Source organism: Anomaloglossus baeobatrachus, chromosome 7, assembly GCF_048569485.1.
Source record: "Anomaloglossus baeobatrachus isolate aAnoBae1 chromosome 7, aAnoBae1.hap1, whole genome shotgun sequence".
Taxonomy (NCBI): domain Eukaryota; kingdom Metazoa; phylum Chordata; class Amphibia; order Anura; family Aromobatidae; genus Anomaloglossus; species Anomaloglossus baeobatrachus.
In genome coordinates, this window is record NC_134359.1 from 194351612 (window position 1) to 194495790 (window position 144179).

The window sequence follows — 144179 nt, forward strand, 5'->3', positions numbered from 1 at the left end:
GTATTTTTGAATGTGCTTGATGCAAATCTAGCTGTGAAGTGTACAACTAGGGCACAAGTGCTGCCACTGAATGGGTGGGTGTGTGTGGGGCACAATTTTTGGAAAAAAGGGAGACTCCGCTTGGAGTAACCCTTGCTTACATTGTTTTTAAAAGAAGCCAAGATGAACAGAGCTGGGATCAGGAAAGACTTTGCTAGCTACCCCGGTGTCATCCTGGGGACAGTTAAGAATAGCGTATTTTTGAATGTGCTTGATGCAAATCTAGCTGTGTACAACTGGGGCACAACTGCTGCCACTGAAGGGGTGGGTGTGTGTGGGGCACAATTTTTGGAAAAATGGGAGACTCCGCTTGGAGTAACACTTGCTTACATTGTTTTTAAAAGAAGCCAAGATGAACAGAGCTGGGATCAGGAAAGACTTTGCTACCTACCCCGGTGTCATCCTGGGGACAGTTAAGAATAGCGTATTTTTGAATGTGCTTGATGCAAATCTAGCTGTGAAGTGTACAACTGGGGCACAACTGCTGCCACTGAAGGGGTGGGTGTGTGTGGGGCACAATTTTTGGAAAAAAGGGAGACTCCGCTTGGAGTAACCCTTGCTTACATTATTTTTAAAAGAAGCCAAGATGAACAGAGCTGGGATCAGGAAAGACTTTGCTACCTACCCCGGTGTCATCCTGGGGACGGTTAAGAATAGCGTATTTTTGAATGTGCTTGATGCAAATCTAGCTGTGAAGTGTACAACTAGGGCACAAGTGCTGCCACTGAATAGGTGGGTGTGTGTGGGGCACAATTTTTGGAAAAAAGGGAGACTCTGCTTGGAGTAACCTTTGCTTACATTGTTTTTAAAAGAAGCCAAGATGAACAAGTCATGGTTCAGCAAAGACTTTGCTACCTACCCCGGTGTCATCCTGGGGACGGTTAAGTATGGCGTATTTTTGAATGTGCTTGATGCAAATCTAGCTGTGAAGTGTACAACTAGGGCACAAGTGCTGCCACTGAATGGGTGGGTGTGTGTGGGGCACAATTTTTGGAAAAAAGGGAGACTCCGCTTGGAGTAACACTTGCTTACATTGTTTTTAAAAGAAGCCAAGATGAACAGAGCTGGGATCAGGAAAGACTTTGCTACCTACCCCGGTGTCATCCTGGGGACAGTTAAGAATAGCGTATTTTTGAATGTGCTTGATGCAAATCTAGCTGTGAAGTGTACAACTGGGGCACAACTGCTGCCACTGAAGGGGTGGGTGTGTGTGGGGCACAATTTTTGGAAAAAACGGAGACTCCGCTTGGAGTAACCCTTGCTTACATTGTTTTTAAAAGAAGCCAAGATGAACAAGTCATGGTTCAGCAAAGACTTTGCTACCTACCCCGGTGTCATCCTGGGGACGGTTAAGTATGGCGTATTTTTGAATGTGCTTGATTCAAATCTAGCTGTGAAGTGTACAACTAGGGCACAAGTGCTGCCACTGAATGGGTGGGTGTGTGTGGGGCACAATTTTTGGAAAAAAGGGAGACTCCGCTTGGAGTAACCCTTGCTTACATTGTTTTTAAAAGAAGCCAAGATGAACAAGTCATGGTTCAGCAAACACTTTGCTACCTACCCCGGTGTCATCCTGGGGACGGTTAAGTATGGCGTATTTTTGAATGTGCTTGATGCAAATCTAGCTGTGAAGTGTACAACTGGGGCACAAGTGCTGCCACTAAAGGGGTGTCTGTGTGGCCCAATTTTTGGAAAAAAGGGAGACTCCGCTTGGAGTCACCTTGCGGTGTTTTACATAATTTTAGAAGGGCATGCCATGCCTATATCTGTGTCTCGTCCTCTTTTTCCTTGTCCAGCTCTTTTGTTTTCGCATGCGTATATGTCCTTGTCACTTTCCCATGTGTTTGTGTTGTGTTGTGAGTTGTTTGTCACCTTTTGGGCACCTTTGAGGGTGTTTTCTAGGTGTTTTTATGTGTTTGTGATTGCCTGCCATTGTTTCCTATGCAGTTCAAGTTCGGTTCGTCGAACGTTCGACGAACCGAACTCGAACGGGAGCTCCGTTCGGCGAACCGACCTCGAGCCAAACCGCGACCGGTTCGCTCATCTCTAATATTAACACTAGAAGTCCCAGAGAGGGGTCATTTAACATTTCTACTTTTGGAACCCAAAGACTGGTCGAATGACCTGAAGGATTTTAGCCAACATCCTATAATCACCGTCTTTTGTTCTGTAATTAAGGCCATTACTGTCGCACCACAGGAGGTTGTTGTTTTCCATTGAGTTTAGCCATTTAGTTTCTAGTTAGTTCTATTCAGTTTGGACTAAAGCAGGCTTTACACGCTACGAGATCGCTCCAGCGATCTCGTTGGGGTCATGGATTTTGTGACGCACATCCGGCCGCTGTAGCGATCTCGTTGTGTGTGACTCCTAGGAGCGATTTTCAATCGTTTCAAAAACGTCCAAAATCGCTCCTCGTTGACATGGGGGTCCATTCTCAAATATCGCTGCTGTCGCGTGTATACCATTGTATCTGTGTACGTGCATGTGTCCCCTTGACTATGTTGGTAAGACTAAACACCAATTTCGGGTCCGTGTCAGTGAGCATCTGGGGGACATCGGGCATAAACGCGATACGCCACTAGCACGGCACATTAACCAGGTCCATGGAGGAGATCTGGATGCTCTGACTTTTAGAGCAATCGAAACTGTCCCCCAGTCACCTAGGCAAGGCGACTGGAACAAAAAGACCCTCCAATGTGAGACTAAGTGGATATATCTTATTGAATCTCTGTCCCCAGTGGGTATAAATGAATGTCTAAGCTTCGCCAGCTTTATTTAATGTGTCCCATTTTGTCCATAGAGTCTCTAGCTTACCGTATAGGCTTGATATAGTCGCGGTTTTTCTTTTTGTAATTATGCCCTATTTCAGCTTCTTTCACTATCACTTTTTACCCATTATTTATAATATTATTACCTGACTTTGCCCTTTTCATATGTGCTGACAAAAAATTTGTATCTGTCCTCGGTTTGGATCCGATGTGTATAGTGTCTGCATCGGAGTCTGAGAGTGGTGGTGTCTGCTGCTTTCCATCCTGAAGCGCCACTGTGTGGGATGCATTTGCGTTCCACTTCGGGTACGCTTTTGATGTATTCTATGACGCGTGCACCGAAGGGGTTAGTAGAGCGCATGTGCGTTCCACTTTAAATGACTTCCAGTTGCTACCTCTTGGTTCGCCCCCTTTATGACCCACTTCCGGTACGTACTTTTGGAATGCATTTGCGCTCCAAGCCGACACATTACAGATTGATTTCCGGTTAGTTCTTCTGCATATGTCCAGTATTGCTGTATTATATACTTTGCATAGCCCTACTTTAATATTTATAAGCTCTTTAATCTCTATTGTACATTTGGAGATGTCTTGAATTTTTATTAACTGGCCGCTGGTACATGTCCGGGTCAGGGGGCGTGGCCTATTGTTTAAAGAGCCGTCCTCTGTTTGGGCAATTCATGTATCACCCTCACACACCATTGTTCTGGTTCTCCAGGAAGGCTCCTGCATTGGTGATTCACCTCCTGGGCCTGTCCCCTGATAATTCCCTGACACCCTTGGGAGGAAACGCATCGGGTCCTTTTTCATCTGACACTCTCAGATGAGTTTCTGATGTATCCATCTAATTTTGATGAGGCTGTGTTTTTGTAACTGTTTGGTGTTTGTTTGACCTGTGCAGGGCTTTAGGGTCATTCAGGGTCTCCCGTCGGTGAATGGGGGCGCCACAACCCTAGGGCGTCATACTATTGCTAGGTTCTGGAGAGCTTTATTAGGGCAATTTAGGGGTAGTTTATCCCTTCTCCCGCATTTGTTACTATAACATCTTGCATTGTCATATTGTGTGTTTGTTATTGTGGTTTTTGACCTTTTAATGATATTAGATTAAAATTTATTTTTAAATGGGGAATAATTTCATGTTTTTTTCTGGTTATAATGTCACACAGTGACTACCTGGGTTCTAACAGGAATAAGGGAACCCCCAGGGAGCGTTACAACAAATGGTACATCAGGAAAATGATACAACGGTGGGCCCTGGCACTATGGAGAGAGTAGTGAGGTCACCTCCCACACTCATCTAAGGCTGTTTATTGTACTCCCTAATGTCCCTATATAGGTTCTTTCACCACATTGCTGATCACGTGACTAGGACCACACTTGCCCTGAACTCACCCTGGCTAGTGAGAAGGCTGGCGAGAGCAATAGTCTCACCTCTGCAATAATCCAACACAGGGGTAGGAAGACAGACAGGGGGAAATAGACACAAAAGGCTAAAACTCCAACCAAATCCAATGCAACTAAAACCACAGCTGCAATTGTCACAAAACTTCTGCTTCTTCCAGAGCCAGGCTTCCTCCAAGGGGGACAGATTAAATATGAGAATCTCTAACTGATATAAAATGTTAAGACACGTGACAATTTGTAGCAAAGGGGAGTGGTCACAAAAGAGCTACATCTGGGAATAAGGCTTCAAAGAAGGACAGCCAGATAGGAAAGAGTCCTTAACCCCTACTGCATCAAAGGAAAGCAAATACATTTAAGCATAAGATGCAGGCCTGCACACAATAAGGCGCTGTAACCTTCTGGGTCCAGACTCGCCAGAGATTTCCCTAGAGTGTGGCACACCCATGACAGGTACATAAAGAATAAAAAAGTGACAATTCTGGCACACTGAAGTAATTCAAGACATATGAGACCTTTCTTTTGAATGCTGAGTCAATTTATTAGTGCAAAAAGTTGAGGATAATTCATCCAACGTTTCGACAGTATCTTTTGGCCGTTATCAAGGACAAAATTATCTATATCAACAATGCGAAGATGTGCGCTCAATGATAAATGGACATCGCCATTAGGTATAATGGGATCAAAAATTCGATCCTCACGTACTCATCAGTTAATAATGAGAAAAGATGGCTGAGGTCTTTATTGCAGGACTGGGAATAGTTGCACTACTCCCAGTCCTGCAATAAAGACCTCAGCCATCTTTTCTCATTATCAACTGATGAGTACGTGATGATCGAATTTTTGATCCCATTATACCTAATGGCGATGTCCATTTATCATTGAGCGCACATCTTCGCATTGTTGATAAAGATAATTTTGTCCTTGATAACGGCCAAAAGATACGGTCGAAATGTTGGATGAATTATCCTCAACTTTTTGCACTAATAAATTGACTCAGCATTCAAAAGAAAGGTCTCATATGTCTTGAATTACTTCAGTGTGCCAGAATTGTCACTTTTTTATTGTCTACTATTTTTTCTGGGCACCTAAATCGTGTAACTGTGAGCCAGACATATTCGCTTATTATATAGGTACATAAAGAATGTCTTCAACATACGGTAGTCAAATCAACAACACAGTTGCACTTAGAGGCATAGAGCAGTGAAGCGATGCAACGCAGTGCGTGCAGCACAGCCCAGGATGTTTCTAGACATAAGCCATTCCACCTTCATAGACCTCTCCCAATCTTTACAGACCACAACTTTTTACCAACACATGTAACACATTCTTAAACTATGTTCTCTAAATAAATTACCACCGCTCACTGTGCCCCCTGAGCAATAAAATAGCCACCCTGTGCGCCTGCAAGCTAAAACAACTTGTACTAAGAAAATGATTAGCTACAGTGGCTCATCAAAGAATTTTTTCCTACCCTGTGCCTCCCGAATATACAGTATAATTAGACATGCTGTATCTCCTGGATGTACAGTGCAATAAGCCACACTATACCTCCTGAATCCTTAGTACAATTAGCCACGCTGTGAATTCTGAGTAACACACTGATGTCCCTGTTTCCAGTATAAATCACCTGACAAGTTATCTTTAAAGAGGTGTTGTCTGCAGTTTTAAGCTGCCTCTTCTGAGACCTTGATTACAGCACTGTGTCACTTTTTGGGACTTTCTGCTATAGTTTTAATAAAACACTAGTATTCCTGATGCAGCTCTGCTAGTCTTCTCAATGATGGGCTCCTGCTATGTAATCTCGATATTCGTGACCTCTTGCTATCCATATCCCCCACCATTGATTGGAAGCTTTCTTCCTATACACAGTGTAGGCAGAAACTGGTCAATCGGTTTACAGATGGGATTACACAGAGCTCATCACTGAGATTGCTAGCAGATATAGCAGATAGTAAGATATATTGTAGTGTGTAAAGCGGGCTTTAAAGTGATATTATTAAAACTAAATTAAATACCCTAGAAAGTGACACAGCAGTGGAATCAGGCTCTCAGATAATGAAGCACCAAGTGACAGATTCTCTTTAAGGCTACGTGCGCACAGTGCATTTTTCGCGGCGTTTTTGCGCGTTTTTCGGGTGCGTTTTTGGCCTCAATACTGCAGGACTTTGATTCCCCAGCAAAGTCTATGAGTTTTAATTTTTGCTGTCCGCACACATCAGTTTTTTTTCAGCTGCGTTTTTGTGGTGCCACAAAAACGCAGCATGTCAATTAGGCTAGGTTCGCACACTGCGTCTTTTTGACGCTGCGTTTTTGTGCGTTTTTGGCCGCTAAAAACGCACAAAAACGCACCTGCGTCGAAAAAATGCATCAAAAACGCATGCGCGATTTGGTGCGTTTTTGGCTGCGTTTTGCTGCGTTTTTGATCTCTGCATTTTGCTGCGTTTTTCCAATGCATTGCATGGGGGGAAAACGCAGAAAAACGCAGGAAAGAACTGACATGTCCATTTTTTTTTTTAACTCAAAAACGCAGGTAAAAAAAACAGATGTGTGCGGACAGCAAAAATGAAAACTCATAGACTTTGCTGGGGAAGCAAAGTCCTGCAGTTTTGAGGCCAAAAACGCACCCGAAAAACGCGCAAAAACGCCGCAAAAAACGCACTGTGCGCACATAGCCTTATTCCCGTGTTTTTCACTGCGCTTTTCATCCATTGAGTTCAATGGGATTTTGAAAGACGCAATGAGAAACGCAAATAGCTGCGTTTTGGTGCGTTTTGAAGACCAAAAACATAGTATCATAGTTTTCATAGTATCATAGTTTTTAAGGTTGAAGGGAGACTCTAAGTCCATCTAGTTCAACCCGTAGCCTAACATGTTGATCCAGAGGAAGGCAAAAAAAACCCCAATGTGGCAAACAAGTTCCAATGGGGAAAAAATTTCCTTCCTGACTCCACATCCGGCAATCAGACTAGTTCCCTGGATCAATACCCTGTCATAAAATCTAATATACATAACTGGTAATATTAAATTTTTCAAGAAAGGCGTCCAGGCTCTGCTTAAATGTTAGTAGTGAATCACTCATTACAACATCATGCGGCAGAGAGTTCCATAGTCTCACTGCTCGTACAGTAAAGAATCCTCGTCTGTGATTATGATTAAACCTTCTTTCCTCAAGACGTAGCGGATGCCCCCGTGTTCCAGTCGCAGGCCTAGGTGTAAAGAGATCTTTGGAAAGGTCTCTGTACTGTCCCCTCATATATTTATACATTGTGATTATATCCCCCCTAAGCCTTCGTTTTTCCAAACTAAATAACCCCAAGTTTAATAACCTGTCTTGGTATTGCAGCCCACCCATTCCTCTAATAATCTTGGTGGCTCTTCTCTGCACCCTCTCCAGTTCAGCTATGTCCTTCTTATATATCGGTGACCAGAATTGTACACAGTATTCTAAGTGCGGTCGCACTAGTGACTTGTACAGAGGTAGAACTATATTTTTTTCATGAACACTTATACCTCTTTTAATACATCCCATTATTTTATTAGCCCTGGCAGCAGCTGCCTGACACTGTCCACTAAAGTGAAGTTTACCATCCACCCATACACCCAAGTCTTTTTCTGTGTCTGTTTTACCCAGCGTTCTACAATTAAGTACATAATCATAAATGTTATTTCCTCTACCCAAGTGCATGACCTTACATTTATCTACATTAAACTTCAATTGCCACTTCTCAGCCCAATCCTCCAATTTACATAAATCTCCCTGTAATATAAACTTATCCTCCTCTGTATTGATTACCCTGCAGAGTTTAGTATCATCTGCAAATATTGAAATTCTACTCCGCATGCCCCCAACAAGGTCATTTATAAATATGTTGAAAAGAAGCGGGCCCAATACTGACCCCTGTGGTACCCCACTATGAACTGAGACCCAGTCCGAGTACGTACCATTAATAACCACCCTTTGTTTCCTATCACTTAGCCAGTTTTTAACCCAGTTACACATATTTTCCCCTATCCCCATTATTCTCATTTTATGTACCAACCTTTTGTGTGGCACCGTATCAAAAGCTTTTGAAAAGTCCATATACACAACATCCACTGCATTTCCCTGGTCCAGACTTGAACTTACCTCTTCATAGAAGCTGATCAAATTAGTTTGACAGGATCGATCCCTCATAAACCCATGTTGATACTCTGTCATAAGGTTATTTTTCTTGAGATACTCCAGTATAGCATCTCTCAAGAAACCCTCAAGGATTTTACCAACCGTAGAGGTTAAACTTACCGGCCTATAATTTCCCGGCTCAGTTTTTGTCCCCTTTTTGAATATTGGCACCACATTTGCTATGCGCCAGTCCTGCGGTACCGACCCTGTTATTAAGGAATCTGAGAAGATTAAAAATAATGGTCTATCTATCACAGAACTCAATTCCTGTAGTACTCTGGGGTGTATGCCATCCGGGCCCGGAGATTTGTCAACCTTAGTGATTTCGAGGCGGCGACGTACTTCCTGCTGGGTTAAGCAGTTGATATTCAAGGGTGAATTTATGGTATCACTGGTCATGTCATCTGCCATGGCATTTTCTTGTGTAAAAACCGTAGAAAAAAGTCATTCAGCAGGTTGGCTTTACCCTCATCCCCTTCCACCATTTCACCAAGACTATTTTTAAGGGGGCCAACACTATCGCTTTTCAGTTTTTTACTGTTTATGTAGTTAAAGAATATTTTAGGATTATTTTTACTTTCTCTCGCAATGAGTCTCTCTGTCTCAAACTTAGCTAACTTAATTTGCTTTTTACATATTTTATTTAATTTTCTATAATTATATAATGCCTCATCACTACCTACCCTCTTTAATTCTTTTAAGGCTTTCTGTTTTTCTTTTATTGCTTCCCTTACAGCTCTATTTAGCCATAGGGGTTTCCTCCTATTTCTAGCATGTTTGTTCCCATAGGGTATATTTTCTGCACAAGCCCTATTCAGGATGCTCATAAAAGTCTCCCATTTGCTTTGTGTACTTTTATTACTTAGTACATCATCCCAGTTTATTGCACTAAGATCATCTCTCAACCGTTTAAAATTTGCTTTCCTGAAGTTTAGTGTCCTTGTAGCCCCTCTACTATACATCTTACTAAAGAATACATGAAAACTTATTATTTTGTGATCACTATTCCCCAAGTAACCCCCAACTTGTATATTTGATATGCGGTCTGGCCTATTGGTTAGTACAAGGTCTAGTAGTGCTCCCCCTCTTGTGGGGTCCTGTACCATTTGTGAAAGGTAATTATCTTTCATTGTTCTCAAAAATCTATTTCCTTTGCTGGAACTGCAAGTTTCTGTTCCCCAATTTATATCAGGATAGTTAAAGTCCCCCATAATAATTACCTCTCCGAGACTCGCTGCTTTATCAATTTGCTTTATGAGGAGATTCTCTACCTCTTCCATAATATTCGGCGTCTTATAACACACCCCTATCAGTATTTTATTATTCATTCTCCCCCCCCTTATCTCCACCCATAGGGACTCTACATTCTCAGTACCCTCACATATGTTGTCACGCAGGATGGGTTTTAAGGATGATTTTACATATAGACACACACCTCCCCCTCGCTTATTTATACGGTCATTCCTGAATAGGCTATAACCCTGTAAATTAACAGCCCAGTCATAGCTCTCATCCAGCCATGTCTCTGATATCCCCACTATATCATAATTTTCTTCCAACAATATTAATTCTAATTCCTCCACCTTATTTGTGAGGCTTCGGGCATTAGTGTACATGCACGTTACGTATGACTCTGTACCTGTATTCCTGCTTACTGTATTAACTGTCCTAACCCTTCCCCCCGTACCACCCCCAATTTCATTACTTGTGCCCTGGTCACTATCTGCACTACATTCCCCTTCTATAAAGTGAATACCCTCGCCCCCCATTCCTAGTTTAAACACTCCTCCAAACTTCTAGCCATTTTCTGCCCCAGCAGAGCTGCACCTTCCCCATTAAGATGCAGCCCATCCCTAGCATAGAATCTGTAGCCAACTGAAAAGTCGGCCCAATTCTCCAGGAACCCAAAACCCTCTTTCCTACACCAATTCCTGAGCCACCTGTTAACCTCCCTGATCTCTCTTTGCCTCTCTGGTGTGGCTCGTGGCACAGGTAGTATTTCCGAAAATACCACCTTTGAGGTCCATGCTTTAAGCTTACAACCTAATTCCCTGAAATCATCTTTAAGGACCTTCCACCTACCTCTAACTTTGTCATTTGTGCCAATGTGTACAATGACCGCTGGGTCCTCCCCAGCCCCTCCCAGTAATCTGTCAACCCGATCAGCGATGTGCCGAACTCAAGCGCCAGGAAGACAACACACTGTTCGGCGATCCCTGTCTTTGTGACAGATTGCCCTATCTGTCCCCCTAATAATTGAGTCCCCCACTACCAGTACCTGTCTTGCCTGCTCTGCACTCCTATTCCCCCCCTTACTGGAGCAGACACTCCTCTGGCGTTCAGAGGTCATGCCTTGCTGCAGCAATGCTACCCCTGTAATGACATCCCCCTCATCTGCCAAGTTTGCAAACCTATTGGGGTGTGTCAGTTCAGGACTAGCCTTCCTAGCACTTTTCCCTTTACCCCCCTTTCTAACTGTCACCCAGCTACCTACCTTAACGTCCTGCCGCTCCCTACTACGATCCTCCCCCACATCTGACCCAGCAAGCTGCTGCTCAGTGAGCAGCACACTCCTTTCCATATTGCTAATGCATCTCAGAGTTGCCAGCTGCTCATTTAGATCCAGTATCTGGGCTTCCAAATGTGCAACTTGCTCACATCTCGAACAACAGTATGCACCCTCGAACGGCTTTTCAAGGACTGCATACATGAGACAAGATGTACACTGGATCGCATTAGCAATAGTGGAGCACATTTTCTAATGGGGATAGCACTAAACAAATGTTAAGTAATTAAACAACTAAATACAAACAATTCTACTCACACTTACTTTTGCTCACTCACGCTCACAATGAAGAAGACAGGCTAAAATTCACGCGCCGATAGGCGCGCGGTTTTCAGAAGTCTTCCTTCCGGCTGTAACGGCCAAAACCCGGTTCTCCTTGAGCTCGCGGTGATTCTTCACTTATCCCAGAAGGCACTGGGAATATGCAAATTATCCTCGCAAGACTCCTTCCCTGGCTTTCAGAAGTCTTCCTTCCGGCTGTAACGGCCAAAACCCGGTTCTCCTTGAGCTCGCGGTGACTCTTCACTTATCCCAGAAGGCACTGGGAATATGCAAATTATCCTCGCAAGACTCCTTCCCTGGCTTTCAGAAGTCTTCCTTCCGGCTGTAACGGCCAAAACCCGGTTCTCCTTGAGCTCGCGGTGACTCTTCACTTATCCCAGAAGGCACTGGGAATATGCAAATTATCCTCGCAAGACTCCTTCCCTGGCTTACGCAGCTATAAACGCAGGAGGTGGGTAGTAAAGTGACGTGTACAGGAAGAGGATTCTTCTGTCAGTATATACAGAAGCGTGAATCCTCCCGGTACCGTCACCGCCGCTTCCACCTCCCGTCCTGTGCATGTATGCTGCCGTGCGGCGCCATGTACAGGCAGGAGGTGGAAGCGGCTGCGAAAACAAAAGTTAACAGTAGAAAAAAAAAAAAAAAAGTTATACTCACCTGTGTGCAGACTCCCGGTGACATGCCCGCTCCCATCTCCTCTCACGGTATCGCCACCCCCGCTCCGGCTGTGTGCAGACGGCCGGGAAACCTCCGATGGATGCAGGACCTGGCGATGGATCACCTGATGCAGTCACCTGACGCATCAGGTGATCGTAAGTATCGCGGTGACGCGAGCGCCCGGCCGGTATCAGCGGATGCGTCAGGGGACTTCATCCCTGATTACCGGCAGCTGCTGCAGCGATCGGACGGGATCAGACTCCCGCCCCATCGCTGCAGGAGCTGCCGGTAATCAGCACATAAGTGAGTATTATTTTTTTTATTTTTTTTTGCACCGATGCATCAGCTGATTGTATAATCGGCTTTTATACAATCAGCTGATGTGTGATGTGATTCAGGCACTTGATCCTGACACATCATCTGATCGCTTTGCCTTCCAGCAAACCGATCAGATGATATTGGATCCGGATTGGACGGCGCGGGACCCTGACCCAGGATTACTGCGGAGGGGGGGTTCTTTATTTCAATAAAGATGGAGTCACTAATTGTGTTGTGTTTTATTTCTAATAAAAATATTTTTCTGTGTTGTGTTTTTTTTTTATCTTTACTAGAAATTCATGGTGGCCATGTCTAATATTGGCGTGACACCATGAATTTCGGGCTTAGGGCTAGCTGATAATATACAGCTAGCCCTAACTCCATTATTACCCAGCTAGCCACCCGGCTTCAGGGCAGCTGGAAGAGTTGGATACAGCGCCAGAAGATGGCGCTTCTATGAAAGCGCCATTTTCTGGGGTGGCTGCGAGACTGCAATTCACAGCGGGGGTGCCCAGAAAGCATGGGCACCCTGCACTGTGGATTCCAATCCCCAGCTGCCTAGTTGTACCCGGCTGGACTCAAAAATTGGGCGAAGCTCACGTCATTTTTTTTTTAAATTATTTCATGAAATAATTTTAAAAAAAAGGGCTTCCCTATATTTTTGGTTCCCAGCCGGGTACAAATAGGCAGCTGGGGGTTGGGGGCAGCCCGTACCTGCCTGCTGTACCCGGCTAGCATACAAAAATATGGCGAAGCCCACGTCATTTTTTTTGTTTGGGGGGGCAAAGAAATCCTGCATACAGTCCTGGAAGGAGGATGCTGAGCCTTGTAGTTCGACAGCTGCTGTCTGCTCTCCTGCATACACTATTGGATGGAGGATGCTGAGCCTTGTAGGTCTGCTCCCCCTGACTCTCCCTCAAGCATACAGTCCTGGATGGAGCATGCTGAGCCTTGTAGTTCTGCAGCTGCTGTCTGCTCTCCTGCATACACTATTGGATGGAGTATGTTGAGCCTTGTAGTTCTGCAGCTGTCTGCTCTTCTGCATACACTAGTGGAGAATGAAGAACACATTGATGAAGGAAATGACATCAGACCTTTTTTTTTTTGTTCACTGATAAAAAACGCATAAAGACGCAGTGAGCAAAAACGCAGCAAAACGCAGCAAAAAAACGCACCAAATCGTGGCAAAACGCGTGCGTTTTTTGCCGCTTTTTTTGCCACGGGCGCGTTTTTGTGCGGTTTTAGCGGCCAAAAACGCACAAAAATGCAAAAAACGCAGCGTCAAAAAAACGCAGTGTGCACACATAGCCTAACTGTAAAAACTATGTTTTTCAGATAAAAAGGTTTATTATTATTCAGGTAAAATATATCTTTGTACCGTATTAGCCAGTAGAGATAAAAAATTGTTTAAAAGAACCACTGAGGACTTCAGTTCTTTTAAACAATTTTTTATTATTAGTCAGCAATTTATATTTTATCGAAGCAAACTCACAACTTTAAGGAAAATATTTTTTTTTGTTATAAAATTGTAGATTTTTAAGGAATACAATTATAATTAAATATTATATCTTGAACTTTTATTGCGATTCTAAGAAATTTTCAGTAACTTATTTTTTCGTTAGCTTTTAGTAGTATAAAAAAAATTCTGCTTCAGCATATTTAAAAGAAATTATTTGTATGTAATCGGTTTTATACAGTCACTTAATTAATGCAGTTATTTTTTCAAGGTATTCTACCAAAATAAGAGACAAAAGCAAGGAGGTTGAAAGTTCACATTTTACACAGTGGAACATTGGCTTTCTACCAAATGTATCCGCAGAACTTGCAGGGGGAGTGCTGTGAAAGTCTACATTCTGTACAGCACAAGAAACAAAAGTTGTCTCTTTAGCACAGGAAAAATGATACAAAACAAAAGGTCTTTTATTTTCCCTTATCTGTCAGCAGGGTTTTCCTTTGTTTTCCTAATGTGGGTTTATTATGATTGCCTGAAGGTTAGCCACACAGCTGTATCGAGCAAAGGAAATCCTGAAAAATAAAAACAGTATTAATTAGAAACTAGACTTAGCAATGGGAGAGAAGTTTATAAAGTGTGTTACTTTTGTATTAGGGTAAACCTTACCAAAGTGTCTTGTGTAGTCTTATTTTTCAATTGTAAGACTTCTTCTTACTGTCAATAGTATGGATTGACAGCTGAAAAAAAAAAATAAAATAAACTCTAAAGTTTTACTGAAAGTAAAATCCAAACTGATTATACTGAAAGTGTGTATGCGACTATAGGCACATAATTGCATATGTAAAACATCTAGAATAAATCCTGTATGGTTTATAGTAGAATCCATTGTATTGAAAAAGCATTGTCTACTACACTTTTATATATAGCTAAAAATAACCTGTCACATTGAATATACAGACTAATCTACCAACAGACTGTGTTATACAGGAGAAGGTACTGAGCAGACTGACATACAGTCATGGCTGAAAGTGTTGGCACTCTTGAAATAGTTTCAGAAAATGAAGTATTTCTCCCAAAAAAATATTGCAATTATACGTTTTGTAACACGTTTATTTCTTTTCTGTGTATTGGAACAACAGAAAGAAACAGAGAGAGAAAAGAGAAAATTGGACATTATTATACACAAACCCTCCAAAATAGAGCAGATCAAATTGTTGGCATCTTTCCAAAATTCTGGGTAAACAACTCTGTTTCAAGCATGTGACGCTAATTCAAACTTACCTGTGGTAAGTAACAGACGTGGGCAATATGAAAATCACACCTGACACCAGATTAAAAGGGGAGAAGTTAACTGACGTTACTCCACGTTAAGCCTAGAGAACAGGAAGAGCAGAGAACTATGTGAGGATTTCAGAACCATGTCCCTTTTTTCACACACAGTGTTCAACATAATAAAGAAGTTTACAACGAATGTCACTGTAGCTAATCTACCTAGATGTGAATGGCAGAGAAGAAGTGATCAAAAGTTGCAACACAAGATAGTCCCGATGATGGAATAGCAGCCCCATTCGAGTTCCAAAGAAATTCAAGCTGTCCTGCAGCCTCAGAGTGCATCAGTGTCAGTGCAAATTATTCGTCAATATTTGAATGAAAGGAAAAGCTATGGCAGTAGACCTAGGAGGACACCACTGCTGACATAGAGACATAAAAAAGCTAAACTTCAAATTGTACGTGAGCCACAATCCTCCCAGGAAACTGTCTTGTGGACAGATGAAATCAAGATAGAGCTTTTTGGTAAAGCACATCATTCTACTATTTACCAAAAATGAAATGAGGCCTACAACGAAAAGAACACAGTACCTACAGTGAAATAAAGTGGAGGTTCAAAAGCATTTTTGGGGTTGTTTTGCTGCATCTGTCAATGGGTGCCTTGACTGTGTGCTAGGCATTATGAAATCTGAAAATTACCAGAGGATTTTGAGTTGAAATGTAGTGCCCAGTAGAGATGAGAAAACCTTTCAAAGTTTGGTTCGCCGATCTTTGCCAAACTTCCCGATGTTCACAGAATTATCTGCCAAACAACGTGCTGAACATTTTCAAACTCCATTGAATTCAATGGGAGGCCACACCTACGGCATTGAAAACACCTTTTGGGAGGTTGAAAAGATTAAAAAACAGCAAAAATACATTTAACAGTGTAGCCCCCACTGTTTTGGCACAGCCATTAGCTTCTTAGAATATTGGCATAAGAAATATTGAGGTGGAAGAGAGACAGGTGTAGGGATGGTGCTCCCATACCCCTGCCAGTACAGACAAGCCACAACTTAGAGACCCATCTTGGAGTCTTGATATTAAAAAAACATTTCAGACAGACAGCAGGACAGTGACATCAATTCCTATACCCCCATTTTCCCATAGTGTCTTTGCACAGCAGACAGGTATGGTGCATGCAACGCACAGGATGTGGCATGGCGTTTCCATTTTTAAAATCAAGAGGTGGATGAGTGATAGGATAAGGCCTCTTGCTCCCACAACTTTGCCAGTACAGACAAGACACAACTTGGAGACCCATCTTGTAGTCTTGATATTTAAAAGCATTTCTATTTTTTAAAATCAAGAGGTAGTGATAGACAGGATTAGGCCTCTTGCTCCCGCATAGCTGCCAGAACAAGCAAAAGACCATTTGGAGACCTTGAAGTCTCCACATTTCCAAAAATTAAGGTCAAACAACAGGAAAAGTGGCAACAATTGGCACAGAGTACAAATAGTTGAACACTGCAACATGGATGCATGGGACTGGCCCTGTAACAAGGCCTGAACTAGAATTTGTACTTTCACCAGAGTCAGCAAGATGACAGACAGGCATAGGGTTTTTGCTCCTACACCCATGGCCCTGTAATAAGACCTAAACCAGGAAACCTCCGAGGCGTGATTGGCAAGCTCAGGTCACTTTTCCATTTTTGAAGATCAAAATCCAAAATGATCCAATCCCCTCCCCCTTATGGCATTGATATTAAGGTCTAGATACTCCTGCACCATCCTCTTCAGTCGTTCACTGTGTCAGACTTCTACTCTGTTCTGCTGGTGCATGTGATGATCTAAACTATGTGTGCCAAACCTCAAAAAAATTGCTTCTTCCACTTGAACTGTTAACGCTAATGTTTCTGCGATGACAAAGCTACGTTCCCATTGTTGGAATTCTAGAATTGTGATGCACACTTTGTGCCTCACTGTTGTCTTGTGGAAAGTTACTGTTAAAATGGTCTACAAGCTTGTTTTAATACTCGAGCATCCACACTTCCCTTTCCAGAGGGAAGCATCTTGCTAAATTTACTTTTGTACCGTATATCTAACAGAGTGGCAACCGAATAGTCAGGACTATTCCTAATCCTAACAATACAGACATCATGTTGTAAATAGTGCAGCAAGAATGCGCTCATGTGTCGGAGCTTCCATGAGGTCCATGTTGTGTTGATGATGGGGTAACACTCAAGCTTGCCTCCTCTATCCCCTCCCACCAACCACAGACAACAGAGATGGGATCAATACCTGCTTCATCTCTGTAGATTTCTGCGCCCATCACCTCTTCCTCCTCCATTTGATCCGTATCTTCTGTACCTTCACTAACAGTTTGTTACCATGAGCCCGCCTCAATCGATGGGCTCCACCCTCCCATGACATCCACCTGTGTGATGACTGTTCGGACCTTACAGAAAATGTCTCTCTGCATACTCTTCTGGTTCTATATTAGACCACACTCCACATTACTGTCGGTATAGTCTTCTCTGACATGCTTGTTATTTTAGTTCGGCTGTCTCTTCCTTAGGACCACTATTTTTCCTCCTTGTATACTCATCTAGTTCTACCACACTTTGCACCCCACTTTATTGCTTTGACAGCGATATACGTCTAACATGTGTTTTTTTCAATATTGGGTTTCATTTTTGCTGACTTTTTGTGGTCTCTCCACAATATATCCTACACTCACCACTATAGAGGAGGTTGTCTCTCTGTGTTTCCAAAGACAATGGTGTTATGGACACATAAATTACATTTATATACTGACCATATATACTCAATTTTGGGTTCTAATACCTATGGGTCCTAATCTTTTCCTTTTTTGGCTCTGTACACTTTATTTGACATTTTCAAGTGCATCAATACAATATTAGTGATGAGCGAGTATGCTTGTTACTACTCGGTAGTCGCACGTGTATCACTGTACTCGGGCTATTCGGCGGGTACCGAGTAATTTCGCGATACTCGTGCTGTACTCGTGGTCTTCATCCCTGCATGTTGGCGCTCTTTTGAGAGCCAGCCCTCATGCAGGGATTGGCTGGCAGACCACTGCAATGCCACAGCCCTGTTAGTTGTGGAATTGCAGTGATTGGCCGGCCCGCACAGCGTGACCCAGCCTTTATACCGGCGGGCGCGCTGTGCTCTGCACACAGCCATCTCATATTCCCTGCTTTCCCCGCCCACAGGCGCCTATGATTGGTTGCAGTGAGACACGCCCCCACACTGAGTGACAGGTGTCTCACTGCACCCAATCACAGCAGCCGGTGGGCGTGTCTATACTGTGCAGTAAAATAAATAAATAAATAATTTTAAAAAACGGCATGCGGTCCCCCCAATTTTAATACCAGCCAGATAAAGCCATACGGCTGAAGGCTGGTATTCTCAGGATGGGGAGCTGTTACACGTCGTGGCTCTCTTGTTGCAAGGAATGAGGTAGTCCCCCATTCCTTGTCTGCCACGAGCCCTCCTGCTCGGCAGCGCCAAAGGTCTGGGAGACTGTGCAGTCTGCAGGAGTTGCCTCCTCAGAGACACAGCAGAAGGGTGACACCTAGTGGTTCTCTCCTTGCAAGGAATGGAGCGGTCTCCCATCCCTTGCCTGCCACGAGCTCTCCTGCTCAGCATCACGGAGGCTTTGGGAGGTTGCGCAGTGTGCAAAGAATAGATACTCAGGGAAGCAGCAAGACTTCCCATGTCTCTGCACATTGTGAATGTACAGGAAAGTCCGTCCAACGTTTCGATCCAAAAGGATCTTTCACAGGGACAATGGGACCTGAAGTATAAAAGGGTTGTCAAATCGTATCAGTACAGGTAATGATGGTCATCAAAGTATACCAGAAGGATGCGTAAGCGGTCTCAGTAATTCTACTTAGTGATATAGTGCTAGGGGAGTGTCCAACAAGAACGTGTTGTGGTCTTGTGTGTAACAGGGAAGAATTCGGAGGAGGGGAAACCTTGCTGGTAGATAGGGCATTAATATTAGGCGTGGAGTGGCACTCTGACGGTCACTGTTAGGTGCGTATCACTGGGTATATGGCTGGTTTGTAGGTAATGGTCTTTGTTGGAAAGACATATAACAGTTCCCTACAGGAGAGGGATCCAATTTGTCTAAGGGAATTTCCTTATAGCAAGCAGAGCAGGAATGCTTCCAGAGAGGAGGAATGGCAGTGCTGCTGGCTGAGATTAGGTGAACGGAAGCCTGCAACTGCGTTGGTGGGAATGTGGATCTCCAGTGAGTTTTTTCAAACCAATTCTAAGATTCCTCTCTTACATAGTGGTGTGCCGGATATATTTTTGTTATACTGGACTTATTATTCCAGAGCACCCCCACGTTGAGTGAGCCAGGTCTATCTCTACATTATTCTGCACATTGTGAAACCGAGGATCCCGCCTTTATGACCCAGAGGCAGGAAGATGAGCATGTGCTCCACGTGACGTCTTCTGATTCGCTCACTGATATCACACGGCCCCATGACGAGGCTGGTGATGTGCTGAATCCTGACAGGCTGGGCCAGGACGTCACGAACCCTGATTGGCTCACGCCCGTCTCGCGCCCGCCCTTGGGTGGAGCTACACCTCCTTAAAAGCTCCCCCTGCCATCATGGCGGTGCGCGACCGTCCTTCTATGTTTGGATGTCTGGCAGCGTGCTGCCACGCCACTGCTCAGGCATTACTGTCTTCTGTGGGCTTTGCCCTTGCTGCTTAGGCAGTACCTCGTTTCCAGGCCGTGTTCCTGCCTTGCTGCTCCGGCAGTATCTCCTTCAACAGGCCGTGTTCCTGTCCCAGGTGAGCTCCTCAAGCCTCCACCGGACTCACCTGGTTATTGAAAGCACACGTGCGTGGGCACCTCTGTGCTACCCTCGTGCCATATTCTCGTGACTTCCACTGGCACACGTGCGTGGGCACCTCTGTGCTTCCCCGTGCAACAGGTACACCGAGCCGTGAGATCCCTGCCATACAACCCTCACGGGTTAGGGCAGATCGGTGTACATAGATCGTCTGTGACATTCCAGACGATCGCTAGCAGCAACCCGCTCACTCTTCACCCACCATAGCGGCGGTCCCTTACACCGCACAGTGGACCTTGACCGGCGGAAGCTGTCCATTTCCCATCTTGGCACGCTTCCCCGGGTCCCCCTCGTAACAGGGAGCCCCACGTTATGGGGAGCCCCCCAGCCTAACAATATCAGTCAGCAGCCGCCCAGAATTGCCGCATACATTAGATGCAACAGTTCTGGGACAGTACCCGGCTCTTCCCGATTTGCCCTAGTGCGTTGGCAAATCGGGGTAATAAGGAGTTAATGGCAGCCCATAGCTGCCACTAAATCCTAGATTAATCATGTCAGGCGTCTCCCCGAGAAACCTTCCATGATTAATCTGTAAATTACAGTTAAAAAACACACACACCCGAAAAATCCTTTATTAGAAATAAAAAACAATAACAAATTCCCTCATCACCAATTTATTAACCCCGACAAACCCTCCATGTCTGGCGTAATCCACGGACCTCCAGTGTCGCGTCCAGCTCTGCTGCATGCAGGTGACAGGAGCTGCAGAATACACCGCCGCTCCGGTCAGCTTCACACAGCAACTGAGGTGAGTAGCGCGATCAGCTGCTGTCAGTCAGGTAACTCACGGCCACCGCTGGATCCAGCGGTGGCCGCGATTAACCTCAGTGACAGCTCAGCTGATCGCTATACTCACCTCAGTTGCTGCGTGGAGCTGACCGGAGCGGCGGTGAGTAGCGCGATCAGCTGAGCTGTCACTGAGGTTACCCGCGGCCACCGCTGCATCCACCACTGGATCCAGGTAACCTCAGGGACAGCTCAGCTGATCGCGCGGCAGTCTTCAGTTGCTGTGTGAAGCTGACAGGAGCGACGGTGTATTCTGCAGCTCCTGTCACCTTCATGCAGCACAGCTGGATGCGACGCTGGAGGACTGTGGAGTACGCCGGACATGGAGGGTTTGTCGGGGTTAATAAATTGGTGATGAGGGACTTTGTTAGTGTTTTTTATTTCTAATAAAGGATTTTTCAGGTGTGTGTGTTTTTTAACTGTAATTTACAGATTAATCATGGAAGGAATCTCGGGGAGACGCCTGACATGATTAATCTAGGATTTAGTGGCAGCTATGGGCTGCCATTAACTCCTTATTACCCCGATTTGCCAACGCACTAGGGTAAATCGGGAGGAGCCGGGTACAGTCCCAGAACTATCACATATAATGTATGCGGCAATTCTGGGTGGCTGCTGACTGATATTGTTAGGCTGGGGGGCTCCCCATAACGTGGAGCTCCCCATCCTGAGAATACCAGCCTTCAGCCGTATGGCTTTATCTGGCTGGTATTAAAATTGGGGGGACCGCATGCCGGTTTTTTTAATTATTTAATTATTTATTTCACTGCACAGTATACACACACCCACCGGCTGCTGTGTTTGGGTGCAGTGAGACACCTGTCACTCAGCGTGGGGGCGTGTCTCACTGCAACCAATCATAGGCGCCGAAAAGCAGGAAAGCAGGGAATACGAGATTGTTTAATGAGCGGCCGGCTTTTTCAAAAGAGGAAAAGCCGCCGGAGTTTAGTGAACAGCTGTGCAGCGCCGCGGCAGTGATCGGGGAACGGTAAGTAAGAGAGAGGGGGAAGACTGACTGACAGACTGTGAGAGGGGGACAGACAAGACAGAGAGAGACCGACAGAGCGAGACCGACCGACGGAAGATAGAATGAAAACAAAAATGACCGACATCGCTAGTAAAAAACACAAAACGTGCGTTTTGGACATCGGAGTGCCACACAATGTTTTACGTAAAATCTTTCATGTATTAATCTCAAAAAGTAACATACACCAGCTCTATCTCACTATTGGGTATGTGCCCTTAACATTTCCGCCATGAAAATTCATTTTGGTGTCATTTTGGAAGGTTTTCTGGTGAGTCCGTAAAAATGGCGTAAAACTCGGACAAAATTGTTCACAGCTGTGACTTTTGAGTGATAAATGCTTCAAGGGGTCTTCCCCATGCTGTTGCCATGTCATTTGAGCACTCTTCTGAGACTTTTGTGACATTTTTAGGATTTCTACATGCTGCCGGGGGTCATTTCAAAAAAATACTCGGGTCTCCCATAGGATAACATTGGGCTCGGTGCTCGGGCCGAGTACACGAGTATCTTGGGATGCTCGGCCCGAGCCTCGAGCACCTGAGCTTTTTGGTACTCGCTCATCACTATACAATATAGTACACAGTTTACAAAGTGACAAATGAACATATAAATGTATTTTCCTTTCTCATTATATTGAAATATTATTCCATGTAATTTTTTTCTATAGTCTGACCTGTTAAATGTCTGTAGCACATGGGCATTATTCGTGTCTTCGGAGGTATATATACGCTTCTATTATTCCTTGTGGGTTGTAGTTAAGTCAGGCAACCTATTATATGACAGTAATTTTGTTAATTCATACAATTCATTTAATTTTTGTTCTTATTCAGTGGAACCTCGGTTTACGAGTAACCCAGTTTGCGAGCATTTCACTATACGAGCAAAGCTTGCTGTAAATTTGTAACTCAGTTTACGAGCAAGCTTTGCTGTACGAGCAAATACTCACCGCACACACTTCCGCCGGTTCCGTATTTTAACCGCGCTTTGACCTGCTCTTGCAGTCCGCACAAACACACACAAACATGCACAAACATGCACAAACACGCACAAACACACACAAGCACACATATTATGCTCAACTTACCTTCCGTTCCATCGCCGGTCTCATGGTTCTTGTAGTTTGCCGGTACAGGATGTATATCGGGTAACCATTGCGACAATGGAGGAACTTCTGCTGTCATCTACTTCTCAAAGGCAGCGCGCTGACCAATCAGAGGCAAGCAGCTCATGACCTTTGAGATCAGCCCTCTGGCAGTGAAAGCTCCAGCATCGGTCGCGATGGTTACCCGATACACATCCTGTACCGGCGGACAGCAAGAACCATGAGGCTGACGATGGAATAGAAGGTAAGGTGAGCATAATATGTGTGTGTGCGTGCGTGTTTGTGTGGGTTTGTGTGTGTTTGTGCATGTGTGGAATGGCATAATAGGGGACCAGGATGAGACATTGAACAAGTTGTGGAACGAATTGTCTGAGCTTGCATTATTTTCTATGGGAAATTTTGCTTTGCTAGATGAGTAACTTGGTTTACAAGCACGCTCCCAGAATGGATTATGCTCGTAAACTAAGGTTCCACTGTGTTTCTGTATCTGAATGATTCAATAGTCATTCGATTATGCTGTAATTTGTTTTTATTTGAATTTTTGTTTCACATGGTGATACGTCACTTCAGATCCAATACCTGCATGATTTTTTTTTAATATCAAGAGCGTGCCTTTTTCTACTATATAAATATATATAATATCTGTATGGCTCACCATATATGATTTGTCCTGAGAAAGGAGCCTAGATGGTTCTGAAACTCGTTGACAATAAGTCATAACTTGTACATCGATCTCATCTGTACTGTTACTTCATTCCTATGGTAGCACGGAGTTTAACTCTTTTCTCTTCACTATTTTTTGTTCAGGAATAGAGTCTTGTGTGATGACCATGCATACAGGCAATGGTGGTTGAGTGCATTAAAATGTGTTCTTTGAAACAATTGTACCTGCTTATTCCAGGTCTTTCTGTAGCACTCCACATTTAGTTCTTGGCTCTTGGATAGCTCTTCTAATAATTATTTTCACTTTATCTGAAATGCTGTGAGAAGCACCAAGTCTTGGCAGGTTTATGGTGATATTATATTCTTTCCACATCAGCATTATGGCCATAATAGTGCTCACTGAAACCTTCAGTGGTTTAGAAATTCTTCTGTAACTAATGCCATCATTGTGTTTTAGAAAAATAAGGTTGTGAAGGTCTTGAGACAGCTCACTGGCTTTACCCATCATGATATGTTTTTTTGTGTGGCGCCTTTGTAATGATACACCTTTTTATTGGCTATCAGTTGAACCAGCTGATATTATTTTTCAATAAGTGGCAGAATTGCTTTGTAATTATTGATAGATTTCAGATGGTGTCATGACTTTCTGTGGATTTTTGTACCTCTTTTCTTCATGTGTTCAATACTTTTTCCCTGTGTCATTTCTCATTACTACACATACCTTTATCCCTGACCTGTCTGGTGTGTTTGTTAGTTTTCATTAGGCTGTTTCCTTCCAAATCTTCTCAAACAAATCCCTGAAGCCTTCAAGGAGCAGCTGTAATTATACAGAGAATATATTACACACAGTTGAACTCAATTTATTAATTAGGTGACTTGGAGGAAATAGGTTACTCAGGATTATTTTTGGGGTATCAGACTACAGGGGTCTGAATACAGGTGAATGTCACAATTATCATATATATATATATATATATATATATTTTTTTTTTTTTATTTTTTTTTAAAACATTTAGAAAACCATGTATAATTTAATATACACTTTACAAATACGTGATATTTAGTGTTGGTATATCCTATAAAATCTCAATAAAATATTTAGGTTTATAGGTGTAACATGAGAAAATGTGGAAATATTCACAGGGTATGATTGTTTTTTCAAGGGACTGTACATGGCGATCTTTTCCATAACACAGCTCAAAAATATTGTTAGATTCAACTAAATTCCAACAGAATGCAATTGAATGGTGTTGCATCATGACCCACAAGATAAAGTGGTCACCACAAGCAAGTTGCCAAAAATCTGAACAAATTTCATTTTCAGTGACATGCTTGTTGCATCTGTAACACTCTTTGTTTTACAGCAGCATAAAGCAAAGTTTGGCTGCACAACCTATGTCATGGAAAAAGCCGCCGTCTAGCCTCATTCAAATTCTCACTATGCTCAATAACACGTTCCAATCCTAGCATTTGAGTTGTCACGGAGTACTATCCTTTAATTTGTTTTTGAATTTCAAATCCTTTATTTCTCAAGCTAGATTCTGTAACGCTGAACCACACCTATTTTACTGAGCTTTGGGCTTTCAGAATAATAGATTTCATTTTAATACGCTACAAGATGGACCTCTCTATGACAGAAAACAATCCTCAATCTTCAACCTATTGCTACATGCTGGTACATGCACATGTATCATACACCCACTGCAATAAGCTTAAAACAAATCATAAAATGAAAATACTTGCTGCTGTTAAATTATTTAATTCACTGTTAAAATAATCTTAGCTTGAAATCTATGTGAAGATACTGATCTCAATATGTCAAGCTAGGAATGCAACCCTGTCTGAAAAGCTTTTAACTATCTGCTTTGTTATGTTTTACCCGGGGATCGTTTTATTTTTAAATGCTTTGATAACTAGGCCCTACATACCAATTTGAAGATTAGAGCATTTATTATGACTTCAGAATATTCCTGTTTATTATGAAATTTAGGTTTTTTTGGGGAATACAGTAAATACTTTTATTTAATCATTTGCAGTATAATATAAAAAATATGACCCTAAACAATTGTAAACAGTACAAAAACTAGAAATAGAGAATTAAAAAACACCATTTAAAACATGTAAGTTAAAATTCCAGTTGTGTGAATAATAGATGTAAAAAGGCATAATGCAAAGAAGATAATGAAAATCTAAAGTCACAAGAACAGTTTTTATTATTATTATTACTATTATTATTATTATTATTATTGTTATTATTTATTTTATTTGTTCTTATTTTATCCCCATCTCTTTGTTTTGTTTCACAGTTTTTACGAAATCAGTTTTCAATTTTGACCTTCATGACCAGGCCAAATTTTAGAAATCTGACCAGTGTCACTTTATGGTGTAAAAAGTTTTTAACACTTCCACGGATCCCAGTGATTCTGAGACTATTTTTCCGTGACTATTGTACTTTATAATAGTAGTAGATTTAGGATATTTTTTGCATTTATCTGCAGAAAAAACAAAATTTGGCAAAAATGTATCAATTTTTAAAAAATGTTATACCCTTAACCACTTCCCCGCTTCAGCGATTTTTCGTTTTAATTTTTTTCTTCCAAGAGCCATAACTTTTTACTTTTCCCTCCATATAGCCATATGAGAGCTTGTTTCTTGCAGGACGAGAAGTACTTTTGAATAAAGCCATTAGTTTTACCAAATAGTGTACTGGAAAATCGGAAAATAATTCAAAGTGCGATGACATTGCAAAAAAAGTACTGATGAGGTTATTTTCAGCGCTCTATTTGAGTTTGCTCCACTGAGGAGTCCCCCAACGAAACGCGTAGGGAGGTCCAAGGGCACATTTATCGTGGATTATTGATAAAGGGGTAGTGTGTGACTGGATGGTATGCCCCCCCCCCATTTGTATCCACACTACATCTACCTGGGATCATCTTGCTGTATTACACAAGATATCCAGTGAGATCTTTCCAATTTTTTCTTACCCGTATAGATGCTGTTTGCACATTTGTTGCCATGGCAGTTTTTCCTAATACCTGGTTTGAATACAGTTAGGTCCAGAAATATTTGGACAGTGACACAAGTTTTGTTATTTTAGCTGTTTACAAAAACATGTTCAGAAATACAATTATATATATAATATGGGCTGAAAGTGCACACTCCCAGCTGCAATATGAGAGTTTTCACATCCAAATCGGAGAAAGGGTTTAGGAATCATAGCTCTGTAATGCATAGCCTCCTCTTTTTAAAGGGACTAAAAGTAATTGGACAAGGGACTCTAAGGGCTGCAATTAACTCTGAAGGCGTCTCCCTCATTAACCTGTAATCAATGAAGTAGTTAAAAGGTCTGGGGTTGATTACAGGTGTGTGGTTTTGCATTTGGAAGCTGTTGCTGTGACCAGACAACATGCGGTCTAAGGAAGTCTCAATTGAGGTGAAGCAGAACATCCTGAGGCTGAAAAAAAAGAAAAAATCCATCAGAGAGATAGCAGACATGCTTGGAGTAGCAAAATCAACAGTCGGGTACATTCTGAGAAAAAAGGAATTGACTGGTGAGCTTGGGAACTCAAAAAGGCCTGGGCGTCCACGGATGACAACAGTGGTGGATGATCGCCGCATACTTTCTTTGGTGAAGAAGAACCCGTTCACAACATCAACTGAAGTCCAGAACACTCTCAGTGAAGTAGGTGTATCTGTCTCTAAGTCAACAGTAAAGAGAAGATTCCATGAAAGTAAATACAAAGGGTTCACATCTAGATGCAAACCATTCATCAATTCCAAAAATAGACAGGCCAGAGTTAAATTTGCTGAAAAACACCTCATGAAGCCAGCTCAGTTCTGGAAAAGTATTCTATGGACAGATGAGACAAAGATCAACCTGTACCAGAATGATGGGAAGAAAAAAGTTTGGAGAAGAAAGGGAACGGCACATGATCCAAGGCACACCACATCCTCTGTAAAACATGGTGGAGGCAACGTGATGGCATGGGCATGCATGGCTTTCAATGGCACTGGGTCACTTGTGTTTATTGATGACATAACAGCAGACAAGAGTAGCCGGATGAATTCTGAAGTGTACCGGGATATACTTTCAGCCCAGAATCAGCCAAATGCCGCAAAGTTGATCGGACGGCGCTTCATAGTACAGATGGACAATGACCCCAAGCATACAGCCAAAGCTACCCAGGAGTTCATGAGTGCAAAAAAAGTGGAACATTCTGCAAAGGCCAAGTCAATCACCAAATCTTAACCCAATTGAGCATGCATTTCACTTGCTCAAATCCAGACTTAAGACGGAAAGACCCACAAACAAGCAAGACCTGAAGGCTGCGGCTGTAAAGGCCTGGCAAAGCATTAAGAAGGAGGAAACCCAGCGTTTGGTGATGTCCATGGGTTCCAGACTTAAGGCAGTGGTTGCCTCCAAAGGATTCGCAACAAAATATTGAAAATAAAAATATTTTGTTTGGGTTTGGTTTATTTGTCCAATTACTTTTGACCTCCTAAAATGTGGAGTGTTTGTAAAGAAATGTGTACAATTCCTACAATTTCTATCAGATATTTTTGATCAAACCTTCAAATTAAACGTTACAATCTGCACTTGAATTCTGTTGTAGAGGTTTCATTTCAAATCCAATGTGGTGGCATGCAGAGCAAAACTCGCGAAAATTGTGTCACTGTCCAAATATTTCTGGACCTAACTGTATATACTTTTATTTAATCATTTGCAGTATAATATAAAAAATATGACCCTAAAAAATTGTAAACAGTACAAAAACTAGAAATAGAGAATTAAAAAACACCATTTAAAACATGTAAGTTAAAATGCAAGTTGTGTGAATAATAGATGTAAAAAGGCATAATGCAAAGAAGATAATGAAAATCTAAAGTCACAAGAACAGTTTTTATTATTATTATTATTATTATTATTGTTATTATTTATTTTATTTGTTCTTATTTTATCCCCATCTCTTTGTTTTGTTTCACAGTTTTTACGAAATCAGTTTTCAATTTTGTAACTTCCATGGAAGTCAATGGTAGTGGCGTAACTAGACTATTACGGGACCCAGGGCAGCTTTGGGACCTGCCCTTCCCAAGGTTGTTGTTTGTTTGTATGGTCCCCTGTTACCCTACTCAAGTCTTTAACCCCTTAATGAAGGAGCCAATTTTGACCTGCTAGACCATGATCCAAAACACCGCTCCAAATCTACTCAGGCATTCATGCAGAGGAACAATTACAATGTTCTGGAATGGCCATCCCAGTCCCCAGACCTGAATGTCATTGAAAATCTGTGAGATGATTTGAAGCGTGCTGTCCATGCTCAGCGACCATCACACTTAACTGAACTGGAATTGTTTTGGAGGATCTACAAAATATTAATGTCACTTTTATGTTGAGGTGCCCATACTTTTGCACCGGTCAAATTTTGTTTAAATGCGGATTGCACATTTTCTGTTAGTACAATAAACCTCATTTCAATCCAGAAATATTACTCAGTCCATCAGTTATTAGATATATGAAACTGAAATAGTTGTTGCAAAAACCCAAATTGTTCTAAACATTTTTTTGGAGTTTATGTCGGACAACTCCTTTAATTTACTTAGTAAAAATTAAGCTTTTTTACTTGCCCTGCGTTTTCATCACATTGAGTATTTGGTTGCAGAGATTTCTGCACCAAATGTGCATCTCCTGGCAGAAAAACGCACCTAAAGCACAATTACGGTTAAGAATACTTACCCATGTCCACTTATCCCCAACCTAGATAATCCGCTAATGTTGTCTACATGTTTTTTTATACTTTATTTTAGAGGTACTTGTACTTGTATATGTATAAGGAAGGGTGATGAGTAGAAAACGACATTTTTAACATGAGAGTCTATTTCAAAGCCTTATTTATCATGCCTTTCGGATTAACCAATGCACCAGCAGTTTATGAGTGATGTCTGTTCTGATTGTCTTTGAAGGTTGAATGTAGTATATTTTGATGATATTCACATTTTTCCACCTGATCTGGATTCACACTATGAACATGCCCATTTTGTTTTACAAAAGCTTAGAGAAAATAATTAGTTTGCTAATTTGGACAAATGTAGCCTTTCTTTACAAGAAAAATCTTTCCTCGGGTTCATGGTATCTGCTGAAGGGTTTAAGATGGATCCTGGGAAGGTACAGGCCATAATTGATTGGGTTCAGCCTCATGACCGTAAATTACTGCAACAGTTTCTAAGGCCATGTGCCCACGGGAGCTTTTTGCTGCGGAAAACCTGCGGATTTTCTGGATTTTCCAGATAAATCCGCAGGTTTTAGCATGTACAGGCACTCCCCATGTTACCCTATGGGACATGGGGAGTGTCTGTGTCCACGCTGCGGAAAGTGTGGCTGCGGAATCTCCTGCGGAGATCCCTCAGCCGCACCTAACTGCATGTCAATTATTCATGCGGATTTACTTGCGGAGATCCTGGCCCTCCGCTATGGAGATAGAGGCCGGGACGTCCGCAGGTAAATCGCGTGAAAGTCCACATGTTTCCCGTAGCTATTCCGCTGGAAACTCGCAGCTAAAAATAGCTGCGGATGTCGGCGGGCAGCTGCGGGAAACATGCGGCCGTACCTGCGAATATATACGCAGGTACGAGCGCCCGTGGGCACATGGCCTTAGATTTGCCAATTACTACAGAAAAGTAAATAAGGAGTTTTTCTTAGATTGTCAATTTCCTTAACCTTTGTCCGGCTGAATAGGTACAATTGTAACTATTCTGTTTTAAAATTGCAATACATTTTTTTTCCCAAAAGCCGTACAGGGCTGAAATTTCGTAAAATCTCTGCAGTTTTTGGTACAGAATATATTGGTCAAATTTCAATAAAATATCTCCACCCCCTTCCGAGATAAGGGGTCGCTGTTAACATTGTAAAATTATGCAGCCTGACGAAGGTTAATGATCTCACATGTAAAGGGAGGACCTTAAGGCTTGGTCGATGGAAGCTGTTGGGGCATTTCACCCTATCACCCCCTATATCGTGCTGGTATGTCATAGGTCGCGTTCTTCCCTTTGATGCAGGCTCGCACGAGCATTTGTGATGGAAGGATATCACACAAGGATCTTTAGGGGTGATTAGTATCTGCACACTGTATAGGGAGAAGTAAATGTTCTCTTTAACAGGGAAAATGTATTGCATGATTTTGTCTAAATATGTACATCCCATAAGTCAAGTAGCCATAGTGAAATGGATTTGCAGAACGAACAGCTTATTGTCATAGAAATAACATTAAGAATAACAGATTTTATAATCAGGGAATGAACAAAACATTCGGCAGCCAACCTTCACCTTCACAAAACACACGAGCTGAGCTGTAATAAACCTATCTAGACAGCCAAGCCCCATTGTTGCGGCACATCTGTTTCAATTGTTGCTATTGCTATCATTGCTTCCTCAGAAAGAGCTGATTTAGCCGTAATGAAACGTTAGATATCATTCAGCTTGGATTGTTGTTACCTGCATATTTTCTTTTGGAAGCATGTCAGGGAATTAAAAAAAGGTTAACTGAGTCTATATTTTTTCAGCCTGTACACGTGTGGTAATTATATAATGGCCAATTACTTATTGTTCCCCAAAATTCAGATCCTCATTCAGACAACTGTGATTTTCATCATTGTATTGGGTCATGTTTTCTTTAGTGTTTGATCAGTTTGTTAGTTTTCACCAACAATGTGTTATCAGGTTTTTTTTTCTGGTATAGAAACAAAAATTGATGGAAGGTTCTTAAGGTTCGCTAAGTTGTCGGTGTCAGCTATATGGACCGAGGGAGTACGCAAGTGACCCTTTCACCCCCAACGGCACTCCCCAACACCATCACCGAGTCCTGGGGAATTCCTCCTACCCGTGGAGGGGTTAAAACACCTAGCTGCCCACTCCATCATCCCCGGGTACTCCCAGCTGCAGCGGTGGTACTCCACCTTACCACGCACCACAGGTGGCGTCACGGACTTTAAATATACAATCCCCTGTAAATACCCCCCTTTTATTTGAGTGGCCGCACGACCGCCGGGTCCGGAGACCATTGAGCTACCACGGATCCGGATCCGAGTAGCCCGGCGTGGGGGCGGAACACCTCAAATTCCTGGTGTCATGAACAGGATACGAGCAAGATCCACTTACCTGGGTGACGTGTGCCTTGAAGACCAAAACTGCGAGTCAAAAGCCCTGGTTTCCAGCCAATTCCGCCATCTTCCGACGAAAAAACGCCATCTTCTCCACAAAAGCAAGCGAAGCAGAGGCCCCGCCCTTCATCCTGAGAGAGAGGCCGGAACCGGAAGTTCCCAGAGGGCCACAGCATCGAGTGCTGAGTGAAAACCAAGGGGGCGTGACTGCATGCAGCAGCAGCGGAAGAGAAGCAGGGACTCCAGGACTCTGCGATAACATTCCTAAACAGCGCAGAAACAAGATGGCGGAGCAGAGCTGGTCACCGGAACGTGCTGTCCCGGGACCGCGATCTGGATTGAGGAAGAGACGGAGGAGCTGTGCAGGAAAATGCGGACGCAGTTCCAGTTTATACTGGACCACTGGAGGGAAGAGATGAGGAGCCTGGTGATGGCGGTGCGAGCCCGTGAGATTGAGATCCCACGTGAAGAGAAGGTAAGTGGTTACCCAGTCCCTGATGATTGCCCTAATCCAGGCAATGCGGCTATGGGATCCGGACTGCCCCCGCTCCCGGTGAGCACTCCGCCGCCACCAACCCCGTCATCGGTGGACGCCGAGCTGCCTTCTCCAACCAAGGCAGCGGAGTATTTAGCCCCTGTGTATGAAGATACAGCTGCAGAACCCCCGGTTCCATCCGTCGACCCGGTCACAACAGCGGTCAACCCGACACCGGCCAGACCAGACCCGGCCGCATCACTGGGCCAGTCCTTAGAGGCGGAGCACCCAGACTCTGCAACATCGGCTACGGAGCAGTCGGTACATCTACCCCATGTAGCGGAGGTGGAGCCTGAAGAGCTGCCGGTTCCACCGCCACACGGCATCTCAATGGCTGTTGGGGCCGCAAGAGTGCACCTAAAGCCAGAGCCAGCTAGGGAGCAGAGACCGGACGATGATGCCCCCTACTGGGAACGACAACACCCAAAGCTGAAACCGAAGATGATGAATCCAGATCAGAGGCAATGGGAGATGGTTGCTCGTGCACAGCGAGAAAAGGAGCACTTGAGAAAGGCCACCATCCATGCCAGAGGGCCGTGGCGCAGGGGTCATGTAAAGTGTTTTTCCCCGAAAAAGGGTGGGGTTTCCTTTGGGAGGCGAATCTCTCTGAAGAAATGTTTGTCGCTTGGAGGGATATAGGGCAACATCTCCCGATAGACCACCTGGGCTGTAATATGGAGCCAGGAGAGGTGGTCACCTACACACGACACTGTGGTGAGTGGGGCTGGCATGCCCTCGAGGTGACCAAACACAAAATGCTGGAAGAAGAGTTTGTGCTGGCGTCGGTAGTGCATAGTCGCAAAGAAGCATGGCTACAGGACTCAGTAGTCCAGTAAGGTATAATGTTATAGCAGAACTGTTAGGTATCGGTGTTTCGTTTGTTATTTTCCTAAGTTTCTTATTTTTCCTGTAGAGAATGTTAGAAAATGAGTTTCTAATCAACAGGGTCTGAATGAAAAGAGTAAAAGTTACCTGATTTGCGAGAAGATTTTCATAGTGTGTACACCCGGTACATGGACTTTGTTACATATGTTAGTTGTAAAAATGGACCATGGTCACAGGACTGGTTGTGACCAACACAGACTTGTGTTCTTGTAAATAATTGCACCTCCTGTGCCCACCAGATTCATCTACTACAACACCCGGGACCTTAACCTGGTCACGGACCCACGGATAGGAATGCAGCGGGTCAGGTTGTTTGTGTGGCGGGTTGATGGGATCTGGGACGTTGGGACTGTACTGTCGCAGGAAGAGGCTGCAACAGAGTAGGTTGAGCCTCTGCTACTAACATAACCGGTAGCGTTCCATAGTTGAAATGATGAACTCTAACTGTTTAGTAATGTTTAAGAAATGTGCCTCCCTAATGTGGGATGAAAAATCGTGTAAATAAAAATGTTTCCTTTTTCTTACAGTTATGCAAATAAATCTCTGTATGCCCTGTAGCTTGAGGACGAACTACGTTTAACAAAGGGGGAATGTGACGCCCCTGGACTATCAGGTCTTCACAGGGTACTGCAAAAGCTGCCCTTCCGTGCAGTATTCCACCTTCCTCTTGGTTCCGGGTCCCTACTTAAGTGGTGTTGCCTCTAACAGCAAATCCAAATCCTAGAGACACCCTGCATCACACCCACCTGACACACCAGTGGACGGTTTGAGAGGAATAGAGTCACCCACCTGGGGGGTCAGGGAGGGGAGATGATGTGTGTAGAGAGTCGAGTAGAGTTAGTGAGTGGAGAAGGAGTTGCAAAGTAGCCCTCGAGCTGAGAGGAGCTCAGAGGAAGTCAGGAGTGGAAACTCCCGAAGTTACTGCCTAGGTTGCAGACGGTAGTCTGGGCCTAGAGGAGTCGGACCCCCGGTGGCAGGTGATTGTGGCGGGGTGCTAAGACCCGTCGAAAAGGACGGCCGGCAGCCTGGCCCTGTCACCGGTCCGGGACCGAAGGCACGACAGGGTGCATGGACCCTAAGTCGGTGAGTAGCTTCAGGCAATCCGACAACTCACCTGAGGAGAACGGAGCCTTCACGATCCATTCCCACCCGCTCCAGAATGATGCATTAGCGCAACGAGGGGGATAGGACTTTCCAACCAAAACGGTCCAGAAAATCCCAAGCGTGAGCCCTGAGAGCAAGCTCCCATACTTAGCCACAGTAGGGAGTGGGGCCTGGCTAGTTCCAAGCTACCGGGCCATCAAGTTGAAGTCTAAACTAAGTGCCAGGAGGCAGGTCACGGACCACCAGGCAGCACCACTTGGTGACGGGATCAGGACGAGCTCCCCTCAGCTGCAGCAGTACCCAGAGACTTAGTTTATCCGGTTGTCAGTGTCTGCTTATGAACTGAGTGAGTATGAGAGTGACTTCTGCATCCCCACGGCATCCCCCCTTCACCGAGTCCCAGGGCATCCCCTACCCAAGGAGGGTTCCAACACCTTGCTTCCCCATTCCATCATCCCCGGGTACTCCCAACAGCAGCGGTGGTACTGCTAATTGCCACACACCACGGGTGGTGTCACAAACTATAACTCCCCTGTAAATACCCCCCTTTTCATTCGAATGGCCGCACGACTCCCGGGTCCAGAGACCCTCGAGCCACAGCGATACACAGGCACCATAATGCGCCCAGCGCCTGTGCTTGGTTTGAACAGTCATTCTGTGCTGACAGAGTCCCTTTAAAGAGCTGGAGAATTAGAATTTATGTTTGGAAAATCTTTCCAGAAGTGGAGGTTTGCATGGCTGCTGGTTCTAATATTTTTCTGTGGCAAAATGCAAGTGTTCCTCAATTGCACATTTTCATAAGATCTTCATCTAACCCAGTGATCCTTAGCATAATTGATATCTCAAGCATATAAACTTTGCCTGGGGGCAGGTAAAGAATTACATAATTTTATATTCTGGCCAAGACCTGTTGATTTCTTTGCCCGTTTCTAAAACAAGCAGAAGTTATATTTTTGCTAAAGGGTGACTGCACTTAAACTCTGCCCAAAACATTTTCCAACAAAAGAAAAGATGTGTCAGTTTATTCCAATTTACTAAAATCCTTTAGTTTTAGTAGAATTTCAAGACATAGGAGTTATACATGTTTATTACTAATTACTTTGACTATTAGATATTACAAAATCATGCAGCACAATTGGATGTTTGCAGTGAACAAAAAACATTAATTGAATGGAACTCTTTATTAGGATAGGTCATCATCATCATCATCAACACTATATTGATTGGGGTCCAACACACAGTAGTCCCATTAATCAGCTGTTATACACCCCTGTGGCATCCAAATGTAAAAACCTTGAATGGGTCTGTATGTCGGAGCTTGATTCAATGTATGTCAACGAGTTTCAGGTACCGCAGAACATCTCCTATTCTCTATTCATCACTGGCACTTGTAGAAGCTGTAGTTCGGTACATGGCTACACTTTGAAAGACACTGTGCAGGTTAGAGCCAATCCACAGGGCCGCCACTAGGAATTTCAGGACCCCATACTGGCAAAATTTTCGGGCCCCCTTGAGACTCCGACCAGGCTCTACCCCAGCTCCGCCTCCACCCCACCCATTAAACCTCCTACAATCTAACAGCCACTTTTGGAAAAATGTGTGTGTGTGTGTGTGTGTGTATATATACAGTATGTGTGTATATATACTGTATACAGTCATGGCCAAAAGTGTTAGCACCCTTGAAGTTGTTCCAGAGAATGAGGTATTTCTCTCAGAAAATTAATAATATACCCTTTACATTGACCCTCTCCATAACATCTCTCCCACACACACTGGGCCTTTGTATAATACCCCCCTCCCCCTCACACACACTGCTACTTGCAACACTTTGTTAAGAAAGAAGTAGTGGGCACCACAATGTAATAAATATAAATAAAGGGAGGGGTGCTAACAAAAAACAAAAACTGTGCAAAAAAAATAATGAATTATAACATGAGAGGAAAAAAGCTGCAAAGTAAAAATGTGCACAACCAGCTATTTATATATATAATCATCTAATTCTGACTGTTTGTAACGGAATTCCCGCGTTGCTGATTGGTCGCGGGTGGCTAGCGCGACCAATCAGTGACAGGCACAGTCCGGCCGCGAATTGGCGTGAGATTTGAACCACACTTTGCTGATTCGTTGCACACAGACACCGCCGCACACAGACACCGCCGCATACAGACACTGCCATACACAGAAGCCTCTATATACACCCCAGCAGCCTTTATATACACCCCACAAGCCTCTATATACACCCCAGCAGCAGCCTCCAGCACACAGTAAAAAAAAACAAATAACGATTATACTCACCTTGCACTTTTTTCTCTTATCATACTCTGTAGTACTTTCTCCCTCCCCTCGCTGGTCCTGCAGGCTGGGAGATGCGGCTGCTTCCCATTTCCTCCTCGGCATGTCCCGCCCACCTCTCTGCTCCGCTGCCTCTGGATTGGATGTGGGTGTTGCTGAGAGAGTGGTGCAGGCTACATAAACCACATACATATTCTAGAATAACCGATGCGCTAGAATCGGGCCACCAACTAGTTATATATAAACATGGCTTTTATTGATACAAAACATATAAGGCTGACAAAAACAAAGGTTAAAACACAATTATCAAGAGAAAAAGAATGGAAGACATGGGGGATAGACATAATAATCCTGTTACAAAGAAGGAATTTCAGCACCTGCAGTCCAATCTTCAATTTAAATAAAACATCCTTGTATTGGAAACATGTTAAAATATACATGTATAATAGAAAATCCTTACGCGTTTCAGGTCATGGTGACCCTTACTAATAGGTATATATGTCCCCATCCTGGTTTATTTGTCCCTTTCCTGGTAAATATGTCCTTCTGGTATATATGACCCCATCCTGGGCCACTCACAGTGTATATATCTTCGTCCTGGTATATACAGCACAGACCAAATGTTTGGACACACCTTCTCATCTCTAGAACAACTATTAAGAGGAGACTTTGTGCAGCAGGCCTTCATGGTAAAATAGCTGCTAGGAAACCACTGCTAATGACAGGCAACAAGCAGAAGAGACTTGTTTGGGCTAAAGAACACAAGGAATGGACATTAGACCAGTGGAAATCTGTGCTTTGGTCTGATGAGTACAAATTTGAGATCTTTGGATCCAACCACCATGCCTTTGTAGAAAAGTTGAACGGATGGACTCTACATGCCTGGTTCCCACTGTGAAGCATGGAGGAGGAGGTGTGACGGTGTGGGAGTGCTTTGCTGGTGACACTGTGGGGGATTTATTCAAAATTGAAGGCATACTAAAAAAGCATGGCTGCCATAGCATCTTGCAGCGGCATGCTATTCCATACGGTTTGCGTTTAGTTGGACCATTATTTATTTTTCAACAGGACAATGACCCCAAACACACCTCTAGGCTGTGTAAGGGCTATTTGACTAAGAAGGAGAGTGATGAGGTGCTACGCCAGATGACCTGGTCTCCACAGTCACCAGACCTGAACCCAATCGAGATGGTTTGGGGTGAGCTGGACCGCAGAGTGAAGGCAAAAGGGCCAACAAGTGCAAAGTAGAGATGAGCGAACCGGCCGTGTTTCGGCTCGAGTTCGGTTCGCCGAACAGAGGTCTCGTTCGAGTTCGGTTCGGCGAACCACTCGAACCGCACAGAAAACAATGGGAGGCAATCACAAACACATAAAAACACCTAGAAAACACCCTCAAAGGTGTCCAAAAGGTGACAAACAACTCAGAACACAACACAAACACATGGGAAAGGGACCAGAACAAATTCTCATGCTTAAACAAAACAGCGTTACAAGGAAAAGAGGATGAGACACAGATATAGGCATGGTATGCCCTTCTAAAATCATGCAAAACACCGCAAGGGTTACTACAAACGAAGTCTTCCTTTTTTTCCAAAAATTGGGCCACACAGACACCCACCCCTTCAGTGGCACACTTGTGCCCCAGTTGTACACTTCACAGGTAGATTTGCATCAAGCACATTCAAAAACACGCCATCCTTAACTGTCCCCAGGATGACACCGGGGTAGGTAGCAAAGTCTTTGCTGATCCCAGATCTGTTCATCTTGGATCATTTTTAGAAACAGTGTAAGCAAGGGTTACTCCAAGTGGAGTCTCCCTTTTTATCCAAACATTGGGCCACACAGACACCCACCCCTTCAGTGGCAGCACTTGTGCCCCAGTTGTACACTTAACAGGTAGATTTGCATCAAGCACATTCAAAAATACACCATCCTTAACTGTCCCCAGGATGACACCGGGGTAGGTAGCAAAGTCTTTGCTGAACCATGACTTGTTCATCTTGGCTCCTTTTTAAAAACACTGCAAGCAAGGGTTACTCCAAGCGGAGTCTCCCTTTTTATAAAAAATTGGGCCACACACACACACCCACCCCTTCAGTGGCAGTACTTGTGCCCCAGTTGTACACTTCACAGGTAGATTTGCATCAAGCACATTCAAAAATACGCTATTCTTAACCGTCCCCAGGATGACACCGGGGTAGGTAGCTAATTCTTTCCTGACCCCAGCTCTGTTCATCTTGGATCATTTTTAAAAACAATGTAAGCAAGGGTTACTCCAAGCGGAGTCTCCCTATTTCCAAAAATTGGGCCACACACACACCCACCCCTTCAGTGGCAGCACTTGTGCCCCAGTTATACACTTCACAGGTAGATTTGCATCAAGCACATTCAAAAATACGCCATACTTAACCGTCCCCAGGATGACACCGGGGTAGGTAGCTAAGTCTTTGCTGAACCATGACTTGTTCATCTTGGCTCCTTTTAAAAAACACAGCAAGCAAGGGTTACTCCAAGCGGAGTCTCCCTTTATTCCAAAAATTGGGCCACACACCCACCCCTTCAGTGGCATCACTTGTGCCCCAGTTGTACACTTCACAGCTAGATTTGCATCAAGCACATTCAAAAGTATGCCATACTTAACCGTCCCCAGGATGACACCGGGGTAGTTACAAGCTAAGTCTTTCCTGATCCCAGCTCTGTTCATCTTGGATCATTTTTAAAAACAATGTAAGCAAGGGTAACTCCAAGTGGAGTCTCCCTTTTTTCCAAAAATTGGGCCACACACACACACCCCTTCAGTGGCAGCACTTGTGCCCCAGTTGTACACTTCACAGGTAGATTTGCATCAAGCACATTCAAAAATACGCCATACTTAACCATCCCCAGGATGACACCGGGGTAGTTAGCTAAGTCTTTCCTGATCCCAACTCCGTTCATCTTGGATCATTTTTAAAAACAATGTAAGCAAGGGTTACTCCAAGTGGAGTCTCCCTTTTTTCCAAAAATTGGGCCACACACACCCACCCCTTCAGTGGCAGCACTTGTGCCCCAGTTGTACACTTCACAGGTAGATTTGCATCAAGCACATTTAAAAATATGCCATACTTAACCATCCCCAGGATGACATCAGGGTAGGTAGCTAAGTCTTTCCTGATCCCAGCTCTGTTCATCTTGGATCATTTTTAAAAACAATGTAAGCAAGGGTTACTCCAAGCGGAGTCTCCCTTTTTTCCAAAAATTGGGCCACACACACACCCACCCACCCCTTCAGTGGCAGCACTTGTGCCCCAGTTGTAAACTTCACAGGTAGATTTGCATCAAGCACATTCAAAAATACGCCATACTTAACCGTCCCCAGGATGACACAGGGGTAGGTAGCTAAGTCTTTGCTGAACCATGACTTGTTCATCTTGGCTCTTTTTAAAAAACACAGCAAGCAAGGGTTACTCCAAGCGGAGTCTCCCTTTTTTTCCAAAAATTGGGCCACACACCCACCCCTTCAGTGGCATCACTTGTGCCCCAGTTGTACACTTCACAGCTAGATTTGCATCAAGCACATTCAAAAATATGCCATACTTAACCGTCCCCAGGATGACACCGGGGTAGTTAGCTAAATCTTTCCTGATCCCAGCTCTGTTCATCTTGGATCATTTTTAAAAACAATATAAGCAGGGGTTACTCCAAGAGGAGTGTCCCTTTTTTCCAAAAATTGGGCCACAAACACACCCACCCCTTCAGTGGCAGCACTTGTGCCCCAGTTGTAAACTTCAGAGGTAGATTTGCATCAAGCACATTCAAAAATACGCCATACTTGACCGTCCCCAGGATGACACCGGGGTAGGTAGCAATTTTTTTCCTGATCCCAGATCTGTTCATCTTGGATCATTTTTAGAAACACTGCAAGCAAGGGTTACTCCAAGCGGAGTCTCCCTTTTTTCCAAAAATTGGTCCACACAGACAGCCCTTTAGTGGCAGCACTTGTGCCCCAATCGTACACTTCACATGTAGATTTGCATCAAGCACATTCAAAATCCACAAGCATTTACTCTCCACAGGATGACACGGGGTAGTAAATTTCTTGTGGATCCATGACTTGTTCATTTTGATGAACGTTAGTCTGTCCACATTGTCAATGGACAGACGTGTGCGCTTATCTGTCAGCACACACCCAGCAGCACTGAAGACACGTTCAGAGACAACACTGGCAGCTGGACACGACAAAATCTCCATGGCGTAAGTGGAGAGCTCTGGCCATTTTTCAAGATTTGAAACCCAAAATGAGCAAGGCTCCATTTGCAAAGTCATGGCATCGATGTTCATTTGGAGATACTCCTGTATCATCCTCTCCAGCCGTTGACTATGTGTCAGACTTGTTGTCTCTGGTGGCCTTGCAAAGGATGGTCTGAAAAAAATTATGAAAAGATTCAATAAAATTGCTGTTACCAGCACCAGATACGGTGCTGCTGGTACGGGTAGACTGTTGAAGATGACGAGACCGTCCTATGTTTGATGTTTGTCAAGTTACAACTGGGAGATTCACTCCCTGCACCACGGTTGTTTGGTGGAAAAGCCGAGCTAAGATTGAGTAACAGCTTTTGCTGATACTCCTGCATACGTGCGTCCCTTTCTATGGCTGGAATTATGTCACAAAATTTGGACTTGTAACGGGGATCTTAATAGTGTGGCAAGCCAGTACTCATCATCACTTCTAATTTTGACAATACGAGGGTCATGTTGGAGGTAGTGCAGCAAAAAGGCGCTCGTGTCTTGCGCAGCCATGTGGACCAAGTCCATGCTGTGTTTGTGGCAAAGAGGTGCTAACCGTTCTTTCTTCCTCTGACATCTCCCCCCAACCTCTTTCAACTGAAATTTGACCAAGGTCTCCCTCATCGGCTGAGTCTTCCATGTCCATGGACAGTTCGTCCTCCATTTCTTCATGTTCTCCTGCATCTTCCTCAACATTTTGCCTGCTACCATGCGCCCTTGTTGATCCTTGTCCCCCATGGTCCCATACCTGCCGCGTTGGTGATGATGAACATCTGGACCTTGGTGATGTTGTTGTCTCTTGCACATATGAATACTCCTGTAGTTCCTCCCCTTCCTGTTGTCCCACCCCCTGACTCTGAATAGTGTTTAGCTTGTGCTCCAGCATGTAAATGACAGGAATTGTCATGCTGATAATGGCATTGTCAGCGCTAAACATATTCGTCGCCATGTCGAAACTGTGCAGAAGGGTGCATAGGTCCTTGATCTGAGACCACTCCATCAGGGTGATCTGCCCCATCTCTGCATCTCGTTGGCCCAGGCTATACGTCATGACGTATTGCACCAGGGCTCGACTGTGCTGCCACAGTCGCTGTAACATGTGGAGAGTCGAATTCCAGCGTGTCGGCACATCACATTTTAGGCGATGAACCGGCAGGCCGAAAGACTTCTGGAGCGATGCAAGTCGCTCAGCAGCGGTGGTTGAACGGCGGAAGTTAGCAGACAGTTTTCGTGCCCTGTTCAGAAGGCCATCTAGGCCGGGATAGTGTGTTAAAAATTGATGGACAACAAGGTTCAACACATGATCCATACAAGGCACGTGTGTCACCTTGCCCAGGCGAAGGGCCGCACCCAGGTTTGCAGCATTGTCGCACACGGCCTTACCAGGCTGCAGGTTGAGTGGAGACAACCATTTATTAAACTCAGTCTCCAGAGCTGCCCACAACTCAGCCGCTGTGTGATTCTTATTTCCAAGACATTTCAAGCTAAAGACCGCCTGATGCCATTGCGCTCTGCTGCCAGCATAGTAATGAGGGGTGCGTGATTCCTTCTGCGCAGTTAGAACGCTGGTGGCCTGACCAGGCAGGCTTGGGGCAGAGGTGGAGGACCCAGACGAGGTTGAGGAGGAAGAAGCAGTGGCGGAACTTGGACAGACAGAGGATTGACACACAAGTCGTGGGGACGGCAACACTTATGCAGCAGACCCTTCACCATCTATCACCATAGTTGCCCAGTGCCCAGTCAGCGACTTGTAACGTCCTGTCCATGCTTACTGGTCCAAGTATCGGTGGTTAAATGCACCCGTTCACACACAGAGTTTCTCAAGGAAGCGGTGATGTTGTGTGCGATATGCTGGTGTAGCGCAGGCACACTTTTCTTAGAGAAGTAGTGGCGACTGGGCATCTGGTACTGGGGCACAGCGACAGACATAAGGTCTCTAAAATCCTGTGTGTCCACCAAGCGGAAAGGCAGCAATTCGGTAGCCAAGAGCTTTCTGAGGGATAAAGTCAACTTCTTAGCTTTGTCATGGGTCGCAGGAAATGGCCTTTTCTTTGTCCACATCTGAGGGACAAAGATCTGGCTGCTGTGCGTAGACAATGGTGAGTAGGGTGTCCCTGAAAAAATAAAGGTTTGTGAGGAAAGTGCAGGCGTAGACATGATGTTGCCTTCATCCAACGTTGGTGCTATCGATGTCTGAGAGAGCTGTACACACGCACTTGTTTCCCCTTCCAAACCAACTGACGACCTACCAAGCAAACTGCCTGTTGCGGTTACAGTGGTGGAAGTTGTGTGTGAAAAACCAGGTGTGATAGCTGTCCCCACAGTCCTAGAAGATGAAGAGCGCGCGGATGCACTTGAAGGGGCAGGCGGTGGATGGTTCGCTCTGCTAGACCGCATTGCAGCACGGTGAGCTTCTCACTGGGACATATGATATTTATTCATGTGACGATTCATGGAAGAAGTTGTCAAACTCCTGAGGTTTTGCCCTCTACTAACAGAATCATGACAATTATTTACATATCACATGATTTGGGCGATCTTTTGCTATGTCAAAAAAGGTCCAGGCTAGGCAAGGCTTAGAGGGCATGCGACCTGCTGAGCCCCCCCGACTAGTGCTCAGAGGCAGAGTGGTGGCTGAGGATGCAGTTGTAGACGTGCTACCAGTACTACTCCTCTGTCCAGGAAGGCGCAAGGTAACTTCGTCGTCAGTAGCATCCTCCTCCACCGCCTCTGTTGACCTCCTCGAGTGCCTGACTGTGGGTTGACAGTAGGTGGGATCTAGAACTTCCTCATCAAGCGTTGTGTTTGCACTCCCCTCACCCTCAGACCGAGCCTCTTCCTGACGTGAACCAATATTTAAGTTGTCATCTCAATCTGGTATCTGTGTCTCATCGTCATCAGTATGTTCCTCATTGTCTATAACAACAGGTGTTACAGTTTGTGAATAAGGGTCAACATTATGCTCAGAAACTTGGTCTTCACAGCCTGAATCATAGTCACAAAGGTTCTGGGCATCACTGCAAACCATTTCCTGGTCTGTACTCACTGTAGCTTGGGAGCAGACCTCTGATTCCCAGGCTATAGTGCGACTGAACAGCTCTGCAGATTCAGCCATCTCAGTTCCACCATACTGTGCAGGGCGGATGGAGACTTCAGAGCTGGGAGAAAGCAAGTGTGATTGGGATGACAACTCAGAGGACTGGTGTTTTTTGGATACAGTAGTTGAGGTGGTGGAGAGGGCACTTGTTGGACCACTTGAGATCCATTCAAGCATTTTCTTTTTTTGGCCATCATCAACCTTCGTTCCAGTTGTTCGTGTCCGTAAAAAAGGGAGCACATCGGATTGTCCACGGTAAGTAGTAGACATCTTACTTTTGCTGGAAGATGGTCTATCTTCAGCAGATGTTAATGGAGCTTTGCTACCTTCCCCACAGACACAAACTTTTTTTCCTTTTCCAACACGCCTGTTCCCCTTTACACCAGCATCTGTCATTTTGCCACTCATTTTGATTGCGACAAGATTGTGCACTTAAAATGTGGTAGTTAAAATTGAGAGGTGGTGTAGATTGCAGCGGTGGTCTAGCTTTATTAACAGCAGAATAAACAACAATAACTATCCCTGACAATGCAACTACGGCCCTTAAACTGGCAGCATAGTTTGCTATTAGAATGGCTTAGTAACAATAAGTTTGAGTGTGCAATGCAGAGGTGCTGCAAATAGCTTTGCACCAGTGGGACAATAATGAAGTCCAACAGCCACTTTTAGGATGCCACTAAGTTTCCTCAGTGTTTGCTAGTATAATGGCTTAGTAACAATGAGCTTGAGTGTGCAATGCAGAGGTGCTGCAAATAGATTTGCACTAGTGGGACACTAATGGAAGTCCAACAGCCACTTTTAGGATGCCACTAAGGCGGGCTTTGCACGCTGCGACATCGGTAACAATGTGTTACCGATGTTGCAGCGATAGTCCCGCCCCCGTCGCAAGTGCAATATCTAGTGAAAGCTGCCGTAGCGATTATTATCGCTACGGCAGTTTCACACGCACATACCTGCCGTGCGACGTCCCTCTGGCCGGCGACCCGCCTCCTTCCTAAGGGGGCGGGTCGTGCGGCGTCACAGCGACGTCACACGGCAGGCGGCCAATTGAAGTGGAGGGGCGGAGATGAGCAGGATGTAAACATCCCGCCCACCTCCGTCCTTCTCAATGCAACCGGTGGCAGGTAAGGTGAAGTTCCTCGCTCCTGCGGCTTTACACACAGCGATGTGTGCTGCCGCAGGAGCGAGGAACAACATCGCACCTGTCGCTGCACCGGCATTATGGAAATGTCGGAGGCTGCAGCGATGATACGATAACGACGCTTTTGCGCTTGTTCATCGTATCAAAAAGGATTTGCACGTTGCGATATCGACTGCGACGCCGGATGTGCGTCACTTTCGATTTGACCTCATCGACATCGCACGTGCAATGTCGCAACGTGCAAAGCCGCCCTAAGTTTACTCAGTGTTTGCTAGTATAATGGCTTAGTAACAATGAGCTTGAGTGTTCAATGCAGAGGTGCTGCAAATAGATTTGCACTAGTGGGACACTAATGGAAGTCCAACAGCCACTTTTAGGATGCCACTAAGTTTACTCAGTGTTTGCTAGTATAATGGCTTAGTAACAATGAGTTTGAGTGTGCAATGCAGTGGTGCTGCAAATAGCTTTGCACCAGTGGGACAATAATGAAGTCCAACAGCCACTTTTAGGATGCCACTAAGTTTCCTCAGTGTTTGCTAGTATAATAACTTAGTAAAAATGAGTTTGAGTGTGCAATGCAGTGGTGCTGCAAATAGCTTTGCACCAGTGGGACAATAATGAAGCCCAACAGCCACTTTTAGGATGCCACTAAGTTTCCTCAGTGTTTGCTAGTATAATGGCTTAGTAACAATGAGCTTGAGTGTGCAATGCAGAGGTGCTGGAAATAGATTTGCACTAGTGGGACACTAATGGAAGTCCAACAGCCACTTTTAGGATGCCACTAAGTTTACTCAGTGTTTGCTACGGTAGTATAATGGCTTAGTAACAATGAGCTTGAGTGTGCAATGCAGAAGTGCTGCAGATAGATTTGCACTAGTTGGACACTAATGGCAGTCCAACAGCCACTTTAAGGGTGCCACTAAGTTTACTCAGTGTTTGCTAGTATAATGGCTTAGTAACAATGAGCTGGAGTGTGCAAAGGGCTGGAGGGTACAGTGGCAGGGTTGTCGGTCTGTGTAGAGGAAAGGAAGCCTCACTTTATATCCCTCCTAATCTGGAAACGCAGTGAGGAAGTCCCTGACCTTGGCTACACAGACGCTCTTATCTGTATCTGTTAAAATCTGTTTTCACGGACCTGATTGTCACCTATGGCTCTGAGCCTGCAGTTATTAGCCCTTACAAGGGCTAAAAGAAACCTCTCTCCCTATTCTGTATAGCGCTGTGTGTAGAGCGTACACAGCAGTATCGGAGACAGGAGCTACGCCAGCGGTGACTGACACCAAGGACGCAGAAGAGATAATGGCGTCCTGACGGGCAGATACCCGTTTTTATAATGCAGGGACATGTGACATGGACATCCTATCACACATGCCGTTGCTTCTCTGGCTAAAAGTCCACTTAGCTGTGTGTGTGTCTGGGATTGGCTGACATGCTGGCCCGCCCCACTACACGCGCGCGCTTAGGGAAGGAGGACAAGGAAAAAAAAAAAATGGCCATTATCCCAGCAGCAGTGATCTGAATGCACTGTTCTCGCACACTATACTCTGAAATTTCATAATAGTGTGAGTCACAGAGTGACTTACACTATTACAGTGGAAAGCCAGCTAGTAATTAGCTTGGCTTTTTGCTGCTAGAGCCGTTCTCGAACGTAACTAGAACTATCGAGCTTTTGCAAAAAGCTCGAGTTCTAGTTCGATCCAGAACAGCCGCTAAAATCACTCGAACCGTGAACTGGAGAACCACGAACCGCGCTCAACTCTAGTGCTAAGCATCTCTGGGAACTCCTTCAAGATTGTTGGAAGACCATTTCCGGTAACTACATCTTGAAACCCATCAAGAGAATGCCAAGAGTTTGCAAAGTAGTAATGAAAGCAAAAGGTGGCTACTTTGAAGGACCTAGAATATAAGACATATTTTCAATTGTTTCCCACTTTTTTAAGTATTTCATTCCACATGTTTTCATTCATAGTTTTGATGTCTTCAGTGTGAATCTACAATTTTTAGAGTCATGAAAATAAAGAAAACTATTTGAATGAGAAGGTGTGCCCAAACTTTTGGTCTGTACTGTATATCTATATATATAATTGCCTTATTCTGTGTGTCTGTCTGTCTTGCTCCAAAATTGTGTCCTTACCGTGACATGTCCTTACGGTGACAAACAGCGGATTGGCCGCTGGCCTCGCCATGGCCCCGCCCCCGCACGGATTGGCCGCTTGCCTCGCCTCGGCTCCTCCCCCCCGCACGGATTGGCCGCTCGCCTAGCCTCGGGTCCGCCCCCCCAGCACGGATTGGCAGCTCTCCTCGCCTCGGCTCCGCCCCCCCGCACGGATTGGCCGCTCGCCCAGGCTCCGCCCCCCACACGGAATGGCTTCTTGCCCCTAGGTGAGCGCATCAAGGTCCTGCAGCGGCGGAACACACACACACACACATAAGAACAGACACACGCACACACATCAGATCACACTCACTCTCACACACACCTCACACACACATCAGATCGCATCCAAGTCCTGCAGCGACAGAACACACACACACACACGCACACACATAAGAACAGACACACACACACACACATACATCAGATCACACTCACTCTCACACACACCTCACACACACATCAGATCGCATCCACATACTCACAACATCCCGTGATATCGCTTGCTTCTCGTTGGCGATACTGTGCAGTGATCTTCCAGGACCTGCCGGAGGATCACATGGCCGGAAGCATGTGGTATCTCCGGATGTTGTGATTGTGTCAGCGCGTATGTGCGATATCGTCAGTGTGTGTGTGAGTGTATGCGATCGGATGTGTGTGAGTGTGTGTGTGTGTGTGTGTGAGTGTATGCAATCGGATGTGTGTGAGTGTGTGTGTGTGAGTGTATGCGATCGGATGTGTGTGAGTGTGTGTGTGAGTGTATGCGATCGGATGTGTGTGAGTGTATGCGATCGGATGTGTGTGAGTGTGTGTGAGTGTATGCGATCGGATGTGTGTGAGTGTGTGTGTGTGAGTGTATGCGATCGGATGTGTGTGAGTGTGTGTGTGTGAGTGTATGCGATCAGATGTGTGTGTGTGTGAGTGTATGCTATCGGATGTGTGTGAGTGTGTGTGTGTGAGTGTATGCGATCAGATGTGTGTGAGTGTGTGTGTGTGAGTGTATGCGATCGGATCTGTGTGTCGGCAGAGGAGCACGGCGTGCAGCACAGCTGCTGGGACCGCCCACCGGTGGGCACAGGGAGAAGTGGGGTGTGTGTGTGAGTGTATGCGATCAGATGTGTGCGTGTTTACTGTCTGATGTGTGACTGAGGCGCACGATGGGGAGTGCACAGCATGGGGGATGGAGCACGATTGGGAGTGTGCAGCATGGGGGATGGAGCACGATGGGGGGGCGCAGCATGGGGGATGGAGCACGATGGGGGGTGCGCAGCATGGGGGATGGAGCACGATGGGGAGTGCGCAGCATGGGTGATGGAGCACGTTTGGGAGTGCGCAACATGGGGGATGAAGCACGATAGGGAGTGCGCAGCATGGGGGATGGAGCACGATGGGGAGTGCGCAGTATGGGGCATGGAGCACGATGGGGGGTGCGCAGCATGGGGGATGGAGCACAATGGGGAGTGCGCAGCATGGGGGATGGAGCACGATGGGGAGTGCGCAGCATGGGTGATGGAGCACGTTTGCTAGTGCGCAGCAAAGGGGATGGAGCACGATGGGGAATGCGCAGCATGGGGGATGGAGCACGATGGGGAATGCGCAGCATGGGGGATGGAGCACAATGGGGAGTGGGGATGGAGCACGATGGGGGGTGCGCAGCATGGGGGATGGAGCACGATGGGGGGTGCGCAGCATGGGGGATGGAGCACGATGGGGGGTGCACACCTCCCCCCAAAACACACACACACACACTGCCACACACGCACTGCACAACACACCACACACACTGGGAACCGCAAACACTGCCCTACACAGACACCCACACACACAACGCCGCACACACACAACACCCAACACACAAACACCGCGGCACACACAAATATACGCACATACCGCACAACACACACATTGCACAAAACATACCTCCCCCCAAAACACACACACACACACACACAAACCGCGCAACACACATACACAACGATACACACACACAGCGCTCCACAAATAACGACACACAACGCAACACACAAACAACACCGCTCTCACCCCCCGCCACACCCAGACAACACCCAGAACATGTACAGTGCCCTACACAAACACTTGGTAACTACACACAACAACATCTGTATATATATATAACAAAAATCATACATTAACTACACAATACGTAAATTCTAGAATACCCGATGCGTAGAATCGGGCCACCTTCTAGTATATATATATATATATATATATATATACAGTTAGGTCCAGAAATATTTGGACAGTGACACAATTTTCGCGAGTTGGGCTCTGCATGCCACCACATTGGATTTGAAATGAAACCTCTACAACAGAATTCAAGTGCAGATTGTAACGTTTAATTTGAAGGTTTGAACAAAAATATCTGATAGAAATTGTAGGAATTGTACACATTTCTTTACAAACACTCCACATTTTAGGAGGTCAAAAGTAATTGGACAAATAAACCAAACCCAAAAAAAAAATTTTTTATTTTCAATATTTTGTTGCGAATCCTTTGGAGGCAATCACTGCCTTAAGTCTGGTATCCATGGACATCACCAAACGCTGGGTTTCCTCCTTCTTAATGCTTTGCCAGGCCTTTACAGCCGCAGCCTTCAGGTCTTGCTTGTTTGTGGGTCTTTCCGTCTTAAGTCTGGATTTGAGCAAGTGAAATGCATGCTCAATTGGGTTAAGATCTGGTGATTGACTTGGCCATTGCAGAATGTTCCACTTTTTTCCACTCATGAACTCCTGGGTAGCTTTGGCTGTATGCTTGGGGTCATTGTCCATCTGTACTATGAAGCGCCGTCCGATCAACTTTGCGGCATTTGGCTGAATCTGGGCTGAAAGTATATCCTGGTACACTTCAGAATTTATCCGGCTACTCTTGTCTGCTGTTATGTCATCAATAAACACAAGTGACCCAGTGCCATTGAAAGCCATGCATGCCCATGCCATCACGTTGCCTCCACCATGTTTTACAGAGGATGTGGTGTGCCTTGGATCATGTGCCGTTCCCTTTCTTCTCCAAACTTTTTTCTTCCCATCATTCTGGTACAGGTTGATCTTGGTCTCATCTGTCCATAGAATACTTTTCCAGAACTGAGCTGGCTTCATGAGGTGTTTTTCAGCAAATTTAACTCTGGCCTGTCTATTTTTGGAATTGATGAATGGTTTGCATCTAGATGTGAACCCTTTGTATTTACTTTCATGGAGTCTTCTCTTTACTGTTGACTTAGAGACAGATACATCTACTTCACTGAGAGTGTTCTGGACTTCAGTTGATGTTGTGAACGGGTTCTTCTTCACCAAAGAAAGTATGCGGCGATCATCCACCACTGTTGTCATCTGTGGACGCCCAGGCCTTTTTGAGTTCCCAAGCTCACCAGTCAATTCCTTTTTTCTCAGAATGTACCCAACTGTTGATTTTGCTACTCCAAGCATGTCTGCTATCTCTCTGATGGATTTTTTCTTTTTTGTCAGCCTCAGGATGTTCTGCTTCACCTCAATTGAGAGTTCCTTAGACCGCATGTTGTCTGGTCACAGCAACAGCTTCCAAATGCAAAACCACACACCTGTAATCAACCCCAGACCTTTTAACTACTTCATTGATTACAGGTTAACGAGGGAGACACCTTTAGAGTTAATTGCAGCCCTTAGAGTTCCTTGTCCAATTACTTTTGGTCCCTTGAAAAAGAGGAGGCTATGCATTACAGAGCTATGATTCCTAAATCCTTTCTCCGATTTGGATGTGAAAACTCTCATATTGCAGCTGGGAGTGTGCACTTTCAGCCCATATTATATATATAATTGTATTTCTGAACATGTTTTTGTAAACAGCTAAAATAACAAAACTTGTGTCACTGTCCAAATATTTCTGGACCTAACTGTAGATATATATATATATATATATATATATAAAATTTGGTTCATAGGCACACTCTGGTATATATGTGTGTGTATGTATATATATATATATATATATATATACATATATATATATATATGTATATATATATATATTGCAATTGTCATTATTATTATTTATCCCTCTTCTGAGCACATGCGGGTATATATGTTCCCAGCCTGGTTTCTGCCCTCCTGGTGAATGTCCCACGTGGCATGGAGTCTTCTCTAAGCAGTGTGCCGTGATGCATTTCAACACACTCCCGTGCATCTAGCTCAGGGGTGGGGAACCTTTTTTCTGCTGGGGGCCATTTGAAAATTTCTATCAACCTTCTTGGGCCGAAAAAAATTATCAGCTTGAAAATTACCCTAATATATTAGGCCAATTAATTAATTAATCCTTACTGTGGTGGCTGGAGCTGCTTCTCTTTGGTCCGGCTGTGGTGTTCGGTGATATTGATTATATGGCTTCTCACAACTGCTTTTCCAGGTTTGTCTCGGTCTGGAGCACAGTCAACAGATTAGTAATATATGTATATGTTGTAGATACATCACAGGAGGGTCACGCGGACACGCCGAATGAAAAGGGGGACGTAGTTGTACGGCCTTGACCGTATTCGGTTCGTGACGCCACCCACGGTGTGTGGTCAAGTGGGTCACCACCGCTGCTGTTGTGAGATACCCGGGGGAGATGTAATGGCAGCCGGATGTTAACCCCTCCGTGGGTAGGGATGGTTGCCCCAGGGCCCAGTGTCTCTGTGCAGGGTATGGCGATGGCAGGGGCCTGCGCGCCCGGACATACCAGGGGATGTTTGGCTACTCACAAGCAAATGAATCACATGAGTCTTTTGGTAAATCAAGGTGCTGGTGGTCGGGCGCCGTGACCGGTTGTACCCTGGTCCCCCACCCGGGCTGGTGGTCGCCGTCTCTTCCTCTGCACTGGTTGTAGTTGTGTGTTTGGACTTCCGAGTGTGGAACACGGGAGTCCGCTCCCAGCTTTCTGTGTGCCTGAGGAGCCGTTCCCTCTGACGCTGACCCGTGGGATCTATGGGCCCTGGCGGTTGCCCTATCTCTATCTGTGGGTGGTTGTCTGCTTTTGGGACTTGGGTTGGGACAGGACCTGTAATCCTGCCCTCAATCGGTTGATTAGCTAGGCCGTTGGTTCCGGTCCTGGCTTCAGGGTCCGAGTACCCCTTCTGTGCACGGTTTCCGGTCAGGTCTCCGGTGTCGGTACCAGCGGGCTCCAAACCTGCTCCGGTCCTCCTCGGATCTGCCGAGCCGTCTTCCCGTCTCCTGCTGACGGAGACCACCATCTGCCACCTAGCCAAGGTATCAGGACTCTGACCCTGTCACCGTTCAACTTGAACTTCTCCTCTGCTGGAGCTACACCTAGCTCCAGCCCACACTCCTCTCAACTTGAACTACTGACTTGATCTGCTCTAGACTCTCTGTTTACACGCCCCAGGCTGTCTAGACCCCTAGGTGGGCATTCCCTAACTGCCTGGTCCCGCCCACTGGTGTACCTGTCTTGTTCAGGTCGGCTGTATGTAACCTAGGTGAGGGATGTTGTTGTGCGGGGGCCTATTGTGTGACTACCTGGTTTTGCCAGGGCGTCACAGAAGCAGTGAATATTCATAAGATTTAATCACCGGACCTGTAAACAGCGTGACAGCCGCATCATAAGTATAATTTGTCCTACTTTAATCCCTGTTTTGCTTCATTCTGCAACCTCCCTAGCATTTTATCCGGTTGGCTGAATACGAACAGTGGCACAGATTTTCGCGAGAAGTCTGTGTTTGGAGTCCGTGCATGGACATTAGGTATCTGGTGCGGACCCCGAACTTTACCGTTGGGGTGCGCGCATCAGTATGCCTCAATAAAATTTTTAACTCAACACATAATGTTGACTGACTGCAGTATCCCCATGCAGAAATATGGTGTTTTAGACACTGTGGGAAAATTTCCAAAACTAGTGCAAAACAAAAATGACGTATTTGTGTATACCAATGAGTATGTGTAAAAGCAAGTGTGTTTAACACACACACACATACATATATACTACACAAAAATAGAAATAAAAACATACATAATACACCAATATAGATAATACCTGTCTCCTTCATTGTCTGCACAATTATTAGGCAAGTTAGTATTTTGATCTAATTGTCATTTTTTATTTTTATGCATATTTTTCAAGTCTAAGCTGTATAAACTTGAATGCTTATTGAAAAAAGCAGATCAAGTGATTTGTAAGGAGGGAGGGTTTGGCCTCAGGATAGCAACAGCTTTTACAAAGGTGTGTAGAATAATTAGGCAGCTTAATTTCTTCAGGCAAAATGGGCCAAAAAAAAAAAAGATTTAACTGACTCTGAGAAGTCAAAAATTGTTAAAACTCAAAGGTTTACAGTCTTGAAATTGCTCATATTTTCACATCCAGGTAATCAGACAAGGAGTAAAGGCCCCTTTACACACTGACACTTTCTAGCGATCCCACCAGCGATCCCAACCTGGCCGGGATCGCTACAAAGTCTCTGGTGAGCTGGCAAACAGGCAGACCTGGCCAACGACGCAACAGCGATCCGGACCTGCAGAACGACCTAGCTAGTCATTGGGGACGTTGTAAAGCAGCTTTTTGAAAGGGAAGTCGCTGTAAAGTCCCCTTTACACACTGAGACTTTGCTGCACAGCGGGAAACAAAGGACCAAAGAATGGTCCTGAACGATTTGTATCGATCAGCAACTTCACAGCAGGGGCCAGGTCGCGGATGTGTTTCACACACTGCAATGTCGCTGGGGAGGTCGCTATAACGTCACAAAACCGGTGACGTTACAGCGATGTCGTTTACGATGTTGCAGTGTGTAAAGCCACCTTTAGTGAGTCCACTGGTCCAAGGTACTTTTCACTGACCCGGAGAAGCAGACCTGGTCGGCCACCAAGTGTTCACTACGGAAAGCAGGTACACACGCTGGTAAGTGTCGCCTAGGACGCAGCCCTAGGGGATCCCGATACCTCACCATTTGGTGCATAGAACAGAGAAAAGGAGCCAGAGTGGAGGAGACCAAAGCTGGTGCTGTTCAGAGCAGGCTGGTATTGGAGTTCACAGTCAGGCAATGGGAGCTTGCATGGACTGGAGAAATCAGAATAGTCACAGGCGGGTACACGGGTACTACTAGACCGAATGGAGACAGAGTCACAGATGGAATGCAGGTTAGAGCACAGCAACCTGACAACTAGCACGGACAGACTAGCTACTGGAACATGTAGCACAGGCACTTTCCAATGGGGGAGAATGCATTAAATACCCAGTACCTGTAAAGGCCATAGGGAGGACTTCCGGGTCAGGTCGCATTGGCCCTATAAGAATAAAGGAGAAAACACGGCCACGCCCTATTGCCCATGCACAGACCTCGAGAGCCAGATGACAGGCCAGGAAGCACGGAGGAAGAGGTGGCAGGGACAGACCGTTGCTGCCTCTGCAAATTAGGCAGCTAGGTGCTGACAGAGATGCGGGGGAGACCTCAGAATCATGGAGCAGAACAGGGGGGATGGCAGATGGACAGATGAGTGGAGCATGGCATCGGTGCTCCCAGGATGGGAGTGCCAATGAGTGCCAATGCCAATTAGTGATAGTAATTGGGTTGTGATCACAGAACCACAGAAGGTTTTGTTAGAAATAGTCAGTTTAACATGCTCAAACTGGTGAAAGGTCCTTTTTATGGACACCTAGTCTCACGTTAGGTACGGGGAAGCACCAAGCAAACTGTGAAAGGGAACGAAAGGAAAACTCTCTGTCTAGGAAAGGGGGAGATGGTGACCAGGGAAGTACCAAGGTCAGTACCAAGCCTACCGCTGGGCCCTTGCTCCCCTAATCACCCTAGATAAGTTCTGTACCTATGCGCCAAGCCGGATACCTAATTCTGGCTGACCCTGAAGTAGGCTGTAGGTAGGCACTTAGTCAACTCCACTAAGCTCTAAAGAAGATACCAGGATAGCAAACAGGGGCAAAGTAAATTAATTACTTACCTCCAGATGACTGTGGGAAAGGAACTGCAAAAGCAACAAAGTTTTTCCAGATGTATACAAGCAGACTGCTTGCACTGAACTTGTTAAGGGTATTAGACCTATCACCAGCATAGAGTAATGGGAAATGTGGGAATGTAAAGACTCCAAGGGATGAAAAACTGCTGAAAGGGTGAGGAACTCCACAGGGTCCTAAAGGGAAACAAATCAAAACCAAGCAGAGAAGATACATAGGGTAACAAATACACCACCAATCAGGAATAATAGAAGGTCAGGGAGCAGTTTGCCAAATACTGTCGCCTTCTATAGCCGGACACCGCAGGACTGTCTGTCACCCTTGACACACCCGTGGCACCTAGCTTTGCCCCACCAAACGTTCTGACTGTCAGATTCAGACTTGAAAGCAGAGCCCTGTATGTGCTGCATGAGTTGTCTGTGAGCATGTAAAGATAATGTGAGAAGTGGGGAGAGGAGAGGGTGGGCCACTGGGAGTTTGGACAGTGCAGTCCAATGGGAATCTGACTGGTTAGGCAGGTGATCAGTCTTGAGCTCCTTTTACATATTTTAACATATGCTTCATGAAAGACAATTCACCTTTGCAAATGTTAAAACCTAGAGAGTACCATAAGTCTGTATGTGTCTTATTTTGACTCCCAGAAAAAAAAAGGAAGCCAACTGAAGCAGATGGGATATCAGCTGCTCTGCATCAGCTTCTGTGCTGGCACAGGGAGCAACAGATGGCAATTTATGTTATTTAATTTAAACAAGCTTTAGTATAAAAGTAATAATAATAATTGCTTGGTTTACCTTATAGCGGAAGGAAGGAAACAAGCAGCAAAGGAAGGAAGGAAGGAAGGAAGGAAAGAGGGAAACTATTATAGTATTTCAAGATGTCCCAAATTTAACATACCATGGCACATCAAATGTCAAGATCAAGCTGTTTATTGTATCACAGCAGTCTGTGCATATGAAAATATGGCCCATTTTCACATGCACAGACTGTAAACGCATTATGTTGATATTGTATGTGCCATGGTATTTGCTTTCACTTGATTGAACACTCTACCATTGCACACCTATTCCTATGTACCAATGAGTGCCTACCATATTATTCCAAATTTACATAAAGCATGAGCCACTGTCATTTGGCTCACTTTTTGCCTGTCTACTCTAAAACAAAATTTGTTAAGCAGCAAATATATATGTGTATGTATAAGTATGTTCGAGCAGTCGAACTCCGATTAAAATGTTCTGAGATTCATTCTACGGCACTTGTGAGAATTAAAGAAATATGCAGACTCCGAATCAATTTAATGAAGATCAGGTCATTTAAACCCTTAAGAAATATGGGCATACCATGCATAAATTTAGGCATTTCTTATGATAGCAAATAGTAGAATGCATAATAGCATAATAAGTAGAGACACTCCTTGAGGCCAGGTCACACTAAGCAACATCGCTAGCAACATCGCTGCTAAGGAACAACTTTTGTGATGTTGCTAGCGATGTTGCTGTGTGTGACATCCAGCAACAACCTGGCCCCTGCTGTGAGGTCGTTGGTTGTTGCTGAATGTCCTGGGCCATTTTTTAGTTGTTGCTCTCCCGCTGTGAAGCACACATCGCTGTGTGTGACAGCGAGACAGCAACAACTAAATGTGCAAGGCAGCAGGAGCCGGCTTCTGCGGACGCTGGTAACCACGGTAAACATCGGGTAACCAAGAAGCCCTTACCTTGGTTACCCGATGTTAACCTTCGTTACCAGCGTCCGCCGCTCTCAGCTGTCAGTGCTGGCTCCCTGCTCTCTGCACACATAGCCACAGTACACATTGGGTAATTAACCAGATGTGTACTGTGGCTAGGAGTGCAGAGAACAGGAGCCGGCACTGACAGCTGAGAGCGGCGGACCCTGGTAATGAAGGTAAACATTGGGTAACCAAGGTAAGGGCTTCTTGGTTACCCGATGCTTACCGTGGTTACCAGCTTCTGCAGAAGCCGGCTCCTGCTGCCTGCACACGTAGCAGAGTACACATCGGGTAATTAACCCGATGTGTACTGTGGCTAGGTGTGCAGGGAGCCAGCGCTAAGCGGTGTGCACTGGTAACCAAGGTAAATATCGGGTTGGTTACCCGATATTTACCTTAGTTACCAAGCACAGCATCGCTTCCACGCGGCGCTGGGGGCTGGTCACGGGTTGCTGGTGAGATCTGCCTATGTGACAAGCTCACCAGCAACCCGTGTTGCGACGCTCCAGCGATCCCTGCCAGGTCAGGTTGCTGGTGGGATCGCTGGAGCGTCGCTTAGTGTGACATCTCACCAGCGACCTCCTAGCAACTTACCAGCGATCCCTATCAGGTTGTATCATTGTTGGGATCGCTGGTAAGTTGTTTAGTGTGACTGGGCCTTTGCATCCACCTAGCTTAGCCACAGACCCTGAACAATTCTTTGTCTCAGAAGTGAAATCCCACACCCTAAAGGCCCCGTCACACTAAGCAACATCGCTAGCAACATCGCTGCTAACGAACAACTTTTGTGACGTTGCTAGCGATGTTGCTGTGTGTGACATCCAGCAACAACCTGGCCCTTGCTGTGAGGTCATTGGTTGTTGCTGAATGTCCTGGGCCATTTTTTAGTTGTTGCTGTCCCGCTGTGAAGCACAGATCGCTGTGTGTGACAGCGAGACAGCAACAACTAAATGTGCAGGCAGCGGGAGCCGGCTTCTGCGGAGGCTGGTAACCACAGTAAACATCGGGTAACCAAGAAGCCCTGTCCTTGGTTACCCGATATTTACCTTTGTTACCACCCTCCGCCGCTCTCACTGTCAGTGCCGGCTCCTGCTCTGTGCACATGTAGCTGCAGGACACATCGGGTTAATTAACCCGATGTGTGCTGTAGCTAGGAGAGCAGGGAGCCAGCGCTAAGCAGTGTGTGCGGCTCCCTGCTCTGTGCACATTTAGCTGCAGTACACATCGGGTAATTAACCCGATGTGTGCTGTAACTAGGAGAGCAGGGAGCCAGCACTCAGTGTGCGCTGCTCCCTGTTCTCTGCACGTGTAGCTCCGTGCGCTGGTAACCAAGGTAAATATCGGGTTGGTTACCTGATATTTACCTTATTTACCAAGCGCAGCATCTTCCACGCGGCGCTGGGGGCTGGTCACTGGTTGCTGGTGAGCTCACCAGCAACTCGTGTAGCGACGCTCCAGCGATCCCTGCCAGGTCAGGTTGCTGGTGGGATCGCTGGAGCGTCGCAGTGTGACATCTCACCAGCAACCTCCTAGCAACTTACCAGCGATCCCTATCGTTGTTGGGATCGCTGGTAAGTTGCTTAGTGTGACTGGACCTTAAGAACTGTTTGGCAGGCCTGAAGACATTAAAGGGAATCTGTCACCACTTTAACCTATTAAACTATGAATATGGGCACATAGGCTATAGACTTCTGAAAATAATCATACTTGTATGCCTCATAGCAGATGCCTTCTTGTTGAAAAATCATCCTTTATGTTGGACCCCAGCTGATCAGTCTTTGATGACCTATCCTATCCTCACTCTTCACTACAATAGTTCAGTGAATGGTATCAACTAAGTAAATGTATTGGATGCCTAAATAAAAACTATCCCAATAGCTGCCTAATGTCAAATTTTGGAGCAGTGTTCTATGCAATCCATATACTGAATATTTATAAAACAAAAATAATGGAGCAATGCAGAAACTGCAATGGGACACTAGTGCATGTATGCATCAATAGACTATTATGAAAGTTTTTTTTAAATCTAATTATAATACTCATTTTTTAATTTAATAAATTAAAATTATTAATATCTAAGTTTTTTTAATGTTAATTTTTGTTCATAACCTTCTATTCTATCTGGTAATTCTAAATTTTACTATGCTTTTCATGCTCCTGTTGAAATCATCGCAAGATGGCCTATTGCTCTTTCACAGCATGGGTGAATGGAAATCTTGGGAAAGGTAACAGACCCCCCATTCTTTCATGCATTTAATCTGCTGTTTGTGTGACTTTCCCTGATAAATTAAAAAGAATAATTTGGCTATAAGCCATCTCCCGACCAACCGGCAGAATTTCTGACTTTTGAATAGAATTGCCAACATTCTCTAATAGTGTTATAAAAAAGGATATCGACTACTACGATAACCCTTTCTGACTCCACATGTGAAATAAAAAGATTATACACCCCTCTGGTAAAGGCAACATTGCAACGCTGTTGGAGCTCACGTTACTAGGGCTCACGCGATATTGTAATGTGACATGAGCCCCGCAGCAAATCACTGCCGGTTTTTGTCTCTCCACTTTGTCCGAAGATGAGGAGAGAGGAGCAGGTGGTGATTGGACGCGGGGCTCATGTGACATCACAATGTCGCGTGAGCCCTAGGAACTTGAGCTCCAACACTGTTGCAATGTCACCGGTACTGGAGAGGAGTATAAGCTGTTTTATATTACATGAGGGAAACATGGAATCAGAAGGGGTTGTTTAAGTAGTTGACAACTCCTTCAATTTTTTTGGTACGTGAACATGATAGTTTAGTTTAACAATTTTTTAACAATTTAATCTATCCAGAGCTTTGAAAGACCCGCATACCCTTGCATGCAGATTATTTCATTTGATATTAATAATATAGTTATATTTAAAAAAAAGACTAAAAATGTGTTAAATTCTTTTTCACATTAAAATACTAATTTATTCTAATAAAAAATGGTTTATGAATGTGTGCAATTAAGGTTTTCATCGATTTATTGTTTGTTTTCAGTCTTCATGAAGGATTCTGTTGTAATTTTTCAGGTAGCATTATTTACTAGTAATAGAGTTTTGCTAAACAACAGGTTAAAAATATATATTTTTTATTTATTATAAATTAATAGACAATCATATAATAATGCAACAATCGAATGTTAAAAATTAGAATAAGACTTTTTTTGTAATTAAATTATATTTCTTTGAACATTTTAATATATAATTTTGTGTTAAAAAAATTGCAAGAAGGTTACTTAGCAGTTAAAGATAGATACATTTTTCTTTCAATTAAACTTTAACAGTGTTAATTTTTAGCGTGAAGCCTGTAAGAATAAAAATATATATTTGTAATAAATTATTTAATAATGCCCCACTACTGTCAATTTATTTTTACTTTTGAACATATCAGTCACTCAAAAAAAAAAAAAGAGTACAAAACCAACTGAAACCTATAAGGGTACTGCGGGGATATCAAACATTTTTTTTTTCTCCATGTAATCAATTTATAGAGATGAGATGCCCAGTGCAGTTCTATTATTCATAAAACACTTGTAGTTCAGTGCGACAGGAGCTGCTCACATTGCTTCCCCTCCCTTCTGAGAGGTTATATCAGTGTGAAGCTCCATGCTGTGAATATCAGCCAGTCTGCTGATAATAGCTGTTGAGAACAGGGAGCATGGCCACTGCAGTCAAGCAGATAACATTTCTATTATGGGTTAGTGCAGCCAATTCAAATCCAGTCTAGGAAAATGGTCAAGATTTCTGGTCTGGCAATTATGACCCAGATGGTGGAGGTCATACAGCAAGTGAGGATTGCCGATAATCTTCAATATGTTATTATATAACGGTGTCTCCTTGCAAGGCCAGAATATTTATGTATCAGAGAGGGCAATAGGATCATGGCCACATTGAGCATAATGTTCACTTTCCCACTCATGTTGGTTTGTAATGTGGTTTAGTTGTGAAAGACATTTTTCTTTCAAAAGGTCTATGTTGTAGTCACAGTTTTAGATCCTTCTTCAAATCTTCGAAAATAATTTTTTACAGGTAATTTAAGGTACAGCATTCTTACGTAGAATCCTTCGTTTTTGTGCCATTTCACAGCAATCTTTTGTAAAATGAATAGAAAGATTCCATGCTTATTCATTTCTCTTTGTTGAAGAATTCTATGTGATAATGCAACACTATCTTCAAACTGTTGTCAAGTTGCCTATAGCTAAAAGCTGAATTCTTGCTGTATAATTAGGGAACCTGTGAATGACTATTTCCCCACTTTGCCTCTTTTTGCCTCATTTGTTGGCATACTGATTTACCAACCAGGTAGGCATTTTTTTAGCTAAAGAAAAGAATTAGCTAATTAATTTCAAGGCGGTAATACAAAAGGTTTTTATTTATAGTGCACAGTAATTGTAGTCCCATGAATGGGAACAACGTGTTGTATATATTTCTTGCATTGCATATTTTTTTCTCCTATCAGGAAATTCCTTTATTGTTACTAGGTAGATTAGACTGTATGAAGTTTGTCCCTATGTACCTCCCTTAGTTGGCTTCTGTATAGAAAGCTCCTCCCTTCTCCTTCAGTTTAGTCTAGAGAGGAACCATTGCTGAAGAGACATGTCTACAACCCTGTACAGATTATTCCTTTTCACCTGCCTTTACTTTGAACTTAATACAAGATTCTAGAAGAAAACTACAGCGTTTCTCCTGGTCTTTCTACAAGTTATCGTTGGGGCTGAGTTGAGCCTGTGGATGCCGGTTGAGTGAGTAAATCATACAGTTATCTAAGGGACTGATAATTAGAGTGCTTGGGATTCACAGCTTCTAGGAAGAGACAGAACAGTGAAAAGGATTAGCTGTGACCGGGATTAGTATACATATATCAGTAAAGAACCTGTTTCCAGGAGTGCTATACTGCATACAATCCAGAGAAAGGATTACCCCAAGGGGCTGATAACAAGCCACAGCATAAAACTTTATAGCAGCTTCAGACAAAGTGCAATGTGAAGTATTAACCTGTTATCAGAACTGTGCGCAGCTATAAACCTAGAATCACCATAAGCTAATTGTAAGCTGCAGCAGAGACTCTGCAAATACATTCTGCAAACACAGGCTACTACTAGATCAGATTGCAACATTGTATAGGTTTCCCTGACAACCAGTGCAGAGCAGATTCACCCTTCCTGATGGAGGTAAAGAGAACCCTTTCACTACCTGCTCTAAAGCAGCAAGAGAAAGACATGGACTCACAATCAAATTACAGCGAAAGATCTAAGCGGTTGATCAGACCAACATGGAAGGTTAAAGAGAACCTAGAAACAGCCAGAAGTGAACTGAACACCCACACAGCATTATTGTGGCAAAGAGTGCAAAAACAAGTGACTGTTTTATCTGCACCCGGTGCTCATGAGCTACCATCAGAGGGAGCCCTTGAACAACTGTACTCAGCATACCGGTCCTACAAAGAGATTTGTAAAAAATACGTCTGAGTCTCAAAAAGAACTACAGTACTTCCAACAGCTTAATGCTGAACGAGACCAAACCGTGCGCAACATTGTAAGCGAGACTGAAGCAAAAATGGTGCAAATGTCAGGAGCGGCATCTTACAAATCCAGGTCCATTAAGAGCCCAAGGCACACACTCAAATCAGGCTCATCAAGGTACTCAACCCTCAACGAGCAGCTCATAAAGGCACGTGCTGAAGCAGAAACAACAAAAGTACAAGCGATCTTCGCCCAGAGAGAAGCAGAAATGAATGCAGAATCTGCACGCAAGGAAGCAGAAATTGAAACCCTACAGAAGGAATGTGAACATGTGGCAGCCATGGTAAGGCTAAAGGTCTTTGAGCAAGCTCTGGGTTGGAGCCAAGAAGGCAGCGCCAGTTTGTGTGATCTCGACACAGAAGACTCACTTAAGCGTACAAGAGATTACGTGCTGAGCCAAGCTGACGAACTGCCAACTACTATCAACATTCCCATCAGCGCTAACACTTCTCCAGAGCTTCAAGACACTGATCCACCTACAGCTTCCAGCCTTCCAGGTCAGTCCAATGCACCTCAGACTTTCAAGCCTGAGCCTGCTTCATATTCCAATGCACAGCCACACCCTGCGCATCAGCAACCTCTGTATGCCCATGTTTACATGCAACCTAACATGCCGGCAAGGCACTACACTCCCAACAACTGTGTAGCTCCGGCCCCGCATACAACAGAGACTGTACACACCAAACCGGTGGTCGCTGGTCTAAACGCCTATGCCACTCCGTACTTTCCCATGTTTCCGAACCAAGAAGCTATGAACCACGCTACCAGCACCACGCAGTCAGCAAATGTGCCCCCAATGTTGGAAAGATCAGACATGTCCGACTTTGCGAGGTACATGATCCGCCGAGAACTCACCAACACCGGTCTCACAAAGTATGATGACCAGCCCAAAAACTACAGAGGGTGGAAGTGTGCCTTCAAAACCGCATCGCATGACCTCGGCATTACGGCTGCTGAAGAGCTGAACTTGCTAATCAGGTGGCTAGGGCCATGGTCTACCGAGAGAATCAAGAGACTCAGATCCGTCTACATCAGCAACCCAACAACTGGTCTCGCAACCGCATGGGACAGACAAGAGAAAGGCTTCGGCAGTCCTGAAGCAATTGAAGATACATTGCTGAAACAACTATATGACCTTCCCAAAATATCTGGCAAGGATGCTTCAAAGTACCAAGAACTCAGCGACCTGCTGTCCGAGCTCCAGCTGGCCAAAACAGACACACACCTACCTGGCCTTAGCTACCTGGACACCGCTCGTGGGGTGAAACCCATAGTCACCAAGTTACCTTACAACGTGCAGGAAAGGTGGACCACGGTAGGAACAAACTATAAAAAAGAGCACCAAGTCTCCTTCCCTCCATTCTCCTACTTCTGCGAGTTCATCAACGGCATCGCGGAACATAAGGCAGACCCCAGCTTCACCTGTGGAGAACCCACCGACTCCACTTCACCAGCTCCCAGGTATGAGAGCACTCATCAAAATGACAGAAAACGTAGGGGCCCAGTATCAGTCAAAAAGACCGATGTTCTACCACCTACACCAATGTCAGCACCAGACAAGGGCAATGAAAGCGGGAAGGCGGAAAATCCGAACCGCCAGTGTCCTATTCACAAACTGCCACATCCCCTGAGGAAGTGCATTGGCTTCAGGGGAGAAACCCCTTCAAGAATGAAAGGAACTCTTGAAAAGGTTTGGGGTATGTTTCAGGTGTTGTGCCTCTACAGAACACCTTGCTAAGGACTGTAAGGTTACAATTAAGTGCATGGAGTGTGACAGCACGGATCACGTACAAGCGCTCCACCCATCTCAGCCTGATCCTGCACCTACACTTTCTCCTACCACAAGTCATGGCGAGGAGAGTACAGGCCAAGCTGCAAATCACCTCACAGTATCCTCTTCGTGCACCGAAGTCGGCGGAGAAGATCTCTGGGACAAGTCTTGTGCGAAAATATGCCTAGTAAGGGTATATCCCAAAGGTCACCCAGAAAGGGCCGTGAAGGTGTACAGCATCCTGGACGACCAGAGCAACAGGTCACTCGCCAGGTCTGAACACTTCGACTTGTTCGGCTTAAAAGAAAATGCCTACCCTTACACACTAGGTACTTGCAGCGGCATCTCAGAAGCTTACGGAAGAAGAGCCAGTGGTCTCATGGTAACATCTCTTGAAAATACCGTAGAGATACCTCTACCGACACTCGTCGAGTGCAATCAGATACCGGCTAACCGGAAAGAGATTCCGGCTAAGGAGGCCGCTCTTCACCACCCTCACCTGAGAACTATCGCCAGCAAGATCCCAGTTCTCGATCATAGTGCAAAAATCCTGATTCTGCTTGGAAGGGACATCCTCCGGCTACACAAAGTACGCCAACAAATCAACGGGCAACACGACGCGCCATTCGCTCAGCGTTACGACTTAGGCTGGGTGATCATAGGAAACGTCTGCATAGGCAAAATGAAGAGTCCCGACGCGATCTCCTCCTACAAGACACACATCCTTCCAAACAGTTGTGGCACTCACTTTCAACCATGTCCGCTTCACTATGGGGTGAAAGAGAGGCTGAGCGACACCAGGTGGCGACAGCAGCTGCCCGACTGTGCGGACGCACATCATCTCTGGGATGACAACTTTGGGTCAACAGTGTTTGAGTGTACAAACGAAGATAACAAGTTTGCACCGATGAAAGAAGACAAGGGATTCATAAAGATTATGGAGAAAGAGTTCTCTCAAAACGACTCTAACAGATGGGTAGCCCCATTACCCTTTTGGTCTCCAAGGCCAAGGTTGCCAGACAACTGCCAGCAAACAACCGCAAGGTTCTCCTCTCTAAAACGCACCTTGAAAAGACAACCAGAGATGGAGAAACACTTTGTCGAGTCTACGCAAAATATCCTCGACAGAGATCATGCCAAACAGTGGCACCACATTCCCACCGAACAAAACCCAGCTGACCGAGGAACGAGACTCACTGCTGCGTCCAAACTCGGCGACATGTGGCTGAGACCTCCAAGTATGTTGTACGAGGAGACCTGCGATAACTACATCGGCAACATGTACGAGCTGGTGGAACCAGAATCCGATAAGGAAATTAGACCAATTGTCTCCTCTTGCTACACTTCAGTGACATCAAAACAGAAGTTGAGACCTCATCGCTTCGAGCGCTTCTCAAGTTGGTCATCTGCGGTGCGAGTCGTAGCTCGTCTTATTCTCATCGCTCACTGTTTCTACAAGTCTTCAACATACCACGGCTGGAACATATGCGTGAATCATCCTGGTGTCACCGAACTCGTGCTACTTTACCAAAGGAGGACGTTACATGAACTAACTTTGTCATTGGACACTGCCACGGAGAGGAGCTTACCTTTCCTTACCCCTGCTGTACTGAGACATAACTGCCCGTGTCCAATTGAACCTTGAACTTTTCCTTTGGACTAAAACTTTACTGTTGGATTATTAGGTTGGAGGAAGAGTTGGCATGTTTTCAGCTTCCCCAATCTGAAGATGGGTTTGTTGAACTTAGATTCATTTTTTCCATTTTTTCTACTTTTACATTTTACGCAAGGACTATGCGTCATCAACTAAGCATGGACTTGAATTCAGTGCATTATCGTTGCATTTTTTTTGTGTTTGTCTCTTTTCTCGTTACAGGTTTCATGACATCGAGGGACAGGATCGACTCCTTACGTCGTAGAAGGACTTGTGAAATCAGATGATTTCAGACGGGGAGTGTTGTGTCCCATGAATGGGAACAACCTGTTGTATATATTTCTTGCATTGCATATTTTTTCTCCTATCAGGAAATTCCTTTATTGTTACTAGGTAGATTAGACTGTATGAAGTTTGTCCCTATGTACCTCCCTTAGTTGGCTTCTGTATAGAAAGCTCCTCCCTTCTCCTTCAGTTTAGTCTAGAGAGGAACCATTGCTGAAGAGACATGTCTACAACCCTGTACAGATTATTCCTTTTCACCTGCCTTTACTTTGAACTTAATACAAGATTCTAGAAGAAAACTACAGCGTTTCTCCTGGTCTTTCTACAAGTCATCGTTTGGGCTGAGTTGAGCTATCTGTGGATGCCGGTAGAGTGAGTAAATCTACCAGGTAGAGACAGAATAGTAATCACACACACAAAAAAATTTAAGGTAAGAGCAGATATATTCAAAACAAAGAAAAATAATGGTTCAAGCTAAATGAAGACATGCTGTATTTAGAATATATCATAAAATGTAATATTATTTTTAGTCAATTACTAATTATATCTTATAAAGTAAATAATAATTTTGATTATTTTTGAAGGACAGAACTCTATTGAATATAATTACACTTAGGATAATTTTGAGCGGCTGACAAAATTAGCAACATGATGACTTTAAGTACAGGTATTAGAATTTGGAAAAATGCAAGAAAAGCTGTGATATGCCCGGCCACCATTTGATGGAAATCCGTCATAAATGATTACTAAGTCTCTGCTCTCTTGGCCATTGCCCCCTGATAATTAAATGACTTTATGAAATGTGTCGGAGGTCTAGGAGCATTTAACCCCTTCAGCCCCAAGCCTATTTTGACCCTAAAGACCAGGCCATTTTTTGCAATTTTAACCAGTGTCACTTTATGAGGTTATAACTCTGGAATGCTCCTACGGATCCTGGTGATTCTGAGATTGTTTTCTCGTGTCATATTGGGCTTCATGTTAGTGGTAAATTTAGGCTGATATTTTTTGCGTTTCTTTGTGAAAAAAATGGAAATTTCGCGAAAATTTTGAAAATTTTGTAATTTTCAAACTTTTAATTTTTATGCTCTAAAACCAACGAGACATATGACACAAAATAATTAATAAATAACATTTCCCACATGTCTACTTTACATCAGAACAATTTGGGGGAAAAAAAAAATGTAAGGAAGTTAGAGGGTTTCAAAGTTTATGAGCAATTTCTCATTTTTACAACAAAATTTACAAAGCCACATTTTTTAGCGACCACATCACATTTGAAGTGATTTTGAGAGGTCTACATGACACAGAACACCCAAAAGTGACACCATTCCAAAAACGGCACCCCTCAGGCTACTCAAAACCACATTCAAGAAGGTTATTAACCCTTCAGGTGCTTCACAGTAACTAAAGCAATGTGGAAGGAAAAAATGAACATTTTACTTTTTGCAACAAAAATGTTAATTTAGCCTCAAATATTGCATATTCACAAGGGTAGTAGGATTAAATCAACCCCCAAAATTTGTTGGGCAATTTCTTCTGTGCACGCAGATACCTCATATGTGGCGAAAAAACACTGTTTGGGCGCACGGCAGGACTCGGAAGGGAAGGAGCGCCATTTGACTTTTTGAACAGAAAATTTGCTAGAATCGTTAGCCGCACCATGTTGCGTTTGGAGAGCCCCTGAGGTGCCGAAACAGTGGAGCTCCCCCATATGTGACCCCATTTTGGAAACTAGACACCTCATGGCATTTATCTAGATGTTTATTGAGCACTTTGAACCTCTGGGGGCTTCACAAAAGTTAATAGAGTTGAGCCATGGAAATAAAAAAAAAACAAATTACCACAAAATTGTTACTTCAACCAGGTAGCTTTTTTTTCACAAGGGTGTCAGGAAAAATTGCACCATAAAATGTATTGTGCAATTTCTTCTGAGTACACAGACATTTCATATGTGGTGGAAATGAAATGTTTGGGCGCACAGCAGGGCTCAGAATGCAAGGAGCGTCATTTGACTTTTCAAACGCAAAATTGTCTGGGATAATTAGCGTATTCCATGTTGTGTTTGGAGACTCCCTGAGGTGCCAAAACAGTGGAGCTCCCCCACATGTGACCCCATTTTGGAAACTAAACCCCCATGGCATAGAAAAAAAAATAGGGCGCACGCACAAATGTTCTGCAAAAAAAGGGGGGGGGGCTAGGTGGGATGGAACAAAGAAGTCCTGTCCAAAGTCGAGTACGACTACGATTGCTGATCAGGTACCTAATTGTACATGTTTTGTTTTGTTTTTTTTATTTGGGGTGCACAAAAAAAAGCAAAAACTAGAGCAACAATTACGTACCTGATCAGCCAATCACGTAGCTGATCAGCACTTGGCGGCAGGCAGGTGGGGGAGGAGGGGGGGAGAGGGAGTGGGAGATGTGATTGGGGATAGTTAGAAAAGAGCCACGAACAATACTTACAGGATGGATCAGAACAGCGGCAGATTGGGGGGCGGCAGATTGGGCGGCGGCAGATGGGGGGGCAGCGGCATATAAAGGGAGCATCTGTGAATGTGAGACGACGGCGGCTGGGATAGGGTGGGGGCGGATGGGAGAGGGCGCAGTGGATGCAGGAGCGGCAGAGGATGGGGGGGAAGGGTGGATGGCAGGGAAGGGGAGTGGGAGGTGAGATTGGGGATAGTTACCCTACAGGATGGATCTAGGCAGCAGGATCACAGGAGATGGAGGCAGCAGATCGGGGAGGGTGAGAGGTGGGAGAGGGAGCGCAGCGCAGATCACGGGGAAACAGGTGAGCAGAGCACAGATCACGGGGGTGAGAGGTGAGAGAGCGCAGATCACGGGGGAGACAGGTGAGCAGAGTGCAGATCACGGGGGTGAGAGGTGGAGGGAGAGCGGACAGCAGATCACGGGGGTGACAGGTGAGGGAGCACAGATCACAGGGGTGACAGGTGAGGGAGCACAGATCACGGGGGTGACAGGTGAGGGAGCACAGATCACGGGGGTGACAGGTGAGGGAGCACAGATCACGGGGGTGACAGGTGAGGGAGCACAGATCATGGGGGTGACAGATGAGGGAGCACACATCACGGCGGTGACAGGGGAGGGAGCACACATCACGGCGGTGACAGGGGAGGGAGCACACATCACGGCGGTGACAGGGGAGGGAGCGCACATCACGGCGGTGACAGGGGAGGGAGCAGACATCACGGGCGTGACAGGGGAGGGAGCACAGATCACAGGGGTGACAGGGGAGGGAGCACAGATCACGGGGGTGACAGGTGAGGGAGCGCACATCACGGGGGTGACAGGTGAAGGAGCGCACATCACGGGGGTAACAGGTGAGGGAGCGCACATCACGGGGGTGACAGGTGAGGGAGCACAGATCACGGGGGTGACAGGTAAGGGAGCACACATCACGGGGGTGACAGGTGAGGGAGCACAGATCACGGGGGTGACAGGTGAGGGAGCACACATCACGGCGGTGACAGGGGAGGTAACACACATCACGGCGGTGACAGGGGAAGGAGCGCACATCACGGCGGTGACAGGGGAGGGAGCGCATATCACGGCGGTGACAGGTGAGGGAGCACAGATCACGGGGGTGACAGGTGAGGGAGCACAGATCACGGGGGTGACAGGTGAGGGAGCACAGATCACGGGGGTGACAGGTGAGGGAGCACAGATCATGGGGGTGACAGATGAGGGAGCACACATCACGGCGGTGACAGGGGAGGGAGCACACATCACGGCGGTGACAGGGGAGGGAGCACACATCACGGCGGTGACAGGGGAGGGAGCGCACATCACGGCGGTGACAGGGGAGGGAGCGCACATCACGGGGGTGACAGGGGAGGGAGCACAGATCACAGGGGTGACAGGGGAGGGAGCACAGATCACGGGGGTGACAGGTGAGGGAGCGCACATCACGGGGGTGACAGGTGAGGGAGCGCACATCACGGGGGTGACAGGTGAGGGAGCGCACATCACGGGGGTGACAGGTGAGGGAGCACAGATCACGGGGGTGACAGGTGAGGAAGTACAGATCACGGGGGTGACAGGTGAGGGAGCACACATCACGGCGGTGACAGGGGAGGGAGCACACATCACGGCGGTGACAGGGGAGGGAGCGCATATCACGGCAGTGACAGGGGAGGGAGCGCACATCACGGCGGTGACAGGGGAGGGAGCGCACATCACGGCGGTGACAGGGGAGGGAGCGCACATCACGGCGGTGACAGGGGAGGGAGCGCACATAACGGCGGTGACAGGGGAGGGAGCGCACATCACGGCGGTGACAGGGGAGGGAGCGCACATCACGGCGGTGACAGGGGAGGGAGCGCACATCACGGCGGTGACAGGGGAGGGAGCGCACATCACGGCGGTGACAGGGGAGGGAGCGCACATCACGGCGGTGACAGGGGAGGGAGCGCACATCACGGCGGTGACAGGGGAGGGAGCACACATCACGGCGGTGACAGGGGAGGGAGCACACATCATGGTGGTGACAGGTGTGGGAGCACACATCACGGCGGTGACAGGGGAGGGGGCGGGTAGCTGACCACGGGGGTGAGAGGTGGGGGGAGCGTGCAGCACATCACGTAGGGGAGGGGGCGAGCAGCACATCCCGGAGGGGAGGGGGCGAGCAGCACATCACGGAGGGGAGGGGGCGAGCAGCACATCACGGAGGGGAGGGGGCGGGCACCGATCACGAGGGGGAGGGGCCGGGCAGCAGATCGGAGGGAGCGGTGGCACTATGACAGATGGAGGAGGACAGGGATCGTGCAGCACATTACGGAGGGGAGGGGGCGGGCACCGATCACGAGGGGAGGGGCTGGGCAGCAGATCGGAGGGAGCGGTGGCACTATGACAGATGGAGGACAGGGATCGTGCAGCACATCACGGAGGTGAGGGGCCGGGCAACGATCATGAGGGGTGAGGGGCCGGGCAGCAGATTGGGGGGAGCAGTGGCACTGTGGCAGATGGAGGGCGGCGGCGGCAGCGGATTGGGAGGTGTGGGGGTGAGGGTGCGGGCAGGAGATCGGGGAGACAGGTGGCAGATCGCGGAGGGCAGCGGCGGCGGCGGATCGGGACGCTTTTCGCCGGTTTCATACAGTGCAATGGCAGCGCGGCAACTTCCGGGTCCCATGCTCCGGTCTCATAACAGCATGGGACCGGAGCTTGTCGCCCTGCCATTGCACTGTGTACACTCACTGTGCTCAGTGTGCTGGCGTGCTGCAGGGACGACAAGTGAAGCTAATGGGGGCGGTCACCGGCAACAGGTCCACTGTGATTGGAGAAATCGGTCACAAGGCCGATCTCTCCAATCAGAGCTACTGGAGCTGGGGGAGGGTGATCCAGTGAGGTCACCCAGCTCCAGCCAATGGGCAGTGCTACAGCTGCACTGGCCAGGGCTAGATTTCAATGTTTCAGTCATTTTAAATGGCTGGAACATTACAGTGGCTGTGATTGGTTGAGCGGCGTTCGTCAGCCAATCACAGCCTCCGTAGGTCCGGGGAGGAGGCACCACCCCTCCTAAGGTCAGGAACAGGTCCCCTCCTCCCCGAATCTGCGGTTTATGTTAACATATTGCAGTCACCGGAGGCTCCGGTGCCGCAATTCCGCCATGACGGAAAGATCCGTCCTTGGTCGTTAAGGCCCAGGGCACAAGGACGGATCTTTCCGTCCATGGTCGTGAAGGGGTTAAAGTCAGAGTGTTGCCATTAAGGGGTATTGTGAGACTGAAAAATTGCAACCCCCCCCCCTCACCCCTCGATTGTGGACAACACTTTTTTTGTATTTACTGATGTAACCACTTGGTATTGTCTGATTGTAACCATTTGGTGTTTCCACTTTTTGTGGTTAGTTGATGAACAAATTTTTTGTTTTCTATCTGTGGAACTAGTGGAGAGGTCACTGTGATATTTATCTAACAGGGCCTGTCAATATTCTACTTAAATAGATAATAAAACAAGCGCACTATGAGAAGCACCCGTGGAATCCTTTTTAACGTTTATAATATTAGAATTGCTCACCTTTGTTGGTTGTGCGCCCCCGCACAACTTCAGTGTCAGCTTATCAGACTGGAGTTCCTCCGAACAGATCCTGTGTCCAGGCTTCAGGAGTCCAGATTTAGGGTATCTATGTCAGCTACTGATTTCCACCGGCACCATGGAATTCAGGTTTTTGTTCCTCAATCCTCCAGCTTACCAGCTGGGTTTTTTGATATGTCAGCATGCTCCTATTTTACCTGATGAAAGCAATTCTGCTGAAACGCGTTGTAATAATAGGAGTGCCTAATTAATAAAGTTTAAATATAAATAACTATCACCAGCAAATATCCTTATTGCGCTATATATAGACCGAAAGAATTATCCATGTCAATATTCTACTGTCCTTTATATTGGTTGCTATGCAACTAACTATATACATTATGTGTCTTTTAATTTTTAAGCTAAATAATTAAAAGTTCTATTTTAATGTTTTTGTTCTCACACATCTCTTTATACAAATGCTCAACTTATTCTGCTAATTATCTGGTGAGCATTATACACAATATTGCTTTCATTAAAAATGCAAGAAAACCCACATTGGTCAAACTTGTATTTACTGTAGAATCAGTTTAGGATCGAAGGAGTAAACTAGACATAAGTTACCATCCAAATCTTACATTACATGATAAACAATAGAACAATTAATATGTTTATATTGATTATCTTTGTATCCCAAATAGTTAAATTCACAGACCTAAATGAAAACATAACTTATTGCAAAGTAACCCATAAAATACCACACAACTCTAAGGCGGGCTTTACACGTTGCGACATCGCTAGCAATTGCTAGCGATGTCCAGCGCGATAGCACCCGCCCCCGTCGCACATGCGATATGTGGTGATTGCTGCCGTAGCGAAGATTATCGCTACGGCAGCTTCACATGCACATACCTGCTCTGCGACGTCGCTGTGACTGCCGAACAATCCCTCCGTCAAGGGGGAGGTGCATTCGGCGTCATAGCGACGTCACCGCGACGTCACTAATCGGCCGGCCAATAGAAGCGGAGGGGCGGAGATGAGCGGGACATAACATCCCGCCCACCTTCTCCCTTCCGCATTGCCGTTGGGATGCAGGCAAGGAGATGTTTGTCGCTCCTGCGGGTTTACACATAGCGATGTGTGGAGCTGCAGGAATGACAAACAACATCGTACCTGCGGTCGAACCGACATTATGGAAATGAATGACGTTACACAGATCAGCAATATTGTACGCTTCTGTGCTCGTTCATCGTCGCACCTAGGATTTACACGTTGCGATGTCGCTACCGGAGTCGGATGTGCGTCACTAACGACGTGACCCCGACAATATATCGGGATCGATGTCGCAACATGTAAAGCCCCCCTAAAGGTCTTTTACATTTTTATTATAGGTTGAAAAAAAAGGCCTAGGTCCATCTAGTTCAACCATCCTCGACCAACTATACATTTTGTCATTAAGTCATTTCTAACCAACAATGTTATACAGGATATACTGCTCTTACTACCATTTAACTTCCATTTGTAGCCAGAAATGGCAATACAGGCAGCAATAGATACGCAGAATGCTCTCTAATCCCAGTTTGGGATCAATTTTGAAAACACTTAATTCTTCACTCTCAAACAGGCAAAAGGGATTCAGGCAGTGTAAGGCTTAGCTAAAATGGGCAGGATGAATGGCAAAACAGCTAGCAATAGATGTACAGAAGATACCTTGATCCCAGTATGGGATCAATTTTGAAAACACTTACATTTCTGACTCATAATCTGGGCAAGGATATGCATTCACTAGACACAAGGCTAGCACCTCCAAGGTGTAGAGGGACAGCTCATTCCATGTGTCCAGCTTGGATAGTCAATAGTTTTACAGCATAGAGAAATCACAGAGGATCGTGCTATGTCAGCTATGTAATCCTTCACATCTGCCAAGACCTTTCCCTTCTTTTCAGAGTATCCTATGCAGCAGGGCCCAGGCAATTAAACTGTGTAATGAAACTGTCCCAGACCTTTAATAGTGTTCCCCTGCCTCTGTTGTTCTTGCTGTGTGTCTCCCTCTTCTCTACTCCTTGGTTGTGCAAAGAACTATGACCCCTGACACCAGCATTGGCAGATGGAAATTTTTTGACCAATTCTTCAACTACGTCCTTCTGGTATTGCAACATTTTAGTAGCCCTCTCAACTGCAGGAATGAGAGATGTATAGTTCTCCTGGCAAAATGGGTTGAGGAGGGTACACAACCAGTAATCTGCATTGCCCAAAATGTGTATAACGTGAGGGTCCCTAGAAAGGCAGTGAGACATAAAGTCTGCCATGTGTGCCAGACTCCAAACTTCCATGTCTTCACCAGAGGGATGACAGTACATCTCATCCTCCCTCTTCTCCTCCTCCTTCTCCTTCTTTCAGGCCATCCATGCTGAACAGAGAGGATAAAGCTGTTGGGGATAGTATCCTCTGCAGCACAAGCAACCAGCTCCTGTTCCTCCTCCTCAGCCTCCGCCTCCTCATTATCACCCAGTCCACACTGGGAAGATGAGATGATGCTGGACTGGGTAATATCACCCTGTGTTTTTTCCTCCTCCATCTCTACCTGTTCTGCACTTAAAGGTTCCTCTTTCATTGTGGGCAGCGAGTGTTTCAGTTGACACAGAAGCGGGATGGTTATGGCGTCATTGCCGTTCACCATCTTGATTGATTCCTCAAAGTTTTGGAGAAAAGCACAGATGTCAGACATCCATGGTGTTACGCTCGCCGGCAAACAGGAGTGGACCCACTGAACCACAGAGGGGACCCTGGCTTACTCTGACTTTGAAATGGTTTAACTAAGCACAAGTATACACAAAACCCTCATATGATGAGGATGGGCTTGGCAGTCGGTAGACTCCAGGGGCTGAGACTGTGGCAACTGACCCCCAGGTCAACGAAGGGATCAGGTACAGACAGGTAGAGTCTCTAGTACAGGCAGGTGCAGGTGGGATGGGTGATGTGAACAGGACAGCTGGTACAGGCAGATACAGAGGGTATGGCAGGTACTGATAGGGGTACGAAGGCAGGCAAAGGTACAGGTAATGGACACAGGGAAACAGGACCTGACAACTAGTTAGCTGGCAAGCAGACCATACAGTTAGGTCCAGAAATATTTGGACAGTGACACAATTTTCGCGAGTTGGGCTCTGCATGCCACCACATTGGATTTGAAATGAAACCTCTACAACAGAATTAAAGTGCAGATTGTAACGTTTAATTTGAAGGTTTGAACAAAAATATCTGATAGAAATTGTAGGAATTGTACACATTTCTTTACAAACACTCCACATTATAGGAGGTCAAAAGTAATTGGACAAATAAACCAAACCCAAAAAAAAATTTTTAGTCTCAATATTTTGTTGCGAATCCTTTGGAGGCAATCACTGCCTTAAGTCTGGAACCCATGGACATCACCAAACGCTGGGTTTCCTCCTTCTTAATGCTTTCCCAGGCCTTTACAGCCGCAGCCTTCAGGTCTTGCTTGTTTGTGGGTCTTTCCGTCTTAAGTCTGGATTTGAGCAACTGAAATGCATGCTCAATTGGGTTAAGATCTGGTGATTGACTTGGCCATTGCAGAATGTTCCACTTTTTTGCACTCATGAACTCCTCGGTAGCTTTGGCTGTATGCTTGGGGTCATTGTCCATCTGTACTATGAAGCGCCGTCCGATCAACTTTGCGGCATTTGGCTGAATCTGGGCTGAAAGTATATCCCGGTACACTTCAGAATTCATCCAGCTACTCTTGTCTGCTGTTATGTCATCAATAAACACAAGTGACCCAGTGCCATTGAAAGCCATGCATGCCCATGCCATCACGTTGCCTCCACCATGTTTTACAGAGGATGTGGTGTGCCTTGGATCATGTGCCGTTCCCTTTCTTCTCCAAACTTTTTTCTTCCCATCATTCTGGTACAGGTTGATCTTTGTCTCACCTGTCCATAGAATACTTTTCCAGAACTGAGCTGGCTTCATGAGGTGTTTTTCAGCAAATTTAACTCTGGCCTGTCTATTTTTGGAATTGATGAATGGTTTGCATCTAGATGTGAACCCTTTGTATTTACTTTTATGGAGTCTTCTCTTTACTGTTGACTTAGAGACAGATACACCTACTTCACCGAGAGTGTTCTGGACTTCAGTTGATGTTGTGAACGGGTTCTTCTTCACCAAAGAAAGTATGCGGCGATCATCCACCACTGTTGTCATCCGTGGACGCCCAGGCCTTTTTGAGTTCCCAAGCTCACCAGTCAATTCCTTTTTCCTCAGAATGTACCCGACTGTTGATTTTGCTACTCCAAGCATGTCTGCTATCTCTCTGATGGATTTTTTCTTTTTTTTCAGCCTCAGGATGTTCTGCTTCACCTCAATTGAGAGTTCCTTAGACCGCATGTTGTCTGGTCACAGCAACAGCTTCCAAATGCAAAACCACACACCTGTAATCAATCCCAGACCTTTTAACTACTTTATTGATTACAGGTTAACGAGGGAGACACCTTCAGAGTTAATTGCAGCCCTTAGAGTCCCTTGTCCAATTACTTTTGGTCCCTTGAAAAAGAGGAGGCTATGCATTACAGAGCTATGATTCCTAAACCCTTTCTCCGATTTGGATGTGAAAACTCTCATATTGCAGCAGGGAGTGTGCACTTGCAGCCCATATTATATATATAATTGTATTTCTGAACATGTTTTTGTAAACAGCTAAAATAAGAAAACTTGTGTCACTGTCCAAATATTTCTGGACCTAACTGTAACTATCTAACCAAGTTGCTCAGGCACCTCCTTTAGTGGGAGAAGGCCTTAAGTGCCTATTGCCGCTCAGCCACTTTTGGGTATTAGTGCGCTGGCCTTTAAAGAGGGAGAGGGTTTGCGCTTGCCCTATTCACACTCCTGGATTACCCCTGCGGTGCACACAGGCCACAAGAGCAGAAGAAGAGCATGTGGAAACCCGTTGGGAAGCAAGGGAGTGTGCAGTCAATCCATGGCGGTAAGTGACTCAGCATCCCTGCTGGAGGGGATAGGAAGGACCATGCAGGGATGCCGGCGCTACACATGGCCACTAATCAATTCTTCTGTGCGGAGGCTGACCGGAATACTGATGGAAATGTTGGAGCTGGTATTCAACTGCAGCCCTCTGCTGCTCAAAAAAGCTTGCCAACATACTGTATGTAATGTTGAGTTAAAGTGTATGAACATATCGCAAATCAGTTAGGGAACTGGCACTTACAAGCGCTACTGCAGCACAGCCAGACCGGCAGCAGCTGTACATGACTTGCGCAAATGGGCGCAAACATGGTGAACCTTCACAAGTAGCTTAGTCAAAACTTTATACGTTTTCAGAAAGCGTTGAGCATATGGGCCAGACATGGTACATGTGTCATTTTCCTAAGCTTCAGAGCTACCACCCATTATACCCATTATACCCATTATCCCACATGACCATTCCTTATTGGAGATTCAGGAGAGAGAGCCACAGGTCTTTCTGGTCTGTTATACCTTACAACAACCTTGCGGCAGTGTGCTGTTTGTCAAGCTAAAGATATGAGTTTCAGCAGTGTCTGTTCCTGCCTCATCAACGCAGTGCTTTAGCACTTCCAGCTTGTGACTAGAGTTGAGCGCGGTTTGCGGTTCGAGGTTCTCCAGTTCGCGGCTCGAGTGATTTTGGGGGCTGTTCTAGATCGAACTAGAACTCGAGCTTTTTGCTTAAGCTTGATAGTTCTAGATACGTTCGAGAGCGGTTCTAGCAGCAAAAAGACAAGCTAATTACTAGCTGGCTTTCCGCTGTAATAGTGTAAGTCACTCTGTGACTCACACTATTATGAAATTTCAGCGTATAGTGTGCGGGAACAGCGCATTCAGATCACTGCTGTTTGGATAATGGCGATCGCCATTTTTTTTTTCTTGTCTTCCTTCCCTAAGCGCGCACGTGTAGTGGGGCGGGCCAGCATGTCAGCCAATCCCAGACACACACACAGCTAAGTGGACTTTTAGCCAGAGAAGCAATGGCATGTGTGATAGGATGTCCATGTCACATGTCTATGCATTATAAAAACGGACATTTTCCTCCAGCACGCCATTATCTGCCTTCTGCGTTGTGGCGTCAGTCACCGCTGGCGTAGCTACTGTCTCCGATACTGCTGTGTACGCTCTATACACAGCGCTATATAGAATAGGGATAGAAGTTTCTATTAGTCCTTTTAAGGGCTAATACCGGCAGGGTCAGAGCCATAGGTGACAGTCAGGTCCGTGAAAACAGATTTTAACAGCTACACAAGATGACAGCGTCTGTGTAGCTAAGGTCAGGGATTTCCTCGCTGCATTTCCCCATTAGGACGGATAGAAAGGGAGGCTTCCTTTCCTGTACCCAGACCCACAACCCTGCCACTGTACCCTCCTGCCCTTTGCACACTCAAACTCATTGTTACTAAGCCATTATACTAGCAAACACTGAGGAAACCTAGTGGCATCCTAAACGTGGCTGTTGGACTTCTGTATTGTCCCACTAGTGCAAAGATATTTGCAGCACGTCTGCCTGCATTGCACACTCAAACTCAATGAGTTTGAGTGTGCAATGCAGGCAGACGTGCTGCAAATATCTTTGCACTAGTGGGACAATACAGAAGTCCAACAGCCACTTTTAGGATGCCACTAAGTTTCGCAAAATCTGCACTCCCAAATCCAAATGTCCATCTCCTGTCTGAGCACCATAATGTGCCAAAACCACAGGTAACAGCCATACAGTATGTTTGCATTTTTTTTTAGTGATGATATCCCGCCTAATGTACAGAGTATAGGTTTCCAGACGCAAGACCTCGGCACAATGTACAGGCACTACAATATACTGGGCACAACAAGGACTTAATTACAGATTTTAATTCTGCAACTTTTACTCCGTTTGACACCATGGGTGTTTTGCAGAGTCCTAATTATCACTATGCCCGTAGATCAATTCCCAGACAGGTGTAATGTCCAAAATTTGGTAAGTTAAAGGGGTTTCTGATTTTCTGGCACTTAGTGGCTCTGCAAATGGAGTCTGCAAAATATTGTAGGAAAATCTGTGCTCTAAAAATCAAATATAAACAGCAAATTCCAGCGGATCACAGGCAATGGGTGAAAAAAACCTTGCTCTTTATTTTCACATTTAAAAAATTACAGACAATATCCAAAGAGATACAGGAAAAAAATCATCCAACGCGTTTCAACATAACGCAGTGCCGTAGAGTCTTATTCATGGATGTCTTGCAAATGAAAGAATACCTCTATTTAACATTAAAACACTCCTAGCCCAAATTAGATCTAAATCACAATCAATTAATTACTGCACCTGTCCTGTGCACCTGCGTTCAGGGAGTGAAAAAACACCATCTTACTTCTATAAATAAAAGAGTTTGAAAAGAACTATATTAAAAACATAATCACATGAATATATATCTGTTATTAATTATATTGGACTATCATATCCTGGCGTATATTAAGCCCTTGTGGAATTCTTTTATTTAACTTAAACATCCAAAAGGATTCTCGATTAAGAACTTTCCGCTGAAAGTCTCCTCCTCCATCCATTTTATTTACTTTTTCTATAGCTCTAAAGCCAAATCCCTGTAACACTAGAACTACTGAGGTAGTCATTTTGACTACTTTGCACCATGTATTTCTATATAGGTGTCACGAGTCCAGTAGTTCTAGTGTTAAATTGCTTCCATGACTTGTTACAAAATGTTTAGTTACCGCTGAAGAACCGCATAAGTTTGCTTTATTCATATCAGAGATATGGCGCCTGATGCGGTTCTTGAGCCACCTACCTCATTGTGCAACCTATATACTGTTTATGGCATATATTGCAATTGATCAGGTATATTACTCCGTCACTATTGCAATTCATACATCTATTTATGATAACGGATGCCAGTGGAAAATGAAACAAAAGAGTCACCCTTCATTACATAATGGCAGACTTTGCATGGATAGTGACCGCACCTAAAAAAACCTTTATGTGAAAGCCAGGTGTTGTCTGTTTTGTTAATATTTTCTGTGTAGTGACTAGGACATAGTATGTTTTACAATGTTGTGGCACGTTTGGAATCGAATCTTATGGTTTCAATATTTTAGCTAATATAGCATTTTGATTAAGTAGAGGAATATATTTTTTTATTATCTGTACTATATTATTATATTGCAGACTATATTTTGTGGTAAATGTAACTGGGGAAGATTTTCGTGAATCCCATTTATTCAGATCTCTATTTTTAATTAATAAATCTTGTCTATCTATTTTATCTATATATTTCTCTGCTTTTTCCAATGACCACCTTGGCTATCCCCTGTTATAAAGTCTATTGCAAACTATAGTTTTCTCTCTAATAAAATTTATATTATCACTACAATTTCTTCTAATCCTGATTAGTTCACTGGTAGGGATATTGCTAATTATATGTATCGGATGACAAGAGCTGGCATGTAAGATAGAGTTATTATAAATAGGCTTTCTATATGGACTCACTTCTACCAAGCTACTGTTTACATGTCCTATCAGACAAATTTCCAAAAAATAATTTCATGTTTATGAAAATAAAATGTAAACTTCAAATTAAATCATTTATTATTCATATACGTAATGAATTGTTCTTGCTGTAAATCTCCTTCCTTCCACAAAACCATCAAATCGTCAATGTATCGTCCGTAAATAATAATATTATTTTTGAATATGTTGGAGTTATTAAATATTGTTTTTTCTTCCCACACTGCAACTACCACATTAGCTAATGAGGGGGGAAATTTCACCCCATGCTCAGTCCCTGTCTCTGCAAAAAAAATATTTTTATTAAAGTCAAAGTAATTATGGGTTAACAAAAATTGTGTGGATAAAAATAAAAATTCTTTAATTTCTGGGGTATAACAACTATACTTTTACAAAAAATACATTAAGCTGTCTAGAATTATGTTGTGTGGAAGGGAAGGGGTACAGGCTATCTATATCGCAAGTTAGCCATGAATATTCTGACAGCCAGGTCAGATTCTGCAAACCATTAATTAACACTTTGTTATCATGGATATAGCTAGGCAGACCTTGCACTAAGGGTTGTCGAAAAAATCTACCCAGGCATCCATATTTTCAGTTAATTATCCTATGCCTGCGATTATAAGTATAAAAGGGGGAGGAAATTTATCTTTGTGGATCTTTGGCATTGCGTGAAATATAGGTAAAATTGGATGCTCCACATGTAGATATTTTTGTAAATCCTCGTTAATAGCGCCCAGATGTATACCTTCTTCTAGCAATTTGTATAAATCTGTTTTATACTTGGACATGGGATCATTTTCCAAGGGTATATATATATCGCTATTATTTAACATCTCTTGATTACATCGGAGGTACAATTCCGTATCCAAAACCACAATTCCTCCCCCTTTGTCTGCAGCTCTTACTATTAAATCTTTATTTTGTTTGAGTGTATCTATTGCTATCCTGTTTTGTTTATTTAGGTTGGTACATTTATTATTAGATTGTTGATCTAATTCTAGCAACTCTTTTTCAATAAGATCCTGAAATTGATCTAATATAACAGGCCTTGATTTAAAAGGGTAAAATCTAGGGTTAGGTCTGTAAAAAGATTTATTAAGTGCTACCTGGCTATCCATACTTTCTGATTCCAGCTGTCTGAGAGAAGATAAATCCAACAATTCATCAAACCCAAATACATGATCATTTTCAATGGCATTAGGGACATTATCAATTTGTACAGAATTATTTGAACTTGAATTAGACATAGAATTATCATCAGCCTCCTGATCTTGGTCGAAGTGACATCTAAGGGTGAGGTTTCTCGCCAGTTTATTTACATCTAATATGGTCTGAAAGACATCACATTTTTTGGCTGGCGAGAAACCTAAACCCCTAGATAAAACCCCAATCTGATCTGTTGTCAAAATTAGGCTGGACAAATTTACAACTGGACATGTTAAGTATTCTTGTTTATTTTCGGAGAACTTCTTACTCCTCGTATGCTTCCTCCCCGCCCTCCACTTGCGTTTTTTGTGCGATAATTAGATGCGAGGGGTGGAAAATTATTATCATAGGAAAAATCTCTAGAGTCTGTACCATCTTCATTGGATTCTCCTGAGGTTGATATAGATATGTCTGAGAAGCTGACTTTTCTCTTTCCTTGTCCTGGATATTTCGAAATAGATTTTCACGGTCGAAATAATTTTCAAGAATAAACATTATTGCTTGCGTAATCTTTGATATCTCTTTCAAATTTACGTTTTTTTGTTTCTACTATTTTCTCTTCCAATTTTTTTATGTTAATATCCATCTTCTCTTCTATTTGTCCATATTGTTCTAATTTACTTTTGCCCTCAGAAATATCTTTATAAATTTTATCCATCTTAATTCTGTCATAATGGATCAAAAGCTCCATAAGTTTCATGGAGCATGCTGATAGCAAACAGTTCTATTCTACTACAAATGTGTCAGGATAGGACGAGGTAGCAGTCTTATTAAGTCTTAAGCCTCTGGGAATCATACTTTTGTCTATGTAAGGCTACTTTGACACTTGCGTTGGACGGCTTCTGTTGCTATCCGCAACCTTGAAGCATTGCGGTAACCGTTGCAGGAAACCGTTATATTCCTCATAGACTTCTATTAGCAACGGATAGCAACGGATTGTCTTGCATTGCATCCACTGCACGACGCAGCATTGTTATTTTGATGCTGCGTCGGGCGGAAGAAACGCTGCATGTAGCAGTTTTTGTGTCGTTAAAATAGCGCACCATGACAGATTCCATTGGAATCCGCCACGGTGTCTAATGATTTTCTATGGAGGTGGTTTCCGCCGCTATGCACTAAGCGGCGGAATCCGCTGACGGATTTCGTCACGTTCTACTGCACATGCTCAGCATGTCTAGCAGAACGATCAAAATCATTTAAAATCACTCCTGGTCTCTGTCCCCCTCTCCCATCCTCTCTCATACTCACCGATCACGGGTGCGATGCTGCACAGTTGTCACAAAGCACCGGCGGCTTTTCCTCTTTTGAAAAAGCCGGCTGCTCATTATTCAATCTCGTATTCCCTGCTTCCCCCGCCCACCAGAGCCCATAGGTTGCAGTCAGACCCGCCCCCACGCTGAGTGACAGCTGTCTCACTGCAACCAATCACAGCCGCCGGTGGGCAGGTCTATATCGTGCAGTACAATAAATAAATAATTTAAAAAAACGGAGTGTGGTCCCCCCCAATTTTGATACCAGCCAAGGTAAAGCCACACGGCTGAAGTCTGGTATTCTCAAGATGGGGAGCCCCACGTTATGGGGAGCCCCCCAGCCTAAAAATATCATCCAGCAGCCGCCCGGAATTGCCGCATCTATTAGATGTGACAGTCCCGGGACTCTACCCAGCTCATCCCGAATTGCCCTGGTGCGGTGGCAATCGGGGTAATAAGGAGTTAATCATGGTAGGCGTCTCCCCGAGATACCTTCCATGATTAACCTGTAAGTGAAAGTAAATAAACACATACACCGAAAAAATCCTTTATTTGGAATAAAAGACAAAAAAACACCCTCTTTCACCACTTTATTAAAATCCCCAAATACTCCTCCAGGTCCGGCGTAATCCACGAAGTCCCACGACGCATCCAGCTCTGCTACATGAAGCTGACAGGAGCGGCAGTAGAACACCGCCACTCCTGTGAGCTCCACGCAGCAACTGAAGTGAATCGCGTTGTCAGCGGGGACGTCACTGAGGTAAAGCCGGTGTGTGTGTGCGGTGATTATGGGTGTGGTAGTGCTGGGGTATGTGTGTGGTCATGATGAGGGCTGTAGTGTCGGGGTGTGTGCGGTGAAGATGAGGGCTGTAGTGTCGGGATGTGTGCGGTGAAAATGAGGATTGTAGTGTCGGGATGTGTGCGGTGATGATGTGGGCTGTAATGTTGGGATGTGTGCGGTGATGTCGGGATGTGTGCGGTGAAGATGAGGGCGGTAATGTCGGGATGTGTGCGGGAATGATGAGGGCTGTAGTGTCGGGATGTGTGCGGTGAAGATGTGGGCGGTAATGTCGCGTTGTGTGCGGTGATGTCGGGGTGTGTGCGGTGATGTCGGGATGTGTGCGGTGATGTCGGGATGTGTGCGGTAATGTCGTGATGTGTGCGGTGATGTCAGGATGTGTGCGGTGATGTCGGGATATGTGCGGTGATGTCGGGGGGTGTGCGGTGATGTTGGGATGAGTGCGGTGATGTCGGGATGTGTGCGGTGAAGATGAGGGCTCTCTCTCTCTCGGCTAAAGAAAACTTAACGCAAACGCGTTATTTCACTGGAATCCATGGCCTAAATTATCACACTTTTTGCAAGGCATCCGTCACACGCGTTACACAACGCATTGTGACGGATGCCGTTCAACACAAGTTTGAAACTAGCCTTAGACTGTAATGTAGTAGAATTCCACCATAGCTTCATCTTTTTGATTTTTAACATTTCCAATGATTTGCATAATGTAGAGATATTGTTATTACCTGACTATGTGGAACCAGTGCTGTCATTCTATGTTTCACGGTTGAATATCTTAGCCAAAAGGCCCAACTTTGTTAAAGTGATCGTCCATCTCTGTACAACGAGTACTCCTTTAATTCCTTTGTATGGATAGCAAATGTTCATACATCGGCAGGGGTACGAAAAAACCTTGTAGAATGCAGAAAAAGCCGTAAATCAAGCTCACCACTGTCGATTCAATGCTTTAGGAGTAGACCACCTGATCCTGCATGGACATCCCAGGTATAGAGAATTTGCTGTTTCTCTTGGATCTCTATACCTGGGATGTCCGTGCAGGATCAGGTGGTCTACTCCTAAAGCATTGAATTGACAGTGGTGAGCTGGAAATACGGCTTTTTCTGCATTCTAAAAATCAAATGGCGCTCCTTTTTCCTGTCACTCTTGTGAATTTGAAATATTTGGGGATAAAGCAATATTTTTGTGGTTAAAATATATTTCTTCATTTTCACCACTCAACGTTATAAAGTTCTGTGAATCAGTAATACAAGAGCTGGAGAGACAAAAGCGTGGCAGATCGGTTCTTACCCGGGTGGAGATCAGGTGAGATATGAGATTATAAACTTCCACCGAAATGTTCCTTTCATGTGGCACTGAAAGGTGTTTAGACTGGTTTAACCTAATAAATAAATAACTAAAAAAAAAAAATAATGTGGGGTCCCCCATATTTTTAATAACCAGCAAAGGTGAAACAAACAGCTGCGGGCTGATATTATCAGGCTGGGAAAGGCCATGATTATTGGGCCCTTCTCAGACTAAAAACCTATATATATATATTATATATATATATATATATATATATATACATATATATATATATATACTAGCTGTACTACCCAGCTTCGCCTGGGTTAATAACTGCTAACAAAATAGAATGTATTAACAAAAATGTATTCTGCGCACAAAAACCACAAAACAAATAGATAGAAATGTAATTATTAAATTGTTTCACATGGGGAAATGTGTGCTAAGGATGGTATATGTGTTCAAGTACGTGGTAGTATGTGGCGCATTTTGTGTGTGTGTTCATATCCCTGAGTGTGGTGAGTATCCCATGTCGGGGCCCCACCTTAGCAACTGTATGGTATATACTCTTTGGCGCCATCGCTATCATTCTTTAAGTACCCCTTGTTCACATCCTGCAGCTGTCAATTTTCCCCCAACACTTTTCGTTTCACTTTTTCCCCATTATATAGATAGGGGCAAAATTGATTGGTAAATTGGAATGCGCGAGTTAAAATTTCACCTCACAACATAGCACCCGGCGCTGCCCGGGATAGTAACTGTCTCTCTGTTTCTCTCCCATTCTCTGTCTGTCTCCCCCTCTGTATATATCTCTCTGTCTCTCTCTATCTCTTTGTCTGTCTGTCTCTTTCAATGTCTGTCTCTGACTGTCTCTGTCTCTTTCTCCGTCTTTCTCAATCTCTTTCCCTGTCTGTCTATCTATCTTTTTCCCTGTCTGTCTATCTATCTCTGTCACTTTCCCTGTCTGTCTCTTTACCTCTCTTTCCCTCTCTTTCCCTGTCTGTCTCTTTCCCTCTTTCCCTCTGTCTCTTTCCCTGTGTCTGTCTCTTTGTCTGTCTCTTTACCTGTCTTTGTCTGTATCTTACCCTGTCTGTCTTTTTCCCTCTCTTTCCCTGTCTGTCTGTTTCCCTGTGTCTGTCTCTGTCTCTTTGTCTGTGTCTGTCTCTACCTGTCTGTGTCTGTCTCTTAATCTGTCTCTCTCTTTCCCTGTCTGTCTCTTTCCCTGTCAGTCTGTCTCTTTGTCTGTGTCTGTCTCTTTGTGTCTGTCTCTTACCCTGTCTATGTCTGTTTCTTACCCTGTCTGTGTCTGCCTCTTTCCCTGTCTGTGTCTGTCTCTTTCCCTGGCTGCATTGTGAAACGCCAGCATTCAATATAAGGGCATGGCTGCGCATTCTTCTGAAGTTCTGGCTGCACTGTGGCTCCCAGCTCCATTCGCTTTAATGGAGGCAGGTTTTTTTGTGAAATAACTGTAAAACGCGGGGTTAAAATTTCCCCTCAAAACATAGCCTATGACGCTCTTGGGGTCCAGAAGTGTGAGTGTGCAAAATTTTGTGGCTGTAGCTGCGATGGTGCAGATGCCAATCCCGGACATACTTACACACACACACACACACACACACACACATACACACATGCAGCTTTATATATTAGATATGTATATATATATATATATATATAGTGGGTATGGAAAGTGTTCAGACCCCTTTAAGTTTTTCATCACTCTTTGTTTCATTGCAACCATTTGGTAAATTCTAAAATGTTCATTTTTTTCTCATTAATGTATATTCTGCACCCATCTTGACAGGAAAAAAAACAGAAATGTAGAAATTTTTGTAAATTTATTAAACAAGAAAAATTGAAACACCGCATGGTTATAAGTATTCAGACCCTTCTCTCAGACACTCATATTTAAGTCACATGCTGTCTATTTCCTTGTGATCCGCCTTGAGATGGTTCTAATACTTCATTGGAGTCTAGCTGTGTTTAATTAAACTGATAGGATTTGATTTAGAAAGGCACACACCTGTCTGTATAAGACCTCACAGCTCACAGTGCATGTCAGACCAAATGAGAATCATGAGGTCAAAGTAACTGCCCAAGGAGCACAGAGACAAAACTGTGGCAAGGCACAGATCTGGCCAAGGTTACAAAATAATTTCTGCAATACTCAAGGTTCCTAAGAGCACAGTGGCCTCCATAATCCTTAAATGGAAGACGTTTGGTACCACCAGAACTCTTCCTAGACCTGGCCATCCAGCCAAACTGAATAATAGTAATAATAATAATAATGGGAGAAGAGACTTGGTGAGAGAGGTAAAGAAGAACTCCAAGATCACTGTGGCTGAGCTCCAGAGATGCAGTAGGGAGATGGGAGAAAGTTACACAAAGTCAACTATCACTGCAGCTCTCCACCAGTCGAGCCTTTATGGCAGAGTTGCCTGATGGAAGCCTCTCCTCAGTGCATAACATAAAAGCCTGCAAAGGGTTTGCAAAAAAGCACATCAACGACTCCCAGACTATGAGAAATAAGATTCTCTGGTTTGATGAGATGAAGTTATAACATTTTGGTGATAATTCTAAGCAGTATGTGTGGAGAAAACAAGGCACTGCTCATCACCTGCCCAATACAATCCCAACAGTGAAACATGGTGGTGGCAGCATCATACTATGGGGTGTTTTTAAGCTGCAGGGAAGGGACAACTGGTTGCAATTGAAGGAAAGATGAAAGTGGCCAAGTGCAGAGATATCTTGGAAGAAAAAAAACTTTTCCAGAGTGCTCTGGACCTTAGACTTGGCCAAAGGTTCACCTTCCAACAAGGCAATGACCTTAAGCACACGGCTAAAATAACAAAGGAGTGGTTTCAAAACAAGTCTGTGACAATTCTTGACTGGCCCAGTTAGAGAACTGTTTGTCGAACCGTATGATGAACCTTTCGAACCTCATTGGATTCAGTGGGAGGCCAAACCTAAGGCAGAGAAAGCACCTTTAGTGGGAGGGGTGGTCGAAAAGCTTCCAAAAACAGCAGAAATACATTTTGCAGTGCAGTCCCACTGTTTTGGCATAGCTATTTACTTCTTAGACTATTGACATAAGAAATATAGAGGTGAATGAAAGACAGATGTTTGGCTGGTGCTCGGACACCCTTGGGAATACAGACATGACACAACTTCGAGACCCATCTTGGAGTCTTGTGATCTAAAAGCCTTCCAGGCAGACAGCAAGACAGTGGAATCAATTGTCCACCCCCATTTCCCCATAATATGTTTGCACAGCAGGAAAGTCCATGCAACACACAGGATGTAGCCTGGCATTTCAATTTTAAAAAAGTGAGCACACAGTAACTGTGCCTTCTGCAGCAGTGCATCCAGGCTGGAATAGTGCCCTAGAAGTTTCTGTACAACCAGGTTGAGCACGTGATCCATGAAATGCACACGTGATGTTGCCTAGGCATAGTGCCATCACCAGCTTTGCACGATTATCACACACGGCCTTCCTTAGCTCCAGATTCAGTGGAGACAGCCACTGATCAAACTGGGCCTGGATAGTGGTCCCCAACTCTGCAGCTGTGTGACTGCGTTCTCCACTGCCTGATTGTTTCAACTTACACACATGATGTGGCCTGGCATTTTCATTCTCAAATTCAAGAGATACATGAGTGACAGGTGTATGCCCCTTGCTCCCAGAACCCTGGCACTACATACAAAAGACAATTTGGAGACTCTACTTGGAGTCTCCACATTTCCAAAAATTAAGGTCAGGCAACCATTGGCAAAGACTACAAATAGCCCAACACCAAAACATGGATGCGTGAGACCGGCCCTGTGTCAAGGCCTGAACCAGCATTTCTACCTTCCCCAGAGACAGCAAAATGACAGAAAGGCATAGGCATGGAGATCCAGCTTGGAGTCTTGGCATTTAAAAACATTGCAGGCAGACAGCAGAACAGGGACATCAATTGCCCCCATTCTCCATAGTGTCTTTGCACAGTAGGCAGGTATGGTTTATGCAACACACAAGATGTGGCCTATCATTTTCATTTTAAAAATTAAGAGATTCTTGAGTGACAGGCATAGGCCTTTTGCTCCCTTAATCCTGGCCCTGCAGAGAAGACACAACTTGGAGACTAATCTTGGAGTATTGATATTTAAAAACGATCAGGTAGACAGCAGGACAGTGGCATCAATTACCCCCCCCCCATTCCCCCATAGTGTCTTTACACACCAGGGATGTATGGTCTAAGCAACACACAATGTGGCCTGGCATTTAAGTTTTAAAAATCAAAGGGATGAGTGACAGGAATAGGATTCTTGTTCTCACACCTCTGTCAGTACAGACAAGACACAACTTGGAGACCCATCTTGGACTCTTGCTATTTAAAAACATTGCCGGCAGACAGTAGGACAGTGACATCAATTGCCCCCCACAATTTCCCCATAGTGCATTTGCACAGCAAGGAAGTATGGTCCACGCAACACACAGGATGTAACCTCGGTGTCTCACTCGGGTCAAAAACACCAAGCAACACTTCCTACGAACTGCAGATCGGCAACCGCTGCTGGGCACAGCCAGAGTTGTGGCTGAGGATGCACTGCTTTTTATGGTTGTATCACTAAGTGTTTGTGCCAGAATCACAAACGTGACCTTCTCATCTTCCTCCACCCCGTCCTGCTCTTCATCTGCTGAGCTACAGAGTTGCATGCCTCTGGGTTCACACCAAGTGGGATCTACAACTTCATCATCAGGCTCTATGTTGTCCCACTCCTCCTCTTTCTGATATCACATAATAGTACACGTGCACCTCAGGTATCTGAGTCTGATCTTCATCATCTCCACCCCCGGGGGTTAACATCAGTTGTCAAGGGTCTGGATCCTGCTCGCACCCTACTTTGTTCAGGCCAATATCCAATTGACAAATTTTTGGGGCATCAATGCAGGTGCTTTCCTTCTCTTGAGTCTGGAAATCTTTGGAGCAGACCTCTGATGCCCATGAGATAGAATATGTGAACAACTCTGCAGACTCACCCATGTGTGGTTCCCCACATTCAGTTTACTAGTTGAAGATTTGTGATGCAGGTGGAAACAGGTGTAATTGGGGTGGCACCTCTAAGGAATGAACTGTGGTGTGATGTTGAGGTGCAAGAAGAGGAGCACAGGCCACTTGATGCAGCGCTTGCCATCCACTCTAGCACATGATGTTTATCAGCCTCATTTCGAAGTTGAAACGATGTGCGGCTGCCAAAGAAATTTAGTGGAGCAGACTGTCCAGTAACAGAAGTTAATATTTCTCATGGGATATTATGATCCAGTGTCTGCTCACTAGAGATTTGACTAACAGAACTTCCGTCAAGTACACCTCAAACACTCCACCTTTTCACCCTTCCACCACAACCTCATCATGATTTACCACTCATGGTTGATGTATCCTTTCCCTTTCAAACATATGTTTTGCAACCCTATGCCCACACCTGTCAGATACATGACAGAAAAAATAAATTTATTTCCTGCCTGAGTTGACAATATTGTGAAGGCACAAAAAGTACCAATAACTAGAAATGTTGTTCACTGCGTAGTTTTGAGCAAAAAATGAAAAGTGCCAATACCTTTTTAGCTAGTTCACTAGCAAATTTACAGCAGGCAGTACTAACTAACAATACCTAGAAATGTGATTGATTGCATAATTTTAAGTAGGCAATGAAAAGTGACAAAACCTTTTTAGCTAGTTCCCTAGCAAATTTACAGCAGGCAGTACTAACAACACCTATATATGTGGTTCCCTGTGTACTTTTCAGCGGTCAATGAAAACTGATAAGACCTTATTAACTAGCTCACTAGCAAATTCACAGCAGGTAGTACTAACTAACAATACCTAAAAATGTGGTTGACTGTTTAATTTTAAGAAGTCAATAAAAAGTGCCAAGATCTTTTTTGCTAGTTCACTAGCAAATTTACAGAAGGCACTACTAACAATACCTGGAAATGTGGTTGAATGTGTAATTTTGAGTAGGCAATGAAAAGTGCCAAGACCTTTTTAGATAGTTCACTAGCAAATTTGTGATTGACTGCATAATTTTCAGCAGGCAATGAAAACTGCCAAGACCTTTTTAAATAGTTCACTAGCAAATTTAAAGCAGGCAGTGCTAACTAACCTAGATGGCCTAAGTAACTAAGACCAAGAAATGTGGTTCACTGGCTAATATAGAGCATTCAGTAATAAGTAGCAATACCTATTTAGATCCTACATTGGAAACTCTTTAGCAGGCACTCACAAGTAGCAAACCCTACAGTATTTCTATCATTAAATGCCAATTTGTGGCACACACCTTTCTCTACACTAGAGATGAGTCAGCCTCTAAAGGCTCAAGTTCGGTTCGGTTCGTCGAACGGAGGCCGCGTTCGAGTTCGGTTCGGCGAACCGTTCGACGAACCTCTTGAACACCACTGAAAACAATGGGAGGCAAACACAAACACACAAAAACACATTATAAATGTACACATACAGTTAATAAACATTGCCATAACACTTACAGGTCCCCGCGATGCGTCCTGCACTCTGTCTCCCGCCGCTTTTCCTTCCGATAATCGCTGCGTCCTCCAGGTAAACAGCACTGATGATAGGACCTTCCGTGACATCAAAAAAAGCATGTAACCAGTCATGTGTCTATTATCTCATTGGCTACAGACTGGTCACATGGCTATGACGTCATGCTAGGTCCTGTCATTGCACTCTCCGGTACGCGGTGATCGTTCCAGCATCTCCGTATACCGGTGAAATGCTCTGGCACATGGTCGACTCCCCGTTCTGCTTTCCCGTTCCGTTACTCACCGACTGCCACAGCCAGTCAATAACGGAGATCACCGTTGCTATAGCAACTCGCCTGTGAGCGGTGACGTCACTGCTTACAGCCTGCAGCCTCTGCTCTCTGACTGAGTAAATAGACTGCAGTGCACGGGGAGCAGCAGCGTCCTTCCTCCCATGTATTGCTGTCTGATGTAGCAGAGCTGCATGGGTTGAAGGAGAAAGAAGACAGAAGACCATGGATCGTGGAGGGATGAGAGGGATTAATAAAAATGGAGTCTATAATGTGTCTGTGTATTTATTTCTATTAAAGTATTTTTTCTCTGTGTGGTGTCTTTTTTTTTTAACCCTTTATTGAAGATTCTTAATGGCCGGGTCAAACTTTCTTGACATTAAGAATCTCTGACTTAATACTAACTAGTAAAACAAAGCTAGTATTAACTCATTATTACCCAGCAAGCCACCCGTCACCAGGGCAGCTGGAAAAGTTGGATATAGTGCCAGATGATGGCACTTCTATGAAAGCGCCATTTTCTGGGGTAGCTGCAGACTGCAATTTGCAGCAGAGGGACCCAGAAAGCTCAGGCTAACCTGTGCTGCAAATTCCAATCTCCAGCTGCCTAGTTGTACCTGGCTGGACACAAAAATGTGGCGAAGCTCATGTTGATTTTTTTTTAATTACTTCATGAAATTTATGAAATAATTAAAAAAAAGGCTTCCCTATTTGTTTTGTTCCCAGCCGGGTACAAATAGGCAGCTGGGGGTTGGAGGCAGCCGTACCTGCCTGCTGTACCTGGCTAGCATACAAAAATATGGCGAAGCTCACGTCATTTTTTGGTGGGCAAAAAACTCCTGCATATAGTGCTGGATGGAGTATGCTGAGCCTTGTAGTTCTGCAGCTGCTGTCTGATCTCCTCCATACACACAGACAGCAGCTGCAGAACTACAAGGCTCAGCATACTCCATCCAGGACTGTATGCAGAAGTTTTTTGCATACCAAAAAAATTACGTGGGCTTCGCCATGTTTTTGTATGCTAGCCAGGCACAGCAGGCAGCTATGGGCTGCCCCCAACCATAAACCAAAAATATGGGGAAGCCCTTTTTTTTAAAATTATTTCATTTCAGTGTCCAGCCAAGTACAACTAGGCAGCTGGGAATTGGAATCCGCAGTTTAGGGTGCCCAAGCTTTCTGGGCACCCCTGCTGCGAGTTGCAGTCCGCAGCCGCCCCAGAAAAGGGCGTTTTCATAGAAGCGCCATCTTCTGGCACTGTATTCAACTCTTCCAGCTGCCCTGGTGATGGGTGGCTTGCTGGGTAATAATGGGGTTAGGGCTAGCTGTATATTATCAACTGGCCCTAAGCCCGAAATTCATGGTGTCACGCCAATATTAGACATGGCCACCATAAATTTCTAGTACAGATAAAAAAAAACGCAACACACAGAAAAATATTTTTATTAGAAATAAAACACAACACAATTAGTGACTCCATCTTTATTGAAATAAAGAACCCCCTCCGCAGTAATCCTGGGTCAAGGGTCCCGCACTGTCCAATCTGGATCCAATATCATCTGATCAGTTTGCTGAAGGCAAAGTGATCAGATGATGTGTCAGGTTCAAGGGCCTGAATCACATGACACAGCACCTGATTGTATAAACAGCTTTTATACAATCAGATGATGCATCAGTGCAAAAAAAAACCAAACAAACTACACACTTCTGTGCAGACTCCTGTCCGACAGCATCAGTTGATAGTTTAGCCGGCCGGGCGGTAAAAAGCCGACCTCACCGCTCGACTTTTAGTGTCAGCTGATTCCGTCAGGTGACCGCATCAGCTGATCATCGCCAGGTCTGAAAGAGAGAGAGAGAAAGAAGAGAGAGAGAAAAGAGAGAGAAAAAAAGAGAGAAGAGAGAGAGAAAAGAGAGAGAAAAGAGAGAAAAAAGAGAAAGAAAGAGAGAGGGGGAGAGAGCGAGAGAGATAAGAGGAGAGAAGAGAGAGGAAGAGAGAGAGAGAGAAGAGGAGAGAAGAGAGAGAGAGAAAAGAGAGAGAAGAGTGAGAGGAAAGAGAGAGAGAAAGAGAAGAGGAGAGAAGAGAGAGAGGAGAGAGAGAAAAGAGATAAGAGAGAGAAGAGAGAGGGGAATGAAGAGGAGAGAAGAGGAGAGGAGAGAAGAGGAGAGCGAGAGAAGAGAGAGGAGAGAGAGAAGAGAGGAGAGAGAGACTGACTGACCGAGACTGACTGACTGACTGTGACTGCCTGACTTAGACTGACTGACTGACTGAGACTGACTGACTGAGACTGACTGACTGACTGAGACTGACTGAGACTGACAGACTGACTGAGACTGACTGAGACTGACTGACTGAGACTGACTGACTGAGACTGACTGACTGACTGAGACTTATTGACTGAGACTGACTGAGATTGACTGACTGACTGACTGACTGAGACTGTCTTACTGAGACTGACTGAGACTGACTGACACAGACTGACTGACTGAGACTGACTGAGACTGACTTACTGAGACTGACTGACTGACTGAGACTGACTGACTGAGACTGACTGACTGACTAAGGCTGACTGACTGACTGACTGAGACTGACTGACTGAGACTGACTGACTGAGACTGACTGAGACTGACTGAGTGAGAGAAAGAGATGGAGCAATGCAGCCTCATTCCGTGAACTGCTCCGATTTTAGAGGTGTGGCTCACAGCTGATATCCGGCTCCTCCCCTCAGTGCATAATTAAATTAAATTAGAATTATAAATAAATAATTCTAATTTAAAATAAATGTAATTTTTTACCGGGACAGCCGGGGGGCTAGAACTCGTGAACTAATACTTCTGAGTCTGGCTCTAATGAAAAACATGGGCAGACTTGGTAATCTTGACTTCTGCATTGCAGACTGAAGTCTCAGATTACAGCGCGATTCTCTTCATGTGCTACGTGGAGAGGACACAGAACCCTCCCTGTCATCTTCATGTAGCAGAGCTAGCAAAGCTGACAGTGTTGTGTAGATTACTTTGGACCTGGATTGTTGTTTTGGGATTAATAAAATGGTGAAAGAGGATTTTTTTTGTCTTTTTTTCCAAATAAAGGATTTTTCGTTTTGTGTGTTTCTTTACTTTCACTTACATTTTAATCATGGAAGGTATCTCGGGGAGACGCCTGGCATGATTAAACTGATTATTACCCTGATTGCCACCGCACCAGAGCAATTCGGGATGAGCTGGGCGGAGTCCCGGGACTGTCGCATCTAATGGATGCGGCAATTCAGGGCGGCTGCCTGCTGATATTGTTAGGGGGGTGGGCTCCCGATAACATAGCGCTCTCCATCCTGACAATACCAGCCTCCAGCCATGTGGCTTTATCCTGGCTGGTATCAAATATGGGGGGAACCGCATTTTTTATTTTTTTATTATTATTTATTTATTTATTTTACTGCATGATATAGACCCGCCCACCGGCGGCTGTGATTGGTTGCAGTGAGACAGCTGTCACTCATCGTGGGGGCGTGTCTGACTGCAACCAATCATAGGCGCCGGTGGGCGGGGAAAGCACGGAATACCTGATTGAATAATGAAGCAGCAGCCATTTTCTAAAGAGGAAAGGATGCCGCAGATTTCTGACAGCCGTGCAGCGAGACGCCCGTGATCGGTGAGTAGGAAAGAGAGAGGGATTGTGCTGGGGACAGAGGACGCATGCAGATAGCAACGTGTGCACATAACCTTACTGTGAAAAGCCACATTTTTGTTGATCGAACCGTTCTCGAACCTAACTCGAACTGTCGAGCTTTTAGCAAAAAGCTCGAGTTTGAGCTCGAACACCCCCCAAAATCACTCGAACATGAAATTGGCGAACCTCGAACATCGAACATTGCTTAACTCTACTCTACACTGCATGTCCCTATTCTACACTATCGCTCTCCTATCTATCTCAACTGCATATCATTAAACCCCTAGCTAAGCTGTCTGGCAGCCCCCTGGCAGCACCTGCAGTAGCACCTTCACCAACATTTCACATTCACAACATTGTACTGATGCCACATGTCCGCTGTTTATATGCAGAGAGACATGGGATTTAGGCAGCCAATAACACAAGCCCTTTTGTTTGTACCTTGTGGATGTTTGCTGCGCCGTGATTGGCTGCAGTAACACTCACAAATAAAGTTAAAGAAAAAAATGGCGCTGTCCCATTCCACTAATTAAATACATTCCCCATTCATCATATAGCACAACAATCCTGTCCAAAAGCATAACATGCTATTTGAAGAGCATTTTTAAAAAAATTTAAAACACATTTAGTGATCGAACAAAATTGGAGATTGACGACTTTTGAGCAAAGCACTTGGGTTACCGAGCCAGAAGTGAACAGGCTAAGGCCCGTACCAAATTTGAAATTGGCGAACCTTTATCTAACAGGTTTGCTTATCTCCAATGGGGTCTCCTCATTCCTTCACCAAAGAGAGTCTGTGTGTGTATGACTTTGGGCGGGGTGTACGACATTTTGTGTCTTCTTCAGTCTGGAGCCCAACACCCCGCAGTCATTCCCCATCGCAGACAAGTGACACCGGAGTTCTCTTGGCAAACCATACTAGAACAGTTTATTTTTTCCACTGTTTTGATAGACATGGAGTAACGCCATCATGCCTGCATCAGGGAAACCAACCTACTTACTGTACCTCTGCAGCTGGCCTGGGTGCTCCCCTGACTCTGCACAGCAATTCATGTATCCTCCTGGGACCTGCACACGACCAATAGGTCCCCTGAGAGTGCGCTTAGGGCACACATGCATGCACCATCCCTGCTAATAAAGGGCCAGCACCCTTTTCCCTTTCACTCAGAAGTGCCTCTCAAGCTATGGCTCCAATGCATTTTGGCGCACAGGCGGCACCTGTCTCAAAATAAAAAATGTAGTGGTTGTAGCAGGGGTGGATCAGGCGTATAGTGACCATAGTGCTAATCAAATTCATAATGAGCAATGACCTTCACTATGCCACAAATCTTACTCCAGCAGAGGCAGAAGTATGATTTCTGCTGAGGTGCACACAAGAGTAAATGCCATTCATCCGGTGCTCCTGATTCATGAAGAGCGATATGCCTCGTCATGAATCTGGAGTTTCTGACTCCAGCGTATCCCCTTAACAAGACCAGAGTTAACAACACTTGTCATGATTTATTGGGCACTCAGTGTGCTCATATCCTAACTCAACCTAGCTACACTTCTACCACTTTAAAGCTATGTGCACACGGAGTGCTTTTGAGGTAGTCAAACACGTTAGGTTTTCTTTTAGAAACCTCAAAAAAAAACTATTCCTCTTTGAGGAATTTTGTTATATTCTGAGGAAGTTTTGAAGAGTTTTTCAAGCATTTTTGAAGAGTTCTTTTTACTGAGTTTTTTGCAAACTATTGATTGGATAGTGCCTAGTTTGGAGCATTTTCCATCAGGAAACACTTTCAAAGAAGTGACATGCACTTTCTTTCCCCCCAGCCACTTTTTTCAAACCTGAAATAAAAGAAAAACACTCAAAAGACCAAACATATGAACTGCAAAGTGGTTTTATAATCAAAGCGAATACAAAAAGTCATTCATGTGTTTTTCGAGTGATTTTTCATACATCTTTTGTGTTGGACTCACTTGAAAAGACTCCTAAAAACTCCTTATGCACAAAGCTTTAAAGTGATAAGGCTGACTTTTCTCCTGGTTCTACTTAATATAATGAAATAATTATTGAACTCATCACAAATTTTCTAAGAAATATATTTCTAAAGGGGCTGTTGACATGAATTTTTCACCAGATGTCAATATCAATCAATTTAATCAACATAGGCAAAGAACTCAAACCATAGATGTCCATAAAGTCAGTTATGTGTAATAATGAAATATGACACAGGGAAAACATATTGAACACGCTTACTGAAATGTATTAATTTGTACAAAAGCCTTTGTTTTTTATGACTAATGGTGAGCGAGCACTAAAATGTACTCAGTACTCGAATCAAGCAAATTGCAAGGCTTGGGTGCTCGTCTCAAATAACAAGTATAATGGAAGTCAGTGGGAAACCTGAGCAATTTTCAGGCATACCCTCCCAAGAAACAACAAAAAGAGGGGGAGCCAACACTGCTTGAGAATGGCATGCAAATAATTAAAAGTAAAAAATCACATATTATTCCAACTGTACTACAATGCAAAATTAAACTTTTACCAAAAAATTGATCAATTTTTTGAGCCATCCAAGCCACACCACAGCAAATCTCAATAGGGCGGTCTTACTCCACATTTATTACTTCCATTGTGCCATACGGCCTTCTAAATTCATCAAAAGCAGAACCATATTGAAGCAACACATATACCTGTAACATTTCAGAAACCGGTTCCATCATATGAAGTTTGCCGGTGCCATATGCAGAAAAACAACACTACACAATGAAGTTCCCACTTCCAAACTTTACTGCTAGTATGATATTTTTAGGGTGATATGCAGTGACTTTTTGATTTCAAGCATAGTGTATATTATGGCATCCAAAGATTTAAATTTTTGTCTCTTCTGACCAGACTATAATCTACCAGTATTTCACAGGTCTGCCTAAATGTTAAGAAAACTTTAAACCCATTTGACCATGCTTTTTGTTCAGCAAATGAGCCTTGCATGGTCAGTATGTGTACCGCCCTGGGGCTCAGCCGCAGCCGAGCCGCTCGGATCTGGGCTCGTCGGTGGGTGGCTTGAGCGCCTCCGGACCCAGGGGTCACATTGCTCTGAAGGGAAACTGGCGCTACGTGAGGGGGTTTCGGTGGGGAGGTTCACGGCCGGAGCCGTGGTTTTGGGATTAAGTTCGTGATGCCACCCACGGGTCGTGGTGAGTGTGGACACCACCGATGCCGTTGACTAGGCTCCCGGGGACGGTGTTGCGCAGCCAGGTGTTGACCCCTCTGTGGGTAGGGGGTTGATAGTCCCGGGGCCCGGTTATTGGGGGTTTGGATGTGGGGGTGTGTTGGTGTGATGCGGGGCGATGTGCGGCCCGAGGGCACTGTTGTACTCACTATGACAGATACACCGGAGTCTCTGGTAAACCAAACGATGGTGGTCGGTGCCCGCAGCCGGCTGCGTCTGGTCCCCCACCCGGTTTAGTGGTCCCCGCCTTTCTCCTGCACCTCGTTTGTAGATTTTGACTGCTTGCGCTTCCGCGACGGAAGTCCGCCCCCCGGCTTTGTATATGTCAGGAGAGCCCGTTTGCCCGCAGATGCTGGCCCGTGGGATCTCTCTGCCTGAGTGGTGGCTTTATATCCCCCTTGTTGGGCTGTTGTCTTCAGTCGGGACTTGGGTGGGAAAGAACCTAAGGTCCAGACCCCAATCAGTGAATTTGACTCGGTCCAGTGGCTTCTGGGCCTCGTACTGGTTCTGAGCACCCCTCCTGGTGCTCCGGTTTCCAGTTGGTTCCCCGGTTCGGTACCGGCGGGCCACTACCCTGTCCCGGTCCCTTACGGTTCCACCAGCCATCTTCCCGGCTCCTGCAGGCGGCAACCACCATCTGCCTCCTGGCCACAGGGAATCTGGGCTACGACCCAGATCCCCGACAGACGTTTTTCTCCTGTTGACACCTCCTAGACTGCTCTTCTCTCCACCCTAACTTCATCTGCTTGCTTTTCCCGCCTCAGGCTATATGAACTTCTTGATGGGCGTGGCCAACCGTCTTGCTCCGCCCCCGGGTGTGAATGTCAAAGCCTGAGAGGGATGACTCAGGGTTTTTAGGTTGGCTGCTGTTACCTTTTTAGGGAACTGGTGTTTGTGCAAGGGCCTGTCTGTGACTACCTGGCTAGTTCAGGGCGTCACATATGCATATAGGTCATGGAAGTTAAGTGTATTACTTATTGTTTCCTTTGAAACAATTGTACTTGCTGATTTCAAGTCTTTCTGTAGCTATCCACAGATGGTCTTTGGCTCCTGGACATCTCTTCTGTTAATTCTTTTCACTCCTTTGTCTGATCTCTCATGTAGAACACTTGACCGTGGATTGTTTATGGTTAAATAATGTTAATTCCACTGCTAGACAGCTCACTGGTTTTACTCATCTTAAGATGTTTCTTGTGTGGCACCTTAGTAATGAGTCCCCTTTTTATCCACCATCAGTTGATCCAGCTGATATTACATTGATGGGCAAAGGGGTAACAATATTTTCATCTTTTGATTTTCAGGCTCACCATCAACTACAGCATCAAATGTAAGACTAACTTCATTTTATAGATATTCATCTTAGCTATCCCATACTTTCTTGTAGTGGATGGTGAGATATGGAGCCTGAAAGTCAAAAGTTGAAAACATTGTTACCATTTTGCTTGTGAATGTATGTTTCATTTAGGGTGTGGTTCTACTTAAGCATAGCTTCTGATACAAGAGCATTGGAAGCAATATGCTAATGACCCTCTGCTGTAAGCGTCAGCCGAGGGTCTTGCGACTGTGATGTGTGCTTGCAATCGTATCACAGCTGTGAAGAGGGAGGGAGCACTTTCTCCCTCTCCTCCACTGCCTGATGACATGCGAGTGTCGTGCGATGTTTCACATGCTCCCATAGACTTGTATAGGGGTGCATGAGATGAGACTCGCTGCCAAACGCAGGATGCTGCAATTCACTTCAGGCCAATATGGCTTGAGAAATTAATCAAAGATGGACACTGCCCCATAGTTTTGCACTTGTGTGAGTGCAATCTGAACCGAGCCCTAAGCTGCATGATTGCTACTACCGTGTTTTTCCAAAAATAAGACCTCCCCCAAAAATAAGCCCTAGCAGGGATTTTCAGCATTTTCGAAGAAAGGCTTAAAGATAATCCCTCCCCGGAAAATAAGCCCTAGTCGCGGATCTATAATGAAGTGTCCGTGCAGCTAAAAAAGATACAGATACTGCAGGAAACTTCATTATACACAGTGGCACCCGGCAATTACACTCACCCGACACTGAGCGGCAGGACCTGCAGTGATCACACACTCGCACACATCAGCTTTCACACACACACACACACACACACACACACACACACACACACACACAATCAGATTTCACACACACACCAGATCTCACACACAAATATCGGATTGCACACACAGTCAGATCGCACACATAAGCAGATCGCACACACAAACATCGGATCAGACGCAAACATCAAATCACACACAAACATCGGATCGCACACACATCGGATCGCATACACACTCACTTCATCCAGCGACACTGATCTCTTCTCGCTGGGAGAATCCTGAGAGGCAGTACAGTGGAGTGCAACGAACAGGACCTGCGGCCGGACACGTGACTTACTCTCATTCCCTGCTGCCGTAAGTGCTGGATGTGATGTGATGTGTGTGTGTGTCTGTGTCGCGGGCGGGGAGGGGACGCTGCGCTCACCACGCTTGGGTCCGGCGCTGCTGCTTTGCCTGCTGCTTGGTGGCTCGAGCGGTTGGCTGGATCCGGGGACTCGAGCGGCGCTCCTCGCCCGTGAGTGAAAAGGGGGGGTGGTTTTGGGAATTTATTGTCTGTGACGCCACCCACGGTTGTGACACCACCGCTGCTCTGGACGGGGATCCCGGGAGCGATGACGGGGAGCAGCTTGGATGTTGTTCTTCCCCTCCGTGGGTAGGGGGATTGGTTGTCCTGGGGCCCGGTGAGGGAGGGATGGCAGGCGGGCTACGGGGCCTGGTGAGGTGCAGGGTCGCGGGGGCAGCGCGGTGCCGCACGGCACGGTGGTAGTCACTCAGCCAATGACGAATGCAAAGTCTCCGGTAAAACAAACGGCTGGATGGACGGGTCCCACAGATGGCTGCGGTGGTTCTTCTTCCGGTAGGTTGGTGGTGACTGCCTTTCCCTGCACCTGTGTTATGTTCTCGGTTCTGGTGGCTTCCCACCGGTAACCCGCTCCCCAGCTTGGATGGAGGCTGAGGGAGCCCCTTTTGCCTGCAGGCTCTGGCCCTGGGAACTGTAGCCTTGGCGGTGACTGTATTTCCCTTCACGGTTTGAGCTGTTGCCTTCAATCGGGTCTTGACTGCTGGGAAACCCCGGAGGTTCCCTTCGCTAACGGATTTGACCGGTTTTACGGCGATTCCTAGCCTGGTCGGGGTCTGTAAGCCCTGCCAAATGGTGCTGGCCTCTCTTCGCTCTCCGATCTGGTACCGGCAGGCCACCGCCCGTCCCCGGTCCTTACGGTTCACGTCAATCAGCCCCTCCTGCCGACGGTCACCACCGTCTGCCAACCTTGCTGTATGTGCCCGGGCCACGCTCAGTCTGCTCCACTACCACTTCACTCCTCAAACTCCAAAACTACTCTGCCTTCCTTTTCCTGCCTCCAGGACTGTGAACTCCTCGGTGGGTGGGGCCAACCGCCTGGCTCCACCCCCTGGTGTAGACATCAGCCCCTGGAGGGAGGCAAAAAGGATTTTTGTTTGACCTAGATGTGCCTAGCCGGGATGTGGGGTGTGTTGTTGCAGTACCTGTGACATCCTGGCTTGTCCAGGGCGCCACATTCCCCCTTAGTAAAATGCAGATCGTCCGCGGGCTGCCCGTCCATCACCGGTTTTATTTTTGTTTTTTAACTGTAAAAGATAGAAAACGGTAAAAACATGTAAACATCACAAACATTTTACAACGGTACGGCTTCCGCTCTTCTCCCACCCAAACAACCTGGCCCTGATGCTGCCCCTAAGAAGTGGGCAGCACCCCTTGACCCCAGTCCAGAACCAAGTTGCCCGAGCGGGTATGGTCTCTTTCAGGGGACCCGCGTCCATGGGGACCCCTGAACCCCCGGAGGATCGCCACCGGTCCAGGTGGGGGCCGGGCCCCAGCCTACTCCACTGTGGGCCCTTCCTCCAATCTGCCTCTCTGGAGGCGGTAATGGTATAAGCCAACATTTTTATTTACATGCCACTAGTTTGTGGTTGCCCTGCAAGTTCTCGGGCTTGTCCGTAAGAAGTTCCTTACGCAACGGTTGCAGAAAGTCCCTACGGGGACTAGTTGCCGGCAACGGCTGGTTTAATCACGGTTCCAATCAGATAAACTTCGGTTGATCAATCTTATCATTCAAAACTTCTTTTACGGTACTGATGGTCCCAACGGGGATAACTGCCGGCAACGGTGGACCGCTGACTCACTTCTAATCCACGATGTCGGCCGGAGGAGGGGGTTGGGCTGGTACTCGGGCCTCCTGACTGCCCCTCAGCTTAGCGTCCAGGGCAAACCAACCTCTCTCCCCGCAATGCCTGGTGTATTGGACCAAATCCCCCGGCATCAGGTTGCGGCCCGGGTGGTCCTCCGGCAGGTGGGCATTGACGTCGGGCTATAAAGACTTCGGCCTCCAGGCCCGGCTCATATATAAATCCGTACCCCCGACGGACGTCAAACCTCCTCACCTGCCCCTCATAAATTGGGCCCCGTACGCGGAAGGTGGCCTGGCAGAGGCTCTGTTTCTCTCGAATCGTGCGGGTGACCAGCTCTGCCTTCCTCCTCTCCCTTTCTGCGATTTCCTGGCCCAGTGGGGTCTGTTCCCTGTCCCAGTAAGGGGCTACGGTGGGCCCCTGCGCACGGATCGGGCCCCGCAAAACCTCCTTCACGCTGGCCACTGCCAGTGTTCTGGGCGGCAGGTCCCGCGGTGTCATGGCCTGGGGTGCTGCCTTACAGCGGCGACACGGCGCGGCCTCAGCTGAGGCATGGGGAACGGGTACAGGGGTCCTCTCCCGCTGAGCCTCTGCCTCCTCCTGCACGAGACGGGCTGCCGGGGGTGGTATGGGGCCAGGCACGGTCACGGGTGCCTCCGGTGGACCTTCGCTAAAGGGCTTAGCCTTTGGCTTCTTCCAAGGAAGCGGTTCCGGGCGGTCACGGACTTCTGCTGCAGACCGGTCCGCTGGGGCGGATTGGCAGGGTACCGCTACCGATTGTGGTGGTAGCGGGCCTAGTGACGGGACAGCAGCAGCCAACACGGGTAGCGGGGGAGGTAGCAGGGCGAGCGGGTGTAGATCGGGCCCCTCGGCCGCGATGACCGACCCGCTAGGGGTACAGGGGCGTGGGTCACCTACCCGCTCTTCCAGAACTCTCTCCACCTCGCGTCTCCGTATGGCCGCCACCACCTCCGCCATGTCAGCCTCATTCCTCCAAGAGGAGCTGCACCCAGATCTGCAGCCGTTGTTGTAGCTGGGCGGTCCGGACCTCCACCCACGCCGCGGTCCCGGGCGCGGGGGCTACGGTGCTGCGGGACGGTTGGTACATCGCTGCAGTGGCCTCTTCCAGGAACCAAAAGATAGCCGCAGGGTCCTGGCGTCCCTGCTTTTATAGCCGCGAGCTACATGCGGCCAGACGTCATCCGTCCCCCTTAGTCTTTTTCCGGCTCCTCCTCTACAGGAGCGGGGTTTCGGCTTTCGCGCCTCCACTGCTCGGGAAAACGCTCAAGCGGGGATTTTTCGCGCCCAAAATGGCGGCTTCTCAAAATTTTCGGCCGGACACAAGGTGCACCTCTACCAGACAGCAGAGAGGTAAGATCCTGTTCGTGACGCCAAGTTGTCGCGGGCAGGGAGGGGATGCTGCGCTCACCACGCTCGGGTCCGGCGCTGCTGCTGCTTTGCCTGCTGCTCGGTGGCTTGAGCAGTGGGCCGGATCCGGGGACTCGAGCGGCGCTCCTCGCCCGTAAGTGAAAAGGGGGGTGGTTCTTCTCCCGGTAGGCTGGTGGTGACTGCCTTTCCCTGCACCTGTGTTATGTTCTCGGTTCTGGTGGCTTCCCATCGGTAACCCGCTCCCCAGCTTGGATGGAGGCTGAGGGAGCCCCTTTTGCCCGCAGGCTCTGGCCCTGGGAACTGTAGCCTTGGCGGTGACTGTATTTCCCTTCACGGTTTGAGCTGTTGCCTTCAATCAGGTCTTGGCTGCTGGGAAACCCCGGAGGTTCCCTTCGCTAACGGATTTGACCGGTTTTACGGCGACTCCTAGCCTGGTCGGGGTCCGTAAGCCCTGCCAAATGGTGCTGGCCTCTCTTCGCTCCCCGATCCGGTACTGGCGGGCCACCGCCCGTCCCTGGTCCTTACGGTTCACATCAATCAGCCCCTCTTGCAGACGTTCACCACCGTCTGCCAACCTTGCTGTATGTGCCCGGGCCACGCACCCGGACACGGTCAGTCTGCTCCACTACCACTTCACTCCTCAAACTCCAAAACTACTCTGCCTTCCTTTTCCCGCCTCCAGGACTGTGAACTCCTCAGTGGGTGGGGCCAACCGCCTGGCTCCACCCCCTGGTGTGTACATCAGACCCTGGAGGGAGGCAACAAGGATTTTTGTTTGACCTAGATGTGCCTAGCCGGGGTGTGGGGTGTGTTGGTTGCAGTACCTGTGACGTCCTGGCTTGTCCAGGGCGCCACATGTGTGTGTGTGATCTGCTGTGTGTGTCTGCAATCGGCTGTGAGTGTGCCTGCGATCGGCTGTGTGTCTGCAATCGGCTGTGTGTGTCTGCGATCGGCTGTGTTTTTCTGCGATCGGATGTATGTGTCTGCGTTCGGCTGTGTGTATCTGTGATCGGCTGTGTGTGCCTGTGATCGGATGTGTGTATCTGTGATCGGCTGTGTGTGCCTGCGATCGGCTGTGTGTATCTGTGATCGGCTGTGTGTGCCTGCGATCGGATGTGTGGATCTGCGATGGCTGTGTGTGCCTGCGATCTGCTGTGTGTGATCTGCTGTGTATATCTGCAATATGCTGTGTGTGTGTGCCTGCGATCGGCTGTGTGTATCTGTGATCGGCTGTGTGTATCTGAGATCGGATGTGTGTGCCTGCGATCTGCTGTGTATATCTGCGATCTGCTGTGTATATCTGCGATCTGCTGTGTGTGTGTGATCTGCTGTGTGTGTGTGTGTGTGTGTGTGTGTGTGTGATCTGCTGTGTGTGCCCTGTGATCTGCTGTGTGTGTCAGTGTGTCCGCTAGCAGTAGGGTAGGACGGCGTGCAGCACCCACCGGAGATCACAGGAGGACCTTGGAACCACGCAGACGTCCTGGTCTGGTGAGTATGAGTCTCCTGGGAAGTGGGGGGGTCTGCTTTTTTGGGGGGTAAACTTACCCCCAACCGTGTTTCTCCAAGAATAAGACCTCCTCCAAAAATAAGCCCTAGTGCTTTTTTGGGGGGCAAAAAAAATATAAGACAGTGTCTTATTTTTGGAAAAACACGGTAATTACTGATAGATTTCAGCTGCTATCATGCCTTTCCATGGCATTTTGTACCTCTCTTCATTAATGTGTTCAATACTTTTTCACTGTGTGATTTCTCATTGTTACAAATCAGTAAATTTATGGACATCTATAGTTTGATTTATTTGCCTTTGTGTATTGAATGTGTTGTTACCAAAGTCTGGTGAGAATTCATGTCAATAGCATCTTTACAAATATAGTTACTTAGCAAATTGGTGAAAAGTTCAATATTTATTTCACACACTGAATATAACCAAAGCTTCTGTACCTGTCACACGGTGTTTGGCTCAAAACTCGCCAAATGTCATGGTGGAATCTAACGCTGTTCATACTGCAGAATCTGAAACTCCACATTATGGCTTCTCTAGTGCTTCTGAGTTGCACAGATATTCTTTGGCGGCAAACAGCTGTGTGCTGATTAGTGATCAGGCTTGTAGGAGTTAATCTCTGCTAGTCTGCTGGTTACCTCTTGGATCACATGTTGTAGGAGACCTATCACAGTTACTCCCCGCCTTTTTAGGCTATGTGTCCACGTTGCTTTTTACCTGCATTTTTGCTGCTTTTTCAACTGCAGCGTTTAATGCCGAAATGGATGTGTTCTGCTTTTCAAGCAAAGTCTATGGGAATTTGGGTTTCTTGTCCGCACTATGCAGTTCAAACTGCAGCCTTTTTGTGGCAGAACTTTGGACAAAAACTCAGCTTTGCAGTGCAAAACCCAAATGGCAAAAACAATTGACATGTAAATTGTTTTTGCCATTTGCGTTTTGAACTGCAAAGCAGAGTTTTTGCCCAAATTTCTGCCAGAAAAAGGCGCAGTTTGAACTGCATAGTGGGCACAAGAAACCCAAATTCCCATAGACTTTGCTTGAAAAGCAGAGCATACCAATTTTGGCATTAAACGCTGCAGTTGAAAAAGCAGCAAAAAAGCAGGTAAAAAGCAACGTGGACACATAGCCTAAAAAGGCGGGGAGTAACTGTGATAGGTCTCCTACAACATGTGATCCAAGAGGTAACCAGCAGACAAGCCCGGATCCAAGCGGCTCGGCTGCAGCCAAGTGCGGGGCAGTACACATCAACCTCTCCAGTCTAAGAATACCAGCCCCCAGGTGTTGGGATTTATCTTGGCTGGATATCAAAATTGGGGGGGACTGCATGTTGTTTTTTAAAATAATTTATTTATATAATTTAAAAAAGCTGCATGAGGTTCCTCTTATTTTGATACACAGTCAAGAAAAGTACAGGGCTGGAGGCCACAGCCTATAGCCATGGGCTTTATCTGTACTGGGTATCATAATACGGGGGGACTCTACGCTAACCTGGAAGCAGTGTGCCGCCATGACGAATCCTCAGTAAGTATGAGGCCTTCGCTTCATTCTTATTTTCTTTGTTTTTCCTTTATTTTTCTTTAATTTCTTGAGTGCCAGATCTAGATAAAACACCCGGAATCCCGGGCCCAGGCACGGCACCCAGGTACCTTTTGTAATCATGCAGATCCGAACTTTTACAGTCCGGGTCCGCTCATCACTACTTACAAATACTGACCAAAGAAAGTTTAGAACCGAAAGATAAAGCAGCAATGGCAAATCCAGAGGAGGTTATAAAGTCAGATTCAAAAGTCAGGGAAATGGGTGAATATTGTTGAAATAATAAATGGAATCCAAATGTAAGCTGGGACGCACATAGGCTGCTTGATAGATAAAAGAAGCTAGGAGCAGTCACTAGAGATTAGACAATGACACAGCAACATTAACTTTAATATAATTTGGGGGTTTCCTAGTGGGAAGCTAAAATAGAACCCTACACCAATTGGTCATCTACAATAGTTGAAGAATGAAATCACATAGTTCCCAGTTCAGATTGTACAGAAAAGACAGAGCAAATAACTGCTTCCAAATACTTTCAATAACATAGTATACTGTGAATGTATGCAACAAAATATAAATTATCCAGCAACGGCATTTCATCAGTTGGACGAAAGCTTGCATGCATACATATTTTGTTCTACTAGTTCAGTGGTGGGGAACCTCTGGCCCGTGGGCCATATGCAGCCCGCTAGGATGTTTTCTGCGGCCCACTGGCAGATTCCTGGTGCTACAGTGCTCGGGCCGACCGCCGGCACTTTAAATTACCATGTGTGCAGCGAGGGCGCACATTCTGGATTCACACTTGCGAGTCACGCGTCACATCACCCGGAATGGCCACACACACTCCTGACGGGAGTGGGTCGGCTGCCTGCTGGGTGATGCCATCTGTGATGCCGGCTGAAGCATCCACTACTGAACATTGCGTGAGTGTACCATTGGGTCCTCATACTGGCATGTGAGAATGTGCTCAGGACTTACTTTGTTGGCGTAGTTAGCGATCTGTGTTCCCGTTCCACAGAAAACAAGCAGCAGCAGCAACTTCACGGCTTCCAGTGCTGTGTGCCCTTCACAGTGCTATGTGCCCCCTCCCTTAGTGCTATGTGTGTGTCACCCATAGTGCTGTGGGCCCCCTCCCCTAGTGCTGTGTGACCCCCTTTGCTATGTGCCACCCCCAGTGCTGTGTGCCCCCTCAACCCCCAGCTCTGTGTGCTCCCTCCCCCAGTGCTGTGTGCCCTCTCCAGTGCTGTGTGCTACTCCCAATGCTGTGTACCACCCCCAGTGCTGTGTACCACCTCCAGTGCTGTGCCCCTCAGTGTTGTCCATGTTCCCCTGTGCTGTCCGTGACCCCTAGTGGTGTCTGTGCTGCACAAGTGCTGCCGTGCCCCCAGTTTCCACCCTAGTGATATCCGTGCTCCCTAGTGATGTCTGTGCTCTGCAAGTGTTATCAGTTTTCCCCAGTGTGTATATGCCCCTATGCTGTCCATGCCCCTCAGTGCTGTCCATGCCCCTAGTGATGTTTGTGCCCCCCTATTGATGTCTTTGCTCCTCCAATGCTGTCTGTGCCCCCAGTGATATATGTGTTCCCCCTGTGCTGTCTGTCTGTGCCCCCCTAGTGATACCTGCTCCCATGTGATGCTTGTGCACCAACAGTGCTGTCCGTGCCCCCCAAGTGCTGTCTGTGCCCCTCAGCCATATATATGCCCTCCAGTGTTGTCTGTGCCCCAGCCCCTCCTTTGATCAGTATGCCATGCCCCAGCCCCTCTTTTGATGCATATGCCCACAGCCCCTCCTGTTATGTATATTCCCCAGTGTCTCCTGTGATGTGTATGCCCCAGCGTCTCCTGTGAGGTGTATTCCCCCAGCATCTCCTGTGATGTGTATGTCCCCAGCATCTCCTGTGATGTATATGTCCAACCCCTCCTGTAATGTGTATGCCCCAACCCCTTCTGTGATATGTACATCACAGGATGGGCTGGGGCATATACATCACTTTAGGGACCGAGGGCATACACATCACTGGAGTGGAGGGGCTGGGGCATATACATCATATGAGACACTGGGGCATATACTTTCCAGGAGATGCTGGGGCATACACATCACAGGAGGGGCTGGGGCATATACATCATAGGAGGGGCTGGGGCATATACATCATATGAGAAGCTAAGGCATATACATCACAGGAGGGGGTGGGGAATATACATTATGTTGGAGATGCTTGGGGCATATACATCACAGGAGGGGATGAGGTAAATACTGTACATCACATTGGAAATGCTGGGGGAATACACATGAAAGGAGATACTGGGGCTTATACATCACAAGAGGTGCTTAGAGCACATATATAACAAGAGGGGTTGGGGTATAAACATCACAGGAGGTGCTGGGAGCATATACATCACATTGGAGATGCTGAAGCATATACATCACAGTGAATAAACTGGGACATACACATCCCAGGAGGGACTGGAGGCATATATATCACAGGAGGGGCTTGGGCATATATATCACAGGAGGGGCTGGGGCAAATACATCACAAGAGGGGCTAGATCATATACATCACAGGAGGGGCTGGATTATATACATGTCTCTAGCCCCTTGTGTATGCATGTGTCCCCAAAGTCTCCTGTCTCCTGTGATGTATATTCAGCAGTCCCATATCTCCTATGTGATGTATATACAGCAGTCCCAGCATCTGGTATGTGATATATATGATTTACCGATTTTATTATCCTAAAGAGTTACTGCGCTCCAGACAGACACAAACCTGGAAAAGTAGTTGTGAAAAGCAATGTTACGTGATCAATATCACTGAAAATTAACCGCTACACCAAAGAGAAGCAGCTCCAGCCACCCCAGTAGGGGTGAGTTAATTAATTGCTTGATCAAATATAACAGGGTAATTTTCACATTGATAATTTTGTGCGGCCCCTGAAGGTTGGTAGAAATTTACAAATGGCCCCCGACAGCAAAAAGGATCCCCACCCCTGTACTAGTTAAATAATTAATTTTTTATAAAATTTCTACAAGGTATGTTATCCACTCAATGATTTGTTTTTAAGTGTATAAAAAATTAATATAATTCATAGCAATGTAAAAACAACATTGCTGTGCACATGTTCATTCTTTTGGTACATCTTTAAATTTCAGAGTCATGAAGTGGCTAAGGCTATGTGCGCACGTTGCTTTTTACCTGCTTTGTACCTGCTTTTTTGCTGCTTTTTCTTCTGCGCTGTTTAATGCCAAAATGGATGTGTTCTTCTATTCAAGCAAAGTCTATGGGAATTTGGGTTTCTTGTTCACACTATGTTGTTCAAAATGCTGCCTTTTTGTGGCAGAACTTTGGTCAAAAACTCAGCTTTTCAAAGAAGCAACATGTCAATTGTTTTTGCCATTTGGGTTTTGCACTGCAAAGCTGAGTTTTTGATCAAAGTTCTGCCACAAAAAGGCAGCATTTTGAACAACATAGTCTGAACAAGAAACCCAAATTCCCATAGACTTTGCTTGAATAGAAGAACACATCCATTTTGGCATTAAACAGCGCAGAAGAAAAAGCAGCAAAAAAGCAGGTAAAAAGCAGGTAAAAAGCAACGTGCGCACATACCCTAACAGTCGTTACATGACTATTCTTTCAGCGGCTTCATTTGGAAGTTGCCTACTCTTTATAATTGAAATAATAGAAAAAAGATGGGGGCAGCAAAACCGCCAGCAAAGCCGCTTGTGGAAAAGACCGCTGGCTTAGAATACCTCAGCAGGTGCATAAGCATCTTAAAGCCTAATTCAGAATGTTTTTTCATATATGAATTTTAAGAGTTAAACTTTCTTTCTTGAATGTCTTGTTTTATGCATTGTGCATTTACGCAAGATCTGATAAAGTGATCAGTTCAGTCCTAAAAGTGTTTTGTCAGTGAATAGTCTTCATTCCAGTGCACTATTATCTCAAGCTTCAGTAAATTTACCCTAGAGATATTTAGAGTTTTCAGGATTCACAAATCAGCTATTTATTTGGTAAGATCTACAATTTCCCACATGTTATCCCTGATTATAAAAATTAGTTTAGCTGTAAGTAAATAATACATGGTATAGAAGAAAGTCAAGAAGTTGGAAAATGCCATCTACTGCTCAAACTGTTTTATACAACAACTCAATACACAGCCAATAATGTTTAAACTGCTGGCAGCAAAAGTGAGTACACTCCTAAGTGAAAATTGCCAAATTGTTTCCAAAGTGTCAATATTTTGTTTGGCCGCCATTATTTTCAAGCACTGCCTGGGCATGGAGTTCACTGGAGCTTCATAGAAGCCACTGGAACCCTGTTCCACTCCTCCATTACAACATTACGAAGCTGGTGGATGTCAGAGACCTTGCACTCCTCCACCTTCTGTTTGAGAATGCCTCACAAATGCTCATTAGGCTTTAGGGCTCGAGACATGTTTGTCACCTTGGAGGTGTGTTTGGGGTCATTATCATGTTGGAAGACTACCCTGCAGCCCAGTTTCTAAAGGAAGGGGATCATGCTCTACTTCAGTATGTCACAGTAAATGTTGGCATTCATGGTTCCCTCAATGAACTGTAGCTCCCCACAGCCAGCAGCACTTATGCAGCCCCAAAGCATGACACTCCCACCACCATGCTTCACTGTAGGAAAGACACAATTGTCCTCATCTGGTTGCCGCCACACATGCTTGACACCATCTGGACCAAATATGTTTATTTTGTTCTCATTAAACCATAGGACATGGTTCAAGTAATCCATATCCTTAAGGGTGCTTTACACGAGACGATCTATCGTGCGATAGAACGTCGGGGTCACGGTTTTTGTGACGCACATCCGGCATCGCTTGCGACGTCGGGCTGTGTGACACCTCCGAGCGACACAGTATCGCTCACAAATCGTGAGTCGTGTACTCGTCGCTCGGTTTCATAATCTCGTTTAATTAAAATGGCGCCGGTTGCTCATCGTTCCCGGGGTAGCACACGCCGCTCCCTGGGACACCCCGGGAACAATGAACAGCAGCTTACCTCCGTCCCGCGGCACCCGCCAGCAATGCGGGAGAAAGGAGGTGTAAACATCCCGCCCATCTCCGCCCCTCCGCTTCTATTGGCCGGCCGCTGTGTGACGTCGCTGTGACGCCGAATCTCCCTCCCCCTTCAGGAAGAGGATGTTCGCCGCCCACAGCGACATTGCACAGCAGGTAAGTGCGTGAGACAGGGGTTAACGACTTTGTGTGCCACGGGCAACTAATTGCCCGTGACGCACAAACGACGGGGGCGGGTGCGATCGATCGTGAAATTGCATGATAGATCGTACCGTGTAAAGCAGGCTTTAGTCTGCTTATCTTCAGCAAATTGATTGCGAGCTTTCTTGTGCATCATATTTAGAAGAGGCTTCCTTCTCAGTTGACCAATTATAGTAATATAGTGTGTGGCTTATGGTCTGAGCAATGACAGGCTGACGCCCACCTCCACCCCTTTAACCTCTGCAGCAATGGCGGCAGCGCTCATGCATCTATTTTGAAAAAACAACCTCTGGATATGACGCTGAGCATGTGCACTCAACCATGGCGAGGCCTGTTCTGAGTGGAACCTGTCTTGTTAAAACGCTGTATGGTCTTGGCCTCCATGCTGCAGCTCAGTTTCAAGGTGTTAGCAATCTTCTTATAGCCTACGCCATTTTTATGTGGAGCAACAATTCTTTTTTCAGATCTTCATAGAATTCTTTGCCATGAGGTGGCATGTTGAAATCCAGTGATCAGTATGAGAGAGTGTGTGAGTGATAACACTAAATGTGACACCTGGTCCCATTCACACCTGAGCCCTTGTAACACTAATGAGTCACATGAGAGGAAAAATGGCTAATTGGGCCAATTTCAATTAGAGGTGTCATCACTTTTGTTGTCAGTGGTTTAGATGTTAATGGCTGTGGGTTGAGTTGTTTAGTGAGCATACCAAATTTACCCTGTTATACAAGCTGTACACTGACTACTTTACATTGTATCAGTGTCATATTTTCAGTGATGTCCCATAAAAAGATATAGTAAAATATTTACAAAAACGTATATATACTGTATTACCTATTACCTCGTATATACAGTATATACACACTCATAGACACATTAAAGTATTGAGATGAAGTATAAAAAGTATTAATTTCAATATATTATACTATAATGCTTTAAGAGGAGTTGTCTGGAATGAGAAAAAAGATCTTTTTACAAAAAATTAAAAAAAAACAACCAGTGCCACCTCTATTAGGGGGCTAGTATTGCAGTTCATCTCCATTCAAGTGAAAGGGGTTAAACTCAAATATTACCTAAAAAGTAGTATTGTTTGTTGCTATGCTCTGTAGAGATAATCATCTAATCATATGAACATTGGTATGTTTTTGGCAGTCACTATCTCAGAAGAGATTCTAAACCTCCTCATTTCTGTATTCTAGGAGCAGCAGTAAGCCTGGAAACATTTCACCAGTAAATCACAGCAGTGGATGTCAGTTCACAGATTCACGCCTAATAAGTTCTCATTAAAATCATGAGATAGTCAGTTAACAACATTACAGCTAATAGACTGAATAGCAGCCATCTATTTTCCATGGGAAAAAAAATGCTTGTTTGGGTTGTAAGTAAGTTGTACAGTAATGAGAGCAACCACTGAGAAAAGAATTAAACCTCCATCAATAAGAGGGAAGATATAACCGTATCATGTTATTACTAGATAATAGAAACACTCACCCATTTTATCATACATTCCATAGAAAGCGCTGATTCTCAGACAGGTTATTGAGTTCTTGACATAATTAGAAATCTATTTTTCTTGCAAACAACAGTCAGCCATCTCTACCCGCCATATATAAATATATACGGCAAGAGTCGCTAAGGGGCTAATTCAGGGAACTTTATATGACATCCTCTACAGTTACTTAATATCCAGGGGCATTTGCACACAGCACACTTAATTAGAACAAAGCCTGAGCAGAATGCCATGATGAAATATACTGTAGTAGATGGAAATGTGCCCACCCATACATTATAGAACAGCAAATACTTAACTGCTTGTGTGGACCCCTGAGGCTCTGGTTGCCACAGGGTACTGCACCTCAATCAAGGTGCAGTATCTATCTCAGGCAAGAGGGGGGGTTAATCACTGGTGTTCCACATTCGCACACTACATACAGCTTAGGAGCCTTCACACAGGGTGGGATGGCTCAGGGTAGGCACAGGGGTGGCCATCGCGATCATGGGACAACCCAAGTCACTGAAGCCAGCCACCAGGGGGGCGGGTTCCACTTGGGAATAGAAATAGGTGTAATACACTCACATCGAGAGCAGACCCATCAGGACAATAGTTCTGGCAAGACATCTCGGGAAAACTTGGACTTTGCTGGGCCCGGGACTTGGAGCGGGAGCTCAGCCAGGGTACCTAACTGCTAAGGGTGACACCCTAGAAATAGAACTCTCTCTCCTTCTTACTCAAAAGACCGGTGGTGGCTTCTTACTGGATCTGGGATTGACCGGAGCCCATCACAGCAGTGACCGGGCTGGCAGCTGAAGTTGTGAGTAAACTACACCTTGAACCCGCAGAGACTGTGTTGGCTTGTCCTTATTGGCATCGCCGCCCAGCGCTTCGCTACCAACCACCACTACCTCCCCTCTTCATCCACCCGGGGCCCGCTCTGCCTGTGGGGAGCGACACCATCACAGCTGCCTTAACACCTACCCTGGCGAGGTATTCTGCAGCGGCGGCTACTACTGGCTGCATTTCACAGGTGACGTCATGACAAACTCTCCCAAATACCCCACTTCTCCCACCATTAACTGTAAGCCTCAGGGCAACGGAAACGGACAAGGCCACTCCGTAACATCGCCTGACCAGACCCGAAATGACCCGCCGACGAGTAGGTTAACCACCTGCCCAGTGGGGCGCCACACTTGCAAAATGTGTAACGTTTTGATTGATGAACTGGTCACTACATGACCAGTTTCTGAAAGATGAGTCGCTAACAAATTAATTGTTTTCAGTGTTTTTGGCTTATACTTAGTGCTTATGGTAGGCAGGCTCCAAACTTTAATTCTAAAAAGCCCATCGTCCTCTGTTGCCAGATGGAGGTTGGTATATGTCTGTCTAAAGGCCGCTTTACACACTGCGATATCGGTACCAATATCGCCAGCGTGTGTACCCGCCCCCATTGGTTGTGCGACACGTGCAAATCTCTGCCCGTGTCGCACAACATCGCCCGGATCCGTCACACTACTTACCTTAACTGCGACGTCGCTGTGACCGGCGAACCGCCTCCTTTCTAAGGGGGTGGTTCGTTCAGCGTCACAGCGACGTCACAGCAGCGTCACTGAACTGCCGCCCAATAGAAGTGGAGGGGCGGAGATGAGCGGGACGAACATCCAGCCCACCTCCTTCCTTCCGCATTGTGGCCGGGAGGCACGTAAGGAGAGCTTCCTCGTTCCTGCGGTGTCACAAGGAGCGATGTGTGCTGCCGCAGGAACGAGGAACAACTTTGTTACTGCTGCAGTAACAATATTTGAGAGTGGACCCCCATGTCACCGATGAGCGATTTTGCACGTTTTTGCGACGATGCAAAATCGCTCATAGGTGTCACACGCAACGGCATCGCTAAAGCGACCGGATGTGCGTCACAAAATCCGTGACCCCAACGAGATCACTTGAGCAATGTCGTAGCGTGTAAAGCCCGCTTTATACAAGAAATTGAATATGAAGGACTGGAGAAAACGGGTTTATTGCCGCGCTAAAAACCACGAGCATGTATAAGTCAAAATATTCTCTTTATTTAGATCATTCCTACGCGTTTCTGAGGCTCATCTGCCTCCTTCCTCAGGGAAAAAGGAAGGAGGCAGATGAGCCTCAGAAACGCGTAGGAATGATCTAAATAAAGAGAATATTTTGACTTATACATGCTCGTGGTTTTTAGCGCGGCAATAAACCCGTTTTCTCCAGTCCTTCATATTCAAAATCTGCTCTATAACGGGGCCGCTGCAGAACCACCCAAGCGCTCATCCATGCTAATAAAGGGGTTGTGACTGGCACAACCTGGCCAGGTGAGTGCACTGTTTTTATCCTCTTTCACTCTGTAAACCGGGTAAAACCCTATTGCGCCTTTCTTGTCTCCCCCACTACAGCATTATACAAGAAATGGTAGACTATGACATTCTATTCTACAGTTGCCTATAAAAATACACTTTTAACACATTATATTATAGCCTGAGTATTATGGATGCTATTGTAGAACATATATCATAGAATGTATAAATTAGATAGTGCCGCAGGAGAGAGGAAAAGAAAGCATTATCCTTTGTTGAAGAGAACAAATTTACTGCAGCCATAATTTGCCATCTGCTATTGATTCTAATTGTAATCTTAGGTTGATATATATTAGTATACTGTATAAAAAAAATTGTATTGAATAGTAGACATTATTCCATTGAGTATTACCTCTAAATAAAAGTATTCTTTTAACAGATGCCATAATAGCCTAAATTTGATGGATGACGCTGTATGTCATCCATCAATGACATCAGTTAAATGTATACATCTGAGAGCGCTGACTGGGGAGGAGCGAAGACTCATTTTAAGAACGTGGAGTATATTTTGCAGCTGGGCACAAATTTCTTGCAGCATGGTTTGGTAACTCCTTTTAATTCTTATGGTAGAATTTTGAGTGAACAAGTTCGAGTCTTTTTCAACAAACTACAGATTTCACATGACAGTCAGGATGCAGTATATAGCTGGTCCACAGATTACTTGGAAAATACTCTAGAGCAGCCCCAGTGAATGGCGTATGTTCATTTTTTTCTTTAATGTAAAGAAAAATATCAGAAGTTAAAACAAATTAAAAATCTGTTTTTTTGGGACCATTTTTCGTATTTGCGATGTATCAGTGTCGTGCTCTCGCTCTTACACACCAGCAAATAAATATGGCAGCCCCTAGTGAGTGCCAAAAAATAGCATATTTGTTTTAGTTCAATAAATTGTATATGCACTAAACAAAAATATAAACGCAACTTTTATTTTTGCTCTATTTTTCATAAGCTGACCTCAAAGATCTAAGACTTTTTTATGTACACAAAAGGACTTTTTCTCTCAAATATTGTTCACAAATTTGTCTAAATCTGTGATAGTGAGCCTGATGTCTTTGATTAGACAGCTGTAGCGTTCAGTCCAGGAGTGGGACCATGCACCGGACTCCCCCAGGGAGGCCACCAGGAGCGAACCCCTATACAGGGACTGTCTGGCGACCACCCCAGACAGCCTAGATGCACAGCAGCCGGAACACAGGCGGGATACGGGGAGTGTCGCGGGCGGAGGAGAGGACGCTGCGCTCACCTACTGCTCGGGTCCGGCCGCTGCTGCTGCTCGGTGGTGGCTCGAGCGGTGGGCCGGATCCCGGGGACTCGAGCGGCATTCCTCGCCCGTGAGTGAAAAGGGGGTGGTTTGGGTTTAGGGATATTGTCCGTGACGCCACCCACGGTTGTGGTGAGGTTGTGACACCACCGCTGCTCTGGACGGGGATCCCGGGAGCGATGACAGGGAGCAGCTTGGATGTTGGTTCTCCCCTCCGTGGGTAGGGGGGTTGGTTGTCCCGGGGTCCGGTGAGGGGTAGGGATGGATGGCAGGCGGGTTACGGGGCCTGGTGAGGTGCAGGGTCGCGGGGGCAGCGCTTTGCCGCACGGCACGGTGGTACTCACTCAGCCAGTAATTCACACAGAGTCTCTGGTCAAACAAACGGCTGGATGGACGGGTCCCACAGGCGGCTGCGGTTGTTTCTGCTCCCGGTAGGTTGATGGTGACTGCCTTTCCCTGCACCTGTGTTGTGTTACGGTTCCAAAGGCTTCCCACTGGTAACCCGCTCCCCAGCTTGGATGGATGCTGAAGGAGCCCCTTTTTGCCTGCAGGCTCTGGCCCTGGGAACTTTAGCCTTGGCGGTGACTGTGTTTCCCTCTACGGTGTGAGCTGTTGCCTTCAATCGGGTCTTGACTGCTGGGAAACCCCGGAGGTTCCCTTCGCTAACGGATTTGACCAATTTAACGGCGACTCCTAGCCTGGTCAGGGTCCGTAAGCCCTGCCGGATGGTGCTGGCTTCTCTTTACTCTCCGATCCGGTACCACCGGGCCACCGACCGTCCACGGTCCATACGGTTTGCTCCAATCAGCCTCTCCTGCAGACGGTCACCACCGTCTGCCAACCTTGCTGTTCTGTCCGGGCCACACACCCGGACGCCTTCAGTCTCCTCTACCACCACTTCCTTCTTCTACTCCTCTCAAAACGCTCTCCTAAAACTCCACTGCTTTTCCCGCCTCCAGGACTGTGAACTCCTCGGTGGGTGGGACCAACCGCCTGGCCCACCCCCTGGTGTGGACATCAGCCCCTGGAGGAAGGCAACAAGGATTTTATGTTTGACCTAGATATGCCTAACCGGGTGTGGGGTGTGTTGGTGTAGTTCTTTGATGACCTGGCTTGTCCAGGGCACCACAGGAGTGTCCTTGAAAAGTCCGGGCAGAATACGGAAACCGATCCCGCGGTGGCTTCAGACCGGAGGGAATCTAGACGGATGACCGGACCTGGGCGAAGACAGCAGGCAAAGTCCGGAACCAGTGATAAATGCAGGCTGGAGACGTGAGGTCCACTGCTAACGGACACCGGGGAGTCTCCAGGGAGCCGGAAGAGCTGAGGCATACACCGGGCGTCAGGTTCTGAGGGTAGAGACAGGGTTAATCCAGGAACAGAACAAAGAGGGCTTGAACACTAGCACAAGAGACTAAGCTGCAAGAACTCGTTGAACAAGCACCGCCCGTATGCAAAAGGAAGCCTATTATACCCTGCACCTGTAATCAGCCATATCCTATTCCAGGGATGCTGGCCCTTTAAGAAGAGGTGAATGAGCGTGCCCACGCCCTAATGCGCATGTGTACCACCCCGCGGGCTCGGCTGTTACCGCCGATCCTCTCGGATCCGTGCTCGTACGGTGGGTGGTGACTCGAGCCTCTCACGGACCCGGGGGTCACGTCGCTCTGCAAGGGGGGTTGGCGCTACACGCAGGGACTTGACTGGGAAGTTCCACGGCCGGGGCCGCGGTGGTTTGGTTTGGGATGTAAGTTCGTGACGCCACCCACGGGTTGTGGTGAATAGATGGACACCACCGCTGCCGTTAATTAGGCCTCCCGGGGATGGTGTTGCGCAGCTTGGTGTTGACCCCTCCGTGGGTAGGAGAGTGATGGCCCCGGGGGCCCGAGGAAGGTGCGGAGGCGTGGGAGCGGGTGCGGGCATATGCTGAAGCGGTGCGGCGCGGTGCGCAGCCCAAAGGCACTGGTGTACTCACTATGACACAATACACTGGAGTCTCTGGTACACTAAACGGGATGCTGAATGGGGCCCGCAGCCAGTTGCAGCTTATCCCTGACCGGTTTGGTGGTTTCCGCCTTTCTCCTGCACCTTTTATGTGAAAGTTTGACTCCTATGCCTAAGCAACGGTAGTCCGCTCCCCGGCTTTCTGGTTGTCGGAAGAGCCCTGTTTGCCCGCAGACGCTGGCCCTTTGGGTCTCTATGCCTTGGCGGTGGCTTTACCCTGGCTGTTGTCTTCTAACGGGTCTTGTGTGGGATAGGTCCTAAAGTCCAGTCCTCAATCAGTTGATTTGACTCGGCCCTGTCGGTTCTAGGCTTTGTACTGGGTCTGAGTACCCCTCTTGGTGCTCCGGTTTCCAATCGACTCCCCGGTTCGGTACCGGCGGGCCACCGCCCGACCCCGGTCCCTACGTTTCCACCGGCTGTAATCCCAGCTCCTGCAGGTGGCCACCACCGTCTGCCTTCTTGCCAAAGGTGACTGGGCTCCGACCCAGCAACCTGAATAGACTCTTTGCAGGCCTGGTTACAGGTCCTGCCCTTGAACTCATCCTCCCTCCTTCACGGTCAAGGCTACTCTCTAGACTTCACTAGAACTTGTGTCTTTCCCGCCTCCAGGCCTGTGAACTCCTCGGTGGGCGGAGCCAACCACCTGGCTCTGCCCCCCCACTGGTGTGGACATCAAACCTGGAGAGTGGTGACAAGGGTTTCTTGGTTGGCTGCTGTCACCTACTCCGGGAGGGGGGTGGTGTGTGTGTGTGACTACCTAGGATGACCTGACTAGTCCAGGGCGTCACACATGCGCGAAGCCCGGGAGCCGGAGAAAAGCACAGGAGGCCGGGGACAGGACGCAGGGGAGCCGGGGGCAGAGTCCCGAGCTGCAGCAAGCCGGCAGGACTGCAGAGCAGTGAGCACGGGAGATGCAGGGGAGCAGGAGCAGCGGCCGCGGTCGGTACGCACGTGGACCGGGTCAGTGGATAAGGAGCGGCGCCGTGATCCTGTGACCAGATCAGTGGATAAGGAGCGGCGTCGGGACCCCGGGAGCGTGGAAACAGCATCATTATTGCACAGGTGTGCCTTAGGCTGGTCACAATAAAAGGCCACTCTAAAATGTGCAGTTTTATCATACAGTATAATGCCACAAATGTCGTAATTTGGGAGCATGTCATTGGCATGCTGACTGCAGAACTGTTAATTTCTCTACTATAAGCCATCTCAAAAGGCTTTACAGAGAATTGGCAATACATTCAACCGTCCTCACAACCACAGACTATGTTTAATCCCACCAGCCGAGGACCACAACATCCAGCTTCTCCACATCAAAGATCATCTGAGACCAACCACACAGATAGCTGCTGCATCAATCAGTTTGCATAACAAAAAAAATTGTGGAAAAAGTGTCAGTAACCGTCTCAGGGAAGCTCATCTGCAGCTCGTCATCCTCATTGGGGTCACCACCTGACTGCAGTTCATCCTTGTTACCGACCTGAGTGTAAAGGATCATATTCAATGGCTTCTGGCCCATTGGAGAGGTGTTTTCTTCACAGATAAATAGCAGTTTTCACTGTACAATGCAAATGCCAGACTGAGTGTATGGTGTTGTGCCGCCCCCGCGACAGCCGACGGGCTGCTCGGATCTGGATTCGCAGTGGCTTGAGGGGTCTCCGCACCTGAGGCGAGGTTGCGCTGCCACTCGAAATGATAAGGGGGGTTATTTACAAGGGGTAAAAAAAAAAGTTCGTGACACCACCCACGGGTCGCGGTAATGTGGGATACCACTGCTGCTGCTTTTGGGGGAGCGCCCGGGAGCAATGGGATGGCAGATGTTAACCCCTCCGTGGGCAGGGGGAAGGTGTCCCGGGGCTCAGTAGTGGAAGGATGGGGAACTGTCGGATGGAAAGGGGCACAACGTACTCACACAGTCCAGAAATTCTGACACCAATAACGGGTAAACCAAAGTCCTGAATGTCCTGCAGATGTTGTTGGAGCACGCTGGGTCCTTGCCCTTTTGGCGTTGCTGGTTGGTCTGAAGCCTTGTCCCTTGGCACTGTGTTTACTCTTTGTTGATCCCTTTTGCCTGAAACTACTCGGGTCCCGCTCACCCGTGAGGCTAACGGAGTGAGCTTGCTCTCAGGGTTTACGCTTGGGATTTTCTGGATGGTTTTGGGAAGTCCTATCCTCCTCATTGCGATAGTACCCCGATTTTGGAGTGGGTGGAGAATGGCTCGTGAAGACTCCGTCCTCGTCGGGTAAACTACTGGACTGCGTGAAGCTACTTCCCAGCCTAGGGTCCGTGTACCCTGTTGTGCCCCGGCCCCTGCCCAGTTGTAGCACAAGGCCGCCGAACTGCCCTCCGTGGCAGTACCGTGCCCCTTGCCACTAGCCCCTGCGACCAGGGTTCCAGCTCCTTCCAGGCCAGGCCAACGTCTGGCCCCTGGGACGGGTACAGGAGCCCAGCTCCGCAGTGTGACCTTTCACTGTCACTGCTGCGCTCGAACTCTCTCTACACACTGACACTTCTGGCCCTCTTTCTACCATCCCTCCATCTGGGCGGCCCTATTCCCCTCAGGCTGCCCAATGGGTGTCTGGTGGGTGTGGTGCAGAGTGTTCCTCAGGATTTGTGTATACCTGTTCTTAGCAAGACCAAAGCGACAGGACCCGTAACCAAGGAGGAGCAAGTACTATGCAGAAGGGCAGATTGCACAGCACCCTTGTGACGACCTGATAGGCCAGGGCATCACAGTGTCATGTGGGTGAGCGGTTTGCTAATGTCAACATTGTGAATCGAGGGGCCCATATTGGTGGTGGGGTTTTGGTATGGGCATGCATTTTTTTATGGACAATTAATACATTCATTTTGAATGAATAGAGATACCGTGATAAGATCCTGAAGCCCATTGTTGTACCATTCATCCACAACTACCACCTCATGTTGATAATGCATGGCATCATGTTGCAAGAATCCATATACAATTTCTGGAAGGTGAAAACATCCCAGTTAGCCAGCATACTCACTGGATATGTCACCCATTGAACATGTTTGGGATACTCTGAATCAGCAATTATGACAACATGGTCATATTCCTGCAAGTATCCAGAATCTTTGAAAAGGAGCCATTGAAGAGGAGTGGACCAAAATTCCACAGACCGCAATCAACAACCTGATTAACTCTATGCAAAGGAGATGTGTTGCACTGCGTGAAGCAAATAGAGTAGTGGTCACACCAGACACTGACTTGTTTTCTACACCCCCCAGACTTCCACAATGTTGTAAAACTGCACATTTATACGCTGCAATGTATCTTACAATGTGTCGGCGGGGTCACGTCGTAAGTGACGCACATCCGGCATCGTAAGGTACATTGCAGTGTGTGACAGGTACATGTGATTGCGATTGAACGGTAAAACGTTCATCGCACGCACATCGTTCATTTCTCTAGAATTGAACGTCAGATTGTTCATCGTACCCGGGGTAGCACATATCGCAGTGTGTGACACCCCGGGAACGATGAACAGATCTTACCTGCGTCCTGCGGCTCCCGGCCAGCAATGCGGAAGGAAGGAGGTGGGCGGGATATTTATGTCCCGCTCAGCTCCGCCCCTCCGCTTATATTGGCCGGCTGTCGCGTGACGTCACTGTGATGCCGAACATCCCTCCCGCTCCAGGAAGTGGACGATCGCCTCCCACAGCGAGGTCGTATGGACGGGTAAGTATGTGTGACGGGGGTTAATCGTTTGTGCGGCACATTCAACAAATTGAACGTGCCGCACATACGATGGGGGCGGTTACGATCGCATACGATATTGTATACTGGATCGTAAGGTGTAAAGCAGGCTTAAGGCACAGTTGTGCAATAATCATGCTGCATAATCTGCATCTTGATATATTACACCTGTGAGGAAGATGGATTATCTCGGCAAAGGATAAGTGGTCATTAACACAGATTTAGACAAATTTGTGAAAAATATATGAGAGAAAAAAGCCTTTTGTAACATAGAAAAATTCTAAGATTGTTGAGGTCAAATCATGAAAAATGGGAGCAAAAGTAGAAGTATTTATATTTTTGTTCAGTGTACCTTTAAAACTAATTGTTTAACTATTATTTATTAATAAAAAAAAAAATCGTGAGACATTCCCTTTACAGGTATAGAGTTGCTTTATCCATCTCCTATAGAGGTGTAATGATCGCAGTCGCAGACGTCATGATTGCGACTGAACCCCTGCGGGTGTGGGGCTTGTTGGTAATAGAGCAAAATTCAGCTGGGCATGCGTCTTTAGAGGAGTAGTGTACTGCTGCGTGGAGACCTATAGTGTCCCTGCACCGCAATATAAGCTGCCGGCCAGAGGCCAACAGATGAATATGGCACACCTATGGCTAGCAGTGTCATCATGCCCTACCCGTTGCTTTCATGCAGATGTCAGCTGCTATCTTCAGAAGAAAACACCACATGCCGGGGAAGCGGGGGGAGGGGCAAGTAAGCTTTTTTTATGCGTTAAAAACAGTGACATATACACCAGGATGGGAAACATATATACCAGGATAGGTGACATACAGTTGAAACAAGAAGTTTACATACACTACCAACAAAGACACATCTGCATGTTTTTCTCTCTATCTGAAATGAAATCAGAATAAATCTTTCCCACTTAAAAGGTCAATTAGGAACCAAAAATATTTATATTTGCCAAGTGCCAAAATAATGAGAGAGCGAGAATGTTTTAAGGAATTTTTATTACTTTCTGCAAAGTCAAAAATTTACATACATTTCATTAGTATTTGGTACCCAATTAGCAATGGTCTTCTAGGGGTATCGCTCTTACGAACACTTCACCTTTAAGAGACAGTGCTCCTATTTACTGTGTATTATAGACTGACTGGCTCAGCCAGCACCTACTCTCTGAGCTGAGAGTTGTATGGACTAACCAGACCAGAAAGTGCAGGAAAAGGAGAAAAAGCAGAAGAGCTTAGGGTGGGAACACAAGAAGTAGTTGGGTCGTCTATGTGTGTACAGAGAGATGCTGCCTATGTGAAATCTGAGAAGGTATGAGAGGTATGGTGCCAGCTGCGAGAGACTCACCGAAAGCTGTGAGAGTTCTCTGGTCACCATGGAGTGAGTGCCGAACTGACGAGATGATGTCATCTGGAAAATCCAGAGACCATGCCGTGCCCTGCACTGATGATTAGACCGAATTCCCGAAAGTGGACTGATCCTCATAAGCATAACCATGAGTCTCCGTCATTGTGTACAATTAGTCAACAATATATACCCTTTAAGACCAGTATAGAAGGCCATAAACTAATTCATATTAAACAACAAAAGAGAACAGAAAGTATACGGCCTAAAATGTTAATTTATTTTTTTAAATTTAATTCAAATAAAAATCAAAGAGAAAATAACATGGTGATACAGGTATAAGGACCAGACAAAGAAAAAGGACTACAGCATTCAATAAATTACAGTACATAAATATCAAATTTTTGTATATACAGTGTAATGTTGTTAGAGAGTGTCAAGTGCATGCAAACATTGTTAATTAATAATTAGTAGAAAAAAATTCTTACTGCAAGTAAAAAATGATATACTGTAAATAGATGACAAACAAATCTCAACTGTGCAAAGTTGCTAAAGTGTCAGTGTGAAAAAAATAATATTTGGCAATCAATAATATTTTTTGTACCAAAATATCAAACACAATGAAATATTGCACATCAAAAATTCAGAAATTTAAAAAAAAATAAAAGTCACAAGCGATAAAGAAGAAAAAATAATGTCAAGCTATGTGAGATGCAGTGTAGTACAAAAACTGATAGAAATAGTCATTAGAGGTGTCAGCCACATCAGCTGAGCACACAAAGGGAAAAGATAAAGGTTTTTGTCATATGATTCCATATAAAGGGATGTTTGTAATATACACTTACATAATAAATGAACGTAGGGGTGCTTCATCCGCTCCCGCCGCCGCAACGCACATTTCATGACCCACTTCCTCAGGAGGCATGCAATGAGGAGGCAGGAACCGGTTTTTAAGGGTCCTGTGACCAATCATTGGTAATGCAGGGAATAACATGTGACAAATAGGGAACAAATTTGGGAACACCTCCGAAAGCGGCGCATGCGTCGTCCAAACCAGTGCTTTGAGGAAGTTAGAAAACACGGGCGGCAGGATAATAGCATCTGTCACCATCAAGGATGTCAGGAATATTCTTCGGATATCTTCATGGCTGCTCCTCAATTCGAACTAGTGATCTTTTACTTGGGAATCAACCTAATAACACACTGAGCTATTAGGCAATGTGAGACCATGTAATTTGTAGTATACAGGAAGAAAACATTTTTTTTCAGTCACCATGAGCAAGACAGTAACAATACAATGACATGACAAGAATCTGCATAATTAATCATATGCTATATAGCTTCAAGTCAAATTTTTGTATGTGATAACCAAGATGATTGTCTATAAAATGATGATAGTCTCACGTTCAAAGCTGTAGTGAATGTTGAGATTTGGAGCCTGAAAGTCAATATTACAAGCCATTGTTACTCCTTTGCTCATCATTGTATATACCAGTACAGGCGCAGGATGAGCAACATTTATTCTAGGATCGGCCACATATATACCAGAATGGGGCACATATATACCAAGATGGGCCCAAGATGGGAGACATTAGTACAGGATGGGGAACATTACTACATAATGGGGCAGTAATAGCAACTCATATGTCCTGAGACAGGATTTAGAACATTACAAGGGCCTATACATCTGACCAACATGCTAAGCGAAGAGATGGGGAGTCCAGGTCCAAATTTTTTCACAGCGGCCCATTGGACTTTAGTTAAATCACTGATCCCATATGTCTTTTTTTTTTCAAATTAATTTTGTACATTTTTATTTAAATTTTAAAAGCATTTGTCTAAACGTAGATTTCTGACTTGTGATTGTAAAATCAAATTTTTATTTTAATCCATATTTTAAAATGAAGACTCCAAAATAACAGTCTAGAGATAGAATGGCAGTGTCAGTGTGTCCCTGCGTTAATGACTATACTTACTTTACTTCATATGATTTGATGGCATTTTATTTCAAAGAAGACTAATTTATTCAACAGATGCCTTTAATTTGTGTATTTATTTGAGCATAGTGATTCTAAAATATAAGCTTTCTGTATCCTATAAACTGGCACAATGCTCGTTCTCTCTGGAAACAAGGATCGCTATCAATAATATGTTCTCTTCCCATTATCGAACTATTAAATAAGCTTCTTGGATAAGCTAATAAAGACAGCAATTGAAACAAGTTATAACAATTATTGGCAACAGGCAGCACAGGCTAGTTAGAATTTTGGATGGGTTTGGCTTGGGACATTCGCAGGCTTGGACAACACATGACAGTTTGTGAAGAGAACAATGAATATCATTGTGATGCTGCCAAATCAATTTCCTAGTTCATAATAACTGAAAGAAAGATTGGGGGAGATGATCTATTGAAGTTTATCGTTATGCAACATTTCCCACTGTCCTTATGGTGCTTTTTTCACAAAGGCCCAATATTTCTTAATTTCACGGGATCAGTGGTTTGCCATGATGTTTATCAATGAGATCTTTGTTCCAAGAAGAAATATATAGGCGGGAGACAATATTTTTTTTTTGCAAATTGTATTATCTCATCTGTCCTTAAGCAGTGGTACAGAAACACAAATTGCAAGAGTCTCCATTATTTGATAAAAAAAAATTGTATTCTTTCACCTCAGTCATATAGGATTAACTGAACAGTAAATTTAATTTTACAAAAAGACCATGTGAGTAACAGAACACTGGATGGACTGTACCCGGGGGCGTAATTACAGTGCGTGCAGGGGTTGCAATCACACCTGGGACTTGGAGTCTAGGGCAGCTCAAAAGGTCCCTTTGGCCCACACGAAAAGACTATTACTAATAAAGATATGTAATACTTAAAGGCCCTGTTGGAGATTTTGCAATGGAGCCCATTAGTTTCAAGTGATACCACTGACTGTACCCATACTGTATAGCAGGGGTGCTCAACCTACGGTCTGTGGCCCACAAGTGGTCCGCAGTGCTATTTGTATTGCACCTAAACTTCTGTATACAATAGTGTCTAGGTTAGATGGAAGAATAAAAAACATCCAGAAAAAGAAACAGCCATTATCAATTTTATGCAGGATGCAGCCAAGCTCTTTAGTATTGATTGTGTTAATTGGGGTGTCTGTACAGTGGGGTGCACCTATATATAGTGTTGGGCAGCCTGCTTGATCTAATTGTATGGGCGTCATCAAAGGCTGTAAGCCAGACACTGTGTGTCACATGAACCTGTGGGACTGGCTTCCTATGCAAACCTCATCTATGTGCATGTGTAATAATAGCAACCACCTCCTCCATGACTTGGTAGGTTGTGAGTGGACGTTTCATCAGTGTTTTGCACCTGTGATGCATCCACCTTTATCATTGGGGCTGCTGCATCCTACTGGTGCATGTATAATCTGACTTTGTGTTACTAATGGCTGTTTATTTTTCTGTGAGTCGTTTTTCAATTTAATGTAGGGACTTGAAGGTTTAGGGACCCTTTACGTCGCCAAAATATGGTCTAATACCTCATATATTTTCTACATAATTTATTGCTTTTTTATTGCACATATTTCCATTTTTATGCAGGATGCTATCAGGCCCTTTAGTGCTGGTTGGGTGAACTGGAGTGTCTGTCCTATAGAGAGCATGTATATACAGTTGAAACAAGAAGTTTATATACACTATATAAAAAGACTAATTTTAGGTCAATTAAGATCAACAAATTTATTTATATTTTCCAAATGCCAGAATAATGAGAGAGAGAATATTTTAAGGCATTTTTATTACTTTCTGCAAAGTCAAAAGTTTACATACATTTCATTACTATTTGATAGAATTTCCCTTAAACTGTATGACTTGGATCAAACATTTTGGATATCCTTCCACAAGCTTCTCACAATAGCTGACAGAACTAGTGTAACTGAGCCATGTTTGTAGGTCACCTTGCTCACACTTGCCCATATATTTTCAATATGATTGAGATCAGGACTTTCTGATGGCCACTGCAAAACTTTGACTTTGTTATCCTTAAGCCACTTTGTAACCAGTTTGGCAGTATGTTTCGAGTCATTGTACATTTGGAAGACCCATTTCCACCCAAGTTTTAAGTTCCTGGCTGATGTCTTGAGGTGTTGCTTCAGTATTACCACATAATCTTCTTTCCTCATAATGCCATCTATTTTGTGAAGTGCACCAGTCCCTGCTGCAGCAAAACAACCCCACAACATGACGCTGCTACCCCTGTGTTTCACAGTTGGGATGGTGTTCTTAGGCTTCAAAGCTTCTCCCTTTTTCCTCCAAATGTAATAATGGTCATTATGGCCAAAAAGCCCAATTTTAGTTTTGTCAGACTACAGGACATGCCACCAAAAATTAAGGTTTTTGTTTATGTGTGTATTTGTAAACATTATTCAGGCTTTCTTATATTTCTTTTAGAGCAATGGCTTCCTTCTGGCAGCGCGACCTTTTAGCCCATGTTGATACAGTACTCATTTCACTGTGGATCATGACACAATCTTACCAGCTTCCGCCAGCATCTTCACAAGGACTTTTGCTTTTGTTCTTGGGTTGTTATGCACATGTCGGACCAAAGCATGTTCATCTTTGGTACTCAGAACTTTTCTCCTTCCAGAGTGGTATGATGGCTGGACATTATGATCTTCTTTGTACTTGCATATAATTGTTTATACTGATGAATGAAGCTCCTTCAGGTATTTGGATATTGCACTTAAGGATGAACCAGACTTGTGCAAATCCATAATTCTCTTCCAGAGATCTTGGCTGATTTCTTTTGACTTTCCCATGATGCTACACAAAGAAGCAGCGTGTTTCAGGTGTGCATTAAAGTAATAAAGAGAGAACTCCGGCACACTACCTCAATGTAGTCAGACACGAAAAGGTTTCTTTTTATATATTATTTTATTTTTGAAAAAGAATTCATGCATAATGATGTCCAAAAATTAACGTTTCAACCATATTATGGTCTTCATCAAAAGGACCATCTGTGATAACCAGGCAAGGTGAGCTGTTACTAGGCGATGCGATGCAGCGAGTACCAAGGAGAAGATGCTCAAGAGTATGAATAAATATAAAGTCTTAGAGCTATTGATCGCAAGTATGTGTAAGACCGCTATATTGGTATAGCCCAGTCATATTCTATACTCAGGTATAGCCACAGTTTTATATATACTCGTCCTGTTACTGGGTCTAATTATGCAGTGGAAAAGGGGCAATACTTTGCTCCAGTATCCTATACAGTATAGCAGAGTAGTGTCTGCAGGGCCGGCGCCAGCACCCGGCAAACCCGGTCAAATGCCGGGGCCCTGAGCTGCCGGGGGGGGGCCCACTCGCGGTGGCAGGAGTGGCGCACCGCTACTCAGGGGGGCCCGGTGGCCGCGCTGTCACCGCCCCCCGCCGAGGATCGCGCTTTGAATTGCATCGGCATCGCAGGTGCTGATACAATTGAGAGCAATGATGAGAGTGAGCGGCGCTTCCTCTCTTATCATTCTCCCCGCTGTGACTGTCGGCGTTCTTCTGACAGCTCTGCAGAGGACCGCGGTGACGTCATCACTGCGCGCCTGCAGAGAGGTCAGAGCGAGCGACAGCAATGGACGACGCGCCGAGGAGACCGGATCAGCGGGGGAACGAGGAGACGTGAGCCGCCCCTCTACTGACACTGGGCTCCCCTGACTCACAGGCCGGCCACTACACAGCGGCACTAGTACACATAGGGGCCCGGCAGCCGCTCTGCAGAGCCGGCTGCCGGGCCCCTATGTGTAGTGCCGCTGAGTAGTGGCTGGCCTGTGAGTCAGGGGAGCCCAGTGTCAGTAGAGGGGCCCCTGACCTGGAGAGGCCACCAGCCGTGTCTGAGCTACAGGAGTGCTCCTGACCTGCACAGCAGACGGAATCTCCATCCTGCAGGACCTGCGATGACGTCACGCCCATGTGACTGTGTGGGAGGAGACACAGGAGGCCGGCAGAAAGCAAGATACTGAATCCTGAAGGAGACATGGACACATGATAACTGGTAATAAGAAAAGAGGGGACATGAGGGTGAGGGGGGCTTCAGGGTGAGGGGCATATGAGGGCTGCAGACTGACAGAAGGATGTGAAGGGGTGCAGAGTGTTTGAGAGGGGTAAGTTGGGGTACAGGCAGGGTGAGATATGTGGGCAGGGTGTGTGTGATATGGGGGTGTATTGTGTGTGATATGGGGGTGCAGGCTGTATGGGGAGCAGGGTATGTGACATATGGGGGTGTAGTGTGTGAGATCTGGGGGGTGCAGGCTGTATGGGAAGCAGGGTGTGAGAGATATGGGGGGTGCAGGCTGTATGGGGAGCAGTGTGTGTGATATGGGGGGTGCAGGCTGTATGGGGAGCAGTGTGTGTGTGATATGGGGGGTGCAGGCTGTATGGGGAGCAGTGTGTGTGTGATATGGGGGTGCAGGCTGTATGGGGAGCAGGGTATGTGACATATGGGGGTGTAGTGTGTGAGATCTGGGGAGTGCAGGCTGTATGGGAAGCAGTGTGTGTGGGATATGGGGGGTGCAGGCTGTATGGGGAGCAGTGTGTGTGTGATATGGGGGGTGCAGGCTGTATGGGAAGCAGGGTGTGAGAGATATGGGGGTGTAGTGTGTGTGATATGGGGGTGTAGTGTGTGTAATATGGGGGTGCAGGCTGTATGGGAAGCAGGGTGTGTGAGATATGGGGGTGTAGTGTGTGTGATATGGGGGTGCAGGGTGTGTGACATATGGGGGCAGGGGCGTAACTACCGCAGTCGCAGGGGTCGGAAGGAGAAGAGAGGTACTTGTTTTTTATTTTGCTGGCTGCATGACACATGGAGGCCTGGAGGGACCTGGCTCCATGATACATGGAGGTCTATGGGACTGCATAATAAACATAAAGGACACCTTATACATTGACAAGGGGTGCATTATACATGGAGGAGTATGGGGCTGCATAATACAAAATGAAGGACACCTTATACATGGACAAGGGGTGCATTATACATGGAGGAGTATGGGGCTGCATAATACAAAATGAAGGACACCTTATACATGGACTAGGGGTGCATTATACATGGAGGAGTATGGGGCTGCATAATACAATATGATGATTTATGGCGCTACATTATAATACATATAGCACTATGGGGGCTACATTATAATAAATGGAGAAATATGGAGGCTACCTTACACATGGTCAAACATGGGTGTGCGTTATAAAACATGGAGAACTGTGGTGCAGTATAATATATGGAGTACTATGGGGTGAATTATAATACATGGAGAACTATGGGGGTGCATTATAATATATGACGGGTTATGTGGGACCCTTTATATTATATGGAAGGCTATGTGGGGGCCATTATAGTATTTGGAGATCTATATACAAGGAGGACAAAGATACAAGTATGGGATGGGAATGTTTTGTGCTGAGGGAAAAAGGCTCTTTCCCTCAGCACCCAGCTTTCCCATGCTCTGCTATACATCTCTCAGCACCCAGCTTTACTCTGTTATGGGAAAGCTGGGTGCTGAGGGAAAGATGGATATCAGAACATGGGAAAGCTGGGTACTGATAGAGGGATTTCAGATCATGGGAAACCTGGGTGCTGAGGGTAAGAGCCAAGTGTCAGCATCATTATCCTGTACCCCGAGTGTCAGTGTCATTATCCCGCACCCTAAGTGTCGGTGTACGTGGAGGGGGGCCCCGGTCCAAATTTTGCACCAGGGCCCATCAAACTCTAGTTACGCCACTGAGTATTAATCACTGTATTCTACATGAGGGTGCCTACTGCTATCTGGCTCTGCACTGTGCTATATACAGGCTATGCTATATACAAGCTGTATGCTACATGAGGGTGCCTAATGCTATCTGGCTCTGCACTGTGGTATTTAGGAGCTGTGTACTACATGAGGGTGCCTATTGCTATCTGGGTCTGCATTGTGCTATATGTGTGCTGTATACTACATGAAGGTGCCTAATGCTATCTGGGTCTGCATTGTGCTATATGGGGGCTGCATAGTGCATATGGGGGCTACATAATACTATATGGAAGACAATGGGGGCTTCATAACACAATATGGGGCTGCATACTACTATACCCCCAGAGTTGTATGTCCCCTCCACCCAGGTGCTGTATGTCCCCCCCCACCCCAGAGCTGTATACACCCAGAGCTGCATGTCAACCCCCCACCTCACAGCTGTCCCCCCACCTCAGTCACTGCCCTACTCTAGAGCTGTATGCCCCCCATTGCTGTATACCCCTTTCCTCAGTAATATGTATTCCCCCCAGTATTGTGTTTGTCCCCAGCCTCTCTTGTGATGTATATACAGCAGTGTTAGTGTGCCCTATGTGCGGCCATGTCTGTTAGACAAGCCGGGAAGTGAATGAGGCTGTTGCCGGCTTCCCAATATTAGAAATATATATACAGGATAAATATATAAAAATAATATGTGTGTGTATGTATGATGTGTATCTATGTATGTCAGTGTATATGACTGTCTAGATTTATGTCTATTTATGTGTTTTTGTGAATTTCTCTTTAAATAAGTATGTGTACGTGTGCCTGTATGTGTATGTATCTGTGCATGTCTATGTGTGGATGGGGCCCACTGAGACTCTTTCGCCCAGGGCCCACAAAAACCTGGAGCCGGCCCTGAGTGTCTGTATCCAGGTTAAACTCGTGCCTGTATACTATAATAATGTTGCGATAGTATATCCTTTAAGTAATATTTACTGCATTATACAGGGATACACGCTGCTGTGTATACACACGGGTAAGGGGTTTCTAGTATACAAAGAGAGTCACAATGAGGATACTTAACTTAATCATTAGAATATAGGGATCAAAACATAGATGATAAACCTGCTCAGGTTCCTAAGTAGTTAATGGATATCACCTAACGGGTGCCGGACTATCTGAACCTGTGTGGTAAGGCAATAGGACATGCTCCCTCTGCGTGGCGGTCCTATAGCTCTAAGACTTTATATTTATTCATACTCTTGAGCATCTTCTCCTTGGTACTCGCCGCATCGCATCGCCTAGTAACAGCTCACTTTGCCTGGTTATCACAGATGGTCCTTTTGATGAAGACCATAATATGGTTGAAACGTTAATTTTTGGACATCATTATGCATGAATTCCTTTTTTCAAAAATAAAATAATATATAAAAAGAAACCTTTTCGTGTCTGACTACATTGAGGTAGTGTGCCGGAGTTCTCTCTTTATTTTTCTCCCCCTTTTTTTCACCTGAGCACCTATATGGTGAAGCAGGGTCCTATTCCTTTTTTGCATTAAAATAAATCCACAGGTGTGTCTATAATTAACTTAATGGCTGCCAACATACCTATCCAAAGCTTTTAAAGACATGACATCAATGTATGGGCTGTCCCATATTGTTTAAAAGCATAGTACTCTTAAGCGGGCTTTACACGCTGCAACATCGATAGCGATGTCGCGAGCGATGGCACGTCACGGGGTTATTGCTGCCATAGCGAACAATATTGCTTCGGCAGCATCACACGCAATTACCTGTTCACCGACGTCGCTGCGGCCGCCGAACAATCTCTCCTTTAAGGGGGAGGTTCGTTCGACGTCACAGCGGCGTCACTAAGCGGCCGCCCAGTAGAAGCGAAGGGGCGGAGAAGAGCGGCCGGAACATCCCGCCCACCTTCTTCCTTCCTCATTGCCGGCGGCCGCAGGTATGATGTTGTTCCTCATTCCTGCGGTGTCACACATAGCAATGTGTGCTGCCGCAGGAACGAACAACCTGCGTTCCAAACGAGGAACGATTTTTTTTAAAAATGAACGACGTGTACACGACGAACGATTTGACACCTTTTTGCGATCGTTACTGATCGCAAAAAGGTGTCACACACAACGACATCGCTAACGAGGCCGGATGTGCGTCACCAACACCGTGACCCTGACAATATCTCGTCAGCGATATCGTTGTGTGTAAATGGGCCTTTAGTGTATGTAAACTTTTGACTTTGCAGAAAGTAATAAAAATGCCTTAAAACATTCTCTCTCTCTCTCTCTCTCTCTCTCTCTCACTCTATTACTATTCTGGCATTTGGCAAATATAAATAATTTTAGTTCCTAATTGACCTAAAATAGGAAAGGTTTATTCTGATTTCATGTCAGATAGTGTGATAAACATGCATATGTGTCTTTTTAGATAATGTATGTAAATGTGACGCCCTGGCAAAACCAGGTAGTCACACAATAGGCCTCCACATAACACCTTCCCTCACCTAGGTTACACACAGCCGACCTGAAATCCTAGTCACCCCCCCTCTGGGCAACACAGGCACACCAGTGGGCGGGACCAGGTGGTTAGGGAACGTCCATCTAGGGGTCTAGACAGCCCGGGGCGGAAAACAAACAGATTGAGCAGTAATTCAAGTTGAGAGGAGTGTGGGCTGGAGTTATGTGTAGCTCCAGGAGAGGAGAAGTTCAAGTTGAACGGTGCCAGGGTCGGAGCGCTGGTACCTTGGCTAGGTGGCAGACGGAGGTCTCCATCAGCAGGAAACGGGAAGATGGCTCGGCAGATCCGAGGAGGACCGGAGCAGGGTTGGAGCCTGCCGGTACCAACACCGGAGACCCAACCGGAAACCGTGCACAGAGGGGGTACTCAGACCCTGAAGCCAGGACCGGCACCAACTGCCTAGCTAATCAACTGATTGAGGGCAGGATTACAGGTCCTGTCTCAACCAAAGTCCCAAAAGCAGACAACCACCCACAGATAGGGATAGGGCAACCACCAGGGTCCATAGATCCCATGGGTCAGCGTCAGCGGGCACGGCTCCTCAGGCACACAGCAAGCCGGGAGCGGACTCCCGTGTTCCACACCGGGAAGTCCAAACACACAACCACAACCAGTGCAGAGGAAGAGACGGCGACCACCAGCCCGGGTGGGGACCAGAGTACAACCGGCCGCGGCGGCCAGCCTCCAGCACCTTGGTTTACCAAAAGACTCATGTGATTCATTTGCTTGTGAGTAACCAAACATCCCCTGCTACGTCCGGGCGCGCAGGCCCTGCCATTGCCATAACCTGCACAGAGACAATGGGCCCCAGGGCAACCATCCCTACCCACGGAGGGGTTAACATCTAGCTGCCATTACATCTCCTCGGGGTATCCCACAACAGTAGCGGTGGTGTCCCACTTCACCACACACCGTGGGTGGCTTCACAAACCAAATACGGTCAAGGCCATACAACTACGTTCCCCTTTTCATTCGGCGTGTCCGTGTGACCCCCGGGTCCGGAGGATCCCTCGAGCCATGCAGCTAGTCCGGATCCGAGTAGTGTCGGCTGCTGGCACGGGGGCGGCACATAAACTTCTAGTTTCAATTGTATAGTGTTGTGAGGGGTTGTTTCATCAGTAGTTTTTACCTATTCTGACCCCACTTTAACATGGGGGGTTGCTGCGCCCTGCCAGTGAATTGTCAATCAAACCTTGTGTTGGTAATGGCTGTTTCTTGTTCTGTGATGTTTTTTGAATTTATTTCCTTTTTCTCTGTGCCGTTAGATGGAAGAATAGTAGCACATTGCTTGGGAGCAGGATAGGGCAAGCAAGAATAGAACATTGTATATAAAAATGTCTGCGTCCCCCATACATCAAGATATAAGGGATCGCTCACACTATAATACGGAGGAGTGCAATATGAGAAAATCTTGCATTGTATTCTAACCAATGTTATTCAATGAGGCAGAGCAGATCTGCATTTTTTTTCTGATGCAGAATTAACATAAGAAAAAAAATCACAGCATATTGTGTTTGGCAGCGTATCTCGGATCATGTGCACCCATATACGTTTATAGATGCGTGTGAAATATTGGACTGCCATCAGATGACATTCGAGTGCAGTCCAATATATGCAGAGACAGACAATGGAGAAGATGGAGAAATTAATCTCTCCCTCTTCTCTCTATTCTCGCATGAGAGAGAATAAAGGGTACTTTACACACAATGATATCGCTAACAATATATCGCCGGGGTCACGGTGTTTGTGACGCACATCCGGCGCCGATAGCGATATCATTGTGTGTGACTAAAAGGAGCGACGATCAACGATCGCAAAAACGTCAAAAATCGTTGACCGTTGACACATCGCTCCTTTTCATAATGTTGGTGGTGCATGCCGCTGGTTGTTCGTCGTTCCTGCGGCATCACACATTGCTATGTGTGACACCGCAAGAACGACGAACATCTCCTTACCTGCGTCCACAGGCAATGAGGAAGGAAGGAGGTGGGCAGCATGTTCCAGCCGCTCATCTCCGCCCCTTCTCTGCTATTGAGCGGCCGCTTAGTGACGCCGCTGTGACGCCGCACAAACCTCCCCCTTAAAGGAGAGATTGTTCGGTGTCTCCAGCGACGTCGCTAAGCAGGTATGTGCGTGTGACGCTACCGTAGCGATATTGTTCGCTACGGCAGCGATCACCCCATTACGAAACAGCGACGTGGGTGGGTGCTATCGCGCACGACATTGCTAGCTATCGCTAGCGATGTCACAGTGTGTAAAGCACCCTTAAGAGTGTGGCGCTCCTGAGGCTATAGGCGCCACAGGGTACAGAGGTGCAGTATTCATCTCGGATACAGGAGAGGATATCACCAGTAAAACCACCACAACACACAGCTAAATGCCCTCTCACTGGGATTGGGCTGGGGTAGAGACTTTGGAGGGTGGCCATCACTCATGTAGTGGACCTTCTGCTCACTAGTTCAGAAACCTGAGGGGAAGGAGCTTGACGCGGAGAGTAAAGCGACACACACAGCCATTCAGTCAGTCATCTGGGAGAAACAGACAGAGTAACAAGTGAGACATGGAGGACACGGTCGCTGAGGAGAGAGCTACGATAGTTACCTCAGGACCGGGTGCACAGAGAAAAGGGTGCAGAGCCCTTGGCTGGTGGGCAATGCACTTCCCACCAGCAGAATCCACCGGGCAGAGGATTTCAAGTCTTCTGGCCCACACCAAGTGCCCGGGACACAGCAGCATACAGAGCCAGGGGGTCATGACCAAAAGGCAGGCACCAACTACAGACTTGCGCTGCTTGCTATACGGGACAGGAACATGCCAATCTAAAGGCTCGGGTCCCAGCATAGCTTCAAGCCACAGGGACTCACAAGACATAGCACAGGCAGGAGGGACTCACAGTGAGGCCCAGCGGTTCTGACCTCCGAACTATCCGGGATCGGCTGGAGCCCTTGACAGCGGGGACCGGCCGTCCAGGGGCAGTAACAAATCAGTGAGTAAAGAACTTTGACTGCAACCCCTGTGTCGCTCCCTTTCTTCATTGTCTCCAACCCTGCGCTCCTTTGGTAGAGTGGACTACTGCTCCCCGCATTCCTCCCTGGGGCCTGAGCTCTGACTGTGGAGAGCTGTATTATCTGAGCTGTGTTGTCATCTGCCCCAGAGAAGACCTCCCGCAATGGCGGCTAATACTTGGCCGCACACCACAGGTGGCGTCACGAATAACTACAACCCCCATCCTCATCATTTAGGAGACCTGTAGGTAGCTTGGATATTGCAGTATTTATACAAACCATGAAATACGTTTGAACTGGGAGTAAAAGTGGTGACTGCCTATGTATGCATCTCTCATTATCCTATTTAAATCGACTTTTACAGTGCAGCCAGCTACAACTTCCACAGTGTTGAACAGAAAAAGTTAGATGTGTGCAGGGTCTTCTACTCTCTGGAGTACTCCCTTCAGGAGGGCAAAAGTGATATACTGCCATGTCTACAAATAAAAAGCTGCCTGCATGTTGTGCAACAATTGCTATTGAAGCTTTCACATGTAATATGCACACTTAATATAAGAGCTGTCAATGTGAAGCCCGGCAGTGGGAGAATCAGTATCAGTGAGTGCTAGTGCATATGTACAAAGCACCTTTCCATCTCTACACAAAATTCCTATCCATAGTGCCTAAGATGGCATTAATACCTCTTTCAGAGCTCCAAACTTCAAAAATAGTAATAATGTCCCCTATAGAACATACATACTTTAATAGTTTTCACCTAAGTGCCGCACACAGTAATAATAACCTCTTTGTGCCCCCACAAAATAATAATGTCCCCTTTTGTTCTTCCTACAATGTAATACCTCACAGGTGATGTTATATTCAAATTGTCTCTCCAGTAAAGGAGACAAACTCTAGCACAGCGCCACCTATTGGAAGTAGCGATCCTAAAAGTCACAAGTGGATTTTCGACAATCCTTTGCAATATGACTCAGGATATATAAGCCAGATCAGAATCCCAATTTGCAGACACGGTGTTTCGGGGTGCTTGCCCCTCGTCAGTGCAAAGTATGGGGGTGTCTGATCTGGCTCATGAGAAAGCTATGTGGGGACCACGGGGGAACACTATTCTCCTTAAGGAGACTTTGCAAGCCAGTCTGGCTGCCAGGTAAGGGGACTTATAGCTGCAATGCCCCTAAAATTCCACGGGGGAACACTATTCTCCTTAAGGAGACTTTGCAAGCCAGTCTGGCTGCCAGGTAAGGGGACTTATAGCTGCAATGCCCCTCTGGGAAATATTCAAATTGTCTCTCCAGTAAAGGAGACAAACTCTAGCACAGCGCCACCTATTGGAAGTAGCGATCCTAAAAGTCACAAGTGGATTTTCGACAATCCTTTGCAATATGACTCAGGATATATAAGCCAGATCAGAATCCCAATTTGCAGACACGGTGTTTCGGGGTGCTTGCCCCTCGTCAGTGCAAAGTATGGGGGTGTCTGATCTGGCTCATGAGAAAGCTATGTGGGGACCACGGGGGAACACTATTCTCCTTAAGGAGACTTTGCAAGCCAGTCTGGCTGCCAGGTAAGGGGACTTATAGCTGCAATGCCCCTAAAATTCCACGGGGGAACACTATTCTCCTTAAGGAGACTTTGCAAGCCAGTCTGGCTGCCAGGTAAGGGGACTTATAGCTGCAATGCCCCTCTGGGAAATATTCAAATTGTCTCTCCAGTAAAGGAGACAAACTCTAGCACAGCGCCACCTATTGGAAGTAGCGATCCTAAAAGTCACAAGTGGATTTTCGACAATCCTTTGCAATATGACTCAGGATATATAAGCCAGATCAGAATCCCAATTTGCAGACACGGTGTTTCGGGGTGCTTGCCCCTCGTCAGTGCAAAGTATGGGGGTGTCTGATCTGGCTCATGAGAAAGCTATGTGGGGACCACGGGGGAACACTATTCTCCTTAAGGAGACTTTGCAAGCCAGTCTGGCTGCCAGGTAAGGGGACTTATAGCTGCAATGCCCCTAAAATTCCACGGGGGAACACTATTCTCCTTAAGGAGACTTTGCAAGCCAGTCTGGCTGCCAGGTAAGGGGACTTATAGCTGCAATGCCCCTCTGGGAAATATTCAAATTGTCTCTCCAGTAAAGGAGACAAACTCTAGCACAGCGCCACCTATTGGAAGTAGCGATCCTAAAAGTCACAAGTGGATTTTCGACAATCCTTTGCAATATGACTCAGGATATATAAGCCAGATCAGAATCCCAATTTGCAGACACGGTGTTTCGGGGTGCTTGCCCCTCGTCAGTGCAAAGTATGGGGGTGTCTGATCTGGCTCATGAGAAAGCTATGTGGGGACCACGGGGGAACACTATTCTCCTTAAGGAGACTTTGCAAGCCAGTCTGGCTGCCAGGTAAGGGGACTTATAGCTGCAATGCCCCTAAAATTCCACGGGGGAACACTATTCTCCTTAAGGAGACTTTGCAAGCCAGTCTGGCTGCCAGGTAAGGGGACTTATAGCTGCAATGCCCCTCTGGGAAATATTCAAATTGTCTCTCCAGTAAAGGAGACAAACTCTAGCACAGCGCCACCTATTGGAAGTAGCGATCCTAAAAGTCACAAGTGGATTTTCGACAATCCTTTGCAATATGACTCAGGATATATAAGCCAGATCAGAATCCCAATTTGCAGACACGGTGTTTCGGGGTGCTTGCCCCTCGTCAGTGCAAAGTATGGGGGTGTCTGATCTGGCTCATGAGAAAGCTATGTGGGGACCACGGGGGAACACTATTCTCCTTAAGGAGACTTTGCAAGCCAGTCTGGCTGCCAGGTAAGGGGACTTATAGCTGCAATGCCCCTAAAATTCCACGGGGGAACACTATTCTCCTTAAGGTGATGTTATACTGTGACAAGCTGTATAGTGCTTTGTGACATAACGCTGGAGGTATCCTGAGAAAGTGCTATACTGATATATGCATAGAAAAGTGATCACAGATGTTTAGTATAGTGGACAAGTGTGCAGTGCTTTTTTGATATAGCACTGCAGATACTCTGAGATATCGCACTATTGACACATATATATATATATACAGTTAGGTCCAGAAATATTTGGACAGTGACACAAGTTTTGTTATTTTAGCTGTTTACAAAAACATGTTCAGAAATACAATTATATATATAATATGGGCTGAAAGTGCACACTCCCAGCTGCAATATGAGAGTTTTCACATCCAAATCGGAGAAAGGGTTTAGGAATCATAGCTCTGTAATGCATAGCCTCCTCTTTTTCAAGGGACCAAAAGTAATTGGACAAGGGACTCTAAGGGCTGCAATTAACTCTGAAGGCGTCTCCCTCGTTAACCTGTAATCAATGAAGTAGTTAAAAGGTCTGGGGTTGATTACAGGTGTGTGGTTTTGCATTTGGAAGCTGTTGCTGTGACCAGACAACATGCGGTCTAAGGAACTCTCAATTGAGGTGAAGCAGAACATCCTGAGGCTGAAAAAAAAGAAAAAATCCATCAGAGAGATAGCAGACATGCTTGGAGTAGCAAAATCAACAGTCGGGTACATTCTGAGAAAAAAGGAATTGACTGGTGAGCTTGGGAACTCAAAAAGGTCTGGGCGTCCACGGATGACAACAGTGGTGGATGATCGCCGCATACTTTCTTTGGTGAAGAAGAACCCGTTCACAACATCAACTGAAGTCCAGAACACTCTCAGTGAAGTATGTGTATCTGTCGCTAAGTCAACAGTAAAGAGAAGACTCCATGAAAGTAAATACAAAGGGTTCACATCTAGATGCAAACCATTCATCAATTCCAAAAATAGACAGGCCAGAGTTAAATTTGCTGAAAAACACCTCATGAAGCCAGCTCAGTTCTGGAAAAGTATTCTATGGACAGATGAGACAAAGATCAACCTGTACCAGAATGATGGGAAGAAAAAAGTTTGGAGAAGAAAGGGAACGGCACATGATCCAAAGCACACCACATCCTCTGTAAAACATGGTGGAGGCAACGTGATGGAATGGGCATGCATGGCTTTCAATGGCACTGGGTCACTTGTGTTTATTGATGACATAACAGCAGACAAGAGTAGCCGGATGAATTCTGAAGTGTACCGGGATATACTTTCAGCCCAGATTCAGCCAAATGCCGCAAAGTTGATCGGACGGCGCTTCATAGTACAGATGTACAATGACCCCAAGCATACAGCCAAAGCTACCCAGGAGTTCATGAGTGCAAAAAAGTGGAACATTCTGCAATGGCCAAGTCAATCACCAGATCTTAACCCAATTGAGCATGCATTTCACTTGCTCAAATCCAGACTTAAGACGGAAAGACCCACAAACAAGCAAGACCTGAAGGCTGCAGCTGTAAAGGCCTGGCAAAGCATTAAGAAGGAGGCAACCCAGCGTTTGGTGATGTCCATGGGTTCCAGACTTAAGGCAGTGATTGCCTCCAAAGGATTCGCAACAAAATATTGAAAATAAAAATATTTTGTTTGGGTTTGGTTTATTTGTCCAATTACTTTTGACCTCCTAAAATGTGGAGTGTTTGTAAAGAAATGTGTACAATTCCTACAATTTCTATCAGATATTTTTTTTCAAACCTTCAAATTAAACGTTACAATCAGCACTTGAATTCTGTTGTAGAGGTTTCATTTCAAATCCAAAGTGGTGGCATGCAGAGCCCAACTCGCGAAAATTGTGTCACTGTCCAAATATTTCTGGACCTAACTGTATATATATATATACACATATGTACAGTATATATATATATACATATATGTATATATATATATATATATATATATATATATATATATAAATAAAAGTCCCTCACTGGATAGATTAGTATATCCAGTTGAATCCTAAATTGACATCTGTTAGGGGTGCTTCACACACAGCGAGCTCGCTGCCGAGATCGCTGCTGAGTCACGCTTTTTGTGACGCAGCAGTGACCTCATTAGCGATCTCGCTGTGTGTGACACTGAGCAGCGATCTGGCCCCTGCTGCGAGATCGCTGCTCGTTACACACAGCCCTGGTTCGTTTTCTTCAAAGGCGCTCTCCCACTGTGACACACAGATCGCTGTGTGTGGCAGCGAGAGAGCGACAAATGAAGCGAGCAGGGAGCAGGAGCCGGCGTCTGGCAGCTGCGGTAAGCTGTAACCAAGGTGGTTACCCGATATTTTCCTTAGTTACCAGCCTCCGCCGCTCTCACGCTGCCTGTGCTGCCGGCTCCGGCTCTCTGCACATGTAGCTGCTGTACACATCGGGTTAATTAACCCGATGTGTACTGTAGCTAGGAGAGCAAGGAGCCAGCGCTAAGCAGTGTGCGCGGCTCCCTGCTCTCTGCACATGTAGCTGCATTACACATTGGGTTAATTAACCCGATGTGTACTGTAGCTAGGAGAGCAAGGAGCCAGCGCTCAGTGTGCGTGGCTCCCTGCACACACAGCTAAGCGGTGTGCGCTGGTAACTAATGTAAACATCGGGTAACCATACCCGATGTTTATCTTAGTTACCAGTGTCCGCAGCTTCCAGACGCCGGCTCCGTGCAAGCGCAGCGTCGCTTGCACGTCGCTGCTGGCTGGGGGCTGGTCACTGGTCGCTGGTGAGATCTGCCTGTTTGACAGCTCACCAGCGACCATGTAGCGATGCAGCAGCGATCCTGACCAGGTCAGATCGCTGGTCGGATCGCTGCTGCACCGCTAAAGTGTGAAGGTACCCTTAGGACTATTGCTATCATACCTTATTAATTTATATACAGTATGGACTTTCTATTGTCTCCTGATGAACTCAGAGAGATAATATTCAGTGTCAGCAGTTGACTAGAATGCTGAAAAATGCCAAATAAAATATATCGGAGAGTAAATAATAAGAGGCAGTAGTGAATATATTTAAATCGAATGGATGATTTGATTTGAGTATATATTAAAATAAATCATTATTAATAATATCGGGGGTGCTTACAACAGTCTCATTTAACTGATGTAAAAATGTAATTTGGGTTCAGAAGGGTAATATTAGTCTAGTGGTATTAAATAACATTTACAATACCTTGTGATTATACAGTAAATACACTAAACA